Raw genomic sequence first — 144,179 nt, 5'->3', positions numbered from 1 at the left:
ATTTTGTAGAATATTTTGTCAAATATTTTGTGAAATTCTTCGCGACGTACGACGAGTTAAATATCGCCTGCGACATTTGTTGATTTAAGGAGAAGCTGATAAATGATTAAGAAATAACTTGGGAAAAATTTCGAAACGTCGAGGATTGCAGTCTACCAAGAAAATGTAAGTTCCAAGCAAACCGACTGGCAACGCTGCCTGCCTTGCGAAGGCGCGGTATCGACCGCGGTTCCCAGAGGCCAAACCGTCTCAACCTCCGAGTTTCTTGTTCCTTCTGAAGTCCAAACAGCCTTCAGGATTCACGACCCCTTCACCCTTTCGCAGCTCGAGCGAGTAATACGATAAGCGAAACGCCGCGGGATATAAAATCGAGGCAAATGTATTTTGGACGGTTACATTGATGTGGAATAAAGTAAAAGAACGGAATAAGAAAAGCACATATCACCAAGTAAAAAAAAAAAAAAAAAGTTACCAAGACGTTTTAAATGTTCGTAAATCTTTTCGACAAATTTCAATAAAATTAACCGAAAGACCGAAGTAACGTTATTAAAATCTTAACTAAAAATAATTTTCCGCTTGAGATTAGCAAATGAAAAAATTGAAAAGGATAAATGCGGGCTGCATATTTTATGTGTAAAATGAATTATCACGCCCGGGGGTAATTTGTCGGCAACCATGCCGCTTTGTCCGGCGAGAGCATTTTAGACAAAATATTAAATCGGATTTAAACAAAGCCCTAAAAGAGCATTCGGCCATGATTTAAAGGGCTTTGCATGCAGCCGACTGGAATGAAAAGGATGCTCGGATCTCGGTGGAGTGCATTCAGTTATGGAGGTTGGGGTAAAGAGGGAAAAAAAGGGGAAGGAGAGGAGGAGAGAGGGTGAAGGACGGGACGAGGCGGAGGAAGGCGGGAGAAAGACGGAGGGCAAGATGCAGGCGAAAGAAGTGAGGTATCTAATGGATGTGAATATATCGCCGTAATAAATTTCGCAAAAAGCCGGGACGGAGGGTACGAGGGAGAGGAAGATACGTAAAGGTTCTTGCTCGCCTGGTCCAGTCTTGGCTACAGAGCTTATTTCTTGCAGAACGAAGAAAGAAGGAGAGAAAAGCCAAAGGAAAGCCCTCATCTGACTATATCGGAGCATCACGTTTCCGGTACGTGTACCAGCAGCCATCTTTCCTTTCTCGTCCAATCCAGAACCGCCGAGCGGCGGTGGGGCTAGAACTACCCTTAGGGCGCACCAGCTCCACCCCGTCGACTTCTACTCGAACGGATCAATATCGCGGCCATCCCTAACAACAACCATCTACCGTACCTAGAAGCTGAGAAAAGCTAAAAACTACAATGAGAAAACAGTTTTAGAACTAAAAAAAAATAAGACTGCTTCTGGTCATCTAACTAAACATAATTAAAATTTTTCGTTTAACGTCCAAAAATTATACTCCACATTTTAGACAATCTCACAGAAGTTTATTTTACTTCCCTGATGGTAATAAATTTAGTATTATTTCTAATAAAACTCTAATTCATACTTTTATCAGTATTACGCAATAAATTAATTAAAGAAGAAAGAATTAAATATAAAAATTACACATATAACGATACTGCACTATAAAGCGTGAAATTAAAAAGATTGATATTGATATCAACGTCAATTGCAGATTTAAAAGCGACTCGCGAAATTCCGACTAAAGTTCGAAATTAATTTAAGTTAATATTGTGTTATAAGACAAAGTTTCAGACGCCGATTTACATCCGCAGGCCTGCTTCTCTGCTGGCGGATGAGAACATGGCCGTTGCTCGACCTCTAAACGCCAAGCTCGAAAGGTCGATATAACGAGAAGACTTAGAGTGGTGGAAGCGAGAGAAGCACGGGAGTCCCATCGGGGTAAGAAACCCCAGCGGGTACAAGGTATACGTATGGACAGGTAGACCACTTTAATTTTAAATGCCCGCTGTAATGAAAACTTTCCTCATCACGGGCCGCCTTTAATGCGCTGCACCATCTTGCCGTCGAATAAGTGTTCGAAGTTCGACTACTACATTATGTCAACGCACTGCGGGCTCCCAGCTAGGGAATAATACATCGCAAGAGGTAATCGCATTATCGAAAATTGCGTTATCGGCGGATAAGACAACGACCACGAAAACAACTCTGCGACGATAATGACGGAAGTTTAATTTAATATATGATTATTGAATATGTTTCCCGAATAAAAATGTAATCTATAAACGAATGTAGCGTTTTATAAAGTTATAATAAATTTTTTTTAAAAGAAAAATACTTTGTTAATGTGGATTTTTATTTTTTTCTTTTTTTTTTGGAAATGTAATTTTTATACGTGATTTCTCTTGCACGCACGCGGCGGGTTATGCTCGCGGGTTCTCTTCCTTCAGAAGGGTCTTGTTATTACACCGGCATGTAAGTAACGTGGTACCACTTAGTGCTACGTGTATTAACTGAAGGGAAGTTTCGAAATTGCTACATTGGCTCGAGACCGCTTCTGGAAAATTTACGAAATGCGGACGTCGTGCGAGCGCTCGACTGTCCCAAGTTTAACTAGCTGATTTTTTATTAATCAGAATGTGTGTTGCTTCGAAATTCAATCAAACAGAAGATACAGCAAAAGTATAAATTGCTAGCGAGAAAAGGCAGTCGCGATAATACGATGCGCTGATCGGCTGAGCTGGAGGAGTGGCGCGTAAAAGAGAGAACAAAACCCGAGGGAACAGGGAAAGGCTACAAAAAAAAGAAAAGAAAAAAAAAAAAAACCCCTACGAGAGGCTGTGCATAGAAGCCGCTCTTTGATTATCCTGCTTGGTTGGCATAATAACAAGTTCATGAAGATGTTGATGCGCATATATGCGCACGCTACCGCTCTTCCTCGCGAGATCTTCGAGCGGTGCGCGCCGACACGCGTGTTGGAATATAATATACTTCATTTGCATACTTATAGGCTTGCACAGTCACGGAAAACCTCGTTCCCCGTTCGCATTCATTGGCCGGTACCCTCTTTCTCCCCCTCAAAACGCTATCTTTGTTTTCAGGTTCCCCTCTTTGTTAAAAGAATCATCTCCGACTCTCGATCTCTCCCGCGCGTTTCTTCCTTCCCCCTCTAATCTCCCCCGTTATCCCCATCTAAGCTATCCTCTTTCATTTCTTTTTTTTTTTTTTCTCACGTCCATCTTTTCCAAAACTATCTCCCGATCTTCCTTCCCAGCATACTAGCTTTCAACCCGGGGCACTTTTTATACGCGGTGTCTTCTTTCCGAGCAATGCATAATCACTACCGTAGGTAAGTCTAAAGGTTGGTTCGAGAACGTCTTATTTGAAACAATGTTGTCTCGCGCATCCCGCTCGTAAATCGTTATTCCGAATCTTGACTCTCATATAAAATCCGAGATCCCAGCGTCCTACTGTCTCAGCGAAACATGTCACCCTCGTTCGCGATTTTTTTTTTTTCTTTTTTCTTTTTCTGTTACGGACTCTATCTCCGAGCAGGTACTCATTTCTTTGTTCGTTCTGACGGTCTCCGATATGATCTAGTAAACCGAGGTTCTATCTTTTTTCCTTTTATTAGAATTATAATTCCAATACATGATACCTAATTTTTTTCTCTCTCTCTTATCAAATCTTTCCTATCTTAGATCGCTCGCATATGGTCTAAGCGATCAGATAAGATCCTTTGATCTAAATCGCGCGAGTGATTTCTCCCGGGCCGATATCTCGTATACACGCCTGGCGATCTTATCGTACGTTGCGTGGTGAATTTTTAATCGATTACGCAGTACCAATTTGTGACACCAGCTATCATCTACGCCCGGCAGGTGAAACACGACGGCGACCGCGACAGGACGCGACAAAAACACGGGCGAATGTCTCGGTTACGTCACGATCTCGCCTAGGCGATAAATCAGGGAGCCCGAAGCTACGCGACACGCGAGTCGTAATATTTAAGTTAATGGCTCGGTATAATAAAGTTAATGGCTTCATGATAGCCGTTCGAGGGACAAGCAGAACCGACTGCCGGCGCGTTTGCGAGTGGCCACGCTTGTCCACGATAATGAATACACTTTAAGCGGTCCTCGGCGACGCAAGTGCACCGACAACGTCCGACGGATCCGTGCACAGCATCCCCGAGTTTTGCACCAGACACGGTTTACGTGTGCTGGACCACTTTCGGCGGCGCTCCTTGCCGTTCTCGACGCGCGAGAGAAAGACCGAAAGCCCCGCTGAAGAGGCTCGCCTTTATCACCTTATAAAACGAGCGACTCTCTCGTACGCGGGCGTAAATAATGGTCGACGGTCCCTCTCGAGAAGATACACAACGCGCTGAACGTGATACGCGTGTGTCGCGGAACGAAATTGCGCTCCGATCGCCCCAGCTAACGATAGATCCTCTTATCGCACCGAAGAAATCAAGAAGGGCACAATTGAGATTTCCGCAAACATAAGTCGCTGGTCCCCTACCGCCCCCCCCACCCCATTCAATCTCTTTAAAGTTGTAAAATTATCAAACACTTAAGTATTTATAAATTGCGAATCGTAATTTCTTTTACGTTACAAGCGCGTATCTTAAAAGTTACGTTATTAGATCCCCCAGTGCAATTCGATGCGTCATATATTTCTGCTCCTCAGATTAATTTAATGATTTTAGTACCAAGGGAGGGAAAAGATATGACTGGAGGAAAGATGCGGCTATAAATAAGTCGCATCCACTTATCGGGATAATTTCAAGATTGCTTCGAAAATGTTGTGACGTTTTTATAATACACGTAATATTCGATATGAAGTTATTCATATCGCTTTCCTTTTTCTCGATTGCAAAAATATTTAGAAATTTAATTTTAATGCTTCGACTTATGTCTTCGTTTAAAAAAGATTACGGTAATTTTTAATAAAAGATATCGTCATTCCGCTGTACAAATGCACGTTTGATACGAAAACATTTTCGAGCAATAACGAAAGCGCAGCACGTTAGAAAGTGTATGCATTTGTGAGGAATTTGCTATTGTGAGCGTTTCTCAATTTCTTTCCACTTTTTGCCACCTATTTGCCTAATTGCGGTCGGAAATAATGGCTCCTCTTTTTTATCTACGTGCGCGCGTTTATTTCTTTATTACTATAATTTCCTCCAAAGAATAATCGTCTTATCCTGTATTGCGCCGCAAGTCCACCTTGCAACCAACAAAAGTTGCACTTTCTACTAAACGCACGTATATTTCCATCTGCCTTTCAGCATTATTTCAGCAAATAATATTATTAAAAAGGGAATAAAATCTATCTAAATTTGCCAGACGCATGCTGCTGCACGAGAATAATGAAACATCTTTACATATTCGTTCACTCAAATCCATAATTTAAAATGCACAAATATATTACATATCGTTTTTCATCGTTTACTGTTGCAATTAACGTCAATTAATTAATCCGCGTTTTAATACAATTCGTTAGACACGCGTAATCTCTCCCGTCTCGTTAAAAAATACTATAATTCTTGCTTTACGTGGCAGATAGGTTCAAATCCTTCTCGTAATTAACCGCGATTGCCTTCCGTTTTACTTTGTACGGTCAAGTTATAAATTATTTCTTATTGTACGTACATATATTTACCTTTGATAAGCCGCGAGAAGGGTGGCGAGCCAATAGCGATAATTCTTCTCCACCACATGAGGAATCCTGTAATAAAAACTGGGCATTAATACGCCCCCGAACAATTACCGATACGCTTATTCGCGGTGCTTTAATTATTTATTACAAAAGCACAATTTTATAACAATTTCTTCTGTAATTCGCGGTATTATAATTTTTACTGCTGAAACTACCTGAATAATAAACGTTATCGGTAAACTAAAGACGTGACGGAGAAGCCGTCGGGACCTGAGAACGTTGCCGAACATAGCGCACCCTGAAGAGACGCTTTATCGTTTTCCACTCAAATACGCTCGCGATATACTATACATTTTCACGAAAGACCGTGCAAAGAACCGTCAGCACGCCGTGCTGCCGAAACGAAAACTGAGGGCTATTTCTCAGGGCAAAATATATGTGGAGGAGAAGAATCAACGCGGTGTCACTGCGAACGAGTCCTTGAATCTCTATTCGCCTCGGTAACCGCGGGCAGCTTAAAAAAAAATTGGAGCATTTGGCGGAAGGACCCTCCTTTCGGGGAAGGAAGAAAAAAAAATTCTTCAATGATTTACAGGGATTCCTCGATTGCCTGTTCGTCCTTCAGCGCGGATATTACAACGGGGATAACTTCTCCCCCCGTTAAAAGGACGCGTCCTTTGAAAAATTTTTGACGAACTAAATGGTTAACTAAGAATAGTTGTGGCTTTGAAAAAAAAAAAGGTTTGCCATCGTAAAAGAATTTAAACCAACGGTAATTTTTTTAATATTGAATAATTATATTATTAATCGTGTAATAAGACGATTAAATTTTATTTATCTCATTGCGTAAAAAAATTTGAATTACATTTTATACGGATGTAATATATCTTTATCAATTCTGATTTTTTAAATAAATTTATTTAAATTCTCTTGCAGATGAGCAAAGCGCCGTCGGACAAAATGCCGTCGGCAGTACAATTTTTCGTTTCTTTTCTTATCAAGTCATTGATTGTATCACTTAACGAATTAATTAATACCTAAAGCATTTATCTATATGCTCGTGACTTTACTGCAAGATATTGTCGTATCCAAATAATTAATTATAAAATAAAAAATGTATAGGTTTCAGTATTTAGAAATACGTCGTCTTTAATAATGACATAATTTAGTTCAATAAAATGAATTTGATTGTGATGCCGCAAAATCTGATGCAATTAATAATGTATACGTAATAAAAATAGGAATGTTTCGAATCGAAGCTTGCACGCCGCCATTTCAACGCCGTCCGACGGCGATCGGCACGCGCTGCTTACCATCGTATAACTTAACATTTATTTGCGTTTCTAATTGGAATACATCATAATGCGCTTGCAGTAAAATATTTTTACGAGTATTTATTACGGAAAAGACACGAGCAATGTTACGTGTCGCTTAATAAATGTATACATGTATTCGCGGATGCGCCGGCGACGCGGCCAAGTGCGCGCTTATATTTATCAGCTGGAACGAATCGATTGTAGATCCGGCTCGATAACATGCAACTTTACGTCTATCTTGAAATTTATATATGTATAAACTAGGAGAGATATTTTGAGAGATATATTACGTTCATGGTTTTCGCAACACAATAACCATTTAATAAAGTTGCGCTTCTCTATGTTTTATGTGATAATCAAGTAGGTTTAGTCACTCCGTCTGACGTTTCCCCTCGACATTTACTCATCACGAAAGGCAATCATCCTTTCGTGTGTGACGTCATAAATCGAAAGGCCGTAATATCATCACGACAGTAGACCGAGCTCAAGACGTACGTTACTTTTATGTCAATCTTTCATCTTAGTCTGCTCATTGGCGCCAGATCTGCGCGATTGCAGATCCTGTTTGGGTGTAATAACGGCAAATCGAAGGGGCTAAGAAAGTGAACCGTATAAAAATTAAAACGACGTACAAAATGTAACAAAATAAATAACCAGCTGCAAGAAAATCTAAATGATCAACGATTAATTTTTCTCATTAATTTTTCTCCCCCGAAAGTTCAACTCTGTCACGTTTGTTACGTTGCACGAGACTCGCAAACGAGCACAGACCCGTCGTGAGTTTTCCATCTACCTCGAGGAGACCAGGTATCAGTAATCGACTACCAATCCGTAGATTCGACACTAAGAACGCAGGTAGACGCGAAACGAGAAAGGGAAAGAACGGCGGTCGGATAGGAGGGAATGAAAAAGGGTGGACCTAGAACCGCACGGAGGGCAGGCCGAAGGTAGAGCCGCTCGCTCGTTTACCGCCTGCTAGGACGAAAGGACGAAGGTAAAAGTAATCGCCAGCATGCGAGGCACGTCTCGGGCCCTCGCCGCGCGTACATTCTCGGTTCGTAATATACGACTTCCGTACGTTGATGGAATATTCGAAAAATCCGAGAACAGCGCCGATAGGAGAGGTATGAAAACGCCTGGTGAGGATACGTGTGCGATTGCAATCCCGAATGTCCTGACGAACGCATGTTTCTTTTTTTTTTTTTTGTTTAAATTGAATTTCAACGCGAGATAGCGACGATTTTTTTCGTCACCGACGGGCGAGCGTCTGCTATCACCTTGAGCGTGTAGACTCTCGTGAAATATACGGGCGGACTCCGAACGCGATAGGAAGAATCGATACACGGTAAACGCAGTCGCATATTTTTTAACGTATCTCGGCGCTGGACGCGTTTATTTCGTGCTGCGAGATTCCGCCGACAACCGACGGAAATATTCTTCCGAATATACGACGCTGCCAGCTCGTGTCACCGCGGACGATCTGTGTGTTGGTGTACAAGTGCTTCACTGCATGGAATGCGGCGCATTTCTCGGTCCGGACCCGACGGTGCTTCAACGAAAAATGTCCGCCGTCGAGTAGAATGCAGATAATCTGAGTGTTTATCGGCCTCCCGGGTCCCCAGAGAAACGTACGAGCTTTCAGATGACGCGAACCGAGGGCCATTTTTCAAAATGGCTTTAGCTTGCGCTCGCGTACAATCGCGCCCCATCGTCTTAGGATGCGCGCGGATACAGCTGGCCGTAATCCGAGAACTCTCGTTGTCCTTACCCAAGCCTGAGAGACGTAAGAGAGCGACCCCCCTCGCCGCCGGAGCCGGAAACGTCATGGATTATAAACTTCTTTGCCGCGGAACCGCCCCGGACGCTCCTACGAAACTCACCCGCGCGACTTCGATCGCGTTTCCCCTTTGCTGAGGGCGAAGCAGAGGGAAGGGTGCCCACGTGAATACGATTATACGATGTTTGGAAAAACGTCACCCTCCGGACGTCGAGTCGGGCAACTGTGTCTCTGGTTGCATCTCATATTTTACAAATGTTAAACACGCCCTGGTTTCCTTTTCTCCCCCTTCGCGTTTTTACAAAATGTCCGCTCGAGCACGAAGAATTTTGTCAGTCGAGCCCTTTTTACGAAACAATTTATGCTTCCGCGATCCGAGGCCACCGAAATTTATGCCCGCCATCAAAATGAAGACCGCCGCGTAACAAAATTGCGCCGCTACGTTCAAAGATTCGTCGATATTTTTATTTAATTTCTTTTTTCTTCCCCTATATTTTTCTAAGTTCTAAGACTTTGGTCGGATAAAATAGGAGGGAAACAAGCGGAAGAATGAAAATAACGAGTACTCGGCGGAATTGCACTAGGCAACTTGGAAGAAGGCAAAGGTAAAAGAGAGAGAGACGTGGTAAGGGGGTAAAAAGACGGAAAACTCAGCTCGTTTCCAACTGTAGGCTGGGGAAGAGAAATACGCGCTCGTAAAAGACGAAGCGTAGTCCCCAAAGAAAATACGAATTAAAGCAGCTAGCCGGTGATCGAGAAAACTTTTATATAATCGCTTGAAGAACTGAAAAGTGGACGGAGAACCGGCGGCTATATTTACGAATAATCATAAATTTCAACCATCATTTTCAGTATACATATAATAATTCCTTTATAAACTTTTGACGTTATCGCAAAAAAAAATTTAATTACACATTTCTTTCTAAACATATATTTATATTGATTATTAAAAAAAAATTAAAAAAAATAAAAATAAAAGGATAAAGTAAAAAATGGCGAGCATGTAAACGAAACAAGTAAATCTACATCTCGTCAGGTGGTTCAACATATACGTATAGTTCAAAGATACTTTACGAAGTTAATTTTGCTCGCACGAATTTCGAGGGTGGCCGGCAACAATGTAAAAACGCAAACGGTCACGGCAGATTACCGGGTGCTTCCCCTACGTTAAAGCAGTACAAGGCCATGCCCATCACGCGTACTCGTCCCAACGGCGGGGTATTAACCATAGATAACTGGAGGCTCATCCCGCGCAACCCCTCGCGACAAGATACAATAGCGGCGTGCGGTTTCAACCCTTTCTCTCCACCCTCGCGTCCGCCGCTCCGCACAATAACGTTGAAACTCAGAGGAACGCCCGTAAAGTCCGACTCTCTCCCTCCCCGTATTTAATTTACTGAATAATTGGAATCAAGCTGCCTCATTTGTGTGCTCGACGGCCCTCTCTTCCCCCTTCGTTTCCCCCCTCGTCCCCCTCTCTCCCTGAAACGATGGCGAAACCCGCCCTGCAATTTCCAGCCCCCATGTCGGGCGTCGGATCCTGCGGGAGCTTGATGAGGAGATTTGTGCGCGCTCATAAAACCCACCTCGATCCATCCCGAAGCCCTCCTCGCGTCATCCTCCCCCGCCTCTCATTCTCTCGTTTCCACCCCTCGCCCTTCTCGCCCTGGTCTCGCACCCACACCTCCGCCTGCTGGTTCCCGATCCCAGTGCGGAGGTGAATAAAGATGGCCAGATAATGGAACGCTCGCATGAAGGGCACGGGTATTACCGGCGTTAAAAGGGTTCGCTGGTTTGGCCGAGTAAGCGTCGGGAGAGAAATTCCGAATTGGTGCTACTTTTGATCAAACGACTTTCGGCGTCGCGATAATTCCTGACGTAGACTTAAACGAGCGGGGAAACCTTCTCGGTTTTATTATATTAGATGCAAGAATTAATAATAGAATTATATTCGATTTACGTTAATGATATTCTGAGAGAAACGGAAAGAGAAACCGCCGCGCTTGAACTTAAAGTTTCGTCGAAGTTATTCGTGTTGAAATTTAGATTTTCAGCATTAATGAAACGTAAAGCTTCAATTTCTGGCTTCAAGTATTAGTGACTTCAATACCGACTTCAGACGGAGGGAGAATATGAAAATACCTTGCGCGGGGGAGTCACTATTCCTGCGTGCGCGTGCGCGCTTTCGGTGCCCAGAAATCGATGGTAGCAGCCTAGCTGCCTGGCTCCGGTCACGATATAGTTAAACGATAAAAAAAAAATATTAAAAAAAATAAAAAGAAAGCAAAGAGAAACCGTACCGCGCTAATAGTAAATCGTAAATTTTTTTTGCATGCAATTTCTAGGTAATTTAATTGCAAAAAAGTAAGTTTAAATTTCAAAAAGAAAAACCATTAGACAGTAAAGTAATGGAATAGAACTGGCTTCGCGTACGTTCTGTTTAATAGGAGTAATTATGATTATATCTTGATATTAAATTACAAAATATGCGGTAAAGTTTTTTTTTCCTAACACACCGCCGAAGCGATACTTAATATTTTTATCGATTTTATAATTTTGCCTCGACAGTTTTTCGTAAAACGACGCATAATTTTACGAAGCTCCGTTGAAGCATCGACTTCCAACGTCGGCATTCATATCGTCGGAGGCTATACGAGAAAATGAGATACAGGGAAAAGAAACAAGAGCTCCGTCGGAGATATCGCCGTGCGGAAACGCGCGAATAAGAAGGGTGCTCTCTCGCGGTTCCTGGGTGGTCCCCTTTTCCCTCCGTGTCCCTCCGCGCCGTCGCCCCCGTGGCCGTCGCTTCGGCCGACGAATCGCGGCGCGCAAACGCGAAACCAGAGGAGCATAAAACACGTGGGAATCACAAACAGCCGTGCGCGCGCGAACCTGGACGCATGATCCGGCGGAGGAAAAATATATACGGGAGACGTAGAGGTGTGCAGCGCTACAAATTAACCATGGACTCGCTGGAATCTTCCGTCTCTACCCTTTCGCGTCTCTTTCTCTCTTTGTTCTCTCTTTCTCCCGGGCCGGTGTTCCCGCCGACCGATTCCTCTCCTCCTTCTCGGGCCGACGCCTCGCGTTTCCCACCCTCTCTTAAGTTACCTCGGTGCAACTTCAACGTTTCTCGTTCCCCGTCGTTCCCCGCTACGCAGACACCGTTGTCCGAGGTACCAGAACGTGCCTTGCCATTCTCCTTCCCCCTTTCGCTTTGCTCTTTCGAATACGCGATACGATGAGCGCACACATGTTTATACATGTGCGTGCATTTGCGACGCGTACACAGATCACCGCTGACCGGGCGAATACCTGATAACGTCAGCCACATCGCGCTCGGCGAGCCCTCGGTAATTATCCCCGGTTAGTTAGCCGGTTTGCTGTACGCGTCTAACAACCCGCGTATATCGTATGAATTGGAAACTCACTGCGCTCGCTAGTTAAGATCGCGTACGGGCACATAGTTTGCCGACCGTCTTCTTCGCGCATTATTATGTATAATGCTACATAACATTATACAAAATGGACATGCGTAAATTACAAGCCAATAACAAGCGGATTTCTCGGTAGAAATGCAGCCAAAGGTGATTCCTTTGGTTTACGCGCGGCTACGCCGCTAGAAAGTTGTTCGGAATAAATTAGAATTCTTATAAAAAGATTCCACAGATCTTTTTCTACTACAAAAATTGAATTTCTATTTTATTCTATTCGTGATAATAAATTTCTTTTCTAGATATTGTCGTCTGAAAGCTTCTTTCAGTCGTATGTGGAAAGTAATATTTTTAATTTATTTATATAAATGTTACTATTAATTAATGTACTATTTATAATTTTTTTTTTAATTATTAAAACGTGTGTATAAGTATACGTATTTTGTAGTCACATATTTCTCGTGACTAACGTGATATTTCAGGGGCTTATAAATGGTGGAATATTTCGTAACTAAAAGTTCATATCACAGCTGATACACGAAGTTTCAGAGACGTCGGTATAGAGACAGCGAACATTATTTCCTTCTTTACCAGCAGACATCTTGCACTATCAGTCTGATAAGCAATAACCTGCTGCTGATTAAACCAAATAAAATATAAAAAAAAAACATACTATCAAAAAATTTATTCAAAATTTCGTATTAAAATAAAATTGATAAAAATATTTGAAAATGTAAAATATTACATTATGTACGATTAGTTGATAAACCAGTTGTCTGTATTAAATAAATTAAATAATAAAATAATATATTAAGACTACTAAAAATTACATATATTTTATTTGTCTCTCGGTGCAAAAATTCTAATACAGCAGATATAAATCTATGTTTTAATACTATTGTTATTTTTTAATAATCCTTTACTCAACTCTACTAAAATTAAACACATCTAATATGAAATAAGAACATATTGATTTGTACGTTTGTAACATTTAAGAAAAATAATTATTTTTCCGTCAGATAGTATTAAAGTATTCTCGACCTCTCAATGCGCACACGTTCTATCGTATGCCGCACACTAACACTGTCTTAAAAGGCCAGGGAGTCCGATATGCGCACGCATGCATCCATGATGGCCGCCAAAGAAGGTCTGATGGAAGAAGCGAACGTGGGTGTCAAGAGGAAGATAGAGAGTGGTGGAGTATACCATTGGAGTATGGAGGCAAAGTAGGGAGAACAGATGAAAGTACCGCGAACGCTATTGGCGGAAGGTGCACTGTTCGCAGAATACAGAGCGGCCATCATGAATTTCAGCATGGCTGCTACAAGATAGCAAGCTATACTCGATTGTTTCACTATGTGAACTGTTGCGAAAAGCAAACTGTAATAATGCATTGACATAAAATATTTAAAGCAGACGACGTAACATAATGTACGTAATTTTGTCGATATTTTAATTTAAAGTATATCTTACATTTCTTTTACTTTCACAAAAATCGTCTACATTCTATTTAATATTTTTAATTAAAAGCAATAAGTCTAATAAAAATGAATTAAATTCATAAAGACTTGAAGAAAAAAAAAAAAAAAAGAAATGTCAATTTTCAAGATTTAAACTGTTCGAATCATTTTATCTCATCATTCGTTTAATGACTAATTGGCATTGTATTATTAAAAAAAAATTGAATAAGTTTTTAGTAATTTCAGCAACGTAATGTCAAATTAATTGAAGCGATCGAGTAGCCGCGGTATTAATCGAGAGTATTTCATTATAAGATTTTCAATGTAACAAAACAGAAGGAAGGAATCATCTTTCACCTGTTCATAAGGTCAATAGGTAATGTGATAACGACCGTTCATAATGGTTGCGGAGGAAGGAATTACCGTGCAAACCGACACTTAAGGTTTATCGTGTCTCTTACCACGAGGTTATGTATACTATTCTCTTAAAAGTGAACGGTAGTGAGTTGTAACAAGATTATTGACTTTAAATCCTCGCGAATGACCCCATAGGAGATTGAAGCTACAAATATATTACCAATACCGGTAGCTAAATAGATATGAGCGCAATCCTGTCCACGTGCGAATTATTTTATCGCATAAACACCAAAACACGAGCGCGAGACAAGTTTCTAGCTTTCTGGTGGCTTTTCGCGTAACAGCTGGCGCATCATGCATCTTTATGTTATTAATCAAAGAGGAAAAGTAAGAACAGACGCACGGTTACCTGATAGACAAAATTACCAAGCTGGAAGACGATCGGGTCCGAATGAAATGTTACTGGGAAATCTCGAGGAAACTTCGGAGACAACGCGCTGCTCGTCTCGGTGACGTCCGCCGGCGAGCGGCGTAATTGATGTTGTGCAAAACACTTTACGACCGGTTTAATCGCGCGATTTCATACCTCTCGTGCGGCATATTTATTGCGCGACGGTGAGAAAAAGGTTTAACGCCACGAAATATGCATAAGTGCAGGCACAAACTTCCTGCCGCTCGTCTAAATATAGGCGTCGCGTTGCATATCGGTGAAACATCGCGTGCGGGAGATTGAAGATAATTTTCATCACGAACCGCGAATTATTTATTGCCACACGGATGGCAATAAAGATTTCATACATTCCAGTTTAACCGCAGGCCCGACTAAATCTATTGACTGCTCGTCGTGGCGATTGATAATGCACGGTTCCGATATATTTCGTGCAAAAGCCCGCGGGCGTGAATAAAAAAAAAGAATTTCGAAGATAAGCGGAACCCCCGCGTGGGTGACGTCAATTCGCGATAAGATCGCGAGCCAGTAACGAATATTGGCCAACTCGCATTTGCCACGTTTGTTGAAAAGCGATAAGCCGCAGTTGATAAAAACGTATCTGGATAATTAAACAAAACTGTAAATTAAGTTACGCACACTGGTTGATAAACGCTCGCGTTAATTACTTATGAATTGCGTGGCTTACGTAAATTTCATTAAACTCTGGGAGAAAGGTACGCGCGCGTTGTTTTTCTGCGGTCGAAAGTACGCGTAGTTGCGAAACGATTGAGAATACGTCCACGCACCCGAGTCTCTCTGTAAGTAAACTGAAATTTCGGCCCTTCGCGAATAAGAGAGAACTGAAGACAACCGCAAAGAAAGCGAGACAATGAATACGTCCGAACGTCAATTGAACGTTGTCGAGCTCGACGCTAAATTGATCTGTTCACGTGTTTTCAATATGCTCGGCGTACTCGACTCGTCTTTCCCTCAAAATAGAAAAATAAGACGTTTCCTTTTCGCGATTTCGTGACCAACCATCACTTTCGAGCTCCCAAATCGTCGTTGTTGTAAAACTCCTATTCGAACGAGCCTCAAAAATCTAATAATCCGAATATTTACCAATTTTTAAAAATAGAATTACAGTGAAAAAAATATTTAAAAAAAAGCCCGTAATTCATTTATCTTAATTATTAAATAGACTGCTCTGCAATGTATTATCACGTTGAAATAGAAAAAAAAAATTGCCAAACAGAAAGAGAAATAAGTGAAATAATACGGAAGCTGCGTGTAATATACTTCGTCTCTTTACGATTAATTTTCAAATGACAAAGCCAGCTAATATACGCCACCGGAACGTCAAATATACGCGAAGAGACACGCGGTAAGTACTGACACGAGCGCAGGTGTTTATGAGCAAAATAATAACCGAGCTTTATGGAGCCTGACAAATGAGCACTTTTACATCGGTCATAATTGTAATAATAATTATTATATACGTGTATATGCCGCACATGCACACGATTATGCGGTTGATAATTTTACGTGGAAAATTGCCCGTGAACGTATTCGGTCGTTAACAAAAAATAAAATAGTATTTTCATTTTATTCAAATTTTATAATTATTTTTCTTTTTTAGAATCAAGGTTCGACAAGATTGTACAAGAGTAACTTTGACGCAACAGCAATTTTTTTTTTATCACAGCCGTAGCAATCAATATGAATAAATTCTTACCGAATGGCATAAAGAAAACGAATAAATCACATTTACACTCATGAGGTTAAGTAAAGCTAATAAACCGTTGCCAAATTACACTTTCGGTTTCATAAACTAGTAAATGCTTCGCGTTATGACCCTTAAACATATAACGCAGCATATGATTGTCCGTCTTTTCTATTTTACCGTGTTCAGAAATATCGCAAAGTTAAATATAAATAAAAAGTTAATCGTGTGCATTCTGGGCAAATAAAAAAAAAACAAAAAAAAAGAACCCGTGCATTGAAGCGATAAAACGTAATCAATAAATTCATGCAACATCCTGCATAAAAATTCTATAAACTTGACGTTTCGTTCGGCGTACATGTCTACATAAAATACATATTTGCGTGCAATTTAATTCGTACGGTACACAACGGAAACGAAAAAATTCATCGAGAAAATTAAAACTTGGAAAATTCACCGCGAAGAGCACGGCGATAAAAGCGTAATGCTTTTGGACGATGATTAGGGGAGTGCGAAAGGCTGTCGGGGCGATTACGGATCAAACATTTCTCCGTGTACATTTCCTTGTCGCGATTTCTGAAAATTTCGTACCGTTATACACACGGATTCGACGGCACTTTGCACAGTGACTCCTATCTCGAGAACTACTCTCTAATTGGCAGAGTAAACGAACTAATGGGAAAGTCTAACGGGCGACCGCGCCGCCGACGCCTCGGGACGATTCAATTTCTCGACGGTATTCCCACTCGCGAATTTCCAAAATAATGATATTCAAAGATATTAAAAATTTATTATTTGCATTTGCCAAAAATTAATGCGATTCTTTCAGGTCGCAGTTACGCGCAGCTTATATTGCAACGTAATAAACTTACTGACTTCTTAAACTTATATTTTTAACGTGCATTTATCTAAACGATTTTATTTTAACGCTAAAAACTGAATTGGCCTTTTTCTTTTTTAAATATAATGTATACAATTTTTTTTAATAATCTATATAATTTTTAATGAGACCATATACACGTAAATGCTTGCCAGCACTTCAAAGAATACTATTAAACAGATAAAAAGTGATGAATGTAAGTCACCACAATCTTTTTATTTATTAAACTCAAGTGTCTGCACTTGATAGTATAATTTAATATTTTACTCTGGGTGAGAAAATAAAGGCTAGCGTAAATATTAAAAAAAAAAAAAAAAATATCGTACCTTAAATTTCAGCGCATCCTTTAATCAGATAATACAATAGAATCTTCAAATGAAGGCTTTTTAATTCGACAAGTGATCGAACTAAACGAATTCCCGAACTATTAAGTCGACACTACAGGTGCTCACTTCCACCGCAGTCCCTTTATGCAGCAAATATTGTTCCCTCCCTACATGATCTTCACCAGCACGAGATAATATCGGCCATCGTGTTAACACTTTGTGCGACGAGTTGTTAAATTTTATTTCTTTATTTTATTTTATTTTAATTTTTTTTTTTTCCACCGTGTGACTATTTCCCCGACGAGTGAACGTAACGACAAACGACTCAATTAAATAACGCTCGATGATATCGGGGAACAAGAGAAATCCGATCGAGGAGAAAACGGAGTGAGGAAAAAAAAAAGGAGGATAATAGAGCGGGCAATGTGTCCCGCCGCGAAGGTCGACTATTGATTGCCAGAGGCCCGGGCAATTTACGCGGAATCTTCAAAAAGAGACCGGCGGCGGTTTTCGGCGGGTGCACGGAGTTTTTCCTCCGGCGGCGGTGAGGACGACGTCGACGGCGCGGGTCACCAAAGGAGGTCGTGCGCGCGTGCGTGCCGCCAACAATGTACTCCGCCGGTACTTTTCGAGCACATAACAATGGACCACGTTGGCGAAACGAGGCTCATGATATCTAGATGGGACGAGTCGCGCACTCAGCCGGTCGTTCCGCCGCGCAGACTGCACGCTCCACCCTCCCGGCCCCCCTTTCGAACGCCACTCGATACGGTTCGACCCCCACCATTGGTGGAGGTACCCTCGGCTGGTAAAAGTACGCTTGAAACTCCGCACCACTCCCGAAGCATCCCTTCCTCCCCTACCCGGGGGACCTTCTGTTCTGGCGCACCTAGCGAGCGGAACTCCCCACCAGAATTTGGCTCGGACATCGCGATGTACTCCTGGGTGCACGGGTAAAAGTGGACGCTAATGTAGCTAACACACGACCGCGTTTTTTACTTATGTATATCCCCAAACACATTTTTGTACCTGTATTCGTTAAATATTCCATTGATGCTACTGGTATTTGGTTTTGTACGACGAGATTCACGTTGATTGTTTCAATTACGCGTGTATCACGATCTTATAACTTGCAAATACAAATTTAAATTTAATTAACCCGAATTCCAATTGCAGTAACGACAAAATAATTTTAAAGTTTACTTAAACTTGGGAAAGCTTAATTAAGACCTGATCAGTTGAATTTATTTTAGCGTGACTAAAAGGTCTCAGCTGCAGTTTTGAAAAACGAAAGAAGGAGAGGTCGTAATTTTTAATTCAATTTCGAGACGCATTTTAAAAGTCGTGAGCTTCTTTCAAAAAATGACTTTAATGTAAGAATTGCGCGAGCAGTAACATATACGTCTTCCTTTGAACTTTCGTTCCGCACAAATCCCCATCCTTCGCGCCATCATCGAAATGAACAGCCAGCGCCTCGCCTCCGCTTTCTTCTCTTTTTTCCTCCTTTTTTTTCTTTTTTTTTTCTCTCCATCCTCGGCGAACAGAACGCTCTCACGCCGAGTTCGAGATCACGAGGATGTCTGACACTCAAAATAAAATACGAGCTAGTTCTGTCTCATGTCACACAAGCCACACCTACGTATTCTTATACAGAAGGTTACAAAAACCCCCGAGGGCAAAGTTGATAAAGAACTGAATTTTCTTTACACGCAACCTCGAATTAAATAAAAATTACAATATGTAAACTTGATAGAAAATTAGAAGTTTGTGTAAAAATTTAGGCAGCCTCGTGTTCTCTTGCAAATACTTCGGTTATTATTTCATTATACCGCTTGATATTCAATTATTATTTTTATTAAATAAAAATTGTTGCGTTTTATCACATAAAAATTAATTTTAATTTAATTAGTCGTTTATTCCGAGACAGAGAATAAAACATCCGACTCAGCAGCACGCGGTGTAGCAGGTTGTTAGGAAGCACGGAGCGCCGAGGGTGGAAAGAAAAAAAAAGGAAAAAAAACGCATGTGTGCGAGAAAAGAGGGAAGCAGAAACACAGAGAAGAGTAGATTCGACGGTTTACTCGCGCCGGGAAGTAACGAATCGATCCTCGGAACCAGCCCGGGCTTCGAATTTGCCAGTCTCGCTTTTTTCTCTTTTTTTTTCCCCCCTCTAATTAACATTTGATGTTCTTACTTTTTATACGAGGCATTAAGTATAGAAATTATTGGTATTTAGTATTGTTATTTTACTGCTAAAATATCCGCGCAATTAATTTCTTTCTTTTTTTTTCTTTTTTCCAACTCGATATTTAAGTGGAATCTTTAAAATGACTGAAAGGGAGGAATTAATAAACCAGATGTCCCGCGGATTTAGCATTTTAAGAGACCTACGGAAAAACGTACATCGCCATTCAATTAAACTGATTTAAGGCATAACGTCGGGACTTTACACGCATTTATCACGTAGCCGAATGAGCATTAACTGCATCGCCGGATATCAGCGTGCCTCGCGGGCCAACGCGTTTAATGCTCCTATTTCTGTTTAACTTCTCAATTAACATAACCGTGCAACTTCATTATTGCCGCTACGCGCCGCTTGGCCACGTCCGCGGTAAATAGAAAATGCCAACCGCGCACACGAGCCTTTTGTTTTTTAAGGCCCACCTGTCACTCGCAACCATCATAATGAACACGTGACAGCACCCTACCTAATTTTGGAGTCGGCCGTTATGCCTAGCACGCCGTGATCGTTTACTCTCTTAATTAAAAACTATGTCTTCCCCTAACGCGTTAAATTAAAATACACCAGGTGATAATAATTAGGAGAGATGTGTCTAAAATTTGTTTTAATTTTCTTAGGCGTTGCCTAAGAACGTGACGACCGAAATCATAGTCAGTGCTAGAAAGCGAGTATATTTTTCTGTCAGTGAATTTTACTATAAAAAAAAAGAAAAAAAAGAAAAGAAACTTAACGATTAATCTAACAACTCTAGTAAGAATCGCGCGACGACGAGCTAAAATTTCAACCGGCAGCTGGCTGATTCGCGCACCCGTTCATCTCGCCTTATTTCACGCCGGCGAGAACGAAATCAGACTACGCGGACGTGCGCAGTTAAATAGAGTTACGATAACCGAACCATTAACTTCTGTTATGGAGCGTCATACGCCGCAAAATGACGGCATCTGAATTTCGCGCGAGCGCCACACCCGGGAACAAATTCGGGAAATGAAACATATAATATGCCAATCGTCCGCGGGAAAACGCACGGACAATTTATATGGACAATTCGTGCTTTAAATTTATGGCGGCGCAGCTTTGATTTAAGCACGATCGTGAAACGTATGATGGAACAGTTTTGCGTGGGTCATTCCACGCAGCGGCGGCGGCGGTTATCGCTAGAAAACGTTCCGTATAAATGGCAGCGGCGAACGACACGCTGAAGATATACCGAGATACATATTAATTGACAATAAATCACGCTGGGTTCTCTCTCTTTCTCTTACAACAATGAACGAGCATAAATGTAAAGCAAAAAACATAGTTAGGTAATGTTGGGAATGAATAGGCACGGCCGCGACGCGCACGGAAAGTAAGACACAAATGTATACACCCGCCGATTGCGCAGTCGAATACTCGCAAGGATGATAATTTCACAAGACAACTTACTCTTATCGCTGTTCCACTTCGGCCGAATTATCAGACCGGCCAGTCGATAATCGGAAAGCGCGACACGAGACCGTTGGCAGATAAAATTAAATTTAGGTTAAATTTTAGTTTCGAAACTTTCAAACGTTCGTTTGACGAATGTTACGTCAAGCTCAACTTCCCACGAATTATTTAACCCGTACGTAATAATTAATAATCATCGTTAATCACCCGAAAATTTTCAGCCGCGGATACAGCGATAATAATTAAAAAAGTCCACAAAGCGTCCTCAGCGACGTGCATTTTTATTATTAAAATTATCCGCTTACCTCTAAAGTGCTCGAAGACGTGCGGATAACCTTTCCAGGGGTTCGATCACGATGCAAGCGGCGACGAAATCGACTCGCGATGGTGCGTGCCGGTGAAACGCGATCGAGAACGAAAGGATGGCACTCGGGGGGCAAGTGGAAACTCTCGGCCGCCGATGACTTCGCGGCTACGACCGTCGGCAGATATGGACCAGGCGGCCGGCCATGAGTAAACGCATCCTCAACCCTCGAGACAAATCGAAATGGGGTGCGGGCATTCTGGCACCGCGGTTCCGGACACCCCGTGAACCCTGCGTCGGCGTCGTTGCACCCCTGCGCGGACGTCGCGGCGCAATATCATCCCTTCCATCCGTGAGAGGTTGACGCAATAGACATCTCACCCTCGCGGATGTCCCCTCCCGCCCGCCCTCCCGCCGGTTACCCCGCAACACCCTTATCTCACCCCCGCTCGCGATAGCGCCGAGGGTTTCCAATGCTGCCGCCATCAGATCCGCGACTAGATACAGTCGTCAGCGTACGCGGACTGAGAGAAAAATATAGTCGCCTTTGCAACGAGAGTCATTTTAAATCTGATAGATTAAATATTAATTGACTTTTTGATACGATTATTATTTTTTTTTTGTAATTAATATATTGCAGAACCTACATAAATAATTAAGAAACCGTTTTTCTAAATCATTTTTTTTGGCCAAAAAAAAAAAAAAAAAAAAAAATGGTACGACCGTGATTCTTATTTTAATCGAAAGGGTTTCAACGGCGGCTTATTCTCGAAATGTAATCATCCCGCTCTTCCTTGAACAGTAATGTCGGATTATCTTTAAACGAGCGAAGTATCGGGCACTTCGGTTCCAGGTTCCTGGTAATATTCTCGCGTCACACCGGCGTGATCCTTTGCAGTCTCGGCTAAATATGGCGTAGCGGTAAAACGAGCCAGTGAAAGAATGATTTTCTTTCCATCGCAACGATAAAATATACATCGGCACTTGTGCCCCCTAACTATATAGAACGGTATGTAAGGTATAAACGTGGTGCGTAATTTTCTTGTAACTAAATGAAAATAAATTCACGACCGGCTAATGGTATTCCCTTCGACAGGCTTCGGCCTGAGCCTCCGTGGGGTTTTATGAACGCAAATTACAGAGCTCGATGGCCGCCTCCTGCCAACGCCGACACTCTCGGTGTTCCAGGGCCTTGGTAACTTTTTCAATTTCACGGCCAGTCACCCCCTGTCTCTCAAACTTCTGTACCCCCTCTTTGATCGTCTTAATTTTAACCGTATAAAGCTAATCTCATTTTGACAACCACGCACAATTTATAGCTTTGTTAAATTGAAGTAAATTTGGCTAGAAGAAATATCGGCAAGTACATTTTCTTCGATGAAAACATAATGCCGTTTAAGAAAATATATTTAAAAATTATTTTTAGAGCTTAAAAGAAAAATACGAAATTTTTTCTCATTTATTAATTTATCTCCTATTTTAATTTGCTTATTTTCGCAGACCTCAAGTTCCGGAATGTGACGTTCTTCTACTTTCCGACCGTTTCGTCATTCCCGTGATGCTATCATCGGAGCTGAGCGACCCTCCGTAATTTCCGGGCGTACACTCATCCCTACGTTTATCCCCGCGATATCAGCGGGTTTAATTAGCGATCTATGGGGCGAAATGGCAAAGTAATGTCCCTATTGACAAAAAGCTGCGCGAAGGGGAGGAAACGCTGGGCTCGAGCGTTTGACCTTCCGTCGTTTCGAGAAGAAAGTGGAGTATCTTTTTACTACAACAATTTTGTATAATACGCAATAAAAGCATTAATTCTACGTTATAAAATCGTGAATGATCAATGAATTTTGCTCCTTTGAATTTTCATTCCCCTAATAATGATACGGCGACCGGGTAACAATGTCGATGCAAAATAATTCGCACCGAATGCAAGGTCATCTCGAGAGAAGCTCTTCAACGATAGCGCTCGGATATTACGTATACGGCTTAGGCGTTCTCCGATTTATTAATATTGCAACGATCGATATCACCCTTAAAGCATCCATAAACCTCCCGGCGGTGCCTGTACGCGCACACGTACGTCGATTCACGGTGTACTGCCAACGGCGGTGCAGCGCCGCGAGGTCGTTTGTGATGGTAGGCGGAGGCTGGCTGAGCCGGGTCGATGTTATACCCGCTCTGGTGCTCTTGGCTGACACCACCATGACCGTGGAACGATAGAAACGAGTACACCCGGGTAGGGGAAATATAAGGGCAAGTCTGTAGCACCCGACTGGACGAGGCCGCGGGGGAAGAGATCGAAGAAAGGAGGCGAATACGAAGCGGAGGGAGCGACCGGGAGACCCGAGAGCCAGCGAAAAAGAGGAAACGCGGAGGGAGGCGGAAGAGGGAGATGGAAACGTTCCGGAGAGATGGGACACGAGGGATTTATGCCGTTGGCTGTCGTCGGAGGGTGGATTGCGAACCGCGCGGCATAAATAACGACACGACAGCCTCCACCACCATCGAGGTTGCGTGTACGCACCCTGCCGCAGCTCCGCGCTCGCGTCACTCAGACTTAACAATCCGGGGAAAATTAATCCGCGCTGATAAATCAGTCTAATCGAACGCGACACGCGACACACGGGCGGCTCTATTTTACGGAAAAGTTTCGGGGCGACGCGACACCGAACCGTATACTGAGAGAAAAATAGAGTTCTTGGCGTTAACCGTAACTTTATGATATCTGTAACGAATAAATATAGTTGACTCGGTCGTTACGTTGGTGGAAATGGCCGAGTCAACTATATTTATGGTCAAAAAAAAAAATATATATATATTATATTTTTTTTTATAGTCAAAGCTAAATTTTTTTCTCAGTGTGAAGAATTCGTAGGGCGCGTGATAATTTTTTAACGAGATGTACGATTAATAATTAGTCAGGTATCCCTCTTAAAGCGGACGTGAGCTCCGAGTTACGCTCGATAATTTTTCTACGCGCATGGGTTGTATTCACAATATTCCCTCTTCACGTCTTGTTTAAGATCTCATAAACGGGCGCTTACTACAGCTCTAACTGCCCCAACTGAACTAAGGGTGACATCGGTATGCGACGACGGTGTCTCTGAAAAATAACTCCTCGCCCGCGCGCGACGTTAATCCGACTTTTCCCATTCGGGTACATGTAAAACGCGACGGTCTTATAATGAGAGAGCCGTTATTTATGCTTCGGAAATCTCGAGTTCTTTGAGTGCCGCGACATAAAATCCGATTTCGATCACGCACCGACAGCTAGACGGACAGCCGGATAATCGTAAATCGAAGCCGCATTAATCCCGATCCTCTTTTGCTCGCGAGTCGAATTTCTGCAAAATGCTCTTACACACTTTTACCCTCCCAATGTCTTTGCACGCCCATAATTCACCGGGCGTTCGCCGGGTCTTATTGCGGAGTCCTGATAAAAATTCGATTTTATGGATACCCATTAATTCCGCGCGCATTTTTCTATATTCCGGTCTCATCATTTCTATTCTTCTCGTAAGAACCTGATATCTCATCGCGAATCCAGTCCGCCCTCGGACAGTTTCACGTCAGGCTGGCTTAATTCATGGCCATCTTAGTTATCTCCGTGAGATGCCAGTATCTTCTTATTCCACAGGGGCAGAAAAAGAGGACTTGTAAAAGGCGCGGTTTAACTCCGGGACTTGTCTCATAAAGTAACATTAATTGAAAATCTCGTATACTCGTCGCGGCTGAACTTAAACCCAGGTAGTAAATGCAACGAGGACAATGCGAATTTTTTTTTTCTATTCATGCATCAGAACGTCAGATAAAATAAAATTGTTGGATAAAATAAAATTTAAAAAAATTGAAAACTTTTTATAAAAACAACGCGCGTAAATGTATATAAATTCTAAAAAAAAAACTCATTAAATCATTATGATAAAAATCAAATTTAAAATTATTTAGTCAATTAAGAATTTTTTTTTTTTTAATTCTAATTTAACAGAAGCCAAGATCGTTACGTTAGTGCAAATAAAATGTCTACAGTTTCTTTGGGAACGTTTGCTTTTCTATGCAAGATTGTTAACAGATAAAAGACGGAGGAAAGGAAGGCTAAAGAGAGCCTTTCATGAATAAAGGATGAGACAAAATCCTACGTAGTCGTGTTAGACCGGGGACTCTGAGCAGCGGGCTAAGTCCTGGTAGCTTCGGTGTGCGCAGCCAGGCTTACAACGCCATTAAAATAAAATAAAGCCTCCCTCTCTGACTGCGCGTCCTATTCCACTCGTGCCATTGCTATCGGCCGCAGCCGCCTTCGTCTTTCACTTTCATCTTCTCTTATCCGGAGCTTTTTTTTCTCCGTCCCCCTTATTTTTCTCGCCCTCCCTCGTCTCTCTCTCTCTCTTTTTCTCTCTACCTCGCCAACACTACTCTTTCGCGGTCTTTGTTTCCCTCCCTCTTTTTTTTCCTCGCGCGGAGGCATATTTTCTGTCCTCCTCCACCCTCCCCCTGCCATCAGTATTTTCAGAATGTTGCCAACGTAGACAGCCAGGGCGTAAACGTGAAATCATTGCTGAGTATACGAGCAGAGGAGCCGTCTATATGTGCGTTTCGAGTAGGGTCCGCAATGTTCGTACAGATCACGACGCTTATAATAACACTTAACCGCCGGCGGTGAACGGCTGCAAGTTGCAATCTCTCTCCTTTGTGTCTCTTCTTCCCTTTTCGCCTGTCCGCGGTTATCGGAACGGTTTCTTGACGTTCAATTTTTTTTTTCTTTTTTTTAATATTTTACTGCTTCGGGGTAGATGGCCAGGCCTTTGTTTCTCGACACGCCGATTCACGGACGCGTTACCGGCATTGCAGATTTCGTAACGAGTCCATCGGAAGTAAGTTAGCCGCGCGTTTCATTCGGTTCGCGAAATAATTTGACCGACATCTCGCTCTAAAAAGACGTTGTAGCAGACGCGTAACGTAACGCGAAGTTATTGCGAGAGACACGTGTAAACTGTTACCTGGGAGAGAGATTACGGCATATTTAAATATTTACTCTACGTCAACATGTAACGCCGCCATAAAAGTCCCGACGAATACTTAGCGATATACCGCCTCAATCTTTTACACTTCCAAATTATGCGCCACGCTTTAATTAATCTATCGATATCGACCACGTTACGCTGCGACGTCCGCGGCTATTAACACCGAGCAATTGCATCTTTCGCAATTCGCCTAAGTATACCTTAATTTACAAGAAATTTACAAGAAAAATAATTATCACCGGCTGCCCAAATAAATCAATCGTATTTTAGATTATTAAAAATTTATCGCAAAAATGCTTGAAGCAAATTCTGGTTCTATAATAAAAATGTCGAAAAATAAAACTGCGACATAGGTAATCGAGGAAGGAAGTAACGACAGAGTTGCTCGCATTCGAGGACCTTGCCGAGGAACCCAGTTCATCTCGAGCTAACGGAATGATTCTATTAGCGATACCATTAACGACTCGTGTTTATTATGCTTGACGTTCAGTTTTATAGTTATAACTTGAAGTGCACACCCCCTCCCTCTTTCTCGGCCCTTCTTTTACTAGTTTACTCGCGTGAACAAGGGTGACTGACTCCAATTAGGTCCGATATAGATGTATCTGACAATATTTGTGCCTTAACGAACGACAAAAGTAACTTGACCGTTCTACACAGTCGATCTTGCATGAAGCAAGTAGAGACGCATTTATTTTCACGTTTTAATCCATAAATAAACTTCGCGATTTTCCCTGTTTTCATTTATAATATATTTATATAATATAAGTTATTATTTATAATATTCTTCTTTTATATATATATATTGTTTTTTCTATAATTATTATTAATTTAAGAATTACAAGTATTCGTACGCAAATAAAATCCTCTATTGAGCGATAACGCGACGGGGACCACGGTTTATGTTAATTATATCCATAAAGGGGTGGGACACTCGCATGCTCAAGGGCGGCGACAAATTCGAGGGAAGACAACGCGAGAGACGGAAGGGCGAGAACGGTGATGACTGCATTTCGAAGAGGGAAGATTAGATGGAGGGACCGGAGAGCGGCCCGGATATTAACGCGCACTCCGACACGTATGAATTCTATGAGAGTACCGAAACGTAGTTTATATCTGTAATGGGAGCGTTCTCGATAATCCGCTCCCCCTTCATTTCCGTTTCTGCTCGTAAATCTCGCTAGGTAAACGTCCACTCGCGCGTGGAACATTGTGCGTTTCTCATTCAAAAAACGTCGCGTTTATTACAGAAACCGGCCGTGAATCACCGCTTTCCTTCTCGCCGAACAAATTTCACCGATCGAGACTCGGTGATTGACGACGTTATTAAAGTATGGGTAATCGACATTTAGCACCTTATTTCAATTTACAGAATGCATGCGGAACATTTTGATTTAATATCGATGGAAGAATGAGCTTTTGAACGTCGCTGCAAACGGACGAGAAAAGCCTCGCACTCGAGAACGCGGACATCGGTTTAAAGCAGCATATTTCAAACCGAAGAAGTTTTAAAAAAATTTTTTTTTAATATAATTTAAAGGGTATCTTAAAAGGGGGAAAAATTTCAAGAATGTGAAACGCAGCTGCGTTTTCTCTAAAATCCTAAGCAGCAGAAAATATAGCCGCCATAAACGAGCGGCGTGGAATAAAGTGCTACCTTGGCTGCCGGCTTATCAAGAACGAATGCACAGGCAATCTAAAGTGAGGAGTGAAGATAACGGTCAACAGTTGCCATCATGCAGCCTTAAACTTGGACGAGACGCGTAATGGCGAATTGTTTAGAAATAGACCGAAGTTACACGAAATTCTTTCTGTTAAAATTAATTTTAAAATAATAATAATACTAATGATAATTTAATTTAATAAACTTCTTTTTTTTCTTTTATTTCGTTTGAACTTAATAATTCATAATTCGTGCTCTTTATCGCAGACTTTAGTCGTACCTACGGTAATAAAACAGCGATTATATCTCAAGCATGTACGGAATTTCAAGGAAATATTCTCGCGATTCTAATTCCTCAAATAACACCGCCGTTTGAACACGGTAGCCCTCGTCGTAACCCTTCCTAGACAATCCTCGACAGGCCAGAACAATGAAATTGACGAAACTACGGTCATTTCGCGTTCACATTCCACCACGATCAAGCTTATTTCCCGAATCTAACAAAATACATCAAACATTTGGCCGAACCACTGTCGGCGAGGCTCTGACAAACGCAGCCAGCGATTTCACTTCCAGAGAATAACTTCCGTCCTGTCACAATTACTTCGCGTTCGCGATCTTCCCGACGCTTGCGTGATCCAAGTAAAACGCGAAAAAAATTAATAAAAAAAATAAAAAGAAAAAAAAAAGAAAGGATTGGGTGCAGATCTGCCGTAACGATCGGTGCCATCGGTTCGCGGAAGTCGGTCTTCCCGAAGCGCGCTCGTTCGACTGGTCATTTGATGGGCAATAGACACTGGGTGACCGTTCAACCGGTCATCCGGCACCGGACAAACGCGTCCGTCTCTTTCCTTCCTCTCCTCCCCCTTCCCTCTTCCTTGTGTTAAACGATTATTTTTGTTGACGTCGTAAATCCTTTTAAATGCGGCACTCCGAATGCCCCGATGTATATCCGCGCGTACCTACGTATCCCCGAGAACCGTCGCTTTTCCCTGATATCTCACTTACCCACCCCGACAATCGTCGACGACGCGATCGCGGCGCAACGCGCGAACGTCGTCTTCTTACGCGAGCGACCTGATTTTTACTAGGTCCCTATCGGTTCTCGGTGCTCGCCGCTTAAGAACAGCCTCTCGTTCGCCAATCTCGTTTCGCTTTCATGACAGTCGGCAGACAGTTCGAATTAACTGCGACGATCGTTCTGCACTGTGAGAAAAATAGCTCTGGGCCTCTAACTATAATTCTGCGACTCTTCTAGCGTATAAAGTTAGAAAAATAGCTGGCTCGATCCACGGTGGTAAATCGAATTAATTTATATTTATGACTGGAAGTATCAAAGTTATGGTTAAGACTTAATTTCCATCTCGGTGTACGCATTAAGTTTCGTATTTTAAAATCCACGAATAAATTCTGTTCCGAGTATCTTATAATCTCTTTAAGGTTTAAGCCTCCTTACGCGCTGCCATTTGACTTTTAAATAAGTTCTAACGATGTTAACTATCGATGATGAAGACAAATCATTAAAATATTTTATGCGAGTTCTACGACTGTAAAGAATGTATTCGCGATTGATCGTTAAAAATCTCGATGTACATAGTTCAAATTTAATCGCGTGATCGCAATTATTCGACTTCGTTAAATATTACATATTCGTTATCGTTGTAATTTGTCGCAGCCGTATTATCAGAACGCGATCCCGGCGGATTATCGGTGATTGAATACTTTCTAACGAAAATGTTTACTTTAAAGAAACATCCACTGGCGCATCGGCACGATTTATCACGTAATTTTCCAAGCCGAACGAAATACATGCACAGAAGTCATTAGTGGCCTAACTGACAAACTAGTTTTATTAAATTTTAATATAAGCACGCCGTGCAATTTGATTTTATTATACTTGCTGTACATTACGTTAAGCAACAGCCTTGATTGGTTATATGTAATCAAGCCGGTTTAGCGAGTTGAATATACTCAGAATAATCATTACCTTCTACGTGTCAGTATTATTAGTGCACTAATGAGAGACATAAATGAATTGATCGTGGAAGTTAATTGCATGGTTACATTAGGAGCGATAGTAAAACCTTTTTACCAATTCCTAATTGATTGGTTGAACGAGTGGCATCAATCGGAACGCGAATTGACCTCTGCGTCAATCGAGCTTTTGTTTAAAAACCTCTCCTTAAACCACGGACTCGAAAACAACCCGGAAGCTGGTCGCGCAGAACTTTCAAGAGTTTCGAAAAGCCGACTCGAGTACGAAAAAAAAAAAAGGGATAGTAGAGCAAACATACCCAAAAGATTCCTACTGACCTTAATTACTTTATTGACAGAGATTACGTTTTCAACGACCGGCATAAAACTGCTTCTTCCTTTTTTTTTCTTTTTTTTTGCAGGGTGTCAGAACCTTTTGGTCAGGCCCAGCTTCCGTGTTTTCCCTTCCGCAAAGTGCCTTCACATTTTCCCGACGGTCAAAATAGTTTCACTAACTTTCGAAATAGTTGCCGCGAAAAGATGCGGTCAATACACCACATCGGAACGAATCCCTTTAGTCAAGGCTCGAACGAAATCTCGTTCACGTCCGAGGTTAACAGAAAAATCTATTTGACATATCTAAAGATATATTTTACGTATTATTAAAATGAAATTAAATTACACCGACATGTTAATCGGTTTATAAATTATTAATAAATTATTTTATTATCTCTTAAAAAAATCGACAGAAAGCTTCTAAACATCAGACTCAATAATTCGTTCCTTTTTTTAATTAACGGGATTATTTCTAATTTTTTTTTTCTGTCTACTCCTCCCGTCTTATCCGAAAAGCTTACAGATCGTAATTCGATTAGCATTGCGCGCCGTGCAAAATAAGATTCATTGTAGTCACAAATCCCCCGTAAGGATTCAAACATTTAACGTTGGCTACATACTATGACTTTACAGCGGCCGACGTAACAGCCGCTATATATTTACACGCGTATTTACGACTGTCCACTTTCTGCTTCGCGCTAGCACGCTTCGAAACACGAGCCAACGTGGCGCACTGTTAGGCAGCGTTTTAGTTGTTGCATCCTGAAAGCCCTGGGGCTAAAAGGCAAATAAATCAATGGGAAAAAAAAAAAAAAACGTTTCTTCACTTCGAGAAACAAAATCAATGTAAGACATTTCTGATCGGCGACAATTATTTTTGGCGAAGAGATATTTCCAAATGCATATTTAAACTGGTTTATAGCGAATAAGAGTCTTTTTTTTTTAACGCGCGCAAAATTTAACCGTGAGAAACATCTAATTTAAATAAAAAAAAAAAAAAAATTTATTAAGATCCAACATAAATTATACGTAACAAAATAATTTCTCTGTCAAGACTCCGCCACTCCTCCCGAGCGTTATGAGATTAAAGGAGAATAGATTTTTTTCAGCTCGCTCGCCATTTTAGTTGCCGTCACAAAAAGCTCGAAACTAGTTTCTATCAAGAGCACAAATCATTCTTGTCCACCGTGACGCTGGTTTTAGTGGCCGCGCGGCAATAGGCCGGGGACTCGGCCCAGTAAAATATAAAAGCGTAAAACATTCCGCGGGCCGCTTAAAAAATCCCACCCAAAAAATCTATTACATATGCGAACCAACGAAATAAAATGATTATAATTTCTTTTTTAATTTCATCCGGCGCGCGTTCTCTCTACTTTGTTCCGTGAAGCTTGCGCTCTGAATCAAAGACGCTAATTTCTTATCGCACCGAGGAATTGTTGGGTATGACCGAGCCAATTATTGCGGAGGGTTTCTGCATGCGCGGGAATAAAGCTTAGCGTCGTTATCGCTCACGATGAGGACGTCGCGTAATTCGAAATTCGTCACGTTTCACGGCTCGTTATAATTACGACTGAGGTGCCAACCGTGATTTCGTCTCACTTATACCGCCGTTGCCTATCTCTCTCACGTTGCAAGAAAACGCGGCTGCTACTATCTTCCTCAATTATATGATTCTGCATTAGCGACTTTTTTTTACTATTTTTTTTTCTTTTTTTTTTAGAATATTGCCGCACAACGTAACGTAGCTGAAAGCAACGTCATAAAAACTCGGGCATTAAGTCGTTCGATTTTTTTTCCCTCTACGATCCCCTTTCTTACCGTCGAAGACACACGAGACACGACCTACAATTTGAAATGCTCCACCCTACGTGCGAGGGAAAAATTTCTTTCTCGAGGCATCGCGTCAACATGGCCGATTTACTACGCGTGGCCATCATCCGAAGGAGGGACCTCCATCTTCCGCTCACATGCATCGGTCGGACGAGTTTGAAGTCGAGCCTGTTGCAGGTCGCTTACTACCGGCTCTTGGAATTTTCAGACGACACAATCAGCGACGAGGAGAGAAGGAGGAGAGAAGGGTAAATGGAGACCGAGCCGGAGGAGCGCGCTAAGGAGAGAACGGCGGTAACGGCCGGAATCGGGCTTCACGGAGAAGGGCACCGACGAAGAGAACAGGCGGAAGACGGCTCGGAAGAAAGGGGAGAGATGGCGAGGGAAGCCTTAAAAAGCAGCTTGAAAATAAAACCGAAAAAAAAAAAAAAAAAAGGGGGCGAGAGCGCAGGCGGCAGTAAAACGGCGAGCAAACGGCCGCCGAGGAGATTCCGCGAGCGGATAATTGTGTAAGTGGACCCCTCACGTTGACTTGCCTCAGTATTGGTATGACACGAAGACGACTGCGATTTTGATACCCCCGCTTGCGGTAGATTGACAAAAACGCGAAAAGAATCAGCGATATTTTTAATAAACCGTGTTTTGCAAAATGCATTATTAATATTTTCGAATAATTCCAGTGCGCATTGCCGCATAATTATTTTCCTATCTTTTTATTTTTCTTTTAATTATTTAAAATTATTTAAAATTATTAATGCAATTATTTAAAAAGATTAGAAAAAACCACGCGCGCGTTATTATACTCGGACATTAATTAATTAAAATAATTTATGATAATTACAATTAAGTGATTTACGGCCGACGGCGTAATTCTCGGTTCACTCATATTTGCATCTTCCAGTTAGGTTAGATTATTTTCCGTCCTTCCGTCCTTCCTTCCTTCCTTCCTTCCTTCCTTTCATGGTGGTATCCTGGATTATCCCGACGTGTTACAACACTAATCACCATCACTCAAGAGACGAACGACCGAAAGAATGGTGGATTATCGCGGCGATTTTCTACGATTAAAATTAAGCGCGACGAACGATCAGCTGTTGTACGAAATTCTATTCGCGATATTTCTGCGTTGCTTACTACCGCCGCGCTTTCACTCGGGTCGTCCTCGATCTCGACGAGAAACTGACGGCACGTAACGCGAGGTTTAAGAATCATTTCTCATTCTTCGATTAAGTCGCGTTGGCGGAACAAACGGTACCGAAAATCTGAGTCAGGCAACGAACGAGACAAGTCGCGATACGAAACGTTCCCCGCGCACTTCATCTTACTCAGGTTCCTCCAAAATCAGCTGCTCGATACGAAACGCAAGTCTCGGCCGCGAGAAGAGAGAGCCGCGACGAACAAGACGGGCGAAGTGCAGATCTAACACCATGGCAACAATCACCGAAACTTGCCGAATAAAATTTTAATGGAAACCGTCCGCGGAAATGCCCGACGCGGAGTGTTGCACGTCAAGCGCTTCGTGCACTTCATCCGCGGCGTAACCTCGAAACACTTTTTCGAAGGATGAAACGAAGCATAGAATGACGATTGGGACAGCACGGACGTACAAAAGATGATCGTTCGTTTCCAAGTCGACGATGTCGACGCATATTCGTATGCGATACTTTCCTATCCGCGGTCGAAAATACGCGTAGTTGCGAAGCGATTAGTAACACGTCTACGCGCCCGAGACTCCGCAACTAGACTGAGTTTCGGCCCTTAGAGAGAAAGAGAAAACCGCATAAAGAAAGTGAGAGAGCCGATAGTCGATCGTCAATTGACCGCTGTCCTTCTCGCATGGAATTCTCGGAAGCGCCGAGCTCGACGCCAAGCTCGACGCCGAGTTGATCTGTTTACGTTTTTTTTCGATGCGCTCGGTGAGCTCGAAGCGTCTCCCACGTTCCCCCCCACAAAATAAAAAAAACAAGACGTACTTTTTTCGCGAGTTCGTGATCAGCTGACGCTTGCAAACTCCCGAATCGTCGTCGTTATATATCTCCTGTTCCGTACAAGCTCCAAAATTAATCTAATAAATCCCAATATTTTTCTGTTTCGTGCAAATTAATATTTCTTAAAAAATCACACGAAGTAAAAATCACAGCTAACGTTTACTCTCACGAAGCAAGTCAAGTGAGGGAACCAAATTTTTTTTTATTTTTAATAGAATTGTTTTTAAAAAATTTATTTCGCTCTCGGCGAAAAATCCTCGCGTTAATCGGGGTTGTCAAGGAAAATTAATTAGGAGACTCTAAAAGCCTGTGCATTCGTGGTGTCGGGAAAAATTTATTCGCTCTTCGAGATCTCGTCAGCTCGCGACGAAACGAAAACCAATTCGTCCATCGTCTCCTGATTAAAGATATAAATCACGGTGATCGGCAGGAACTCGGTCCTTCGATAGCCGAGCTTGAAGTACCTTCGCGTCGGCCGCGCGTGATTAATAGTCCCGCTTGCTCAGCAGGATTGAGGATCCGACGTCGATCCAAGACGGCGAGCCTAGCAACTCTAATACGCGCACGTTACCCGTGCATCGAATATGCCGTGCAGCACGCGGCGACGGTAGCATTTATGGGCATCACCGGCGTGAATATTTATGCGGCGACCATTATCGTCTACATAATAGCAGGTATAGCGAATGCGGATAAGCGAGGGCCGCAAACACGACGGAGTCGGCAAGCCGTGTCTTGGAACCGGATAAAACAACGCAGGACCGAAGCAAGGCCGGCAACAACAGCAACGAGTTTCTATCGCCTTCATTTCGCGTGCACTTGTCGCCCGATTAATATTTAAACCCTCACGTTATCTCGGCGACTATATTCCTTTCTTTTTACATCTCGCGACTTGTTCAATTTAATATCTGTATAATTAAATTAAATTAAAAAAATAAAATAAAATAAAATAATATAATTAAAATTAAGTATTTTTTAATCTATACGATAGGAATAAAAAGCGCGGCTCGACTGATTTCGATATTCAATACCCTCGAAATTGGTGACCATTTCTTTTTTTTTCTTTTCCTCTCGGAAAAAGCTCTTGTAAACGCCATGCCGGCCCACCCTCTCTCTCTTTCACCCCGATTGGAATATCGATTACGAGGGCCTTAGGAAATGATTCCCGCTACGCGGCTGGAAACGCCCATGCCTGCCCATGGCTGCTCGTGGAGTATATCGGGGAACGCGGCGGTTGGTATCTGTCCCGACGAGATACGAAACGCCTATGGTGAACACCGTGGCGAGCCTGTGGCCTGTGCGGTATAAGGACCAAGATCCTAAATCACATTTGACTCCCGTAATGGGATTGCCGAGAAAGCCCGAACCCCGGAGGAATGAAATCTCGCTGATAGTAAATCTACCTCTTTCATGGATCTCTCCCCCGCGCCATCATCTTTTTTCCCAGACGCCGAAATGCCTCCCACGGTCGCGGCGGTGTTCATTTTCGAACGCTCGGAATGTGAGCATGCCACATTGGAGATTAGGGTCCAAGACAAGCTGCACCAAGACCCCGCTTCTCAGGATTCAACCGCGTAATGTACGAGATATTATTTTTCTTTTTATTTTTTTCTTTTATCTTTTTATTACGCACACCGGCGGGTTTACTAACGATCATCCTTGGAAATCAGATACTTTTTTTTTTTTTTTTTTTAAATAATAAATCGTTCTGTTTTTTTTTATTTTAATCTAACCCAATCTCCAAGCCGACATTCACCATTCGTAAATAGTTGTTAATGCATCGCTGACCAAAATCGCGAACGGTAAAATATATCGACGCATTCTGCCACCATTTGCGATCGCATTGAGTTGTGCGAAAGGGCAATCAACATCGTGCAAGTGCCACTTGAGATATACGACGAATAACAATTTCGGAGAAAGTGGCAGTTCCGAACAACATATCCTAAAGAAGTTCTATTTACGTGCCAAGTCTCCATTAAATAGGAGAATATGGACGTAAGCTAATACTTTTATACCATATTACGTAGATTTAAAAATGTCATCTTCTCCCGCGATAAGAAAAAGTTCAAAAACAAGCGGCGAATAAAAAGAACAACTGAATAAATAATTCACCGTTCGTTAAAATAAAAATCTGGCTCGAAAGATATATTACATTGAGCTTCCTCGAAAAAAAAGAAGAAAAAAAAAAAAAACGCCACCGAAAGTCTGTTTTCCTTTTTAGTGAACGAGCCGCGCACGTGGCTTTTAGGCCGCACTTAAAAAAAAGAGAAACTCCCATTTCCAGACCCAGAAATACTTTTTGTCCGCACCTTGTAAAATCCTTTCGTATCAAAGAAACGCGGAAAACGCAGTGAAATCGGAGTGGAATGTAGGCTGTGCCGGCGAGAAGCGGGAGAATCTTTGAAAAGTGACCGGGCAAAACGAGGGAAGTGACTCAGCGAAGAGAGGTAAAACCGGGCCAGCAACGGCTAAGTTTCTCCCCTCGGCCTCTCTCAAAAAACGTCAAAATCGTTTCGGCAGCAATAAAGACAATTGTTATCGTTCGGAACTGACCAAACCGTGTTTTCGCAGACACGCAGTTCGTCTACCTTCCTAACATCCTTCTGCGCCATTATTGCCCCCGTGATCTCAGTTCTCTTTTTTTTTTTCTTTTTCTTATTCCTCGCTTTTCATTCTTTCTTAGCGTCGTCGCTACGTGAGAGATTTATCAACGTAATCTATTTTTATCTCCGGCATAAACAAGGGAGATGCGTTCCAAATGCTCGCCGTGGAAACGTAATTATTTTATTTCAATGTTATCGTGACGCAGATGTAGAAAATTTTTTTTAGGTTCCTAGATTTCGCGTGAACGCCACTCACCATCGAGCTGGACCTTGGAAGAACGATTACAACGGGACCCTGAAGCTCTCGCGGCGGCGAAGAAGAGATCTACTTGCTGGGCTCTCGTGGGCTCGTGAGGCCTGTAACGCGTCTCGTTTCACGTGTTAATAAATAGCCGCGTTATTACCGGCAAGCTAATTCCTCAGTCACTCTCTTCATTTAACGAAGCCAATTATGACAGGCATAAATGTAAGCACTTAATAGTTGTGTACACAAACGCACGCGCGTGAAATGCGGCGCCTTGCCCGGATCGGTCCACGACGATCTAATATCGCGACGGGCGCGCGAACGGTCCGCGACGTTTGCGAAGGCAATTCTCGCTCGATTAACCGCAAATTTTCTCCCAGCGCAAAGAGCACATGTTAACAAAAGCGTGATACGTAAAACGGAAATCGTATCTAGGCTGACTGACATTTCGATCGCCGCGGGGGAAGAAGTTCATCTCGAGAACGCCCTTTACTTTTCGCGCCAAGCACACCGCGAGTGTTTCGACGTTAAGGGAAAGAAAAGATTAAAAAAAAATTTAAAAAAAAACAAAAACAAAAGAGAAAAAAAAAATCACCGTGGAAATGTCGCACTATGCAGCACATCGATCCGTTTTATGTATCATTCATCCGGCGCTCCCAAGCGCGACTGAAATGCCGCGAGCGGTTCACAGTTAAGCAAGTGCTCGACTTAATTGCCGCCATGATACTTTTATTGTGCATTAATTCCGTGATTGTCGTTACGAAATCAATTTGCCACGATACTTGAGGCGTCGTAAAGTTATTTAACGTGTATTATAAAAACAGCGTGCTTACGTGCTCTCCCACTTCTCGGCGGCTCTCATTCCCGCGCGCCGCGCATCTACGCGGTCTGTATGACTGCGTCGCCTCGTAAAGATCTATGCGCGGCGATTCGTTCTGATTTCCCGGCGCGATCCGGTCTGTTTTGCTACATTTTCATGAGATTGATTGCTGGGAAACGTATCCAGCGCGTTATCGCGGCGAGAAACGTATTCGGGCTATTCGGCGTATTGAATTCGATCGCAATAAACGAATGGAGAACATTTTACTACTTTTGTCTATCTTTCTATATTTTTTTTTTAGGCTTTAAAATACATAATAATTATCTGCTCTGTCTGGCGACATTAGAATAATCAAATTGTAGGAAGATTTTTCATTTGGCAATATATTTCATGCGAAATATCGGACCGTTGTTTATATAAAAATAATATTAAACCTGATATACTTGTTTGGCAATGATTTTAAAATTATTTATCGTCTAATAATACCTCAAACCTGTCAAGTGTTTATTGTATTCACCCTCACACATTTTAGATAAGAATAAATAATTTTCTAATATCAGAAACGGCACAGTTTTCACAACTTTATCACTGTTATCCCCGCCTACTTCCGTTTCCAAGTTTAACTGGCGCTTGCATTACGAAAAAATTGATATTAAAAACTGCTAGATCATATTTCTTTCCTTTAATTACGCAAGAGAATATATAAATGCAATGTAGTTAGATGCGTTGCTCAAGAGAAACTGATCGCGCGTCTTGGTTACTGAAACCTGTCGAGTCCTTCAAGATCCGACGGCCGTCGCCAGAGACGACGACTCGTTCGTTGTTTGCTCAACTGATTATCGCGGTGTACGAACAAATACGCGGTGCATCTTTCAGAGTTATGCCGTCGCCTTTCGTAGACGAAAAACCTGCGGTGCTGCTTTTTTTTTTCTTTCCTGAGATGACTCGAGATAAAGTGTCAATTCAAGAAACCTGTCGCGGCGGGAAGAAGTCAAGATGAAAACGCGATACACGAAACCTTTCCATCTATACGTTGATTGAACAGAGTGTTGCTTAAAAGTGCGTGAAGAATGTCTTAATGTGCAATCGTGGGTTAATTAATTGTTATACTATTACAATTAAATGAATCTAACAGACCTGAGTTATTTAAATACTCTATTTATTATTTAAAATGTATATTAATATAGTTAGCTAAAAAGTACTTGTAAGTACTAATTTTAATTATCTTGATTATCTTGAAAAATGCTAAGAGTTAAAGCTTCCTTTCTTAGGAGAATAGTATAATACTACCTTTTATTTAGTAATAAATATGTAAAATAATTTATATAAATTAAGATATACTCAATTATCTAATTTAAATTTATTTAGTAAAAGATTTTCATATAAAAAAAATTTTATTTTATAATTTTCTACAGTGAAAAGGAATATTAAAGCCATATCAAAAACTGCCATCTAACGAAACTCTTCGTAACGTAGCTTAATATTTGGAAATTGGATATTGGAAAAGAAGAACTCAAAAAGATCTTCTGCTGATATAGCAGGCTTTCAAGGAAAAGATTATCTTTCAACGAACAGTTATCCACGAGATGTAACAAATGTTCTCAATAATTTCAATGTTTATAAAATTTAATTATCATATTAAATTTATATGTGTATCGATCTAAGATCTAAGAGCAATGGCTTGCCTACAAATTACTAATCATTATTTTTTAAAATTAGATAAATTCATAATTATATGTATAATAAAAAACATTAACAAGAACAAACGGAAGCTTTAACATTGTAATAATAAAAAAAAAAATTTTTTTTAATGAAAAAAGTAATTTAAAAAATTAAGTAAAGAAATTCTATGTAAAATCTGTATGATCTACACCGGTTACGGTTCAAACGCATTGTTACGTGTCCGCGGAAAATATAAAATTGCCCTCCCAACATGATTCAGCAATAGCGAAGAAATCGAAGAGACGAACGGAACGGTCTTAGAGCGTTACGTTGATGAGACCTCCCATACATTTATATAGGGCAGTCCGGAGATGTTTTAGTATCTGCTGAGCGCTACACTGCCAGAGATATTACCATCCATAAAGTTTTACGAACCGAAAATATCGAGCTTACTTGGATGCTGGTTTATACGCGACCCCGCAGCCTATGACTGCCTCTCTTCGTCAATTACAGGCGGCTCGCTTGATATTGAAGAACGGTGACGACGCGCGAAAAATGTATCTCGTTCGTGATTACGGCGATTACGACGAAGAGGCAATATGTCTCTCGTTTTCTTTTTTTTTTATTCCCAGAAAAATGGTGGCGAAATTAACCATTTAACACCAAGAAACAAGACCGTCATGATCCTTCGGGCAATACCTTTTTTCGCGTAACGGGTTCACACGCATAGCGAAATTTATGAAGCGATGATTGGCGGTTAGCAGACGAACGGCCTCCTAATTTTCTAAGGAGTCTCGTACCGGTAATAATTTTAGTCCTCGTTATTGCAACAAAGTTAACGCGCAAGAAATTAGACGGTAACATTTTACCCATGCAAGCGCTGGCAATGTAAAAAAAAACATGCGACTCACCGATCTGCATGAGCATCAGCAGAGTTGAAGATGCTGCCGGTGACTGTAACAGAAAATATAAAAAATGTAATTTAGAAATGCTAAAATTCACATTTTAAATAAAAAAAATTACGTATCTTTAATTATTTAATTTAATAAATAAAAATAAAGTTTTCTGTTAACAAAAAAGTAAAGCTAGCGATTTTATATATATATAAAAAATTAATCCTTACTTAAAAGTTGCTCTGCCGAAGCAGGATGCCCGTCCCGGGCCTGCTCCTCCACTCAGATGGGACGTGTCGAGCCATCCTTCCGCGCACATGAAACTCGCGACATCCGCGACCGTGATTTTACATACGCGAGAATTAATTATTAAACACTGTCGCGAGTTTCTGTCCGGCATTCGCGTAAAAAAAAAAAATCGTATACTAAAAGACGTCCGAATAGTTAGCGACACTCCCGAAACCGACCGACAAACCGATTAAGGTTTGTATAATCTAATATCGGCGGTGACGGCACTTTCAGTTCCGTTAATCTGCAACAAATAAATATAAAATTTTAATTGTAGAGATGCTGCTACAAATATTAAGTCTTGAAAAAAAATTTAATGCGTTTTTAATGAATATTTCAAATATATGATTAAAAATAAAGTTTTCTATTATGATAAGCTATTAATTTTGTGTTAAAAAAAAATTGATGCTTACCCTGGGGTTGTTCCGACGACGCAGGATGCCTTTCCGAGGCCTCCTCCTCCTCTCAGGATGTTGGAGCTTCCTTCTGTGATCTAAAAATTCGCGAAAATCGCGACCGTGATTTTACAATCCCGAGAATTAATTATTGAACACTGTCGCGCGTTTCTGTTCGGTACTCGCGTTTTAAAAAAAGAAAAAAAACGTATATCAAAATATTAACGTCCGTATACTTAACGGCACTCCCGGTACGCCGACGAACCGGCTACGGTTCGTGTAATTAAATATCGACGGATACGGCACTTTCGATGACGGTGGATACCGCTGCGTTGATCTGTAACAAAAAAAAATTGAATTTAATTGTAGAAGTGCTACAATTAAAAATAAAATTTCTCCAAGGTATCATTCTATCTTTGTCTAACATTAACGAACAACAAGAACGACTGACGATTTTAAGAAAGCAAGAGGGTGAGAGAGATATGTTCCAAGATACTAACTTTCAACTATACAACTATAAAAAAAATCTGTCTAGTGTCGGTCGTCTAGTCATTGTCCAGCGCGGACTTGTATCTAAATATCTAAACGTTTTTCGCAGCGCACTTGTTTAGTGTTGTCAGCTGATCTTACGCAAAGCTCGCTCGACTACCGAATTCGTCGAGCAAACTAGTTCTCGCCGCTTGCCGCCCGCACGTCCTCCACCTTGCGAATTTGGAGTGCGAGGACTGCCGGCCGATGTAAACACACGCACATACTCACACTACCGTGGCGGTCGGCTGGCTCGGCGAATTCGGCAGTCGAGCGTTGCGTGAGGTCAATTTCCACTCGAGTAGTTTTGTGTTAAGAAAAAATGATGCGTACTCTGGGGTTGCTCCGTTAATGCACGGTGCTTCTTCGAGGCCTCTTCCTCCTCTCAGATTGTTGGGCTTCCTCTCAAGTTGTCTGGCCTTCGTCCTCGCTCCGGTCATCTGCAAAAAACTCGGATAATTAATTAAAATTGCACGAGTCTGTAAAATACTTCCAAAAAAAATAAAACTTACGTTTTGATTGCAGCTCGTTGATGCAATATCAGCTACGACGACACGTTGGATTCTCCTCCGGATCTCCATCTGAAACAAAGAGTTACATTTGGTTAGAATGATAATTTTAACATTCCGATAATATTGAGCTCGCTCACCGTGACGAGATCGCATCTGCGAAACGAATTACTTCCCGACGTGAATCAAGTGACTAACGTTCATCGTACGTACTGTGTCGATTATTTTTCGACACGCCTTGCCGCGGCTGGCTTCGCACTTGACACCGGCGATCATCGCGGCCCAAGGTTATAACGCGATTATTACGCAAGTACGCATATACAGTCCACGTCGTGATTTACGTCTCTTGTTGTTCGAAGGGATGTTTTGGTACGTACCGACTCGACTAACTGCGCGATCGACGCACCGACAGCCTGCGATCACGTAAAAATCATGAAGGTCACGTACCTCGTGCTCGGCCGCGCCGCAGCCCGTTTCTTGTCTCGCCAAGGAACTCACGGTGAATATCACACGAAACACAATGTTCGACGTACGACGATTAACGCGTGGATACATCGCGGTCCTCATCACTCAAGTACCGCCACGGCTGACCTTTGACTGGCCGACGACTAATGTTCGATATGACAACGCACTTCCAACCGCGTGCGAATATTTCACGCCCGGCGAAAACGCTGTTTGCAACGGTGAGAACTTAGCCCTCGATCAGCGTACGCGGAGCTCGATCGAAGTGACCCCGGATCAATTTATTCGTAGGTTAAGTGATCGCCACGGAGAAATTAAAGCGTATGTAAGAACATGACTTACTTCGGGGAAAGGAGAAGTGGTTACAGTACTCCGCACGTAGAGAATGGACGGGAGAAGGTAATTCTCGTGCCAGGGTGGTTTCCGTTGCAGGAAAATGCGTATCTCTTACGATACGGGCAGCGCGGCTCCTGCGTACGTGCGTCTCACTCAACCGCTAGAGAAGTACAGAGAGAGAGAGAGAGAGAGCGAGAGTGGGGGTAGTGGGGAATCTAGCTCGCGCGCGGCACGTACACCGTATTCCCCCCTTTCCCTACCGCCTACCCGTCTCTCTCTTTCTCTCTCTTCTTTACAGCTACGCAATTCAACGCGTTTAAAAAAATTTTATAAGCCGAATCGCCTTATATTATGCCGAATATCATGTCAAATATTATATCGAGTATTTTTAATTGCCAGATACGTTTTGATACTTGTCAATTAATTTCGTAATGCGTTATTTCCCTTACCACTTCGTGCGATTATCTGCGATTTTTATTATTTTGTCGATTTTAATTACTATTATTATTCAACGTGTAATATACTATTTGCTTGAATTTAATATGCAAAGTGCTTATTGGCGACGTATGTATGGAGCTCGCTACCTGCGTATGTAATGTGTGCTCGACATGATGAATACGGCGCGCGATGGCGAAAATTAAAGTGGAATATAAAATAGATATACTATATGTACATTCGTAGCTCATTGCTGCAAATTATTAAATGTAAAACATTTTACTGTAACGTAGAAGAAGCAAGAGCAAATAACGCGCGCGGCGTTAATTAAATTTATTTGCACGCAAAAGTAATTTAATAATATTTTTAAAACTAGAATATATATAACATAAAACCAGTTAAACAAGAAAGATTAATAAATTTATAAATACCGAACTTTCTTCATTACAAATATAAAAAATTATTTTAAAAATATATATTTCCGTCGTTCTGTTATATAAATTGGGAAAACGAATTGGCGATCTAGCAGCTGCTACCTTATTAAAAGTACCTGCGAATAACGACTTTCTTGCTACTTTTACGCGAGACATATTGAAGGACTTCATTGCGGAGGATGAGGCACGTTACACGATTGTTACCAAGGAAACAGAGCAAATAGCGTATTTTTATAGACAAGTAAAAGAAACCATGCGCAGCACCTTTGTCAAAATGGAACGTGGTCAAACCACTGACTGTTAAAGCAGCTACTATCGCTAATAATACTTCATACATGGTTACAAATATTTCATTTCTACTATATGTGTTTTATTTTTAACGCTTCGTGCGTAGATCACGAGCTATTTCCAAAAGAAGTAATATAAAACGTTAATATGTACGCCGAAATTATTTTTAATTGCAGAAATATATTAAAATATTCATGCAAATATCTGTTCCAGTTTTATTTTTAACTTTTTCGTTGTGCAATTATTAACTATAAGCATGTGAGATTTATAGGACGCCAAAACCTTCAAGCACAATGGTTTGATGGTACCTTTTGGGAGATATGCCTTGCCTTTTCGATTATGAAAGATCTTTAGTTGCAGAAGGAGAAGCAAATGGTGGTTGTAATATTTACAGGCGCAATAAAAGTATGCCTTTAGCGACCCATTCAGCTAAATCTTCTGTTGAAGAAACACCACATCGCGGAACGCTAGTCGCACAATAATGCCAAATACGCGTGAAGAGAATGCGACTCTCGGACGTCTGACTGAAGTCGCATTCGTACAATTTTACTGCTTTTTTAGCTTTTTTTTTTTCTTTTTTTTTTCGCTACAATTATTCCTCTCTACCTTTAATCTCGGTTATTTTGTCATGCAGGTGGTTACGTGACATCGGCGACTACTGACGATAAAAAGAGAACTTCTTTTATAGATATATTGACGGTATAAAAGTGTATTGTACCCGCACCTTTCAGCAAAACTATTTTCCAATTTTTTAATCACATTTAAAGAAAATATCTCTGCAAAAGATTTTGTTATATCTATCATGAAAATTATATACTAAGGTTATCGAATAAAATTGGTTTAACAATAGACTAAAGTAAAAAAAAAAGTCGTGAGTCAATGCAAATATTTAAATTGTTGGGATTAAAGTTATAGCGGTTTAAAAGAATTGCGATTGGAGGCGAGTCACCATTTTGGAGCGCGATACCACACGTTCCCACGAAGTCGCATATAATTTATCGGATTTTCCTCCGGTCCATCGTACTCCTCACGCCCATGAGGCATGATGGCCGACCAGGTATCCATGGAAACGCTCTCCCTTGCAAGATCTCCTCTCCAGAACGGCCGGTACCGCGGCATGAAGGGACGAACGAAATAGCGGATGCGCCACGTCAGCCGTAGAGGGGTGGCGCGCCCGAGTAATGGGATACGAGCCGACATATTTCCCGTATCGCCCATCGAACGAGCCATCTAATCTACAGGCCGCGTTTCTTTGCCGACGAGAATCGTTATTATGTGCTCGAGAATTTGCAATCCAATGCAGTTTACGGGATCGTAAAGGGGTGCAGCTTAGCTTGCTCTCTTTTTCTTAATCTGTTAGGGAATGTATGCGGAAAACCGCCGAACGGCATCGTAAACGCCGACCGTCAATAAGCCCTGCCTTTTTCCCCGTCTTGGTCCCTCAAACCTAAAAGTTACCGCGACATAAACGCTACCCGCTGGCCAAAATGACGATGCCGAATTTATAAATTAACAATCGGGCCATGCGCCGACACGTCTTAGCAATATGCATATGCATTTTTACTTTGGACCACGTGCAAACAGCGTGTGAAAACAATCACCGCAATCGCCGCGAGAATATATCTCGACGCGACGGCACAAATTCATATCACGCCTATCTGGATTTCTTTTTAACATGGTATAAATTAAATACGTGTATCAAGTTGATTAAATTCATATAAAAGAATATTGCAGTTATAAAAATATAATTTTTTGAACCGTTTTGCGCGCGGAAGCCTTTTGAAATTGCCTACGTGTTAATTTTAAAAAGTTGCACTCGTTTTAATTAAATTATTAGAGTACGTAACTCTTATGTATTACTTTTTAAAATATTTAACAACAGTAACTCGTGTGGGGCGCATTAATGTAACGATAAATTTTAATTTAATTAATTTAAATTAAATAGAATTTAATAAATGTAGTTAAAATTCAACTGCAATATAAATATTCTTTATATTTTTGTGAATAATCTACGTCTAATATGAAAATATAATAATATAAATTATATTTTAACTACATTTTAAATGTCTCACAATAATCATGAACCAATAATATACAATATTATTAATGTAAATAATTTTTTACTTAATATATAAAGCGTCACGATTCTAAATTAGTAATATCCTTTATAACGACTCAGTTTTTAACGCTCTAAATAAAGCCGATTTTTCGGAGAAAAATATTAATAAAATGTATTATTAACTATACGCAACATGTTAAAAATATTAATAACTTTAAAAATATTAATAACACAAATAAACATGTAAAATATACCTATTCATATACAGATTATATTTTAGACATTTATAAGACTTTAACGAAAGCATTATACATAATAACGCTTTATATTTTATTTATAAGAGAAGATATTAATATTTTAATCTAATATAATTTAAATAACCAATTTATCTTATATATTTTTGCCAAGACAATTTTGTTCCAAGTTACACGGGTGTGTTTCGCATCCACGTTAAGAGCTCGTTCGTCGGGGAAAGATACTGGACGGCAGCCTCTATAAAACATATTATTAGATACGACCGGGGGCGCGTTATAGCTAAAGCACCAATGCGAAATAAGTCTCGGGAGGGTTGCTACCGAGGGATCAAAATGCCTTGGTGCAGCTTGTAAAAGCGTTTGCCTAGCCAATAGCAGGGCGTCGCGACGCTCCCCCAAGACACGAATGCGCCCCTTTTTCCCTCCGAGTTTCAGTCGTAGCGCGAATAATGGCGAACATTCCGCGGCTGATATACTTCTACGACTTCCATCGAATGTTAAGCCGTCGTAAATTAATCTCGTAAAAGAAGGACAAAATGGAACGCACGCCGGCAGCTTTCTTTTGCCGTTTAAGAAACCGTTGTCTTGGAAACGTAATTTATTGACGTAAAAATATAACTCTTCCGGAACTTATTGTATATTTTAAAAGGCATGGATATAAGTGTACGTTTGTTCTTTTGTTGCGATGATTTATACTTTATAGTATGCAAATATTAATTTAATTTTTTTTTTAACGTACCTCTTTCACTACCAGAAATTAATTTAACATCAGATGTTCGTGAAATTCGTCAGTTTGTTTTAAATGATTTCTTGCGTCAAACACAAACATATATAAAATAAATAACATACAAAAATGTTTATTATTTTAATTTGTAATCATAATTATTACTATATTTTATCTACTTATTTTATAAATGTAACGACTGCCGCTCTAATTGTGATTGCTACTACTGAGCGTATTAATTTTGTTATTTACAACACGTAAACATATTTCAATTCGCGTGTAGATTATCAACGATCACTGTCAGTAAACGTGGCGTAAAATAGCTTTTTAGTATTAATCGTATATATCCGAACGCAGCGAGAAAATGCAACGTATAGAAATTCCACAAAATGCTACTACGATTGCATGGAATTCACGTGATAAATCTATCGAGTTTCTTGCACTGTTACGATATTATGTCACGTCTAAACATAATGTCGCGATTCCTTTGATTTACACGAGTACTCCTGACTCTCCTCTCGCTATCTTTTCATATTTATTGTTCGTCAAAGCTGTAATTCAAGCACAAACATGATTTTAATAAATTCTAAACACGAGAAGATTACACGATGTAATTTTAATGCTCGCAGTTGACCGCGACATTTGTCGTCGATTTCTCGAGCTTATCGAGCTATCGAACACTGCGCGGGCCGTTCACTACCGCCGCTGACGGCACAGATGTCTACTACTCTATTCTATTCCGTTTTGCCAATATCAGTCTCATAAGAAAAAAAACATCTTTCCTCAAGCATTGCTTCGACAGTGAAACAGTAAATGTAATTATGTTAATTTCACGAGGATTGAACTTATTAAAACTCAGCTGCAGAAGTAACAAGTATAAAGTCTCGGCGACAAATACACGCATCATTAGGCTGTCTCATGAGTAAATATAATTATTATGTAATTTTGGGTTATAGGTTATGTTTCACTTTTATTATTCAATATAAGTACGAGTATTTCGTTGCACAAAAGCATTTTGTAGGAGTACGAAAAGGATATATGCGATATTATATGTTTCGTTATTTTCTTTCAGTAACCATTCTTATCGCGACTTTCCGCCAGTAGAAAAGGGTTGGGTGTATGCAGCGGAATTTTTCGGAGGACTTATGTGGTGGTGGGTACTGTGGCATTTATGGCACGACTACGGTCACATAATTGTAAGTATCACGTTCCAAATATTTAATTTTCGTTCATTTAATATCAGTGATTTTTTATGTAACAAGTTTTTGTCTATGCCCAGGGAGAATTTCCATATCCAGAACCATCAAAATGGACAGATGAGGAATTGGGTATACCTCCAGATGATTATCCTGAGCCTGCCACACGTAAATCGTAGAATATTTCGCAAATGTTACATGAAGGTAAAAAATATATATTTATTATTATGCCAAGGTAAAAATGTGTAAAGTTTTAATACTCGTATAGAATAAAAATGTTATGTTTACGAGTTCGCATACAACTTCGTTTTTTATCTGTACAATTTTATATTATATATATACGTACGTTTTTAATTTTTTTTTACGTATGCACGTGTCGTAAATATTTAAATTTTTCTGAACTTCATGAAAAGTAAAGGGAACAAAATAAAACAAGCAACAATCTCATATTTCTGTTTAAAAAAAAGTTTTGCTTAAGGCATTGTAACAAAAGTGTAATGAAAGTCAAGCGGTTATACATATATCCGCGTTTGTAGCTCACGCATTAGTTTCCTTTCGCGACATTAATAGAAACTGTTTTAGTTTCGAGGTATTCTTTCAAGCCTTCTTCTCCCCTAAAAGAAAAAAAACATATTAGAGTTAGTGACAGATTATTTAAACGAACCACGAATTGAATTATTACTTACAATTCACGCCCTATGCCAGATTGTTTGAAGCCACCAAATGGTGTTTGAGGTGTAATAGCATCGTAACAGTTCACCCTGAAAATTATTTTTATGTAACATTTGTTCACGTAAAATTTTGATGAATACTTTTGTTTATGCATCAACGTATTTGATATATTCTTAATATATACTCACCAAACGCTACCCGCTTCTACAGCTTTCGCAAATTCTAAGGCTTTATTAATGTCTCTGGTAATTACACCGGAAGCAAGGCCATAGTTGGTGCGATTGGCACGTTCGATCACTTCGTCCATAGTATTGAACTTCAAGATCGACTGAACCGGTCCAAAAATTTCTTCTTTGGCAATTCTCATGTCGTCAGTTACATTCGAGAAGACTGTCGGCTGTACGAAGTAACCGACACTTCCCTTGCGACTTCCGCCAGCTTCTACAACGGCGCCTTGTTGCTTACCGGAATTGATTAAACCGATAACCTTATCAAGCATCTCTTGATCGATCTGAGGACCCTGTTCCGTATTGGAATCGAATGGATCCCCCACTTTCCTATTGAGCGCCAGCTGCTTAGCTTGCTTCACGAATTCGTCATATATCTTGGAATGCACGAATGTTCGCGATCCCGCGCAACAGTTTTGCCCGTGATTCACAAATATCGCATTGTACGCGATTTCTGCGGCTTCTTTCACTATAAAAATACAAAAAGTGACGTAAATATCGTTATCCATGAAAGCAAATATCTCATATTGATAAAGTACCGTCAACGTCATCGAAAACAACGAGTGGGCTCTTGCCGCCTAATTCAAGGCTGACGCGCTTCAGATTACTTTTACCAGCGGCTATCATTATGGAGTGGCCGACCTAGAAAAAAAAAGTTATTCATATTAATACATTTTTATTAATACTATTATGTTACGTAAAATAGAAAATAGAAAATAGAAAATAGATGCCTCAGTAGATCCGGTAAAAGCGACTTTACGAATTTCTGGATGTTCAGCAATAGCTGCGCCAGCAGTCGGACCGTAACCTGGAATGACATTTATAACACCAGCTGGAAATCCTGCTTCTTTCGCCAGAGCGGCTGTGTAAAGGGCACTCAAGGGAGTTTGCTCCGCTGGCTTCAAGATCAAAGTGCATCCGGTAGCCAATGCGGGTCCCCATTTCCAAATCAACATCAGGAATGGATAATTCCAAGGGATAATCTGTCCTACAACGCCGACTGGCTCTTTACGCGTTAATGTAACGCTAGTGTCGCCTAGTCAAATAATAAATTAATATTACTGTCATTTAGTTTATAATTTAATGCTGTAAAGAAAGATGTGGAGAACCACCTATTATAATTCACAGTCGCTTTGTGATAAATATGAATACCTGTTGGAATGGTGGTTCCAAGTATTTTATCACACCAGCCGGCATAATAACGAAGAGTAGCAACGCCCGCTTGAACGTCTTCAACAGCACTTGTATACGGTTTTCCGTTATCAAGGGTTTCGAGAGTGGCGATATATTCCAAGTCGCGTGTAACAAGGTCCGCCAGCTATTTTATTAATTTACATTTAATACGCCGCCGTGATAGTAACGTTCGGATGAAACATTAAACGTTTAATACAAAATCGTACGTACCTTGTGCATAAGCTGTCCGCGGAAATAAGGATTCATAGTGCGCCATTTCGAGTTTCTACTAAAAGCTTTTTTAGCAGCTTCCACTGCTTTATCTACGTCAGCCTGAAAAAAAATGTTTTAAATTACGATACTTGTAAATATAAAAATATACAATAATTAAAAAGATATAAATAATACGATAAGATAAGTTTTCGATACACATGTTGCAGATAAATAAAGACAAGTCATGTATATTACAGAATGAAAGAATTACTTTGAAGTTCTGCGCGACTAAATTCTTACGCTCGTATAATTAAACGACGACACTCTCTTATTCGGTTTTACCTTATCTCCTTCGGAGATTTCAGCGATAACTTTCCCATCAGCAGGATTTATTGTAGAAAATTTGCGACCGCTAACAGCGTCCACAAACTCATTGTCGATGAAAAGCTGCAAAAGATATTTGACATTAATAAGTCAGAAAGAAAAAAAGAAAAACTTACGTCGCTTTACAAGCTTTACAAAGCCTTGAAAAATTGAAATATCGGCGAAGTCAAGACAAAAGTTACAAATCATTTCGTTACTTATCATATTTTGTATTTAATTTTAATTAAAAGAAAAAAAAATAATGCGAAATTTATACACATGCTAAAACTGTGATACGCTGAAAAGCAATGAGTTACGCATTCTATAAAACGGTGCGAGTATCGACTTACTTGAGTATATTTAATTTGGATTTGCTTTGCCATTTCTTCTGAACGTTGTTCTACACTCGGCAGCGGTCGGCGAGCAAGTGCTTAAGTGGGGTTTATAGAGACGACGTCGCTACTATTTATTAAGAGCTCACTTCCAGTACACGATAAGATTACATGTTAGGATCAACACTGCTTAATCCACCAGTGCCTCGTATCGTTTTCTTGAATCTTCACGATTTAATGAAAATAAATTAGAGGAAAATTTTATTAATATGATCTTTTCGTATTAATATATTTTTTTTACCTGCAAATTATTTTCAGTTATTTTTTTTTTAATTCTCCCAAGACATATCTCTGCACTATTTTACGATCTCCTTCGCACGAGCTGATCTATCGAAATTATTATACGATTGTTTTCCGGTGAGAAGCGTATTCTGCTTCCTTCTGAAGCTGCTAAGAATAGTAGCCCTTGGTTTATTTTGGTAATATCATGTGACTATGTACACGTTAGTTCTCTCTTAGTAGGCTCTTTTTTGCTTTCTGATTAAATAAAATTATTGAATCTTCAGGTTTACGATTTTGAGTTTAATTACACGTTCGAAATTTATTGAAAAAGAAAAGTCTTATCAGTTCGGTTAATATTGACAGATGTTTTCATATAGAACATCTCGGTTTGTGCCCCAACTTTGATAGGGTAACACCAGGTTATCAATATTTTCGTATAAAGCCTTTATAAAAATGTACCCGCATATTTAAGTAACGTAATGATCTTTTAATAAACTTTTAATCACGTACATTTCGCACGTGTATTATTTCACGTCAAGAGATCACGTTGCGTAGATCGAGAAGCACGTAAACACCCGTTTTTACGTAGAGATATTTAATTTTATTATTACAGAAGGCCGTGTGATATCTTGAACTTAGTCACTTGCATAGTAACGCGAAAGGAAACGGGGGCTAGGTTAATTTAGAAACGTCATTTCTCCTTTAGAAGAATGAGGCGATTCGTCCAGCTGTGCGTATTAAATCGATAAATCCGGTTTGCCAGGCGTGTTTCCGGATAACAGCTCGAATTCGCATACTCTACTGGCGTGGACGTACGACTCATTTGAAAAATACAAACTTATTCCGCGTTTGGTACAATTAACATTTTTTTTTATAACTAAAACACGTCACGTGCATTATCCTTTACCAATTATTACATAAAATGTTGGACATTCCGAACGAGCATAAGTGCTCTGCTAATAGCCCGCAGCAGGTTTCGCAACAACAAAGCGAGGTACGTTCTAAAACTTACAAAAAAAAGTAAAAAAAAAATTAAGAAAAGAGCTGCGTTTATTACATTATTGCACGTTCACATGTACTTTTGGATTTATGATAAATTTTATTGCAGCTATGCGTCACAATGGATCACGAATGTGGTTGCGGAGACAGCGTAGAGAAGCCTCCACCTTTCTTACCTCAGCCCAAGGATGGATATCCGTTGAAACCGGAGCATACAATGGGACCCGTTGGTCCTTGGGCCACAGGCAGCGTTACCTGCTCTCGCGAAGATGGAATAACAGGCTTGAGACCGGTCGCAGATCGATATTCTATCACTCGCCATGGACCAAGTGAATGGCGCGCGCACAATTCGAGTGTTTTTCAGCAATCAAACGAGCGAATTTGCAATTCCCAGTACGTAATTTGATACATTTAGATTTTGACTCGTGGATTCATTAGCGAGAGATTTTTAACTTGGTCTTCTGTAATTCTTCCCGCATTTATTATTATAATAATGTGTAAAATTGAATGTTTTTTTAGAGTTACAACCGCCGATGCGAAACAATGTGTGGACCAGGCGTTCGCGGCGGCCAACAAGGTGCAACCGGAAACGACGGATCTTTTAAAAACCCGGGCCAACGTGGTGTACCACTGGAAGGCGAAACTGGAGCATACAATTAACGCAATTGCAGAAGAGATGGAATTATTAGAGGCTGATCGTCGTCGAGTGCAACGATCTTTGTCGGTGCTCATTATTCCTATATCAATCGCGAGCGACTTTTTGCAATTGCGCTCCGCCCGCTTGGATGCCGATCTCGTTCGCGATAACGTGGAAGAGCAGCTTACGAAGGTTGGTCCCCAGATTAATTTGCCGAAGCAACTGTCCTTTCGCATCTTAAGATCGTATTATGTTTCAGGAAATAGCGCTTTGTTCTGAGATACGAGAACTGCTGGACAGAAAACGCGGGGAAATCGAGACGCAAATAATCGAACTGAGGTCTATGAAGGTGCGAGCGGAGAACGATTGGTCTGACAAAATTCATAGTTATAATATAGATTCCGTGTGTGCGAATTTGTCTAATAGCTCTCCACTGTTGTTGTGGAAACCTGGAGCTACGAGATTTCCAGCCGAGTAAGTTGGCGATTTACGTAAACGAAGCTGGCGACAGAATGCTGTAAACAAATTTTTAAGCGCTTTGCTTTTTTAAATTTAATCTTATGTATTATACGTATCATACATCTCTTTGTGCAATATTTATCGTGTACATCTTCTTATTTTGCTTATCTGTTTTTAACATAAATTCTTAAAAACACTCGAAGCCCCAAAGAGATTAAAATTAAAACTTAACAAATAATGATAATTACAGTATCTATTTAGATTTATGTATCTATGTCAGTTTTCGATATTTTACGTTCTTTTTAAATAATGTCACTACTTTTAGTATCAAACTTCTGCTGTAATTAATTTACATAATTCAATTATTTATATAATTTATTTACGTAACTAATATTTTTATTCTTTTCTGTTCTTTTTTTTAGTCAATCAACTCCTACAAGCTACGAAGACTTCACCCGAGAGGTATTAACTGACTGCGAAAGTGCTAGGCAAAGATCAATAATACTTAGAACTACTTTGTACGACGTATACGCCAAATCTATTAAAGATCTACGTGATCAAGCAATTCGTGTTGATATTGCTCTTGCGGAGAACGTGAAACTTACTCAAGACTGTCTTCAACAATTGGAACAAGAATTGCTTCGCGTAAGATTCGTGAATGTAACGAATAAATGTAGCTACAGATGGAAATAATTATGCAAAATAGCGAGAGAAAAATTATGGTTTTGGTTTTAGTGCTTGAACGAATTAGCGAGTAAGGAAAAACTGATCGAGGAACTTCGGGACACGTCGAAAGGGTTAAACAATGCTATGAAATTAGCGCAAACGAGATTAGATAATAGGTTGAACCGGCAAAATGTTGAGAGCTGTCGAGATATGCCGCAACTTGGGTAAGTCACTAATAAAGAAATAATCTAGCAAATGGTGTTGCAACATTGAAAACATTTTTTTATATTTTACAGTCTTGTCGAAGAAGTAAAATTACTTGGCGAACACACGTCTGGCATGCTGGCAGAATTAAAACATTCTGAGGAATCTCAAGCAGAGTTGGTCAAGGCGAGAGGTACTCTTGAACATGAAATAATGGTAAAACGGAAGACACTGTATATAGATAAAGATCGAGGCCAACTACTACGCTCATTTTTTCCTTCTAACACAGAATTATCTGGATTTTAATTAAATCAACAAAAAAAAATTATTTAAACATGGATGTATTAAGCAACTCTATTTTATTTATAGACTAAATTTTGCGGTCATTAATAAGTTAATAATATTTCTTTTTACGACTATAAGAAGACTTTAAATGTAAAAAGATACATAATAAAAACGATTTTTAATGAGACACGCTAAGTTTCATTTATAAAAGTGATTTTTCTTTAATCCTACTGTCTACCTGAAACATATTTTTATTCCTGGAAAATTTATAATGTTAAATTAAGTAATAATGTTCAATTTTTTTGAGCTACAAGCACCACATCTCATTTTATTTTATGCATAACAGTTTTATCATCGAAAACATTAAATATTTATTTAAGAATAATTATTTGATAAGATTACCTATGAATATTTAAATATTAAATTTGTTTTTATTCAATCTATTACATGTATTCAGGTTGCTAATGCGCGCGCAGTAAAGGACAGAAGTTCTTTGATGCTTTCTCTTATCGTTTTACCTAACTTTACTTGCCCATGCTATAGTATAATACTCGTACCGTTCTACCTACATCAACCAGACAAAATATAGCGTGTAAGCATGCTATGTATCTTTAGTGGTTACCATCAGTTACCATTGGCTACGCGAGACAGCTGACGAGTTGCTAGTTGCTACTGTGGATAGACAAACAATTTTGAACATGACTACAAACAGGATAACTTAACAGAAAACTGTCTACTGTCACATATGGCGGAAGCGAGACGAATGCAGCAATCCGTAAAGCACACCACAGTGCAAAAAGCAGCAAATATGGCACAGGAAGAGGAAGAAGAAAAGAAACACGTGAATTTTGAAGTTCTTGAAGGTGCTGAGAAGACCGCTCAGCAGCCAGTTTATCAAATTCGACCACGCCTTCAGGAAAAGTATGCAGTTTAAGATTGATCATTAACACAGTTAACGTTTTGAATTTGATTAGAAGTATAATTAAAACTTGCATCTTTCTAACATAGGTTTAAGCCTCTAAGTGCGAAAGAGATAATACACGATGTACTTTTTGATCAACTCGCTACGAAGTCGTACGATGCCGAGGCAGCCAGCCAGTGGACCAAAGATATAGCAGATATTATTGAAAGAAAAATTAAAGGTAAAATTATTTCGTTTTTTGTTTGCATATACTTACAACTTACATGATTAAATATTTTGATGTGTTTACAGACTTGCGGTTTAATAGGTACAAGTACGTCGTCAACGTTGTTTTAGGACAGCAACATGGTGCTGGTGTAAAAATAGGTACAAGATGTATATGGGATGCAGAAGCTGATACATACGCCTATGACAGTTTTATTAATGTAAGGGATGTATGTTTTAATTCAATTTAATATACATATATTTTATTTATTTTAATTGTTTTTCAGGACTCTATATTTTGCGTGGCTATTGTATATGCAGTTTATTTTTATTAAAAAGCATTTTATCCGAAAAGTCTGGACAAAGTGCATGTATGAAAAAGCATGGCTTAGAAATATTGAATTTATTAAAGTACAATTTGTTATTACATTTATACGTATGCTATGCGGTGTTACATGTCACGATACGACACCGTTTTTACATATAGTTACAGATAATATTTATAGCCACATTTAATTTTACATGCACGATTGTTTTCGCAGTAATATTTTCCATTTAATATAATTCTTTGATACTAAAATTATTATAGCACCATAATTCACGGTAGTGTGGTATAATTAAAGTATAACCTACTTACAATATTTAATTTTTTTTATCATTAACGAGTCGGTTTCTTTACAAAATAATTTATAGAATAATTTAAAGTTTAATGTATTTATGTATAAAGTGATATTACTTGTGCGTTATTTTTATTATTTTATAATTTGATTTAGACAGCCAATAATATGACGTATATTTATATTTTTTACCTAAAAGATATATATTGCAGCAAACCATGTAAAGAAATATAAAAAAATACATTTACGCATTGGTAAAAATTTTAATTAAGATATTATGTGCTATTAATAAAAATTTAATTTTCGTTTACGTGTATAATTTAATATCGTAAAATACATAGACTTAAAAATGTACAGAAGGCACTAGATGTAAGATTTTTTAAGTTGTGATTCGTTATAGCAAATGTTATTTTGTAATTTACTTAAAAGTTTTTAATAAATGTCACTGAAAAATAATACTTGTAATAATAAAAAGTAAAATAAATAGCTTTCATCCACTTTCGTACAGCAACGTGAGTCGTTTCAATTACTTATTACGTAATTGTCATGTATTAAATATTAATACATACATATAACTACTTTAACTCGTATTTATTTATATTTAAAGAAAGAAAAGGATGAGAAAGCGTAACGTGCAGATAAAATGCACGGATTTTATATGGCAAGAAGAAATTATGAAATTTATAAAACTGCTCTAAGATTACCTCTGTATTAATCTCGCTGCTCTAATTTCTTTCGTTTATGTTACGATAACATATGTATATCGTGTGTGTCATGTGCTTCATTTGTTAATAGAATAATAAGTTACATAATAACGCATGGCAAAGCACAGCATAATGGGAGGCAAACTGGAACGACACCACCTCCTTTGCTGCTTTTGCTTTTACTTTTACTAGAAGCCTCGTACTCATACTTTTCGTTGGCCTTTTGCCATCCTCCCTAAAAATAAAAACCAAAATTAATATGAATTAATAAGTTTAAAATATAAATTAACGTGTCTTACGCTAGATTGCGACATGGCCGCACTAGATTCTTCCTTCTTGGTGAATTCCGCCGAGCCGGGAGGATAGTATACCGGAGGTCCGGCAACGTTTTTGCTTTTTACTTTCGGTGGCGTATGCGGAACGAAATCAACTTCTTTCTTCGACGTTTCTTTTTTGCTCCTGCGCTCTTGCTTCTGTATATCCTCCAATACTTCTCGCTGAACAAATAAAATACAAATTACATCGAGTAATAAGTCGTTTTAAATTGTTTAAATTGATTATGCAAATAATCATAATGCGAAATGTTAATTATTTTACTTCGGAGTCAGAGAACGAAGCCATGAGATCTTCCAGCTTCGTGGGAGGTCCTTCGCCGTTGGCAACCGGCTTTGCAGGATATACTTGGGTGGTTGGAAACGGCTTCGGCAAGAGAACCTCGTGGTCGTCGGCATTTTTACTCGAGAACTTGTAAATCGTGGTGCCGGGCTGCGGCGAAGTGTCCTGTCGCGGATAGTAGCTCGACTTGGGAGTATCCGGTTTGTCGGGATAACGTCCGCCGGACGGCGATCTGTACTCTTCGTACCGATTAATGCTTCTGGTGCGCGTAGTCTCGCTCACGGTAGGCGGTTGATTTTGATATATCGTGCTCCCGGAGTAATCCGGGCGATCACCAGGTCCGTGGCCGTTAGGATAACCGTCGACGCTGTAATATTTCTCGGTCACGGTGGTCTTGCTCTCCAGATTCGTCGGAGTTGTATTGCGATAAGTGTAAGAGGGCTGGTCGTGCTCCTCGCGGTAAAACTTCGCTTCCCTGTGTATGGTCTTAGACTTCTTGGTGACATCGGTCGGCGAATATCTGATCGGCGGACTCGGCACGTTCTCCGTCACGGTCTGATAGGCGATCGTCTTGTCCGTGGTAGTGCTGCTAGTTCTTGGCACGGTGTACGTAATCATTTGATCACCGGGCAGCACGACACTCCCTGACACGTTGCTACCTGGTAAATACGTATCCGGCGACCCCGGCAGCTCGTAGGTGTACGTCTTGATGGTGGTGGTTACCTTTGTGTTCGGCCCGGGCGCCAGATTGATCGGTATCGACGGGCTTTGCGAAGGAACCGGCACGTACTCGACGGTTTTATATTCTTGCGTGCTTTGAGTTGACCGTGGCTCAGTTTGGTAATCTTAAAAATTAAAAAGTCACTTATTTACTTTAAATTTTGACACTCGGAGGGTAATTATAATTTTTTTTTTCTTTTTTAATTACGCACTTGTCTCGTGAATAATTTTGACATCCTTATGAGCTCCTAGAAGAGGAGAAGTTGGTTTCGAATGAGACGAACTGTCGCCATAAACCTAAAACATTCAATGATATTTAATGCTAATTGTTCATCTCGTTTAAAATTTATGATAATATTATTTTACTCACCAATTCTCTATTGACCACTGATTTTTTAATAACTGGTTCTGGACTCTGATACGAATATGGACTGACTGCAGCTTTGGTTTCCTCGTAAGTTCTCTCGTGAATGTCGTCCCTGTGGAAATATTAATTTATTTATATTCCGAAATTTTATCAGTTATAAATATAATACACATACACGGATCATCAACAATAAAATTTCTTACATCATCGGCAATAAATTTCTTTCACCCGTAAATTACTAGCAATTGAGAAATATGAGTTTATTTCTATTTTAACGGGAAATACATGTTGCGCGACCGAGTCGGCTTGGCATTCATTCAGAAAGCGAAGGTATTTCGGATTTTATGAGAGAGTAGAGTTGTGCACTTACATCAAGGGCGCGGCAGCGAGAGGTTTGCTTTCTGATACGCCCCATGAGTCTGAAACAATAAATCATCGAGTACGTTATCATTGCGATTGCCAAAGACGCGATGATAGGGCGCTGGAACAACAGCGCGATAAAAGTTCCTAAATTAATGCCAATTTGTAAAGCGCTCGAAATAATCAAGCGCCAATAAGCTGCCATCGTAAAGTGATTTACGTTATTCGATCCTACAGGGTCGTGGTGTTAACTGCAGTATTTTACTGCACGCCGGCACGAACATCCCTGGTTAACGAATATTCTCAACGACGGTCCTTGATCCTCCAACGTAATAGCCCGAGCTTGTCCTCTGTTAGTTCAGCACCTCTCCCGCGACCTTTCTCTCTCACCTTTCGTTCTTTCTTTCGGGAGAGCAGCGGAGACACGTAGAAATCGGGTCAGCCTTTTGCCATAAGCGGGCCTAATATGGATACGTTCGTGTATTATGCGTGACCGCAAAGAGCATGAGCTACGACCGTCTCTGCCAAATACAGAGATACAGAGATTTTTTTTGTACGTTCAACGCGGTATTTTTTTTTCTTTTTTCTTATTATTATTTTTTTTTTTCTTTTTACAACGGAGATAAAAAAAAAAGGTTTCGGGAAGATTCTTTATTTTCGAGTTTCAGAATATTTGACGAGAATATGTGGCAAGCGAATGTACTCCCGGACGAAATGTATTAATATAAAAACGTCGACAAACTAACTCTAAATTAATTGACGTACTAATTGCAGCTAGAACCGCGACGGAGACCGCTCGAATTTGATAAAATTGATTTTTTTCACTGTCAATTAACCGTAAACCAGCAAGGCCGTTGCGCGCCATAAAAGGCGTGACATGAACAACCGGCTCTCCTACCTTCCTTGACCGTTTCACGTTCGCGAGCTATTCAGTAATACCGCGACCCCACGGTATTACTTGTCTCGGTTAATTCAAGGAATCCGATAAGAATCCGCATCGCCACGACGACGGCTACGTTCCGTGTTCTACAGCCACAGCACACCCGGCAATATTACGTAACATGTACTTCGCTAAATTATATATTCGCGCGGTTTATGGTAACCAGAAGTTACTATAAATTTCCCTCAGCACATAATGAAAGACGTGAATACCTGGTTTGCCGTCCAAGTCCTTGTTGTAGTGGTACATCACCTGCTTGTAGGCCACCGTCTTAGTCTGACCGGGCTGGACCTGCGAACATAAGAGGAAGACAGACGTCACGAATGCAGAATCTCGCCGTCGGTATGCATAAGCATTCAGGTCATCCGTTTTTATAGCAACGATCCGATCGTAACAAATTAGTGCGCGCAGTGCGTGGGCAGTATCGGCGCCGGACTCTCCTTATAAGACTCTGATTGTGACTGTCTCACGTGCGAAGCATGGGCGGAACGGTAACAGCGTCTGAATTCCGCGGAAACAGCTCGCGGCCGTGGATTGTCTCGCTCGGAAAATACCCACAGGTTCTACGTGCGATAATTAATATTCTAGCTATTAAAAAAGACCGACGATGAAGCTCTAATTGCGGCACTTTAAAGATCATTTTGCACGGCGCATTTAACGGGCGCTTTCACGTACTATGAAAAACACGTAAATGAGGCACTTTGGAAGTTTTGTAAATTATTACGTTACATTCCATCGTTTCTGATAACGATGGACGGGGTCGCTCGGAGGATCTTAATGTCCATTAACTCGAAGATATATCCGGCTGGAGGAGCGTAAGAGCAAACCAATTTATTTTCATTGAACGTCGGATTACGAGCCATACGACTAGCGAACGTTGCAATTATCTACCTCGAAGCCTCCCCCGTTACACGCAAGACTGATTCCGTGCCTCGCCGTGATCCTCTAATGTTTAGCGTGTCGCGTAAAATGGTAATATTATTACTACTATTACGTAGCTGTCTCGAACATCATTAGCGAGCGAAGCGTTTTAACGCATTTCTTCATATTCTCTTTTATCTGGAAGTGAAAAGTTCTGAGTTCGTTGCTCGCAAGAACAAAAGCGAGGGAGTGGCGTAATTGTGGTCATCGAACGACCATAATTTGACATCAAATTAGACAGTTGTGCGGGCTATTATAATGCAATTACGAGCGACGAATCTATTTTTGCTTAACGCTAGATTGATTCCAGCAGTTATTTCAACTACAAAAGCGATCTCGATTATTCTGCGCGGTGTCTAATGTAGCTTAAGGTGGCATTGAACGTTCGCTAGATGCACTGGCATTTGCAACCCGGGGGCAAATGCACGATGCAATCTGCGTGGCAAATAATTGGAGCCGCCGCGTCCAGCGGGACGCATAAAGCTCGGTGAACGTTAACGTGGAAGTGATTTCATCCTTTGCGTCTAACAATCTATTGCGTTTGATTTATATAGTACGATGGGTGTTGGAGGTCTGTTAATAATAACGCCGGTGATTAACGTCGCCGATAAACGAGCACGGTAAAATTCACCAGCACTAATCGATTTTCAATTAATCTACGTACTTCTGTAATTTTTTAATAATTTAAAGTTCAGTTTAAAAAATTAGTTAAATATAGTTCGTGTCGTTTTTCTTTTTTCTTTTTAAGTTCTCTCGATCGAGTTGCATTAACAATTTTTTGTGCTATTAAAATACTTCACTCAATTAACATTAGGTGCTTGAAATAGTCTTTTTCCGTTCGACGGCACATCTAGTGGTCTCGGTAAGGGCGCATGGCAGTATGCGAAACTAGTTTCTTGCATGCATTAATCACGCAACGCATTCTCTCTCTCTTCATCTCTTTTTTTTTTTTTTTTTTTTTTTTTTGGTGCTTAAGAACGAGTAACGTGATTTCATCCGCGTGTTAAGATTATCTTCCTTTCCTGTTCCTAGATTTTATCCTCAAGTTGTTATGCATTTCTTACGCCGGCAAGAACAAGAAAACCGTAACTCGCTCTTTAAATTTGATTTATATACGATGTATATTTCTTATTTTTTCCCACGAGTTTTATGATCTTTAATTAATTATAAATACAAAAACTTTACAAATAAACCGGATTTAAATTACGTTCTTTTGATGAAGCGTTATTTTAATTTAAGAACTCACATCTTGCAGCTCAGCGTCCAGATGTTCGAGTCCCGGTATACCGCTTGGGGTTCCTGTTGGACCGGTGCTGACGAACTTTTCGGTGGTGGTCACCCTCGAGCGAGACGGAGATATGGGCCTGAAAAATTATTTTTAATCCACGTATCTCCTTAACTTATTTTTTATACGAAAGAACGCGGTCGCTACGGAGCTTCCTGCAGTTACTGTTTTCTCACCTGCTCTCGGAGATTACTTTAGTGGCGTTGGCAGGCACCCTGTATTCGACTTGGGATAAGAGTGATCGGTCTCGGCTAGGAGTGGCACTTCTCGAGACACTCGTCTGCAAATCCTCGAGAAGTGCGTCTGAAAGAAAGAACCAAATAAATCAATTTAACGTGTCAACGTCTTAACGAAGAAAAAAAAAGATTAATTCGAATATCTAACCGATTGGCAGATATTAAAATACCATCGCGTACCATTTAATACTAAGCTCTTATTATTTTGACACGATTCTAAAGGGTATTACGTCATTATAAGTTAGATAAATTGCGTCACGTCGTCGAGCGAGCACAATTAATTCATACCGAGATTTGAGAGCGAGAAGGATCGCGAGCTCGCTCGGTGGAAAAAAAGAAAAGAAAGAGAAGCGGAAATGAACAACGAGATGGATAGAGTTACAGCTCTGGTGGCACATTTAAAGGTTTACCCAAGTTGTTTTCGAGGCTGCTGGCCGTGGCTGCTCCCTGGCCAGATATAGGACCGCCATGACTCACAAACTTTCTGCTGGTGTGCGTCGACGTTCGCTCCCTCACGGCAGCTGACATTGTGTTCTTCTTAAGCCCTGCCTCACGAAATCTGTAACACGAGCGGCTTGATTGACGGACTCGATCAATTTTGTCGTTCGTCATCAGTTTCGTGCATTTATCCCGAATATCCGGAAGATAAGATAGCGGAGCGCGTCCGGCGTAATTGAAACGGTCGCAGCATCAAATGGTTACTTCTCGCTGCAACGCGCTACTTGTAGAGGTGCACAGTTATAAATAGAATTGATATTAGGATTCGGATCTCTGTAGAGAGCCATGGACTTTCGCAAAGACTTTCGCACTACACGAAGCCGGTTTGCGAGACTCGCGCAACGACCAGGCCGGCCAGTTTTAGGTCCGAGTGGGTGGAGGTTTCCTGATTTCCGTCGCTCACGATTTTTATCTTCGTCGCAGAGGCGGTTTCCTCACGAATTACTGACCGTTTAACCAAATTTATTATTATTACTTTTTTTTTTTCGAAAGGAAAAATTGCGTAAATTTAAATTATTTTACATTTCACGTGCGTTATCGAATGATATAGCGTTACACTTTATAAAGAACCGTTAACGAGACGTTTTGAGATAACGATCCATTCGAATATAAATAAATTTAAATATATAAACAGGAACGGGATAAAGCTGGACGCTAAATCGGCGGAAATACCATGTGGCCTCTTATTCCGTCTACTTATTCCGGTGGAGGCGTCGAATGAGGCCAGGGGGCCAAGGAGGCCTTCTAAGAATCGGCGGCTGTAGAAGTATATACGCGTTCGTATAACCGAAATCACGAAACGCCGGTCGGTCGGTCGGCCGAACCGTTTCTCGAAATGCGTATGGCGATTACTGGGAAAGTGATTCTGTTCTATCGGCCGCGGTGGAAGAAAAAAGGATACGACGCCCAAATTTGGTAAGGGCAAACATTTCTCGTTGGAGGCGAGTTCGGACGAATTGGTCCAAGGTCGGATAAATGCAGATCAAGGCTAATTACAGCATTGTATGCACAAGTACGCGGGTAATCGCTCTGATTGTGACATATGCGTTGTTAATGACTCTGCACTCGTGACATCGAGCTCGCCATCAAAGACAGTTTGTTATTAATAAATGCATTATTAGTAATTTCAATAATCAAGTAGATTTGTAAAATCAGAAGAAAAAAAAAATAATAAGAAAATATAATGCGTGGGATAACGAGTCTATTCAGACACGGATTTAATCGCGATTCCGTTTTCAGTCGGTGTTATAATAAGTTGGCTTCAAAGCATGCCGCGTCATTCCTGTTTAATATAGAGCACACGTAACTACTTGATCGGCTCTCATCAACGGTATCGGTTGCAGTGGCGTAATTAAAACGTGGATGAGTGGTTCAGAGGAGGAAAAAAAAATCCTCGCATAATAAAATTTAATACATTCGAATAACAATTGCTGAAACCGTCTTCGCGAAATATATTTAAAACGCGTAAAAAGCGCTTTGTACAAAATACACAGAATAAACGCGCGTTCTGAACAACGCAATCAGACGTAGAAATTGAAATTCGTAGCTCGCGTGTATTGTACATTGTCAATCGCAACAGTTACGCCATTCATAATGGACACTGTAACTGCTTTAAGCAGACTGTTTAGCCGGTCATCGTCAGTGACATTGTACCATGCCTTCCAAGGCTGTCGTGTCAATCGAAACGGCGATGACTGCGAATCGCTTAATTTCAAGAAGGCTCCCCTAATTGTGCCTCTGCCTCGAGCTTGACGCTCGTGATCCGATAACGTATCTTTTTCGGCACCTCATTGAGCCATTAACAAATTGCACCGGTTATTTATTAAATTTTGCAGACGCGAGAGATAAAGCGGGAAAGTATGGAATGAAATCTTGGGTAAATTTAAGAATGACACTTGACATCACGTGGGTGGCAATGGTCTAGCCAACCGGCGCCCCGGAATCTCATCTCATCTCATCTCGTCTCGGTCTCATCTCCCTTTCTCATCTCCTTCTTCGTCCGCCGCCATTCCTCGTTCTTTGTTTAACCAGTTTAAATATAACCCATCCCACCTTTATGCCGTTATTTACATCCCGGCGGACAGATTTTCAAACCGTCGGCGCGTTTTACGCGAACAGCGATTTTTTAATGGCACTTTGACGATTACTTGTTAAAGCTATTTTGCAAACGTGCACAAACGAACCGTGAATTTTGGCGTCTGCATAGTGCCAAGATGAAGTTACACGTGATTGCCATTAACTGGCTTTACTAGTTGTACGTATGTAATAATTGAAACGTATAAAAATATGAAGATGTATTTATTTTACATTTTATTTAAATATTTTTTTCTAAAATATTAATTCCAACTAGTTTCGATTTTTTTTCTACGTTTTTAATATTATAAAATTAAAAGCTATCGTTTTTCTTAACATTATTAAAAAAACCCGACGAGAAATATATACGATTTTATTTTTGGCGCGCCAACCCAACGTTAAGAAGCTTTATAAGCCACGAGCCAATGTGGTTTTGGCTTTACGCCTATTTTTACGTCTACTTTCGTCGTACCGCGTCCTCATTTTTCTCACCTCAGTTGTAGAAACTTACCTCGTTTTCTTTTATTTGCAAAGTACCTCGCAAAAAAATATTTAAAAAATAAAAAAAGAAATATACCGCTTGCTAAGTAATGCCAGCGGATACAAAACATTAATCAACAATCAATAAATTAAAAGCAGAAAACCACTTCGAGATTGGCAATTTTGTTTTCCAATCTCGGACAGTTCGCCACTGTCATCTTTCCTTAATTAAACATCCGCGCTAATGAAGACGAGATAATTTACAGCCCATACCATATTCCGTGTACCACTGTTTCAAAGAATTTCCATTTATTTTCGAACTTTTATTCTTATGTTATTCTTATGTATAATGCATCACTCGCAAAGCTCTTAATGAACGTTGTAACATTCGCGGTGTCGCATGAATAATGCATTATCGGTATTTATTCCGAGCGGTCTTTAAAACGCACCTAACATGGAGAGATCCGCGAAGACGGAAAGTGGGATTTGACCTTCCGCCTATCTCCGATCATCTGCTCACCGTATTACGTACGCTCGAGGAGACAAGTTCCAGCCGATTGCAAATTTAATTACCGTCAAAAACTGTCTCCGTAAAATTTGCCCGCGCAAATACCTGAGTGCTTCGCGAACGATTGCTGCAGAGTCCGAATTTCCTTATATGGATATCGTATCGGAGCAAAATGTTTATTCCGCGATTACGTGATGTGTGATGTTACTCTTTTTTTTTCTTTAAGAGAGAAGTGATTTTATGCAAGATTACCTCCGCGCTGGAATGACGGGGGAATAAAAAAAAGAAAAAAATTTGTGGGCGAGCTTGAAGTAGACCTTTTCAATGTGATAACATAAAGAATCACGGCGTTTTAACCAACGACATGTGCGGCATAATGACGGCCGCTGTTTGCAGTCGTTCGAAAGCATTGAGTCATTTTCAGTGACAGAAGATTAATTGCTACATAGAAGGATGAAGTACTAGCATTAATTCAATAGGAATGGATACATAATTGCAGGGCAGTTCTCCGCTAAGATAATGAATGTTAATTGGACGACTCCAACGCCGCTAATTAGTCGGGTGGTAATTAGTAAATTTAATTTAATTTGTTTACTATGTAATAATACCCAAACAGAATAAACTTTTACTATTCATTAAAAATTCTTCTTGTCTCGTGCAATTTTTGTTTTTTAAATTTAATTCTCTGTAACGATTTACTTAAAAATATTTCGATGAATTAACTATTCTTTATTTTATAAATTTACTCGCACGGATTTTCATACAAATTATATTTACAAACCGTCCGCGACTCGCAGGATAAATTAACCCCTTTGCAAATATACCGAATGTAATAAATGCACGAACGAAATAAATTTAGTTGACATTATCTTCGAGGGAGAAAGAGAAAGATTCGAAGGAAATATCGTAGAACGATCGGTTCTTACCTCGCGAGAAAAGGGTAATCCGATATTTGCACACTGGCCAGATCACTTTTTTCCTCCGTCTCGTTTTCTTCCCGGCGAGAATTCGCTCACGCGTCAAATCCAACCGATCAATCCTGACTGTGCGAGCCGTCCACGAGACACCGGATTGACCGTCCGTCCAGGACTGGTTACATACACTTGCTGCGCTACTCGCCAGAATCCGTCGTGGGTAGACAGGACCAGGGCGTGCGCCTGCGCGATAGATCGCAAATTGTTGGGTGTCCCCGACCCAAGGAAACCTTCGATCGCCGTGCTCCAAGATTGAAAGATCATCGATATTACGAAACGTCCAGGGGATTCAAGATCAGATAAACAGCGACTTTTATTAAAACAGAAGCTTCAAAGATTTCGCTGCGAAATTTAAAACGTATGCGACTGGGCAGTAATGTTATTAAAAATTGTTTAACATATCGCTTCGCGGATTTGAATATTATTACTTTGCGTGATAAAGCGTGTACTTGTAATTTTGTTAAAAGCTTTCTCATACAAATTTCTTTGGATTTAATAAATGCTTAAAGTCTAAAGTCTGATATTCTTTTCTCTCCTAGCACTGTTCTTTCCTTTCGCTCACGTTGTTGCAACATTGAAACCTGTCATTAAACTAGAAATCGATGTTTATAGTTAATAACAAAGTTTCCTTTAGAAATTCTTTAATAATGACACGTATCAAGCTGCACGAGACAAATGTATCTCTTAATTTATAATTTTATTATAATTTAAAGTTATTTTGATAATTATTGATAATAACATCGTACAATAATTTCACTCGACCGTTATATTAGTGTTTGTACAAATTTTAATTATTATTATACGCGTGTTTAATATAAAATAAAAAAATACGATAAAAATCCGAATTAAATTCGACGACGGAACGCCGTTTATTCTTAAAAGGTTGCGAGCCAGTTGCCGAAGCTGACATCATATTAAGAGGAGATGTAAGATGACAAAAGATCGCTTTAACCTGCTGGTGACGTCAGGCTGTCCTCGCCGGGCTGTCACAGGTATGCATAATTTATTTGACGTCGTGGGCAGTCGAACGCAGCCAAGTATCATTGACGAAAATGGAGAAATTTTCTCAATCATCATCGCATACATTCTGAACCGTGAATGCGAAGTATTTCTTACCAACGGTAGTCAAAAGAAGCAACGGCAAAGATAAATGTAGAAAAAAAAAGAAAAAAAAATTATTAATTATATATTTAATCGTTATTAAAAGATTCTCGATTATAAACGGATATAATTGCAAATTTTTCTTCGCTTCCTGCGTTCTCTAACCGACAATTAATATAGTAGAAGACGATACTGGAATGATAACAGATGTCGCCAATGCAATCATTTTCTTTATCGGAATTGTATAATTGAATGTAAAGTGGGATTTCTTCACGCTTGCGACACAGATTTCATTTGCATTCGTCATTTTACTGCCAGAAGACACACGGTGAAAGTAACGTGAATCCAATGACGTAAACTAGAACGTATTTTCTACGTGCTATAATAAATGACAGCCAGTTGATTAATATTTTTTTATTAATCAAGCCATTATTAAGTAACGCATTAAATTATTATAAAAAAATATAATAAAATAAAATAAAATAAGACACGATGTAGAAAGTTCGTCGAGAAACTGCTACGCTAAAATACTTAATAAAATATTTCCGTCGTCATGTTATTGATTTTTCCATTTCTCTCTTAGAAGCAAATGTGAAACACACGTGATTATAAATAATGACGTTTATTATTTCTCACGGCGCAGTACTAATTATACTAATCGCTCCTCCGACGTCGAGACTAACAGAGCACCTAGTGTGTGAGAAAGAGAAGAAGAGAGAGAGAGAAAGAGCAACAGCTTCCATGAATAAAGATAGTGCACAGATAGAGAATCGCCGACTCGTGTGCGTACACGCGCGCGCGCGTATCAGGTGGCGACTGTCGGGTTCAGGAACAACGCCGCGGAGGGCAAAGGCCGAGAGAACGGCGAAATGAAGGGCTAAAAGAGGCTGCGAGTGAAAGAAATGGAAAAAACAGGAGACCTACGCGTGGACATTACTTTTACGCGTACGCACGCGTAAAATAAGTACGTGTACGCGACATGTTCGCGCGGACGCGGCAGCGAATGTGTTAGTTTTACCTTCGTTCGGATCAGGGAAGGGCTCGGAATAATGCCACCCGGCGAAAGGGAGATGTAGAAGAAGACGCGCGACGTAGTGGCTTTGAACAAAATCGCAAGGTGCCATTCGTAATTTTTTTTAATCCGCGGTAATGATTTAAATGCCGTCGTAAGTAGAATCGAAACGATCTATGACAGCTTTCTCACGATAATTAAGAAACGGAGGCTGTCATTTATTTATGGCTGGCTAAATATTAATTATTTATATATTATTATAATTTTATTATTAATTTATATTATTGTTATTTACCTAAAAAATCTTAAAAAAATATTTTATTGTTTTAGATCGTTTACCTACTTTAACGCTCTCTTACACGCTGTATTCACTTATTTTGTTATAGATATCGCTTTCAGTGGCGAGATCAGGTAAAACGCAGGTAAAATTAAATGTGATTATGAATATTATAAATCGTTCCTATCGGAATCGGATTATCAAAATAAAAAGGAGCACAGTCAGAAGCGAAACTGAATATCATTCGTTATTTTACGCGCAGTTCGCGTTCTCGTCTTTTAGCTACGTTACTGTCCCGCTCGCACACAATTGAACTATTCTCATTCGTACACGACGTACACCAGGTAGACTTGTACAATGTATGCGGCAAGAGCAAGCGAGAGGGAACGACAATCAGAAGGGAAAGGCAGACCGACGGTTGGTGGGAGCCGAGGCAACGGATGCAGTAGTGATGGCGGCTGCGTTGGATAACCAGCCGGAGCAGGCCAGGTCGAAGGAGCGAGGGAGACGAACGAAACGGGCAGAAGAGAGAGCCGAAGTCGGAATGGAAAGACAGCCAGGTTGCCCGGTGGGTGGGCAAGGGACGTGAGGGGTCCGAGCCGAAGAGCAGCCTGGCTCGCCGCTACCTCGGTCGTAGCCACGAGTGGAGTGTCGAGAGAGCAACCGAGGTCCCGTTGGCCCTGGTGGTCGGCCCGCACCGGGTGAGGCGTCATGAAAGCGCGCCAGTCGACCGTGCGCACCTACAGCCGCACGAGAGCACGTTGAACGCTTCGCTCGCTGCCCATTTTCTGGCCCTACCTCCTCGACTTCCGTCGCGCTCCCGTCCGCCTCTCGGAGCGCGACACGTTGACACGCGGCGACCGGCGCATCGACGGAGTTTCCCCCCCTGAGGACGCCTTCCGGTCACCGGAATCGCGGGATGACAGAAACGAAGGGCGGACGTCCAGCTGGACCGAGGACCCCGCCGATAACCGAGACCGCGCGACCGAGGGATGTCGTTCTCCTACGCGTCGAAGATTCGTGATTGGGGCGGATGAAAACGGCGCGGTCAGTGGCCTGGTTTTCGATCGGCACCCTGAGCCGGTGATTTCGAATTCGGGTGAGACTCTCTTGTGCGCTCAAATCAAAATTCAGTGATGTTTTACGGTGTTTGTTTCGAATAAAACACGGGCTACGTTCATACTTCTACGCGCGTGCAGCTCTTTGCCCGGTGGTGGTTTAACGAAGATCTAGGGAGCGGCAAAGACAATGGCCTCGCGGTAATGCCCAGGTGTGCGCTCCTTTGTTAACCAAGACGGCGCGTTTTATACTTCTAACTGCTCGTGGCCCCTCGCGGTTTTCATCCCCCTCGTGGACGATTCGCGGGTGGTTTCGTATCGTTGAATGTGACACATTTTGCTCGGCGCCCAGCTCGGCGTGCAAAGGAGCACGGAAAAAAAAATTAAGAATTTTTTATTTTGTAAAATCACGACTTCGTCGCTGTATACGGCGCAGTTAGCTGACATCGCAACAAGGCTAAGCAGAAATTACAAATAGCGAGAGAAAAATCAATCGAACGGACCTTTCTCCAGACAGTCACGCGTTCCCGATCACCGAGCAATCTCTCGGCTATTTTCGATGTTTTGTGAAGCCCCGGTTCGTTACCTCATTGTTGTCGCGTTGACCGCGGCGAAGGGGTGCAACCCCTAGATTCGTTATTCCGTTCCACACTTCGGAGCGCCCAAATTGCGGGGTAACGAAGGGAGGAAACTAATCCAGCCCAGAAATGATATCGCGCCTTTCGCTCGATAGGCAGCCGCGTCGAGAGAGGCGTATTTAACAAAGAACGTATTATAGAAAAGGAAATAGATATAAAAATAGCACGGTACGCTTTCCTTGTGAAGAGGCAAAATAATTTGATAACCACCTTCGGTTCGCCGCCACGTCGATGTATTATGTGATTTCTTTACGTCATATACGTCAAGAGTAACATCGAGGAAGACAAAGGTGCCTGATGAGCGAAAGAACCGGTATTCTATTTAAGAACGGCACGAAGAGAGGCAGAACAAAAAGATACGATACGCGCGAAAGATAAAGTCGACGAGGCGCGTCTATTATACTTTCTTTGTTAGCGTGGTCCTCCATGTATATCCCGGTCGTTGACATACATTTTCAACGTCAGACAGATACGTCAAGATGCAAAAACCGGCTGTAATAAAGTAACGAAAGTTGCAGCACCACATGTCCACGTCGAGCTCCCGTTTATCAAAGTAACTTTGTACGAGAGAGAAGAAACGCGACGATCAAATTGACGCAAGAAGCATTCCACGTTTAGATATCTTCGTTTAAACAAAGAAATAACTAACGCGCAAAACCAAGTCAATTTGCTGAAGTGGAGGTTTGATGAGAGACGAGCGTTAAGTACGCGGGTAAGCCAATCTACTAAATTGTCTCGGTTCCGGGAAATTTACATAACTCCGATGCACCTGACACACCGGATATGCTCTAGGTCCGAGGTGGGGAGAGTCGCCTGAGAGCCGAGCGACGTGTGAGGATCCGCGCATTACCCGAGCCGTCGTTTCCCGGTGCTACGGACCCGAGATAAAGCGTAGCTTCGGTCAATCAAGAAGGCTCGGCGACACGAGGCTCGCCGTCTGATATGGCAGCAGCCGACGTTCCCGCGACCGCGATCTCTCGCCACCGTCGCCGTCACCACCTCTGGTACGGGCGTAACTGTCAAACAGCCGAACAGGTGTTACCGCGAGCCACTCGGAGTGGGACGCGTTTTTTCTCGTGATATCGCACGCACGGCGACTCGGAGAGGCGAGTCCTAGTGCCGGTCGATCGATCGATGCGACACGCACATTCCTCGCGCATTCCTCGCTACTTAACTGGCCGGCGAAGGTGTCTTCGTGGGTGTCATTCCGTGAAGTGTCAGTGAGTGGCCCTGGGAGAAAGGTGGACCAAAAGCGATCGCGTCGAGAACAAGGGAAATCCCGCCGGTATCGCGCACTCATCGAGGATGACGGGCCGCAAAGTCTTTTGGTCGCAACCGGCACCGAAATTCAGCGGCATCCTTCCGCTGCTGCTGATTCTTTTAGCCGAGGTGAGTGCCGACATCCACATGCAACTGGGACACGTCGGTAGGGTACTGCTTTGTGCCGGAGACGTGGGTATTAGCGCGAAGGACGCGCATCGGTAACACGCGCGCACGTGTTTGCGAAATTATAATTTGGATAATGCACGATAATTTTTTAACGATCGCTAAAATAATAGAGATTTGCCGTCGACCTTGCATTATTTCGCTGAACGTTTATTCTTATTATCGCTCGGACATGTAGAGCGGCTAAATAATGATATCCATCTCGGACACTTCACTTTGGAGAATGTCCTTTTACATTGAAACATGCGTACCTGAGGCAATCTACGAGCGATTACGTATAGAAGCGCGTTGCATAAAGCTGCAAATATGAATTTATGAATTCAATACGCTAATTAAAATCAACACGCTGAATAACTATCTAACCGTGCTTCGCCGTTTAAAGAAATATATTTTTAATTCTGTCCACTTTTATATATTCAGAAAAAAATAAAATTAGCGATATTAATATTGGCAAATTATGTAGTTATTTGCGACAGAATTGGAGCCGCGGAGTTTGAGTTCTGGTCAACCGATCGGTGAAGGGGAACGCGACCGACATCCAGTCTTCTTTGCTCGATCGAATCGTATCTTAACATTGCGAAACTCAGGCCTGACTTTCTCAACCGCGAATATATTGCCTCGAATGCCGATGTCTACTGATTCCAGTATCCGTCAGTGCGGCGAATATTCAATCGCCTCGGTGTCATTAGAATCTACTCGTGACTATCGCATATATGTATATTTTTTTCCTTTTTTTTTTACGAGAAATTCTAGGACGCAATAATCCAGCGTTAAATTAACGTTTTCAACTTAAAAGCGAGTCTCAATATTTTATTGGTTTTTTTTTCTCTTTTTCTGCGTAGACACGACATATTTGATCGCGACACTAGCAGTAGAGGATTAAGTAGGCTTAAACGTCTGCCGTAGATAATCGAAGTGATTAGTTGTCGAGATCGTTTGCCGATGGTTAGACCGCGGATTACGAGATTTCGCTCCCTCCCGGCTAGAGAGAACAAGAGGAAAGCTACCTTTCCGCGCAATTTAAATATTTAACACACTGCAAAGCGCGGGAATTACGTAAATGAGTTTTTATTATCTTATCCGGGAGTCAGTGATTTTATTGCGCGAGCGTACAACAAATGGAGTTTTTCTAAATTATGCCGAGATAATTCTTTTAATAGTCGCGTATTTATCTGCGGGAATTAATCTTAAATTTATATCTTTATATTTGAGATTTATTCCAACATCGAACGCTTGTAAATTAAAAATTAATCATGGTAATAATAATTTTATGCCTTTTTAAGTAATAAATTTTTATTCGTGTAATACGGTACTATTTAATATTTCCCTCTTTTTTTTTTTAATGTTTTTAAAAGAAAGTGTGGGTGCGACTATGACATTATTGGCCCAGAATTCGAGGCTCATGACCGCGCTATATTAAACTCTTACCGCAGAGACCCTGTTCGCCGAATGTCTCGCAAATAGCTGGCATCGTCATTTTTAAGTCGGTCGTTACACTACATATGTGATAAGTTACGTTGACACGTGAACCCGTCGTCGGTTAATTCATCGCGAACAAAAATCGTCTGTACTGATCGCGCGATTGGAACTCCCATCGACGTGTCAAGTCGATTTTATTGGAATTTTATTTTCATTTTCCAATGAATATGCAGTTATCAGATTTTTTTTCCCTCCTCTCCATCCCCCAATAACGATTGAATCGTTGCAATTCAAATATCACAAGAAACGCGCGTTCTTTCTACGAAAACCTCGACGCGTGTCCCGATTAAATAAAATTGCACGCAGTTATTCCGAATAAAAGCACAATGCTGTTTCAGATATTTGCATTGTAAATTGCTCAACAGTTTACACGATGGGATTATTAAAATATTGGACGAGCAATTGGAGCAATTTAGCTAATTCTATATTCATTGCAATATATATTATTGAAAACAGGTCGAATCTGCAATTATTATTAAATAGAAGTTTATGAATATTTGTCGCAAATATCCATACCGATTATTAAGAATAATAATTAATACGTCGTGGTTTATAACTCGGCGGTACTCGAAAATAAGCCGGAGATAGTTGGCTTAATATTTTCTTTATTCCGTCACGGTTTCGACTTACCGGAAACGACGCTGCGCAAAGGCAAGGACAAGCTGCACGTGGTGCTCTGTTGAGTGTCAAACGACTTCGGTTCATCCGGATGTGCGACTGTATCCTCAACTAGCTTGGAAAGATACGGCTGTGTGCACACGTTACGAAAATAGAGCAGACGGGAGAAATAAATCACCGTTCGCTCGTCTAAGTCATATCCTAGACTTTCGATCGTGTCTAGCTGTCACGAATAACGGCCGAGGTAAAAACTGAAGTCTAGACAATCCGCGAGCAAAATCAGAATTATCTCCTACGCGAATTATAAAAAAAAAAGGTTAGATATGAGTAAGATTGATAGAACTGTAAATTCTTGCAAGTATCCAAACAGAACTCACTTTCTCCAACTTTCCTCGTAATTGACTTTAAAAAGCTGAAAGCTTTCAATTTAAATTAATTAGATAAAAGTATGTAATAAAATAGTTGCTCCTAACGTTTACAATTTTGGTATTACTTATTTATGATGCAAAAGATAGAAATTGGTAACAGAGGTAATTAATGTGAATAGTTAAGTAATATGTCGATGTCTTGGCGAGGCGTCGCTTAGTCGAAACTCTTCGGCGAAAATAAACATCTACGATTTTACTCGCGCGGCCAATCCATTTGTTCAACACTTCCCTCGCGTAATAAAAGCCTCGGAATAAGGGACAAAAATACGGCGATGATGCATGCCGTTCCTTGACGTCGTTGGGCGTAAAAAGGAGGAACAGCTTGGTGGCTTTTTTCGATGCGACTCAACCCTTTGCCTTCTGGTCGCATCCGCGTGAACGCACTTGCAGTTTCATTCCCGCTTTCTCTCTCATTGTCGCGCGCGTATGTCCAAATGTATCCTCCTTTTTAAATTAAAAAAAGAAGCTACAGACATTTTAACGTTGTCCGATTTTTGCCGCTTTTTTACAACGCTGATTGACTTCTCTCATTTCGCTCGCTTCATGCCGCGAGGGTAAACGTCAGTTTAATTTTTATTATTTTTTAAACAGCTTTAATTTTATTTTTTATTATTTTGTACGCCGACCGCGAACCGCTCGACCGCAAGCATATGTATAAACACGAGAACTATGACGTCAGTCGCGTGGAGAACGCCCGGTCGAACGCGCGCCTTTGTTAATGTTACTTGACCGCTACTTTATGTAATTTAACGCGTTATAAATTAATTTATAAATCAAATATTATGTCCATTATTTTGTCAAATATTATATTAAATATTAATGTATCACACATCTTTTTTTTTTCAATTATAAAAGAGCAGGAATCAATGACGCGCGCCGTGAAATGTTTAGTCTGGATAAACTACAATATTGCATTTTTGACAGAACCGTCTTCTTGACGCCATTCCCACTGTCGCTGACCATCTTTCTCATCGCGTTTGAGAATCGCAGTGGGAGCGCAGTTAAATCCTTTTTTTCTCTTCTCCCCACCCTTTTTTTTTAAGATCGCATCTTAATTAAAGCGAGCTGCATTTTACATCCCGCTTCATTCTACGCTGATTCTTACGCGTTGTTGTCTGGCGATTGCGATTTACACAAGAAATCCTCGGGATTATCTTGGCGCAGAGATAAATGGAAGTTGATGATAAAGAGTTAATTTCACGGCTCTTATTATTCCTTGTAATGCACACATTTCATTTTCACAATGTTTTCAAAATAACAACAGTTGCATAACCGTATCGATAAGAATGCTATATAACGCGAGCGAATTTCAATTGGTTACCAAGAAAAAGAAAGTTAGCTGAGCATACATTTTTTCCATCGGTGCAATTAATTTCTTATATAAAGAGCAATTTACTATCGAAATTAATTTAATAAAAGGTAATTCGATCAAACTTGCAATATCTATTATTTACTACAGTGTTACTGTAATTTTTATTTTATTTGCAAATTGGCAGCTACCCATTTACACAAAACAAAACAAAAATTTACATTTAATAAAAGTGACTTTTATTACAATAAAATTTTTTAGCGAATTTATTTTATAAACCAAATTAAAGTTTCTATGAATCTAATGTTTTGAGTAATACTTTTTCTTTTTTCGTCGAAATAATTAAGGTTGTACGTAGAGTAATATTGAATAATTAGTAATGGTAACAATCTTCGGTAGCTTTCACGTCGAATATGCAGGAGGAGCAATGATTATTCGCTGCGATAACAAAATTCCTTTTCTCCATGTTCACGCTGATTGAAAAGAATGTTCTTTTGCAAGTAATAAATTGCAAATTAAAAAATCTATTCACTGCGTACATCACAATAATGTTTCCTCGTGTCTGTCATTAAGTTCTCAAATGTACATTTATTAATTAAAAGGTGTGTTTTCAAACGCGAAGATAATTTTTTTTTTATGGTTTTTAATTAAAAGCCACGATTCGATCTTCATTAATTCGCAATCACGTTTATTCAAAACCAACGTTCAAGTATAAAAATAGAAACTCGCAATATACCGTTTCCGAGAAATATTCATTTATCACGCGTATCGTTAAATCCCCGGATGCGCTAATTACTTTTAATTCGTATTCGAAACACGTACAATATTCCAAAGGATAATCGTTTTTCAAATAACCTCGCAATCTAAGCGTCTATCAGAAATGCCCATTGAGCGTCAGAAAATTAAACGTCAAATTTTTTTTTTGTTTTTTTTGTTTCTTATCTCTCCTTTGTCCGCTTCGAGAGTAATATAATAGCGTGAACGATGTGATGCAATGCCTCAATTACGCAAAGTCAAAAGTTGCGAGCCACAGAAATACGTCACGGACAGCTAATGCATATAGAAACAAGGTTTATGTTCAAATGAGCGGCAGCAAATTTTTTTTTTTTTTTTTGACTAATCCTCGCCAGCGCACACGCGGCGCGTTCCTTTGTCTCGCATTTCAAATCGCCTCGCACCGGCGCAAATAAATCCGACAGGATATTATCACTCGGCGTGAAATATTACCGCTCTCTAGAGCTTTCGGTGTATACGTGGGGCAGGAGAGGCGTCCAGGCTTGGCGAACGACCTAACGATCACCTACAACGTCTGTATCTCGAATTACGCAATCGTCAATCACCTCGCGCGCAGGTAAATGCTTTTTCACGGTGATTCGCCGTGGCCGCGCAAAGGCTCGAATTACCGCCGTGATGCCCGGGGCATTCGGTAAACAGGAAGCGCGATCGTTAAGTGCACGCGGATCTTATCTAGTCTTATCCTACGGTATGCCGAATGCACGCCGTCAGGTGCGCCTCGGATTGTTGCTGTGAGAAATATTGGACCGCGAAGATGGAATTTATGCAAATTCCGCCGTTTATTGCCGATGCTATCGCGTTTTCTTTTTCTTTTTTTTTTCCCCCTTGTCAGCAACGACCAAGGGAATCACTATGAATAGCTAAGCGGCCGAGAGATGAATCTTCGCCTGAGGTTACGCTAAATAAACGCGATTTCTTCATCATACAATTAATCGACTTCGACGAATCGCGGGAGGTTTTTTGGGCAAATATAATTACCGTCCCGCGCAAATCGCCTTTTTACGACGTTGCAGCTTGAGATCCTTCGTGGAAAACTAGCTAGGCCGGCAAGTTCGAGGTAGGAAACTCTGTCGCTGAAATGGAATTCTAATCCCGACTGTTACGGGAAAATAACTTTCTGCGCACGCCAGCTAATAATAATTATATAATTTCTTTAGTCGTTACTTATTGTGTTATTGTCGATGGAAGCTTTAAGAATTGAAAGAATACATGTTTCGCGCGTGTCAACGTGATGTATGTACCTACGTATAACGTGGTTAGCATAGCATTCGCCTGATACATCCTGGCTCGTTTTCGATTTATAATTGCGAACGTATGCCCAGCAACTTCTCGCTGATAAATTGCACATGTTAATTACAATAAAATGCAGAAATATTGTGGCGCTGCACAACGCCAGAATGGATTTTTTTTTTTATTTCTTTAAAGTCTTAAGACGAGGAAAGTATTCTTTTAAATGTGCAATTAATAAAAATGCAAACGAGCACGTTAATCGACGACGAATATTTTTCAATCTTTTTTTTTCAAGCGGAACCGGTCCCGTATCTTTCAAGTTGTCCCTACAAAAAATGTCAAAGCTAAGCAATTAATGAGGCGTCATATTACACTCGATGTACCACGGTGGACTTATCGTTTTTTTCGAAGAAAAAAAAAGATTAAAAAATAAAAAAAAAAGAAATAAAATAAAATTAGCCAGACGTGTTATCACAAGATACACGTCGTTTGTTTTCAGTTTACCTACGTGACATATCGCTCGTTGACTCTGTTGTTGCTTTCACGAAGTGCCTACATTCTTTCCGTTTCGTTCAGAGAAACTCGAATTAAATATTCGAGCCCGTGGCATTTTTATCGCTTCGTGAAACAAATTTTTTCCACCGCGCCAGGCAAAAGTTAATACCGAAAGCGGATTACCGAGCGATAACTAAGCGCAAGTGACGTTATCGCCGCTAGGAATGTTACGAGCATATGGCTGATAAGGGCTTTCCGCCGACGTTCGCACAATAGCTCGGCCGCCGGTCGGCCGAGCGTTCGGAATTAGTTCTAATAAGAGCGCGATGAAAAAATGTCCAACGGTTATAAATAACTCGCGTGCCAGAAGTATAAAGATACGCCGTCGAAGATAAGATACGTCAGGCTCATCGGTCCGCAATGTCGCTCACGTGGCGCAAACTGCCGCGAACGCGATGACTGGCGGACAAGAGATTTTAACGCCACGCATTCTCGCGCGACCGAGACTGTGATTTCTGCTCAACAATCTCGACGACGCATTTCCGATTCGCCGGCGAGCGGACACGTCAGTGGAAAATTATCGTCATGATTTCGTTTCCAATTACGCGGTAATTGCATTACGGTCATTACCGGCTGTTTTTTTTTCTTTTCCTTCTTTCCGCCGCGTCCCAAACGGCCGTTTCAGCATCGCGCTCCGTCAATGACGCGGACAATGTAACAGGATCACGCGACGCGCATTACATGCTGTAAAAGTTACACAATCAGCTGAGAAGGAGAGACAGAGAGGGGCAGCCGGATCGAAGCGTTAATACAACGTCCGGCTATAAATTTACAGCTTTACCTGTCTGCGTGCCGGCGTAAGAAACGCTCGTTCACGGACGACGCATGGGAATGTGGGTCGATTTGTGGTCGATCAAATGTAGACGTACAATACGCATCCGCGGGCAATTTACTCCGGCCGAGCGAGTACAATGGGACATGGTCACGGCACATTCTAAAATGCCGCGTCGCCCTCGGCGCGCGGAATATGCCGCGGCGCTTGAAATTGTCCCGAGCGATTTAAATCGCTGAGATTTCTCGTTGTAGAAAAAAAAAGAAAAAAAAAAGATAAGATACACGTAGATACATTTAGCGATGTTTAGAAATGCATAAGTTTGTTTGGATGACCGATCGATAGCGGCGCGGAGAGTTTGTCACGCGAGACGTGCGTGACGTCAAGGCGGCTTATCTGAAAGCAGCGTGCATTTCATTATTATCACGTTTATCCGGCTGATATTATTTAGCTGCTCAGCCATTAGCCAAATTAAAGTACTCCCGCTTAATTAATCACGCTCTACTAATTGGCGCAAACCGTGCCCGGCCCGTTTACATTATAATTTTCCCGAATGGTGTACGTCACAAATAGCACCCGCGGAAGCTTTTTCTAGCTTGATGCGTCCGCGATTACTCGCGGTATTATATTGATATCACGAGAGATTTGCGACGAAGCGTGTTGAAAAACGAGACGGGAATTAAATTTGATTTTTTATTTAATTTCTTTTTGTTTTTTTTTTCTTTTAACTCCGGCTCTAACGAACTTTTAAAAGATGTGAAATGTAATTGTTTAAAAATAGACGTGAGGACACCAAATGCCGATTAAAAGGGGAAGAAAGGGAAGGCCGTCGGGCACAAATCGAACAAGGTCGTGCAACAGGTTTTGCAAAGGGTAAAAATCGCGAAGCGCACGAGCTACTTAGAATCTGCCGAGTGCACATTCGAAACGAGGCGCCTCTCTTTAGTCTCTTTATGCGAATAAAACGATCGTTGAATTTACGATACGCTTGTATTTTTCCCTCGATTGCACCCGTAGCAGGGAACCCGGAGAAGCGAGGTGGATGGCGTATATGAGATATATCTCGTATTTATACGCTTTGCAAAATTAGCAGGGCGCGAAAGTCCATTTTTTTTTCTTTCTCCTATCGAAACGGCGCCGGTTGCCATCGTTATTTTGCGGCCTGATTTTTTTTCTTTTTTTTTTTTCTTTTTTACAAACCGCTGTAAGGACGCGAAACGTTTATTTTTCCCTCCCCGACGTTGTTTGCCTACATTTGCGCTTGGAATTTGTTCTCCGAGACTCGTCGGCTTGTCCGCCGGCATTCTATGCACGATCACGTTCTCACTTATTTATGGATTCGGAGTCCGTTCGTGAACCAGAATGCGTCTCGCACATTTTCTACCTTTTGATACCTTCGCAGCTTGCAGTCCGAGACAAAGGAAATATCGAATTTCTGTCGGTTCTACATCGGCTAACTGCCATTCGTAGCTAAAACGCAAATGGGATTTTCAACAGGAATTTATCTCTCCACGGTTCGGTAGCGAGACAATGCTAAATCGAAGGCATACACCTGAAAACTTTTATTATTAGCTCTTTAAATAGCTAAATACCTTTTTACCCCCAGATTAGCTAATATACTTTGATTCCTGGCTTCGTGAATAATATTCTGTACTACTTCTTTTGCCTACTTCAATTACCGCCACGTCGAACGCGAACGAGTACCGCGCGCAAGGTCGGAAATACGCTAAGACGCGTGACAACGGCCAACCGGAAGTGCCGTGCGTGTTAGACCTCAAATACAGCGATCGGGAGCCGCGTGTACTTCACGGAAAGTCGCTACTTTCTACTTTCAAAATCTTGACTGGGAGCGAAAAGCCATCGTTGCCACTTACACGAAACATTCCTGTAAAATGTAGTAAAGAAATAAAAAAAAAGAAAAAAAAATAGGAAAAACCTACTTTGAATAAAGAAAGGCTGCAGTTATGAGTAAAAAGAGAATGCCGTGATGTTTCTGAAACTGCTTATTGAAACGATGTCACCGATTGTAGCCTAAACTTTCTAATAAAATCTCAGAAAGATTTTTTTTTTTTCTTTTTTTTAATATTACTTTTACCAACTAGATATAACTAGATAGTAATTGTGCACGAAATTTTCAACTGCTAACATGTTTTCGCGGTTTTTTGCAAAATACCGCGTAGCCCGTTGTGTTATCGGTATGCCTCGTTTAGTCGTCGACAAATATCTTCACGCCGCGAAATGAATTTACTTCCTTCTCGGGGTACGGCATAAGCGAAATTCTCGCATGCCTCGGCCACGTATTTCCCGATTATCTCCGCCAAGCCGGCGCGCCATTCGTGCCTTCTTTGTGCAATTAGGAGTTTTTGTCGTCCATGCGATGTCAGGCGCGAGGGCTAGGTCGCTTGTGGGAGTGTGCGATTGAGAGAAACGAAGGGAAGGTAGGAAAAGGGACAACGGGGAGAGAGATAGGGCAGGGATCAATATGCACCTCACTGTCGCGAACTGTTGTGCCAAAAGCCATTTCGTCACTTTCAGCCCGAATAGGCGTTGAAAGATTCATCGTGACGCCGTCAATAGTCAAGGGTAATTATTTGCTTTTGAGTCTTGCTCAGCAAATGATTCGTCATGAAATTTGATATCGAAACTGTATTAAAATCCGCGAAAATAATTTATAACTTTCCTATCTCGCGTTTTAAATCATTCCCTCGTTAATTTCGGGGATTATATTTAATTTAAAAAAAAAATATATATATATTTATAATTATTAATATTAATTTTTATTAATTTTAATTAAGATTTTTTTTATCAAGATGTTTTTTTAATATTAATATATAAAGGAAATCGGGTTCTTGGTGCTATCGACTTTTTTTTTCTTAAAAATAAAATTTCTCATTGCATATTGAACGGTCTGGTGTATTGAATATCAGCACCAGCGAGCTCTCTATTACGTGTCAACGGCAGCGTTATAGATTTGCGGTACGCAATCTTTCCCACGTCGGGGAATGCACTGCTTCTCAGTATATGTCGTGCATACGCGCTATCTGTCAGGTCATAAGAATTCATAGGTACGAGTATCCGCGAGTACATTTAAAATCGAAATGCCATTTGCGTGATTTCTCACAAGCTTCAATATTTTGTATTGAATAACTCGTTCAACTCGGACGTTTCTCATATCGATATAAATCGTATGCAATTTTTTTTCTTTTAATTTACAAAAATGTCGCGCACGCATTTAATTAATTTCGGCGAAACAACTTCGGCGAAAAAAATATAGATAAAAAAAAGAAAAAAAAATTTCACGGTTTGGAGGGCTTTCAGACATTTTTATTTCAAACGATTCAGCGACTGACGCGTGTCGCCATAAACACACAGCTGGAAAAACGAAACAAAAGCGTTTAGTACAAGGGACTGGACGATCGTGCATTCGCAAGTTAATGGCCAATATTTCGCGATGGAGAAAGCGAAGCGCCGAACGGAGGTCGTGAGCCTCGTTAAAAGCCGTCCATAAACTTATGGTCGTTTCGCACTGTGGGAATCGTGATATCGCGCGAGAATCAGATATATCGAATCAAATAACCGTTACTACATGTGATACCGCACTAGTTTTGCTATCAGAAATCATTATCTTTTCATCGATGGGAATAAAACAAGATAGAGAGGGTCGGCAGCGAGAATAAATGACCTCCTCGATTTACTGTTAGGGTCTTTAAAATCTCAAAAAATCTAAACACATTGTTAATTTATAACAGAGCCTCATTAACGTGAGCTGGATTCACGGTTACGACATTGCACAGCGAGGCCGTAAAAGCATACGCGTGTTGAGACGAGTCTAAAACAGTTAGATGTACGTAGGTTCTCACAGAGCTTCACAGAAACAAGCTGTTGCGTAAAGACACCGCATAATCCTATTCAAACGTAATCGAGCCTCTTCGTATCTCGCTCTATAATTAAGTTACATGTACGCGTGTAGATCTGTCAAATTGTAATTTAATAACGCACACGGAAGACGAGAAATTGCTGTTGCAACAAAGCCGTTACTGCCGGTTTAGGTACGACGTTAAGACTCGTATGTATGTCTATTATTTACATTAAAAATTTATTTTTTCTTTTAATTAATAAATAAATAAATAATAAAAAAAAAAAAAAAAGAAATGCGCGACAGTTAATTCTCTACCAGATATTAAAATTAATGAGAACTTTTGCGACGTCTAGAAATTTTTTTTTGCCCGCGTATCTGTAATTCGCAGCGTGCACGTTGCTGATGCAAGCCTTTTTTTTTATATGTTGCCGCGGAAATATTAATTAGACGTTGATACGAGCGCGCAAATTAACGGTGGACTTATGCGTATGTGTGTGCCTCTCTCGCCTCAGGTCACGTACTCGGCCGATCTCGCGATCGAGATACCGGGCAATCTGAGCCAGGGTGGTTCCTGGTACCGTTTGGATTACAGCCCACCCGTGGGCTCACCACCACCGAACACTACTATAGCCGCCACGGACATTGGTGATGTCATAAAGTTCAGGGACGGCCTGCCTGGGACGAGATACGAGTACTGGTTGTACTACAGCAACAGCACTCTTCACGACTGGCTGACGTGGACCGCGTCAATTACAACGCGTATGTAATCTGATTCCATTTAACACGACAGGCATCTCTAGTGCCTTTTTTTTTTTTAGAAAAAGATAAATCGCCTGTTTTGAAGCTATTATCATTTAAGTGCTCTATACTAATTCGTTTTTTTTTTTATTATTATTATAGTTATTTTTTAATTAAAGTAATAAATTGACAAATTTTTTTGGAGAGATCAATTAATATAATTTAATCCGTTAGCACCCGACCCGCCGTCGAACTTGACGGTGTCGGTTCGAAATGGAAAGACCGCGATCGTGTATTGGTCGCCCCCGGCCCAAGGGAATTATTCCGGCTTCCGGTTGCGGACGCAGAGCTTCAGCGACACCGGAAACCCCAAGACCACCGTCATTCCCGTCGATTCGGTGCCCTACACGCTACGTGATCTCACGCCTGGTGCCACGTATTCGCTCCAACTGTTCACCGTGCTGGACGCGAAGGAGAGCGTCGCTTACACAAGCAGAAATTTTACAACGAGTGCGTTAATATCCTAAGTATAACGGAAATTCCTCGCGACGGTCGAATATATATAAGTGTCTAACGTTGAATTATTCGCAGAGCCGAACACCCCGGGAAAGTTCATCGTCTGGTTCAGGAACGAGACGACGCTGCTGGTGCTATGGCAACCGCCTTATCCCGCCGGAATATACACACACTACAAAGTTAGCATAGATCCATCCGACGCGATAGAATCCGTTCTCTACGTGGAGAAAGAAGGCGAGCCACCTGGCCCCGCGCAGGCGGCTTTCAAGGGACTTATTCCAGGTCAGCTATCGCGTAATCACATATGCACGTATTATGGAACTATTACATCAGATAAATTAAATTTCATTGCACAAAAATGTTTCGTGCTGCATTATATTCCACGGGAGATCAAGCAGAAACTGCCCTTCGAATTCGTAGACAAAGAAATTAATTTTACTTGATCATCGAAGCCTCGGAAATTTATTTAGAGATAAAATTAATTTTGAGGCGTTTATTTAGATTTAATCAAATCGAGTTAATTTTACAGGAAGAGCATACAATATTTCCGTTCAGACCGTTTCCGAAGATGAAACGTCTGCACCCACCACGGCTCAATATCGCACGGTACCGTTGCGCCCACTCAACGTGACCTTCGACAAATCCTCCGTAACGTCGACCTCCTTCCGTATGTTTTGGAACCCTCCCAACGGAACGTCCGAGTTCGACAAGTATCAAATATCGCTCGGTAGCAATCGAAGGCTCGCGCCAGTTACACGAAACCGGGACGACGAGAACAGATGGGAGTTCAAGGACTTGGAGCCCGGCAAAACATATCAAGTGGTGGTAAAGACAGTTTCTGGCAAAGTCACCAGTTGGCCGGCCAGTGGAGATGTCACTCTGAGTACGTGCTTTCTAGTTTCCGCGATATAATAAAAAATATCAATGCGCTTCTAATTATTTATCGTTACATTTGTAGAGCCGCTACCCGTTCACGATCTCAGAGCTATAATCGATGAGAAAACTGGCATGGTGGAAGTTTCTTGGAGCCCGGAGAATTCAAGTACGCAGGATAGTTACAAGTTACAATATCACGAAGTAGAAACGACGATCGGTGGTGATAGTAATACTTTGACGACTGACAAAACGAAGGTAAGCGTGTTGCAAATTAATAAAAAAAAAAAAATATTAAAAAAAATATATAGTATATAAAAAAAAATTTTTTTTTTATTAATTTGCAATTTGCAATTGCGCGAATTTGTTTAACAATTTTTTTAATTTAATATCTCCAGATAATATTTATTTAAATTAAATTATTAGGTTACTTTGGAAGCCCTGCTGCCAGGAAGAAATTATTCTATAATAATTCAAGCGATTAGTAATAAAGTCGAATCGAATGAAACCGTCCTGTATCAAGCGACACGTCCCGCTAGTCCCGTAATCGAAGATCTGAAGCCTATTGAAAAGGGCTTGAATATTTCTTGGAAAAGCGACGTCAATTCTAAGCAAGAGAAATTCGAAGTCACCCACAACAGAAACGATACCGGCGAGAGCGCAACTACTCTGACCACTGAATCGCATATCGTTTTGGAAGATCTTTATCCTGGCGCAGCGTACGAAGTCAAGGTCTTCGCCATTGGCCATGGACTTCGTAGCGAGCCGCACGACTACTTACAAGCCGTTTGTAAGTAAAAAAATTTAATTGCTCTTTTCATTTAATATTTAATTTATATTTAATTTATTAAATGCGATTCGAATTATTTTCTAGTGCCTCATCCGCCGAAGAATCTCAGTATCGAAAAAGTTACGAGCAATACTGTCGTCGTACACTGGGAAGCGCCGACGGACTCGATATTTACCGAATACTCTATAAGATACCGCACGGAGGACGATCCCAGATGGGTAAAACTCCCCAGCGTTCGCGATACGGAAGCGGAAGTGGCGGATATGACGCCTGGCGAAAGGTACACCGTACAAGTAAACACTGTCAGTTACGGAGTCGAAAGTTTGTATCCCTTGCAAGTGAATCATACAGTCAGTAAGTACATTAAATTTTTTATAAAAACTTTTTGACGGTGCGACTTCGAATTGAGACACGTTTCTCCTTCGTCATTTTAGGGCCTAATCCCGTTTTAAATATCACGCCGATCATCGACTCTACTAACATAACTCTCGAATGGCCGCGGCCCGAGGGCCGCATTGAGACGTACATTTTAAAGTGGTGGCCGGTGGAAAACACGGAGGACGTCAGGACGAAAAACGTTAGCGAAACGAACGACGTGCCTGATATCAGCTTCGAAGAGAGCACCGGGCAAATCGAGAAGATCTTGGTGAGCGATCTAATGCCTGGAGTGCAGTACTTCTTCGTCGTCTACACGATTTCGTACGATCTAGTCAGCGACATCACCAACCTAACTACGAGAACCAGTGAGTGGATCGGCTTTGCTGTTTTGAAGCTCGTTATTATGTTTCGCCTGAGCGTGAATAACTAACGAATACCGCGCGTCATCCCGGCCGCCTAATTAATCAATCCGTTTATTAATTAAATTGATATTAATTAAAATTAATTAATTAAAATTAATTAAAATTAAATGTGCTTTTCTATGTATTTCTGTCACGTCATATTCCACTGTCTGAATTTTATATCCGCCCCTAGCGATTTCGTGTAAAAACTAACGAATGACTAAGCGCGGTTAAGATCGCGGTAGGCCGGAGCTGGTGGCTAGACAAACAAAAACGAAATTTTGCAATCTAGTGCCACTGATCCAGTCTGAAGTCGTCGTAGTGGTCGATCGGGACCAACCAGGATCGTTGACGTTAAGATACACGCCGACGCCGATTCAATCTTCGAGGTTCGATCTCTACCGGTTCAGAATTAGCGACGAGAACAACACCACGAAGGAGCGTATGGTGGACGACGCTGACACCAAGGTCTCATTTTCCGGATTAACGCCTGGGAAACTGTATAACGTGACCGTTTGGACAGTAAGCGATAACGTGGAGAGCAGACCTCTCCTCCGACAAGACCGACTCTGTGAGTATCGACGGGATAGAGCTCGCGTTGCAATTTGACGCTTATTTTAATTAATACGTGAGTGAACGCTGTCGTCTGCTTAAATAATTTAAAAAAGAAGTGACTTTTTTTTTTTAATTTAACGTACTTAAAGACGGTACGATCTCGCAAATAATCCACTTAAAATCGTGGTAAAATTACACATATCCTTCCTTTATTCATTGAAATGTTATACTTGTAAGTAACTCATAATTACATCGTAATTATTATTTTAATAGTAATTGTGAAAAGATCGCAGTGAAGGAATTATTCAAAGAATATTATAATTAGCTCGTCTCTCGCGCCGATATTTTTATAGAAGCCTCAGTGTTTTACATTATATGATTAATATAATTATTTAACAGATATATTCATTTACGCAGACAAAAATACTTTTATTTAATATTATTTAATATTCACGCAGCGTCGTTCAGGCTTACGTTCGTGCTATGTCTTTTTACTAGCTCGAAGATAAATGTGATTTCTAGATCCTGAACCGATCACTGCGATTCACGCGATTGATATAAATGACACGAGGATCACGTTGACCTGGGACATTCCACACGGGGAGTACAATACTTTCGAAGTGCAATACATTAATACGGAGGGGAACTACATCCAGAATATTACCTCGGTCAATGTGATTACCATCTACGACCTAAAGCCGCATAGAAATTATACGTTCACGTTGGTTGTACGTTCCGGCACAGAATCATCCTACTTGCGAGTCTCGAACCCGCTCAGTGGCAGCTTTACCACCAGCGAATCGTACCCGGGAAAGGTGGAAAAGTTTCATCCTACCGATATTCAACCGAGCGACATTGCCTTCGTATGGTCTCTGCCCAGTCAGGAGCAAAATGGCATTATCAGAAAATTCACCATCACTTACGGCTTGGAGGTATTTTTTTTTTTTTTTTTTTTTTTTTTTTTTTAAATACGTTTGAGAAATTCACGTTTTATATCGTTAATTCTTTTAGGGCTCGACTCACACTCAGATGCAAGACTTTCGGCCGAACGAATCTCGCGGCGTCATCAAGTCTCTCGTACCCGGCAAGACTTATATCTTCCGAATTCAAGCGGAGACGAAAATCGGTTTCGGCCCGGAGACGATATGGAAGCAAAAAATGCCGATATTAGCACCGCCTAAGCCGTCCACGCAGGTGGTTCCCACCGAAGTCTGTAGAAGTAGCACGACAATTCAAATAAGATTTAGGAAAAACTACTTTAGCGAGCAGAACGGCGCGGTCACGTCTTACAGTATTATCGTTGCCGAAGATGACAGCAAGAACGCTTCTGGTTTGGAAATGCCTAGTTGGCGAGACGTTCAGGCCTACAGTATTTGGCCACCTTATCAGGTAATCTTGATTTCATTCTCGATTCAACGCGTACGAAATGTACTGAGTGGCTACGCACAGGAAAACGAATCGTTCGAGATAATCAATACAGCAAATTATGTCGCGTCGTACTTATTGACTTGCAAGATCATGGACAATCGTTTTAAAATGTATGCGCTATGACGCAGATCCGCAAACACTGACCGCGAGCTGTGACTAGAGTATTATATGCGGAACGAAGGATACGTGTAATCTAGTCGCGATCTGAAGCTGCAAAGACGTGGATGTGATCGTCGCGATATAAACGTTTAAACAAAGCCAAGACGCGAAAATATAATTAATTAACGCGCTACTGTAATCGCGAGAAGAATTAAAGCAGTGCGTGTATCGAAAAGAAATAAATTACAATTGCATTAATTTAGTATTCATAAAAAAAGTGGTGCTTTAAAGTAACGAATTTTTAAACGTATTTTAATAGATTTGATTTATTTATTCTATCGACATACTTCAAATTAATATGCGAGAGTACGAAAATGTAATACGAATCGTATCTACTTTATAAATCACGTGTGTTAATTGACTGCTCGATAATATTATATAATCGTTTGTGGTTTCTTTTTTTGTAATCAATTATTTTTTTTTTTTTAATAATGATATTACCAATCGATATTAGCTTTTGTTATAAAAAGATTGCGCAGTAAAGTAAAAGCGATGTTCGTCGCGGAATGTGTAACACCGAAAAATACAATATTTTAATTACAAGCAAATTCAAAAGCTGTAATTATGGAGATCTTAAGCAACTTATTGCTAAATACAAAGAAGGTGATTCTGCAGGTGTTTATTGAAGCGATTTATGCAACGTTTAGAATATATCTCGACGATAAAATATATGTAATGAATTTTCTAGGTAATGGAACCGTACTTCCCTTTCAAAAACGGATCCGTGGAGGACTTCACGATCGGCTCTGAGAATTGCGACAACAAAATTGGATACTGCAACGGTCCATTGAAATCAGGATCTACTTATCGGGTGAAAGTGCGCGCGTTTACGGCGCCGGACAAATTCACGGACACCAGCTACAGCTTCCCCATTCAAACAGGTGAGAGCGATCGCGTGAAAAGTTTTAAGAGATAAATCGCGTACCGTTAACGCATCCGATGTCACGTCCATTTGTTCTTTTTTTTTTTTTTTTCTTTCACGAGATGGCAAAAGTTCAAGTATACGCAATCTTGAAAATATAATATCGCTAATGTAACAATTAACCGTTCATCCGATGCGATAACTGCTTTGTAAAATAGAGGCACACTGCGCATGTAGTGAAAGCCTCGCTAAATTCATGCCTCGTTATTTCGTGTACATGTCTGCCCAAGGATTGCTGCTGGCAGGTAAGATTTCGGAATGAAAATTCAGAGCTTCGTCCACGTAGCGCGACATAAGTGTGATATCTCTTTTTATATATATATATATTTTTTTTTTTTATTTTTAACGAACGAACGTATCTAACGCGATTATTTCTTAGCGCTCGCCTGACTCATAGCAATACTCAAAATTCTCTGTGCGTGTCGAACAGATAAGGACAACACGGCCATCATAGTCGGTGTCACCGTCGCCATAGCACTGCTGCTATTTCTATTGGGCATCGGGCTGTTTATGCGAAGGAGAAGAAGCCAGGGTCGCAAGACAACGGAAACCAGGGCAACCGATAATTTATCATTGCCGGACAGCGTTATTGAAACTAGGTATCCAGAAATTACACTGTTCTATTCGTAAATTTTAAATTAAAATTACAATTACAGCGACAATTGACTTTAAGTCTTTTTTTTTTTTTTTTTAAATTTATACTACTGTTCTTTCTTTCTGCATTTCTGTACTGCATTAAAATTAAAACGTACAAATATTTACAATAAAATAACGTATATTTTTCTTTTACTTTTTTTTTTAACAGCCGGCCCATCAAAGTCGAAGATTTTGCTGAGCACTATCGTACCATGTCGGCGGATTCTGATTTTCGATTCTCAGAAGAGTTTGAAGAGTTAAAACACGTCGGAAGAGATCAGCCGTGCACCGCCGCGGATTTACCGTGTAACAGGCCGAAAAATCGTTTTACAAACATTCTCCCGTACGACCACAGTAGATTTAAACTTCAGCCCGTCGATGACGAAGAAGGCTCCGACTACATCAATGCTAATTACGTTCCCGTATGTAAAAGCTAACTTTTTTTTTTTTTAAAGTTAATTAAACGGCAAACTGTTAGAACTATATAATTTCTAATTAAAAAAAATTTTTAATAATTCTTTTTGCGGCACGATAGGGCCATAATTCGCCGCGGGAGTTTATCGTAACTCAAGGACCGTTGCATTCAACTCGGGACGATTTCTGGCGAATGGTATGGGAGAGCAATAGCAGAGCGATTGTAATGCTGACGAGATGCATCGAAAAAGGCAGGGAAAAGTGCGATCACTACTGGCCGGTGGACACTCTGCCAGTTTATTACGGGGATATTTGCGTCACGATTCTCAACGAGACCCATTATCCGGATTGGAGTATTACCGAATTGATGTTATGCAGAGTGAGTAATCGCTTCTTTCATAAGAGACTTCATACAGATGTATAATTTATCGACATACTTGTCGATTGAATTTTCCGATCTTTCAATTAAAAAAAAAAAATTCTACTTCTCAGGGTGATGTGAAAAGAGTGATACAACACTTTCATTTTACCACCTGGCCAGATTTCGGTGTTCCTAGCCCACCGCAAACTCTGGCAAGGTTCGTGCGAGCGTTCAGAGAACGAGTTCGACCTGATCAGCGACCTATAGTCGTACATTGCAGCGCCGGCGTAGGTCGCAGCGGGACTTTTATTACTTTAGACAGAATACTGCAACAAATTCTCGTATCGAAATACGTGGATATCTTTGGAATCGTCTATGCGATGAGAAAAGAGCGAGTCTGGATGGTCCAGACGGAGCAGCAATATATCTGCATCCATCAGTGTCTCTTGGCCGTTTTGGAGGGGCAAGATACCACTGGGCCACCACGAGAGATTCATGACAATCAAGGATTCGAAGGTATGCCTTACTCTGTTACATTCGCGAAATATCCTGAATTAATTGGGACAATTACGAAACAAGTTGAGTAATCGGAGCGACTAAGAGAATGCGTCACAGGGTAATCGAAATATCGATCATTGAAAACTTGAAGAAAGCCGATCAGTAGTGCATGCAATGGAAAGGGTTCTACATAGAAAACTGTAACTCATCTGTCTCTTTTTTTTTTTTTTTTTTCAAAATTTTTCTTTGCACGGAAATAGATTAAATATTTTATCGCGAATAATAAAATAATGAATTAATAAAATTGATGAAGAAATAAAGGAACGGTTCGCGAAGGAATATAATGTCGAGAGCAAATTAACTGGTGATTTGTCGCGTAGGTGGTGATGGCAATAAGTACACGTTATTTCAGCCTGTAATTAAAAGCGCATAGTGGTGTAAAAACCCTTCTTGTAAAACGTTATTCACGTCCTCCGCCTAGTAACTCTCACACCCTTCCTATCTGCAATCTTTTGCGACCTTTGTATTCAGGCAAGAACCGAAGTTCGGTCGAAAGCACTAAAAGCCCTGCCGAGGATGAGAAAGAGAGGTGACCTTCGAACAGCGACTCCTGCATCGAGGGTAATTTCGATCGTTGCTTTTCTTTCCTGCATGAATCTGCATGTTAGAAGTTTCACCTAATGTCGTATTTGTAAATTAATCGTGCCGCGTGTAAAAACGAAGTAACAACGCTTCACTAAACATTAATATAACGTGAGATGAGAATGTCTGTCTGTATTAACAATACGTTAATACTTAACCTGAACCTAAAATTTCAGCGGAATCTCAATAACGGTTAGAATTAATTAATAAAGTTTTCTAATTTTTTTCTTCGTCAATATATTAAATAAATATATTAAAATTTATTATATCTTCGACAATATTATACGATATATTACGTGTTTTCTATAAATTGTTAGAATATTTTTTCAAGAATAATTTTAAAGTTATTCATTTCTACATTTAATTAAAAAGAAAAAAAATCTAATTTCGTAATAAATTTATAAAACATAATTAATGTAGCCTGCATCGAGCATGATTGTCATAATATGACGCATAGCAAGTAAACATTTGTGATTCGAATTTTTCCCTAATTAAATCTCTTTTGCAGATGACGAAGGAATAGCCGAGTCAGGAATGTGATGGCTAACTATAATAACGATAGCGACAAAAAGAAATCTCATATTCCAAAGGTGCTTGAACCCTTGGAATCTTACAAGTTTCCTCGGAAAAGAAGAGCAGAGAGATAACGATCTAAATCAGGTAAAAATGACAACAATTGGAAGCGCAACAACGATCGATCGTACGTCAGTCGAGTCGCTTGCGATATGATAATCAACGGAAGAAGTCCAAAAAAAAAAAAGACGAAGAAGCTTTAGCGTTAAGCGGCGAGCGAACAGGTGCTTTTCATTTCTCTGTCGGCTACATATCGAGAACTCGAGCGTGTTCAATCCGTGATACGCGTAGAATAATTTTCGCAAGTAAGATTGTTACGTCGGGGAATTTTGTAAAAAAAGAAAAAAAAAAAGAAAAAAAAGGGTACCGCGAAGAAGCGAGATGAGAAAGAGTACGCGAGAAAACGGTGCTGAACCGAATATGCTGCCAAGTGTGGGCTTGTGAATCAAACGCATGTGCTTCATGCGCGTCGTGCAATGGTCGGAGAGATTACGTCTTAATTAATATATAACTCGTGTATACATATCTAATTATATAAGTAGCAGGGAGGAGCTGATAAAAGGCGCGCGATAATGTTCATAAACGTAAGTCCGTATAACTATAATAACGAATGCAGAGATGCATTATATTCCACTGGTTGTGTCACGATGGGGCCTCGAAACACATCGCATCCGCAATGAGTCTGTCGGACGTCTTTGTCAAATCGCAATACTGTTAAAGAAACGGCATTTCAGACCAATCGGGTTTCGCGCAGACGTTGCGAGCCCAACATCTTCGTTCCTCTCCCGACGCAAACATTCTTCTGAGATTACCACCAATAACACTTTGTTCATATTTCGCGGTCCACTCGTGCGGACGTGCTAAGGATTAATCTGCGTTGTCTTATTATCTTTTTCACGAATTGACGTTAGCGCGGTCGGATGTAACTTTAAGGCGACTCGTTTGCAAAGACGATTTTTACCGGTCAAGTCCATCGAGCTGTCGCTTCGGAATGGCGAACCGTCCGTCCATACGAGAGACGCGCGCGCTATATAACGGTTTAATAAATAATAATGTTAATAATATTAAAGCTAACTGGAGAAAGAAAGGCCGGAAGGACGAGCGGGTGTGAGTGTACGGAGCTTTTAATCGGTCCTCTTTCTTTTTCTTTTCTGAAACGTGCTAAGCGATATCAGTGGGAACAAGAAACTCGCATTTTCGTAGAAGCCATATCATTTTTCGTTTTTCTTTAATATTTTTTTCTTCTCTCGAAAGGAGCCGGAGTGTGTGTGCACCTGTGCGTATGCGTGTATGTAAGGTAATTAAGTAATTCAATTAATCGTCGATCGAAGCTATGCACTATTTCTCTCGTATCGTCGCGAATCGCGATCGCCGTTGAAAAGCAATAGAACTCCGTGAAATATAGATTACCGTCGCGATAACCCCTAGCTCTAGGTATTATCAGGATAGATGGATTTAGTTTCGTAATTCGTAGCTGATCCTTAATGGTGACCAGTCCGCAGGATATATAGACGAGTCGAATAATCGTTTCCAGTATTCAACGTCGCTTTTACGGCGACGTGCAATCGCGTGTACTTAATTTTGTATTCTTGATAAGAGCGCGACAAGAAGAAAGAAAGAAAGAAGGAAAAAAAAAAGCAAAAAAGAAAAAAAAATGTAACTGGTGGCACGATGTAGGTAAGACTTACAATTAGTTTCGTAATCAGGGTTAATTGAATTTCTTCCGCCAGACTCTTTAAGAAATTGAATCTAAAAGAAAACGGGAGAAAGAATTTCGTGTTCATCGTCGCTGTATTTTTGGAAAGACATTTTTACACCGGTCGTTGTGAACCGCGAGTCTATAAACGATTGCAAGGGCTGTTAAAAAATTACATTTCGCAGTAAAGCTGCTCAGGGTTTGTATTAATCCGCTGTTTAATTATGGACGACGTACGTAATAGCGAAATAAATTGGAACAATCGACGGTAAACGCAATTAGAGATTATTTTCTTCGAAAACGCTGAATTTTTTAATCGTTCACGGCGGACTAATAAAAATTCTGCCTAATTCATCGAAATTATCTATATAATAATCTTATATAACTGTATATGTGTACGTTGATAATAATTGTGCTGTTGGTATGCTACTGCAAAGCGCTATCAATGTCAGATTGTTCGCGGGGAAAAAAAAAAATTGTGGAAAACGTATTAGAGAAATTCCAACAACTTCGCCAATTCCTATCGCTTGTGCTGCTCGTCTAAAAAGTTCGCAGAAAGGCAAAGCACGCAACGACACGTTATTATTAAAGTAATTCGACGGTCGATCTTACTTAATACTCAAGAATTTTTTTTTTAGACAACTTTTTAATTGTATTTCTGCGCGATAGATATATATATATATATATTATCAACGTTATATGCTCGGCGAGATGTGAATTTATATACCGATGTGTCCGTGTTGCAGCTTTTCATTTTTATACGTTTATAATTAGGATCTGACCTGCTAAAGAGAAGGTTGTACTTTACCTTACGACATAATGTTGACCTTATTGAATATGTGGAATATAAACGACTACATATCTTGTACATTTCCTCGACGCGGCGTGTTTGCAATTCCTAGTTTAATAGACGATTATTTATAATTAGATCTTTGATTAATGAGCTCAAATATTTTCTATTTTATTATCGTTGTCAGTTACGTTGTCTTCGATTGTAGATTACGATTTAAAAGCTATTATACGATTGAAATTCGAACCTGCAATTTATCTATTTATGACTAACATTAGGAGCTTTAGGAAAATATTAATAATTAGATTGGAGGGGATTATTATTTGCAATAACGTCGTCGGAATTAAGAATTATCCTTCGTTTTATCACTTACGAAGAGTCCAACATCAATTTTTGTGCAATCACTGTTCTTTCGTAGTTAAAATAATGTAGGAACCTCTAAGTTTATAATTAAGATAAAGCTAAGCAGAAAAATAATTCGCGTTAAATTCTAACTCGCCTAAATAGCTCAGCGATTGGATGAATTTTGCATTATTATTACTTTTTTTTATTCTGTGATAAATCATGATCATTGATCAAGAACGGAGAACAAAGGATTGGCCAGGCACAGATGCGGCAGGTCTTCCCAAACGAATTAATAAAGCGAAATCGTTTTTTACCACTCGCGTTTCTACGTGCCAATCGTTGCTGTTGAATCAATCATTAACATTAAAATCTTAGACCCGCGGGACGAGATGTTAATGTAGTGCATCTGCAGAACGATATTGTACATAATTTTATATTAAGATCGAGCTGCTTTTTTTTTATTTTATTTTTTTTTTTATGTCAAATCACAAAGCGTCGTTCTTAGAAGAAAGGCGACTATCACTGTACGAAAATTTGCAGCAAGTACTTGAGAGAAACGGAAACGATGAAAAATCGTTTCCGAAGAAGTTTGCCGTGACTGTTCACGAGAAATAGATTAGTTTACGCAAACGCATACTCCGCGTAGGTTTGTAATCTCTTTTGTAAATACATTTTGTATCGAACAGCGGCGAGGATAGTTCGTTGAGCGAGGGGGAAGGGGCGGTTTTGACGAATAAAGAATCTCATTCTTCACCCTGTCCTCCGCAAACGACGAGGTACGCAAACTCATACAGTTATTTCTGTCGCATAAAGTCGTAATATGTATTAGCATGTATCTGAAGATTTGTACAACACGTGCGAACAGCACGAGAGGGACACGGGCTGTCCTGCAGTATTGCATTATACGAGCATACGATAAAGAAGGGACACGCTTGCATAATAAACGTGGATCTTCCCAGCAATTCCTGTCGTTTTATTTTACACGCCCTTTACCAGAACTCGCTGATACGTAATAAAGTGTAATTTAATATAATCACAGGAGGAAAATTAATTTTTAGTAAGTTGTATAATTCTATTTCTTCTTTCATCGATTTTCAATAAAACAGTTAATTGTTTTTGTTAAATAAATTTTGCAACATTTCGTCGCGGCGAAGACTCACTGTTAGTACAAAATATTTTTTTAAGTAGACGATGTTGCGGGTCAAGTCTCTAGACGCTAATAATGACTGCATAACGTTAATAAGTAGTTTTCGAACTTAATGGCATTTCTAATGGCAATTCTAATGAAGAGTTAAGTTCGTCGAGCTTATGTGTGTCGGATTTAGTGTTTATTTCGTTCGTGGGACGACCTAATACAATTAACATGTATTATTTGAATTTTATTCGGAAAAAAAACTAATATAATAAATTAATATAATACATTAATATGTAATTCGTCAAAGTGCCCGAAAATTTTCTTTTTAGAACTTCGAAGGCGGGTTATAATATTGTGAACGTTTAATTGTGTTGCCGACAAAGATACGGCCAAGTTCGGCTAAGAAGGAAGTATTTAGTCTGTACTTTAAGAACTGATTAAAGTTTAAGGTCTCAGTGACAAGTCACGCCTGTCTGCTAATAAAGTTTCGTTCGATAAAGTTTCTTTGAATCTTTACTTTTCTCTCAGTTGACCGAGCATTCTGGAGAGAATTCCGTGCCCGATGTCATTCGCGAGGTTTATCGATAATTCCATTGTCCTCATTATGAGAATGCCTACGTAGTATACGACTCAGCGATCCCGCACAAGGATAGGCAAAAAGTTTCTCAGGCAAACCGTCTTTGTCGACAAATTTCAGCATTCTTCCCAGAAAGTTTACTTTTCCCCCTTTTTTTTTAATACTTTTCTATTATAATCATCGATTGTCATATTCTAAATAAAAAAAAAAAAGTTGGAAATATTAACTATTATAACTGATATTATAACTGTTTAAAGGTATTTAAGCTATATGCAAAAATAACGTTGATATAAAAAAAGAAAAAAAAAAAGAAACTACTTTATTATACTTAACATTATATTAATTGCTTCCAATTACGAGCGAGCAACGCGTAATTTCAATTAATTGTTATTTCGCAATCGTAATCTACAACAGTTTTTACACTTGACATGCACTTTACTGATCGTGATTAAAGTTTAATTAATCAATTGCACAATCAAATTATGTTTGTTTTACCAAACGAAATTAATGCGGGGAAAATTCGAGGATAAATCGCGAAGGTTATTAAAAATATCCTGTTCAATTTCAGAGCCTATTTAGTCTTTTAAACGACAAATTAGTCGGTAAATTGTGTTATTCAATAAAACATTATTCCAGATTCAGTCGAATTAGAGCGTACAGGTTTATTTTTCAGAAGCGGCAAATACGCAGGAGCTTTTTTTTTCTTTTTAAATTATTGAATACGAATGCGAGACGCGTTAAGATATGTTCACGTCGTTACGCGTAGGCGGTATGTATTACGATTCGTTTTCGCTAGTCAGACATTCTGGAACTTCCTTCCCATATATCACCAACTATTGTTCAAGCTTAGCCAGGCGCATCTTACATTTGTGAAACATGACGCCCCCGAAGATTCAAACCACTTACGCCGTCCACCCCCGAAAACGATTTTCCCGCAGAAGCCGCGCGCGTCCTAACCATTCTTCCCAATCTGTCCAGCGTGATGCTCTTCAACCTCCTAACGTCTTGTCTAACGGCTTCGGTCCTCGACGTCGTTCGAGATAACGCCTACGGCGCCCCTGATCCTGATAAAATGATACTCCCACGAGTGTTCACGGGATCCTGTTACCGTTTGGGAAATTACAGTTTATTCGGAAACATAATGTTTTTCCGCAGGCGGCGCGAAACACGCGATTCGTGAGATTTTATAAAGAAAAAAAAAAAAAAAATCCGAGTTTACCAAAAACATTAAATCATTCTGTATAAATAATGCGCAGGATGTAAACAGCGGCGTATCGTTACTGTTTGCGATATTAAATGCAGTATAACATTTCAAACTGATGTAACAATATTCGACGGCCAGTTTCAACCTCACTCTAAATAAACCGTCCCTTCCGCAAATGGCTCGATATCCAGTTCAGACTGGATGATAAATACGGTTCGCAATAAATACAAATGAGCGCGTCCTGCGACTGAGACGCGGCGCGTTGCCGCAAGTTTTTATATGTAACACCAATTTGATTTCTCCGAAGGGGAGATCAAACGAAAGTAATCCCATTCGTCACCGCGAATCGAACTGTAAGTCAGGGAAATTACACTTGCATGGTCGAGCACGGGGTTTTTTTTTTATTCTTTTTTTTTACCGAGCCGCAGATGGTGCGGCGAAATAAATCAAGGAATAACTCCCTCAAAGTTTCATATCGAGTACGAACACGGAAATTTCAAACGGAATCTCGTTTTCCGAGAGCCGACGTTTTATCGTGAGGCTCTTACCTCTCTATTCTTTTCCATCGCGAGATCTCGCCAACGCTCGCACGTGGCTCTTCATCGCCGCGATGATCAACGAGCGAAAGAAAAGCCACGTAACTTCGCGCAACGCATTAATTAATGACGCCGCGGAAACTTCTGAGTCTTAACTTCGGCGTACGCGATAATGAACGGCGACGATTAAAATAAACAGATCGACGAATTCAAACGAGCCGAATGATAATGTCTCAATGGATTTCAAATGAAATGTAAATTAAAAACACACACACCGAGATTGACGGAGATCGATCGCGAAGTAAAGGTACACCCGGCGGACTTTGCGAAAAAAAAAAGAAAAAAAATTTCTTCGCGAATCTTCGCAATTATTTTTCTCCTGCGTACTTCTGCGTGTCATAATTCTGCAAACGGGTCCCGTTTTTTAATTATTCAACGGCGCTGCCTTGCCCCGTAAACCAATTTTAAGTGTTAAAGCATCGCTTCTCCATTTCTGAGACCTATATGTGCGCCGGAAACGCGAGAAAATTTAGTATGGAATATCCAATGCGGATGTGAGAAATTGATTGATTGATTCGCACGGAGGTGCCCCGGGACACCCCCAGGATTCCGCCCCGTTAATTACATATCCCGGCTTTCCCAGCCTTTCGCCATTTTCTTCGCGACGCGCGCCACTAACGTCGATCTGATACACACGCCTGTCAGTTCAATTTCATTTCATCCGTATATTCCGATAGATTTAATTAACTGCCGTTCGAGACCTATACGCTCGGCAAAGCGACTTGACTTAATCAAAGTGCATATTCGAATATGTATTCGGGCGTGACGCTACCAATCTGATATAGCGATCGATCTCTCTTCAACGTTTTCGCATCCGGGCTTATTTATCAGCGTCGCGGATTCCGGGGGAGAAGAGGGAAAGGGTGATTTTTAGCCGCCCCGCACCGTGGTGGCGCAGACGCGCGGATAGTGCAGCGTGCAATCTAATATTTTAAGCACGGGCGGTATTGACACAAGCGAGTCACGAGCAATAATCGCTGAAAATCGCTATATTGATCAGCGCGGCCCGTCGCTTTCAGCGCAAGCAGATAGGATTTGCGATACAGTCTCTCATTTCCATCAGAAAGCGGAGCGGCCGCTGCCTAACGGAGTCGCGGGCATTTTGGCCTAGGTATCTTGACTTTTTACGAGAGCACGACGCGACGGAGTTATTGAATTTCAATCAAGTAAAGAAGTGCGCGCTCGCACGTAGACGTTTTTCACGTCTATTGAATGACAAACCTAGTCTTTCGTCGGCAAAGCCCTTCGTGTCGCGGAAACGGGATTCTCAACAGCGGGAGAGAAACGTCTTCGTCCTTTATCGAGCATCGGATGGATGTCCTCACGTTACAGGGTGAAATGCCGCCCGTTACGTTGTCAAGGTAAATTAAAAAACGACCGAGCCTTGTAATTTTCGCCGGTGCCACACCGGTATTTAGAGACAAATGTTCTTTTATTGGAATTAATTGGACTAGGAATTAACAATGCCGTGCCTAAATAATTATATGAATATGAAACTCACGTGACAATTATACAAAAACACTAATTGACATATACGCTGTTGTAATAAATAGCAATGTATATTAATACCCATTTATAGTTTACGCAATCATATTGTTTGGATTAATTTAACATTAAATACGTTAATATAAACAGGACATTTCGCTTTTAATTAAACAACCGGATTTTAGGAAAAATTAATTTAACTCCACGGCGGATTTGCGTAAATTTTTTCTTTCTTTCTTTTTTTTTATTTTTTTTTTTTTCGAAAAGCCCCGCAGAGACGAGTCCCAAGACAGCAAAATTGCATGGGAACGTGACGAAACTTCGGATTCGTAAAGCGCCGGTCAGTTTTGCATTCTTCCTACGCGCGCTGTAAAATTTAATACCCGAACAATCCGTGATTCACGATTGTCACGGCCACCCGCGATCATTGCAGCCGACAGAGGGAAGATAATGTAACTAAGGTGAACAAAGTGGTGTTATTAAAAACATTTGTCCTTTCGTCGGTATTCAAAAAGCGCGAAATAATCGCGCGTGATTTCTCTGTTGTAAACCGACAACTATTTTAGCTTTCGCGTTTTTTTCTTTCTTTTCTTTTTTTTTTATTTTTGACGAAATAAAAGTTGAACGATAGAACAGGAAAATAACAAAGAGAACCCCATCGTGCGTACACATTTGTCGCGTGTGCAGTAAAACTGTGTGACGCTGCTGTTACGTTCCCGAGTGCGCGCACATACCGCGACGGAATACGTTATTTTTAGTTCGGTCCACTGAGAAGTTATTAAGGCAAATGACAGCTAATTTAACCGGATGGGAAGTAAGAGTATCAAAAACGTTTGCAGCTCGGAAGTCGAAACAATTAACGACGATTGATTCTTTCTCTCAGACGTCAGAGGCAGCGGAGTTTCATTAACTGCTACGAATCGTTGCAGAAAATCACGGCTGGGTTCGCTCAATGGGTTACACGCGCAGCTCATCACATTCGACGTTGTAACGGGAGAACTATCGAAATTCTCTTAGTCCTGAATATTCCGATAGAAATAGTCGACCGAACGGGATCGCACTGATCCAACTTTTCCGCAAATGAGAAATTTCACTAACTAACAGAAACCGTAACATCGAATGCGTTATAAATCGTATCGCCTGCTAAGACTCGTGTACTTCATTGCGTCGCAAAATTGAAGATAAAACACCCGAACGAGACCCTCTCTGTTATTTATCATCAATTTCTACGCGTGACTTTTTTCTTTCTTCTCCTCAAAATTAAAATTACAAAAATCTACAGTTATAAATGCGGAGTGATAAAAATAGAATCGCAAGCCGGTAGAAATTAAAATTAAAAATCACTGGTAATATAAAAATAGATTCGATTTGAATATAAATATAATTCATGACTATTATATCGTGCCTATTTTACCTAACATCTTTCTCTTTCTTTTTTTTTTGTTCTATAATCGGGAAAAAAAATCCTCGTTTAATTTCGTAATTATTTTATGTCACAAAGCTCGTTAGTAAATCGCTGTTAAACGAGCATATCCGATTTCGCGAAACTATTTTGTGTCTGATAATAGAACACCTTTTGAAAGTTTATCAGGCATTTGGAATAATATATATTATACAGGAAGTGAAGCTTCGATACTAATCGTAACCCACACGCGTGCACGCACCCCTGGAGATGCGTCCTTGATGCATATCGCTTATGATATTAATCTGATTGTTGCCTTGACAATAGACAAACGGGAAATGGGAAATTGTATCAGTACGTGTCAATGTTGGGCATCGATCTCGCCCCCTTGATTTAATTGACCGCGACTGCGACCTTTTCGCGGCGGTCGCGCTTCTGACAAGTGATCGATTCAGAAAGGTTAAAAAGCTGCGTCGCTATTTCCGATCGCGATCGATGGTCCTGCATTCGCAGTCACGTATCTAGAGACCCTTTGAAGGTCCCGAAAGACCCTCTTTCGGAGGTCTCCAACGCGATATATCCACACACGCGAAGTGATTGCCTCGCGATTGGCGACCAGTGCTCGACTTCGCGAAATCGAAAGCGGATGCGGATAAGAAGGGCAAAAACCCGGTTGAACTCAAAGAACCTTCGGCTTGGCTCGAAATCGCTGTCTTCGCGACTCGGCGCAATACCCCGGACTTCCGGTCGGCATCTCCGAGGTAACGGAAGAGCGTCAGAAATTAGCGAAGGAAAATTTTACGGACTCGCGCATTTTCCCCGACGGGACCGGGGGTTAATTAACTCTCGCGTGATCGTAGATTTTGAGTTATTGCGCGCGATGGCACGCGCGTGGGCAGTTAATTTTCAGCCTAGATTACATTTCTATCGGTTCTTCTTGACGCCGGCGCGCGTGCGGCTCCTATAAATATTAATTATTTTTTCCAATATTCCATTGCGCATTAAATTCGATTTATTAATGTAGACATACTTTCGAGCGAACTTAAAGATTAAATTACCGAGCGAGTTTTAACAGACTATGAGCGATGGTCCCGCTCGGGCGTGAGAAATGCTGATGCAAAAGAGGAGAAAAAAGAAAAAAGGGCATGAAATAGTCCCACCTGGGTCTAGCGATAAAAGAGAGGTCTCCGAAAAAGGGAATCTACCTTTACTAGCTAAATAGGTATACCTGATCACGTTCCAATCTCTTTAAGCCCTCCCGGCTTCAGGTTTCTATAAGCGCGTAAAGTACTTTATTTATGTCTTTTTCTCTATATACATATTTATTCTTACACGTTCAATTTACGTTAAATCAACGTTCTTGTTGCGCCAGGTATTTCTTTTTAATTCAGCAAAACGTTGCTATAATATGTTTTACCCTCCCTGCTCATTAATTAAATAAAGAAAAAATTCCAAGGTGCAAAAAGATTCGAATAAAACCCTTATTTACTTGCGCTTTTACGTTATTCCGCGCGGTTCTACCTCACCGCTGGCGAATTTTATTCATATATCATAAATAGTCGGTTTCGAAGCAATGAAGTGACCTAAGAAAATTGTACAAAGCTGCCACCTGGGCTCGCGCAGGCAGATGGGACGGGAAAGTTTTTTTTTTTTTTTTCCACAGATGATAACGCATATCTCGCGCAAGGAAGTAGTGGCATTTGAATGTTCCGGCGGAATTTGCATATATTTCGCGAACTGCCGACAATTCGATCGAAAATGAGGTGGAACGCGACGGAATATTTAATACGGCGTATTCTCTTTGAAAGAGAAAGGTTCCCGCGCGACTCTTCGTGATCGCGCATTTATGCGGAATTTAAAGCGGCCGCCGCGCGGCGGCTGATAATTTATTCCACGCGCATAATTTGGAATTACATACATAAGGCGGCACCCGGGCCCGACTAGTTTTCGAGGACGGGAAGAAGGAGAAATATATCCCAAAATGCAATTAATAACTATTATGGAAAATCGAGGGGCCGCCGACGAAAGACAATCTGCATTACAAATCTTTGATCGGGCAAAATGAGATTTAATTGCGATCAATCATACTGCACGCGACGCTAATGGTTTAAGTGATATAATGCTCTAACGTATTTCGACGTGCATATCTGAATGCGTAATTAGAACGTAGCGCGGATGTGTCGCAAACTTGAACGCGGAACTTACAGTTACGAAGTTCGGGTGCACGGTTTACACCGTGTTCGCGATGGCGAGCCACAAAGCGAGACGTACGTGTACAAACCAAATCAGTAATCCAAGACGGTACCTGCGCGGTGCGGAACGCTTATCGTTACGATATTAGTTGTAGATTTGCATACCGACCCGTCCGGGCAAAGCTCGTCCGATTTCGGATGTAAACTTAATATACGGATGTGACCCCGCTTCGATTTACGGATTACGGTTTAAGTTCACCCTTTCAATACACCTTTTCCATTTGCCCGAGCGATTAAAGGTGCCGAGTTGTTTATTTTCTTTGGCTCTTTACGAGATTATACCTTCGGTTTGCGGAAATTTGTATTTATGTGTATTTATAATTTATAATTCGCGGCAGCATAATTTTTCACGGTAAACTCGACGCTGCATTATTGAATTGTAAATTTAAACCGCAAAATCCACAGCATCCATGATTTCTCATCTCTCTCGTTACTTTCATTCCTCCTTCGCTCTAGATGATTAATCACCATGTAAGAAAGTGCACGGTGCTCGGGGCACGATCGGTGTACGGTTTATTTCAACGATGTAACTCCCGCTTTTGCTGACGGAAGAGCACGTGGACACGCGGGTCTCGGAAATGCTGCTTGACACGCTGTTTAACTATCCGATCGGTGACGAACAAGAACCAGCAGTGTTACTTTACACATCTCGCTCGCGTCGACGTCCAAGTGTCGCATTCCGTCGCCCTCGACGCCTCCCGATAATAATTCTCATTTGCAATATGTCGCTGCCGTTGTTTAATAAACGCCGAAGACGGGATATGAGCGTTACAGCGTACGAACTGTTCGAATTTCGGTGTAAATAGGGAAACAACTATTAAACCATCGACAGCGCGGATACGTACGCGGGCTCGTTAGAGCTGTTACGTGACTCCGACAATGGTCACGCGTGCAACCGGCGATCCCACGTGTAACAAATAAAACGGACGAAAGAAAATTGCGAGATTCCATGTCGCATCCGTGTCGTCTAACACACGTGTGGTGTAATTACTCATCGATCTAACTCAGGAAGGTAAAGGGAACATCCCGGCGACAGTTTCGCGGCCGCGTTACCGCATGAGAAGTCGCTATCGCGTCATTTATTTTTTTTTTCTGTCTCTCTCTCTTTCTCTCTCCTTCCACTTTGCTTATCAGCTGGCATCAATCACGAAATGTACAATTTTATTCAAATAAACGTATAAGATAGTCTGAACGAGTTGAGAAATTTACAGCTATGAAATAAAAAAATTAATAAATAAATAAAAAAATTAAAAAAAGCGTTTGGAAGACGAACAGACGTTCGAGTGAATATCGCGAACACGTTTCTGATCCCACGCACAATTTTGCTAGACGGAAATAATAGGTAAACACGAAAGCGCAAAGTATATTTTCCGTCGGAGAATTAAAATAAAAATTTGGCTTTACACAACCGCTTTGTTTTCACGTTTAAAAGTTGACTTATGGACTCGCAGCTGAACACGTTAGCCGGACGTTATTTATTTCAGCGAATATATGCGCGAAAGGTTTCGACCTTTTCGCTTAATTACCGCGATGCTCTTGAAAAATTTCAAAAGAATTACTTTTTCGGGAGTAATTAGAAATAAATGCGTGTGCAAAGCGGTCGAGTGCAAAATGGCGGCTACTCCTACATTCCCTTCCCCCCCTTTTCGTTCTATTCAAATATTTGCGATAGTTACTCCTAGAATTAGTAATAAGTTTGCTCAATCTATAAGATGCATGCATATATTTGTGCACGCCCATAGCATTAGGATATAAGCGTGGTAAGTTGTAAAGGTGTACATTAAACAGGGCTGACCTAAAGACGTGTTTTGCCAAGACGGGGGTGGACGTCAGAAGCGACTAGAGAACACGGCGTTAAAGAACGCAAGATTTGAAGGAATCAAGCAGGTTGCTATACCGTATTGGATTATACCGAGAAAGATATAAAGCCTCGACTATAATTTCACGATATATTTTTAACCGAATATATAATATAAAATTAAATTGAGCATTTTCACCATCGTAATGGTTTAATTTCAGATTTAGAAATCTAAAATTATTATAGCACGGGCAAAGGGACGCGGAAGAACGCGTGCATAACCAGTGATATTTCCCCTTTCGAAGTGACGACGACGGGGTCGATTGCACGGTGGTATATTTATACTGCGATATTGCGTAAGGATTGATGCGTACACAAGGGTGGCGCGAGGTACACGAAGACACACGGCTCGTTCACGGGCGGCCACGGAGTCGGCGAGGTGTGTGCGGTATCCCGGACTAGTCCGGAGCCGGCCTGGTTTCAGTCAGCGGCGCAGATCCGTCGCGTACGCGTCGCCGACGCCGGTACCGCCGTCGACCGTCACTACTTGCTCTCGCCGGACGCGAGAGAAACGTCGGCCTCGTATAGGAAAATCGAATTTTTGTGATATCAATTAAGAAAAAAAAAAAAAAAAAACTAAATAAAGTAAAACGTTTCCCACGTTCGCGACTTTAACTATTAATTTTAACGTCGGTGAATAACAATTCGTTACCGTGCGCGAATTCTAAAACACAATTTTTCATCTGTCTCCGTAAACAGATTGGAAGCTGAATGTATATGCAATATGTATATGTATATAAAAATTGTTAGTGATAAAAATATAATTGTCCCCTCTTCGCCAAATTTTTATTTTTAAACTGTGTGGTTAATAATAAATTATTCGCCGTTGAAAATTAAGCTTTCGATCGTGATATATGTCAGCTTAATAATTATAAAGCCGTGCTGAAAAAGATATTAAATGTCTATTGAAATTGAAGACGCAGATAGAAAACAGATAGAAAAGTAATTATTCCTGTACTAACAAAAATATTAACTTTGATGGTGTTCCTTTTCAAAATACATCAATAGTATACCTAAGCTACGTAAATTTGATAATTAAATAAAAATTTAATGTTATTCGCAAAATGTGAAATAAAAACTAATAATTGCCTCCTTGATAAGTGATTTAACCTAATTCATAATAAAAAGATATAATATATTAAGTTATAAAAACGCTTCAACGATCTCGTCATAATTTATCGCCAAAATAATTACACAAAGGTAATATCAAAATATAACTTAACTTATTCAGTTTTTATCATTACGTGATCGCACACAAATTCTATTATATAACAGGGAATAAGTATTATCTCAAGTAACATTACAAAAAAAAACAAAAAAAACAAAATTAAATTAAAAAAGTGTAACGAGAAATGAAGAAGAAACACAGTAATGCAGATTGACATTTATGTAAAATGCATTTATATGCGCGATGCGAAATTCCGCTTCGTTCTAAACCGTACTCGGATCTTGGAGGTGAAAGAAAGAACAAAGAAAATAAAATAAAATAAATTAAGTATACAAGCAACATAAATTATTAATCATCGAATTCTGCGATTCTGAAATTTGTCATTCCTCGAGCAGTTGCATAAAGTTTGAACGATTGTATTAAACTCGATAGCATTTCGGGCGAGAGCGAACGGGCAGAAAGTAAAGAGTTAATCGACGGGGAGAACCGCCACTACTTCGCAATTAATCGAGCGAAACTTAAAACAAGTTTTAACGATCGACAGACGCGCGGGCTAAACTCTTTCAGCTTTCTTACGGCTGATGCGATATACCTGTCATTGTAATGCTGCGCGAAGCTGAAAATGATAGAGAAGTTCTACTGAGTAACCGCGAGTCGACTATTCTGAAAGGCGAGCACCATTCGAACAACTCTTAAACTCGTCCCTTTTTCCTTTGCGCACACACAAGTGGCTTATCGCAAAGGCTATAACACCGCGCGGTTAAAACTTATGAACCTTTCGCCTACGTTTGTTTTGTGGGCACGTGAGACGGCAGATCGTTTAAAACCCGATTAAAATAATCGCGCTATCCCGCATTTCCGGTAAATTAACTTAAATCCTTTTGCGGTGTAAAATATTAAAGCTGAGATAGACCCGCGATTGTGTTTATTTTTGTCAGTGATCAGTGGCGGAAACCCGTAGAGACTGAAATATCCACGAGTGGGACTCTGCTTGTTGTACATGTTTGGATAGCGAAGTGAGCACGATTTTACGGCGATACGAACGTTTTACCTACGTCGATATTTAGCATCGTAAATATCGGTGAGTGCGAAAATCATAACAATTTAGTCATGCACGTTTAATGTTTCGAGCAAGGAATTTTTACGCGTAAAAAAAAAATCATGCAGTTAAATTGCGAATTATTATCAAAGAGCATTTAAAAAATTACCATTATGTGACTCGTAAAATTTATTCAGCCAGATTTTTGAGCTATTAATATCTTTAATTAAAAACCGTGTCAAAGGAATAGTTAAAAAAATATATATTTTATCGAGGCTCTTGTACATCGTCTGCGGTTGGTCTTTTATTACTTGAATCATTGGATCTTTACTATGTTAATAAATATCGCATATTCATCTATTCACCCGTCATTACACAGAGATGTGCTGATATGTGTTGGGATGCATTGTGCAGCTTTTCATGGTTATTAATTTCAGATATCCGTGTTACGCTATAGAAATGTAATCTACGTATAATAGTTTTCGCGCATGGTGGTTTTAACAAAATGTAAGTTAATCATTACCGCTACCGTGCGCGGAAAACGAGATTTCACCTCGAAAAGACTGTCATTTCATAACGACAAAATTGGCGAGCTGCATCACAAAGCGCACGAGCGTAGTACAAAAATGTCTTGACCGCGGAGGTACTTAGTATAAATTGTGGCGTACAATGTGAATCGTATGAAGCACGCCACATATGTGATAAATTGTATGCGTACGCTTTTATATCATGCTGCTTTATATGGAACAGGCCTTCGTCACGTAATAAAAAAGTCAAAAAAAAGGGAGGAAAAAAAAAGAAAGAAAAAAAATCCGAGAAAAAAGGAGAGACCAAATTGAGTCATCGCGAATGATTAATGTATCGAATAATTATTATATTACTGCCATTTCTCGAAATAAATTCTGTGGTGTAAGTTAACTAGAGTGCCTCGACGAGATAGGGAAATTAGATTGGAAGAGGTATTAAGAACTGATTGATGCGTCAGGATCGATAGAGGCTTATCAATTGTCGCGTGTACAATCTGTCCGTGAGTTTTAGTATTTAATATAATTTATGACTTCATCAAGCTACTTGAACAGAAGAAAAAAAAAAAAAAAGAATAAAATAAAAGAACAACGCAGTATGCACTAATTGTGTAAAAAGTTAATTACTAAAATTCTAAACTGTAATTAACGGCGATTCCGGTCAGTGATAGATTAAGACAAAAATATCAGTGTATAATTGCCGAGATCGTTGGTAATTAGGCTGCCGACGTTAAGAATTTTACAATAAAGGATTTTTTTAATCTGTCATTATTTAATAATTAATCAATACTCGGTGCAAGCACGGCCTTCGATACCTTCGATACCATGGCCAATTAAACCATAGTTACTTGCTAAATTAGTGTGGAAATGTATCCTCGTATAGAAGTAATAATATTTGCCGGGCGCTCTGCTGGGACCACGTTCGAATGCTGATCAACACAGCCGAGAAATAATTGTGTTTGAACGGAAGAAATTAGCCTTGCGGCTGATACATGTGATGAATACACGCAATAATAGTTTCAATTCTGCACATTTGGTTACTAAATTTTGCTGCAACGTCACTCGCTAAACGCGTTGAATGCTTGCGTAAAATCTGTGCAAGCTCAGCCTTATATTTTTAACCATATAATTAAAAATTGTATAAGATTTTTATCATTGTATTCAGAGATCAAGAAAAGAATTTTACAAAAAATAAAATAAAAATAAGTTACGTAAAATCGGAGAAATATATATTTTGACCTTTTAATCTTTGTGAAAAATTAATAGAATATTTTACCGTGTCGCTGCGTTTATTTTAAATGTCAGATACGAACTTTGTTCAACCGTTTGACTGTTTCGCAGCTTTGGCGCGATTCCTGTAACGCACGCATGACGGAAAGTTAATTGGGCAGCAATATTATTTAACTGTAATAACAATCTAAACGTAATAAAATAATTCGTATTTATAGATGATCAAGCTCGCTCGAGCTTAATACCGGTATCGTATGTGAGAACAACAGAAGCTCGCGAGCACAATCGGGCTATTTCGCAGCATTCCAAATGCCACCGCAAATTTCAAATTTATTCGGATAAACGGCGCGCGATATAATCACAGTGATTGATACTGAAAGTATACGTAAATAATAATAAAACCGTGACTTTCGCCATTCACGAGATCATAATATAATCATACTAATCTGCATAAAAAAAAGAATTGATAATAAAAAGAAAATTAAATATTTCTACCGCGTTACAAAAATTCTAAACTTTAATCGGGGCATTTAGAATACATTCCCGAAAATATCTAAATATAAATCTATACAAGGCTGCATTAATCTCGCAACCTCGCGAAATGTCAGAGTAGAGTCGGAATAAGAGAAAAAGGTTTACACGCCGGGAAAGAGAACGATACTGCAGACACGAGCTTTTACTCTCGACAAGTACATAGGATATCAATTCGCTGGAGATTAACGGCAGGGGGAGAAAAAAAAACTGTAATAAAACATTTTATGCATCTTTCCGTCTCCGTTCGTGCATCGCGGCCCCGTCATGATTTTGTGATGATCGCGTGGTACGTAGCGCACGTAACGTTTCACTTGCGGCTCGGCTTGACCCGACCCGTCTAAAGCCGGCGGAGTGAGGCGCGCATACAAATGGCAGGAAGTGCCTTCGAACATTTATCGCAACGCTGCATTAATAAACTGACGTCCTACATTGTTTACGTCCCCCGACCGGCCGCCCTCGTCTTGGACCGTGTCCTCGCGGCGAAAAGTTTTCCTCCACACGTGCTGTGCGCGTCCGCGACGAATTTCTCTATCGCCCCGACGCCCTCGAAAGGGTTCATTAAAATTTTCCGAATACCCAGCATCCCCGTGAACATTTGAAAACTTCCGAAAGTGATACCACCGGAAGGGATGATAAATGGAAGTGTTATAAAATGCTTTCATTTACCAAGCAAGCGTTTAACTTTTTTTTTTTTTTTTTTTTTTTTTTGCAGTGGACGACCCTTTCAGTCGCGGATTCCGCGGCAAGATTAACGTCGACTTAACAATTCGGCTGCTCTGCTATCACCACGGGAAAAAGAACCAGCGACGGCCTGTTAAAAGAACAGACACCGCACAACTCCGCCGCGTCAGGTTGCAAATCTAATTGGAGGCACTCTCGCTTTCGTGATAAACCCGGCATCCATTTTCGCGCGGCCACGGCGCATTTTCGCCGACAAAACGGTACCCATCTCCGAGCGCGGCAAAATTAGTAAAGCGTACACGTTAATTTCGACTCCGCGCTGTTCCAACGGCTCAGACATTCGTTTTCGTTTTGCCATTTTCACGGGGTAGGTGCTGAAGTGTATAAATGGAAAACGGAGAACGTCATACGCTCCCGGTACGCGCAATTGTGGAAACTGTCTCGAGCACCGGGTGTGTTAACGCTTTAGCGCGCGCCAGCTACGCGAAAGGCCTTTTCAGCATCTCGTTGGTTAACCCCGGGACCCAGCCGTTCAAGGCGAAAATTTATCAGTCCGGCAAAATATCCATTGTCATCCCCGCGCTGTTGTTGTTCCTAATTAACGCCGCCGTCGCGTCGCGGAATAATTCGAATGTTAAAATCGATCGCGCGACAAGTCAGCTGATTGCGGAAAAATTTTCGTTGGCACTCTTCCTTATTGCGCGTATTACAAAGACAATTTTTTTTTTTTAATCTCCGGACGGAACGCTGTTTACCGGCGAATGACTTGTAAATAAATAAGAAGACCGGGGGCATTAATTAATTCGCGAAGTCCGGGCTCGAATTTTCTGCACGACATTATTATTCCCTTGGGTATTTGCCATTATATGCGGAACGAATAAAGAGACTTTTATGAAATGTTTGCGCAGTTGTAAAATAGCGTGCAACGCGCTTATTGAACAACGGTCTATATTAAACAATGTGTTGGTTCGTTTTATTTGAAATTTATATTACAGATGCAATTACGAGAAAATGCGCGAGCAAAAAAGAAACTCATAAATCACTGAAAGGACCCATGCGATCGCCGTGATAGGCATTGTAAATTGGGTTGCTGAAAAAAGTCCGCGAATCTCGGGCGAATTCCATCTGCGATTTTATCGTCACGCGACGATCCATTTGTTACCACATCTCGCGAGCCTATCGTGCAAGTATTACTTTGTACGTAATAATCGCGTCAAAATTTTCGAAAAAAAGGAGAAAAAACAGAAGGGGAGAAAAAAAAAGAAAAAAAATTGGGTCAAACGTCTCGGACGTGCTTCCAGCATTGTGCACTTCGCTCGCTTTACGTACGCGTTTTATTTCGCTTTTTTTACGGCGATTTGGAAATTTGGCGCGCGCCAGCGTAACATCGCGCATTGCCCGTGATTTCCGTATCGATTGCGCCGGATATGATTGATACTCGACAGTGGCGATAACCAGGAATGATAAATCAGACATCCCCGGCACGTCGTGCGATTGCAGTACTGCGATTCGTAAGTGAAACCGCGGTAGAACATACGGCGAAAATCGTATCGGACCTCTTCGCGTCCGGAATTTTAATCAGCTATTCACGACGAAACTACAGGCTGCTCATTTTGTAACTTGTAAAGTAACTCTTGCATGTAAATGTTTTTCCCGAGCTTCCTATTACGCGGTTATTCCTATTCCGGAGGATGGCCGAAGACGAAGGATTAAATATTCACCTAATTGGTTTTTGCAGGCAATCAAAAATATACGTGCAATAAATTAAAAACGACGTTCCCTACGTAATACCGAGCATTATCTTTTTTTTCATTTTTTTTTTCCGCAGTAGAATTATGTACAATAACAGATCCAGTCAATAAAATGTATATTTTTAATTAAAATGTGTAATTTTTAATGAGCACCTTCTCCGCAAAGTACTTTATATTTTGTAATTAAATTATTCAACGGTAGACTATGTTATAGAAATTAAACTTTGTACGTAACAATGTCGTAACGATGTTGTATCGTTGGGAAAAAACACAAGCGGTTTTAGTCAGTAGATAGTTAATTAATATGCAAACATTCTTATTAAACCGATGCAGCATGAAGTATTTGATTTCAGATTTTCGCTCTGTAGAAACATATGAATTATTTTCGTAATACATAAATGAATTATACGCGTGGTAGAATTTATACCGTAAAGTAAACGATTAATTTCATTAACAGAATAAAAATAATAATACGTGATTTTTAAGCTGTTGTATAGAACACGTTTTTTTTATAGAAAATATTTTCAATTTTCCAGATATATGTGGATAATATTTTATATGTGTATATTAGAAAAAACGCGCGTTATTATTCAAGAGATCCCCCCATTCGCACGCGTCATTATATTCGGATATTGTATAATTATAATAATTTTTTTATAATTACATTTGAGTGATCTACGGCTGACGGCGTGTTCTTGGTCTTAAATTTGTATCTGCCGGTCAGGCTAGATTTCCTTCCGTCCTTCCTTCCTTCTTTCAGTGGCAGTATTCCGAATTATCCTAATGTGTTGTAGCGATCACTATCACTAACACTATTTCTCGAGAGACGAACGACCGAAATAACGACAGTGGATCATCGCGGCGATTTTTTTGCGATTGAAATTAAGGAACGCGACGAACGACCAGCTGTTGCACGAATGTTCTACTCCCGATATTTTAGTCGCGACGAGTCTTCACTCGAGTCGTCCTCAATCTCGACGAGAAACTGACTACGCTCAACGCGAGGTTCAAGAATCACTTCTCATTCTTCGATTAAGTCGCGTTGACGGAACAAACGGTGCCGAGAATTCGAGTCAAGCAGCGAACGATACAGGCCGCGATGCGAAACGTCCCCCGCGTACTTTGTCTTACTAAAGTTCCACTGAAATCAGCTGCTTGATACGGAACGAGAGTCTCGGACGCGAGGAAAAAAGAGAGCCGCGAGAAAAAAAGAGAACAGCGACGAAAAAGACAGGCGAGGTGCAGATCTAACACCATAGCAACAGTCGCCGAAACTTGCCGAATAAAATTTTGATGGAAGCCGTCCGCGGAAATACCCGACGCGGAGTATTGCACGTCGAGCGCTTCGTGCACTTCACCCACGGCGTAACCTCGAAGCATTTTTTCGGCGGCCGAAACGAGGCACAGAACGAACAGCGGAATGGCTCAAGCGTGCGGAATATGATCGTACGCACCCGAGTCGACGACGTCGACACTTATTCGCGCGCGATACTTTCCTATCCGCGGTCAAAAATACGCGTGATTGCGGAGCGATTACCGACACGTCCGAGCGCCCGTGTCTCCTCAACTAGACTGGCCGCTAGAGATTTCGGGCCTTAGAGGGAAGGGAACAACCGCGTAAAAAAGTGAGACAGACGATAGGCTCCGATCGCACCGATTGTCGTCCTTCTCTCGCACGAAATAGTCGAACGCCGTGCTTGTCTGTTTACGTGTTTCTTTTTTTCGTGCGCTCGCTGAGCTCGGCGTCCTATCTCAACAAAAAACAACGTCGCGAACTCGAGCTCGAGCATATTTTTTCACAACTCCCGAGCTCATACATTACTTTCGAGCGCTTCCAAACCGTTGCCGTTATAAAATTCATATTTGCTCAAGCGCCAAGAATAATCTGATCGTTTGATTGTATATTTTAACAGCAATTTACGCGTGGCATTAATTCCTTTTTTTTTTTTGAGATAAAATTTTTAATGTTATTTGCGAAAAGTGCATTTTTAACGCGAAGAATTTGATTATTCCAATAGAAATTATGCACTACGGATATTTAACACGCCTAGATTTAAACGCGCGAGATGCTTAGAAAATTTATTTCGATGAATAAAAACTCCTCGCATGAAAATAGCGATCAAATAAATTTTAGATTCAAATAAAAATTTGACTTTAGGAACGATACAAATTTCGCCAGCCTGCAAAATTAAATACTGCTTGGAAATTCTTTTTGACTCAATTATTCCTCACTATGTTAATCGTGACTTGAAAAATCTTTTTTAACGCACATTATATTTGCCATCCCTTAAACTCTTAAACTGTTAACATAGTGATAATAATATCGTAACTAATTATTAAAAATTACTATTAAAAGCGATTACAGTTAATGTAATAATTTCAAGAAATAATTCCTTTCAGATAAAAATTTATCAAACATTGTGAACGCGATTCCATTTTCTTTTTATTATTATTTCTATTTTCATCTTCTGATTTCGCCGTGTGTACTATTGAAAAATCTTGCGATATCGAGAGCTTTACGTTTTCCGAAATACAAGTCACGAGTTCACGTTGTTAGTATAATAAAGCATGCATGTCATGATCGTAATGATTTTCTTCCCTCGACGAATGTGCTTCATCGACTGGCACTACCAGTAATACGGTGGAAAATTACGAAAGTGAGAGAAAAAGAGTTACCCTCGATAAGCACTATATTTCTTATGTTCCACGGGGAAAGAAACCGGGATCGCGGACGCGAAAGAAAACAACAGCGTAAAGAGCTCAGAGACCAGATAACGCAGAACTTTTTTTTTATTGATAGAGCGCAGTTCAAGCTGCCAGAAAAGAAAAAAAAAGTGTGGATAAAAATTCGTAATTACGTTAAATCTAAAACACGCAGCTGTTATGTATTTAATATGTTTTGCATTTTACGCGGAAAGCTAGAAGTTGTTGAGGCAACTCATCTGCAGTGTTAAAGTCACGCAAATAATAACTTAAAGTGAAATTAATACAATTCAAGCGAGTCTTGTATATGCATGTTTGTACGTTCATTTTGCGCTTTGCTAATACTACGTGAGACACATGAATAATGGGAGTCGTGATTAGCACAGATGGAGGAGTGTCCAATATAATAATACACAGCTTTCTAACAGTACATCACGTGATATATTTGAATAATGCATAGAGAGAATGAGAGAGAAGTAAAATTCCGCAATATGTTAAGTACACGTCAATATCAAATAATTCAAGGCAAGCGTACGTGCGTAATAAATTATTTCGATAATTTAGAAAAATGAAATTAACGTGTTCATACGCTCATGACGAAACATCAAGGCGCAGTTAATCAGTCAGCTTAAAAATTGCAATTCTTTTATCTGTCACATTTATTTTTTAAAAGAAAAATTAAAAACTTGAATACCTACGATTATTAATAAATTATTTGTGATAATGAATTAACGTTCCTCCAGTGATTTCAAATTTTAGTGGGAAACATTATTTTAGAAGCTTTAAAAGCAGATGTCAGATTAGAGAGTTGACGAAATATGAATAAACTATGGGGGATTTTAATAATATATATTAATATATAGTGTACACTTATCTAATATTTATATATTATAAAATGCATATTAATTGGATTAAAAATACTTAAGGGATTACATAATAAAACGCGAACATATACGTATGCTCCGTCTATTTAGTTATACTGTGTTGTTCGCAGAATTATTGCCTGACGTTAAATAATTTATATATTTTATTCTGTTCGCAGATATTCATCGGGGAGCAAGTTTCACGAGACTAATTGAAATAAAATTCTAACTAATTCATCTGCAATTACCGCGAATTAAAATAGAAACAGTCCTATCAATATTTTACTTCAAGCTGCGAGCCGCGCCGTAACGTTATTAAAAACTGCGAATCAAAGCTCATTAATAATCGCAAAAAAATTTTTCAACGAGAGAAAGGAATTAAGTCGCTCGTGGGGAAAACTGTGTCGAAATCGCGAAAAGAAAGAAAAACCGGCACAAACTCGGCCCTTCGAACGTGGCGAAGGGATGTTGTTGACTCCGTCGTAGCACGGTTTCGAATCTAAATGTAGAAACGTGTGGCAAACAGCGGCGCAAAACATTCGTGGGTTGGGGGAGAGCTGTGTGATAACAGCTCGATAAAGTGACATCTCGGAGCGATGTAACATTTGTTACGTCGCGACACGGGGGCGCGAGTCGACGGGGAAAGGAGCAAGGGATCGAAGGGCACGAGCGCGACGGGAAAATGTCGATTCAGGGACGAAACCTGTCCGACAGCGCGGTACTAGCCGAGTATTTCGAGGCCGACGATGACTCTACGTTCGTCAGCGGCCCTGCCCGGTTCTCCACCGTCACTTCCGGAATTGCCAACGTCACTCTGCCCGTCATCCCGCAATCGACGGGCCAGGACAGCCTCCTGGAGAATCTTATTATCCCGCTATACGGCACGATCTTTTTCCTATCCATCGTTGGGAATTCTTTGGTGCTCATCACCCTAGCGAGGAACAAGCGGATGCGCACCGTGACGAATGTTTACTTGCTAAACCTGGTAAGTCTCTCTGTGCCTTACCCGACTTCCACAGAACGAAGAGAACAGCTGTCCCTCCCGCGAATAGCGGACGGCGCATTAATCATCCGGTTTTTCGCGGTGGATACGCGTTAAACAAAATTATAGCAACAGTAGGAAGCACCGTAAATTTATGAAACGAATTGTTTCGCTTCTTGAATATAAAACACCTAATATTAATAAATTAACTTCGCGAAGCTTAAACTTCAGCCAGATCGGGAAATATTTTTTCCGCTTAATTTTCATCCGTGAGTATGAACCGTGTCGTATATTAAAATTCAAATGGTCGGCACATTCTGTTATCGGTGTAGACAACGGTGCGGAAATTGTTCATCGAAATTTCGCCGATTGATTGCAAATTGGTTTTCACATTTCGCCCGCGATGGCAGTTGACGGCACGATAACATGGGCCAAATAGCTAATTATCCCGACGAAATTACTGGCAACACGCGGTAACATTAGATCGTTCGGTAATTAATCTTAATTGAATCTACCCGAGACAACCGAGTCCCGATAAAGTCTATTATATTTGTTGGAAAATGAAATTTTAAAGACTCAGTCAGCAAATTTTTATCACGCCGCACGCCGCGTTTATATTTGCAATTAATGAACATTACTGAATTTTTAACCATCTTTGTAATAATAAGCGTGAAATAACGTTAAAACTTGTGTCTGAATCGGTGCTCTAGACACTCTTTAAATTTTTAGCTATTTTTATTTCGAGATCTACCTATCGAACCATATTTAAATTTATTATCTGATGCAGGATATGCTTTCGTGATTGCAGGAACGCACGTACATCGTACATATATTATTCAAATGTGAAACAAGAAATATATTAGTAGATAAAATATATTTATATACACATATATATATATATATATATATATATATATATATATATATATATATATATACGAATTTATTTTTCGCGATTATGTCGTATCGGCCATTTCTCGTCACGATAATTTTTCATCCCTCAATCATTCCCCGCGCGGATTGATGCATTATTTAAAAAGTAATACGGCAAGCACTTCAGCCATGGAACCTGGCTGAGCAATTTTTCAAATCAGATACGCAGCTAAAGTATAACATTGCGTGTCCGCTCAATGAAATATTTCTTGCAACTTTTACGATGTCTCGTGCAGGTTTCTGCACGGGCGAAAACACCCGCCGGCTTGCGCGCGTGAGTTAATAAATAAAAACAAAGGATGATAAGGGAGGCAACGAGACCGGGAGATTCAAGAGTTCGCGGTGTCCTGCGTGCATCTGTTTGCCGAACCATTTTTGCATATTTCGCGCGGATGGTGCGCCAGGGAAAAACTGCCAGCAGCACCATTTTTTCCTTCCCTCATTTTCTTTTTTTTTTGTTTGTTTGCTGTACCGGCTGCTAGTGATTCGTCACGCATACATTGTCATCGTTCTTTCAGAACGAAGAAAAATGTCGGTCACGTTCGCGAATACCGAGGACCGGAAATCTTTTCCCGCCGCGCGCTTTCAATAAGAGCAAACAATCGATCAGCGATAAAGAGGGGCTTTCCAGGGAATATTTATGGACGTTTTACGGCAGCCAGCTTATCAATTGACTCAGTTATTATTTGTGTTAATTATTAATTATGTAATTATTATTTTTACTTCGTTATATAAAACTATTGCGTAAAAAAATCTATGGTGTACGCAAATTTCAAACCTGTCAGAGTCAATAATTCATTGATAATGTTCATTTAGAATTATAATTATTCAAGAGATACTTTTGATTCAGTAGTTTAATAAATTTTTTTTATGCAATTCGCATAGTTTCGTAATATTTTTATTTCTTGAAAAAAAAAAAAAAATTGATAGTGACAAACATGTGCTGAAATATAACGTGAAATAAAAGATATGAAAGTTGTAAAACATTGTTAGCATTTTATCGATAAACAAATTTCTGTACTCAAAATTACTGTGTAACTTTTAACCCTGATATATTTTATTCCTACCCGATGCAACGATAGGCACTCGAAGTGCTTGTTTTACGATATTTGTTTGCCCGGGCGCAGAATATAAAAGTGTATCTAATCAAACGTTCTAGAAACTTGATTTTTGTTACTATCTTTTTTTTTTTTGCAGAAATACAACATCCGTCAAAATTGTTTGCAAAGAAATGAATTTTTGAATATTTATATTAGATGCAAAACTCTGGCGACGCAAATTGCCAAAGCATAAAAGAAAAATCGTCCACACAAATAATGCAAATATTATTTGCAAATATCTAGAATGTAACGTTGAAAATATTGAAAGTAATAAATGGGTCTCTGTTATTTTTTCTCTTTCTTACTCTCTCTCTCCCTTTTTTTTTATTTGTCTTCTCATTTTCACATCAAAGTATTCGGTGCTTCTCAATATATAAATTTTTTAGCACTCTTCCGAATTCAATGCGTACAGATACATAAAAAATATATTATTTGTTCCGGGAATTATTTGAGAAAACACGTGATGTACATTATCGCCGATATGAAAAATGCATTTCCAAGGAAAAAACCAATAACGATTTTAAATGCGTAATTATAAACGTACAAACGTACAAACATTTTTAATATTTACAGATGTATCGATTTTATTTAATTTATTAACTAAACGTTAAAATTAATATAAAAATTATAAGCCTCATTATAATTAAACTACAGATAAAGTAACAAGCCAACGACTAAAAGATCAATTAAAAAACTTGCTTCGTACATTAATATTATATTAAAGTGAAAATGGTGGCTTCTTCTTTTCCCTTAAACTTTAGAAAACGATATTGACGTAACGCCATACCTGCAGAAATTGTACGAGTTCTTTTACATAAATGTGATTTAGTACAGAGCCGTTCGTGACGGAAATAGAGAAGAAGTTAGCAATAACTGTCATGTCATTAATAAGTCTCGTCTCCGTATAATATCTTTTGAATGCGAGCAGATACCTTTCAAGACTTTGGAAAATAGAAAGAAAAAAAAAGGGAAACCTAGGAAAGGATATTTATCCAAACCGTTCTAATAAAAAAAGTATCGCCTATCTCAACGTCCGAGTGTTTTACGCATTTAATAAACTATCGTAAAGTAAACAGTTATCTTGAGATGACTCTGGATACTAAACAATACCATGTTTTTTAAACAAATATATTAACCTCTCATATTCAATTGCTTTAGTTTAGAATTTCGGAGTGAAATTTACTCGGGAGTCCGCTTATGTAATGCATACATTTTCAAAATATATTCTATTTCCCGTTTTGTATTTCCGCAATCTTCCTTCAACAAGGATTCATCGTACTGATAAGCGCCTTAGCAGAGACTTTAGCTTGGCGTCGGGAAACGTAGTCTCTTGCGGAAATGTAGTCAATAAATATAATCTGCAGCACGAGTTCTCTGTATTCCCGAACGGATTATCGTATCGATACCGATTCGCCGTGTAATATTCTTGGAAAATAAATAACGTCTCACAAATGAATATCTCCCACCCGAAAAGTACACACGCAATACTAGAAAGCGTCTATTTTTGTGCATTTATTTCATGTGTGATTTATCGCGCTGATGAATCAACAACGTACTGCCGCGTCTGTCCTACAAAATATTCCGGGTAGTTTTGCAATGTATAAAAGATTATGTATACGATAAAGCGATTCCCCGATTCCGATTGTATATCTCCGTTTTCGCAACACAAAACTCTAAAACTTGTTCGTAAACATTACATGCAAAATGTAAATTTAGCCCAACTGGTGTTTTTTATTTATCTATTTTTTCTTTTTTTTTTTTTAGTTCGTTTTTACAACCTGCACGCTGTTCGCTACACAGCGGTGTTTGACGAGCGTTGAAAGAGTAACGTGTAAATAATTTTAGAATATAACAATCTGCGACATAAACCGCGAAACGTACGCATGCACTCACACTAAGAGAAAAATAATTACTTCAAGCTCTGACTTTAATTTTATAATTATTTCTGATGATTATAAGAAAGGTGGCAAAAATAGTTAAATCAACTAGATTTATGATAAAAAATATAATAAAAAAAAAAAATAAAAAATATTATATATAAAATAGAAAACTAGAGTTGAGTTAAAATTTCTCTCTCGGTGCACGGCAACTGTCGCAAATGACAACGGCTTCCAAATCCGTCGTCGTTGTGGTTCCGCGTCTCTCCGCCATACGTATCAAATACTAAGCACAGACTTCTCGAGTTCCAAGAGAGTACATGCCAAATCATCATCATAAATAATATATAATGGCTGAGTCTCATATAATATCGGCTTTATTTATGCACGCGTTACGTGAATGCATTCCTGACATCGCGGAAGAAAAATGATAATGGATACATGTAGACACGTTCGCGAAATTTATTAGAATCGATATCGTGATCTCGCGCGAAGAACTCGCTGCTTTTTGTTAGGAATAAAAATAACGATGATCAGAGAACCCACGCGATGTTAACAATGTAATACTGATGAGTGTGCGTATACGAAATTAGAGTTCAGCATCCGCGCGTCTCTTTTACGCTTTTTCGCATGCGAAAGATGTGAATTTCTTTTTCATACCGATAGTACGATGCGTGAAAAATATATTTCGCGCTAATTGGTTTAGCCGCAAACCCTTTTTTTTCAATACGTTATTTGTACGGTAAATGTCAGAGTTGAGATTGCTTAAATGCTACAGTAGTGTTTCTATCAATCAAAAATGATCGATGCCGTACTCCGGCTCCCTTCTAACTTCCTATTTGTTCAATATACCCGAAACCACTAAATCAATATATGGCAATTATTTTTATAACACAACTTTTATAGCCGCAATAATTTGGGGGGTAAAGTGACCGTTCATATGTCACATGTTTCTATCATCACTTTAATAGTGTTAAAGATCTTTAATTTTTTAAAAACTTATTATTTAATAAAATAATGAATTAATTAATGTTTCATTATTACTCCAGCGAGTACCTATTATACATAGTTTTTGAAATAAAAGAACTTATATTTGTATAATAATAAAAATTTTTAACCGTAATAAAAGTTGATAAAATACATTTATATATTCATTTATTATTGAAAGCGGAAATTAATCTTTAGGTGGGTAGTGTAGTTTATTTTAATGTCAAACGAATTTATGTTAAAATGTTAAATCAAGATCTTCGGAATATGATCCAATTTAATCTGTCTCGCTTCATCGATTTCGCTATCGTGGGTGAAGGTTCAGGGGTCTGTCTCTGACAGAGTTGGCAATTGAAAAGGGCGAAAACTATTTCGCGTGTAGGAGTCAGTTAACAATTAACTGGAAAAGGTGACAGATATATGACATTTTCGCGATCACGTTCATCGTAACAATACCGAAAAGTAATTGAGATAGAACTGAAAACTAACCGTGGGAGTTATCCTTCTTTAAAAAAGCCGAGTATTTTATATTTTATTATTTCGTATTATACGAGGATGATATTATTTTAATATATAAAATTATTTTCTATTATGTTATTGATGTTGTTTTTCCGCGTGTGCTGTATATTCCCCATACGAGATACTAACATTATTAAAATAAGCATGCGACTCACCGTACGATGTATACAGCGGAGTTGACGATACAGCTACGTTAATCTGTAACAAAAAATATAAAATATAAATTATAGATTTTCTGTAAATATCCACTGTCTTAGAAAAAAAAAGTTTTACGCGCTTCTAATTATTTCTTTAATTAAACAATTAAAAATAAAGATTTCTTTTAGTAAAATGGCAAAATTATTAATTTTACGGAAAGAAAAAAATGACTCTTACCCAAAGGGTTGCCCCGCTGATGCATGTTGCCCTTCCTGGGCCTCCTCCTCCTCTCAGATGGGATGTGTCGAGTCATCTTTCCGCGCACAAGTCACTCGCGAACACCCCGACCGTGATTTTACAATCGCGCGTTTCAGTTCGGCACTCGCGTTTAGAAAAAAAAAAAACAAAAAAAAACGTATATCAAAAGTCACGCCCGAATACTTTATCGCACTTCCGAAACGCCGACGAACCGGCTGCGGTTCGTGTAATTACAAATATCGGCGGTAACGGTACTTGAATATCTCCTTTAGATTTTTATCAAAGTAAGACTTTTGTCCTACTTAAATAAAAATCCGCAGAAGTGATGAGCTGCAAAATATCAAACTAAATTACATACAGTTCTATGTAATTTATATTAATATATAGAAAATTAGATTAGTAGTTCAACCTTTTTTAATTCAGATTATTTTATTTTGTATTTAATTACCGCACTATCCGCGTATGGATTATTTAAAATTATTATATTATTATATATTTAATTTTTCCGCTTTCAATGTGTATTCCCACCCGAAATGCTTATCTTATAAAAAAGAAAAGAAGCATGCGACTAACTTGATCGATGCGCAGCAGCGGAGTTCTGTAACAAAAAAATATAAAACATTAATTGTAGAGATATAAAAACATTCAATGATTAAAAAAAAAAAAAAGAAGAAAAGCTTAACGCGTTTCTAATTAATATTTCAAATAAATAATTAAAAATAAAGTTTTTTGTCACAAATTATTAATTCTATGTTAAGAAAAAAAGATCCTTACATTGGAGACTGCTCCGCTGATGCCTGATGCCTTTCCGAGGCCTCCTCCTCCTCTCAGAAATGTCGGTCCTCCTGTCATAGTATCTAGCTTCCCCTCAAGTTGTCTAGCTTTCGTCCTTGCATTGGTCTCTTGCAACAAACAAGTCCGGATTAATTAAATTAATTAAACCTACGTGAGTCTACACAACATTTCCGATATAAAAAAAACTTACAGATTACAGCTCGTTGATGCGACATCAGCTACGACGACGCGTTGGATTCTCCTCCGGATCTCCATCTGAAACAAAAAGAGTCACATTTAGTTAGCATGATAGTTTTAATATTCCGATAATATTGAGTTCGCCCACCGGGACGAGATCGCATTCGTGAAGCAAATTACTTCCCGGCGTAAAATCAAGTAACTTACGATCATCGTGTATACTGTGTAGGTTATATTTCGACGCGCCCTGACTCGGCTTACACTTAACGCGTCAGCGGTCATCGCGGCCCAAGGTGACGACGTGATTATTACGCGAGTATGTACACAGTCCACGTCGCGATTTACGTATGTCTCTTGTTGTTCGAAGGGATATTTTGGTGCGCACCGACCCGACTAACTGTGCGATCGACGCACCGACAGCCTGCGGTCACGTAAAATTCATAAAGGTCAAGGACCTCGTGCTCGGCCACGCCGTAGCCCACGTACGTCGCACGCACCGCGATCTGTTTCTTGTCCCGCAAAGGAACAAACGGCGAATATCGCACTGAATATAACGCTCGACGTACGACGATTAACGCGCGGATACATCGCGGTCCTCGTCGCTCAAGTCCCGCCACGGCCTGACCTTCGGCTGGCCGACGATTAATGCTCGATATCGGCGATGCACTTCCGACCGCGTGCGGAAATTTCACGCCCGGCGGAAACGCTGTTGGCCACGGTGGGAACGTAGCTTTCGATCGGCGTACGCGGAGTCTGATCGAAGTGAGCCCGGATCAATTATTCGTAGGTTAAGTGATTGCCGTGGAGGAACGGACACGTAAGAATATGACTTACTTCGAGGAAAGGAGTAGTGATAGAGGTGCTCTTCATGCACGGAGAATGAGGAAGAGAAAATAATTCTCGTGCCAGGGTGATTTCCATCGCAGTAAAGTGCGTATCTCTTCCAACACGTGCAGCGCGGCTCCTGCGTACGTGCGTCTCACTCGACCGCTAGAGAAGTACAGAGAGAGAGAGAGCGAGAGTGGGGGTAGTGGAAGAATCTAGCTCGCGCGCGGCACGTACACCGTATTCCTTTCCCCTCTTTCCCCACCGCCTACATGTCTCTTTCTCTCGCTTCTACATACGATTCAACGCGTTTTAAGAAGTTACATGTACATCAGAATTGTTTATATACCAAATAATTAATTAAATATTATTTCAAATATTTACTTTAATAAATCACGGAATTGTGACCGACGGATATGTTGAAATACTTGTCGGTTGCTTAATTATTTGTACTTTTCGTAACGTTGCTAGAGAAATTGATATAATTAATGTTCAAATGCATATATAAATTACATTTCAAGGAACGGGAAGTGTTTAAAAAAAAAATTATGAATAAAAAATTTTACAGGATACGAATTTTACGCGTGTATATCTGTATCTAGAGCACTGGATATTGCATATCGCGATAACATTAATCGAGGATATAAAACTATCTTGAAAGTAACTTACGGTTGCATTTTAAGGAGAAAATTCTCTTTATAAGAGAAATTAAGTTTTACGGATACGATAAACGTAATAATGATGTGTTCTTCACGATCGTAACGAGAAATCTTGTAGATAAATGGTAAATTGGAATACTCTCGCACCGTTACTTCACACATTAATGTCGTAAGAATGTACAGATATGTTTTTTTATTAATTAACACAAAGAGTTAAAGAATTAAATTTTAAATACATTTTTTTTCAGTTTCCTAATAGCTTTTACTATGATTCTTTATTATCGTAAAAAATCACAGTAAAAAAAAAAGCACAGCTACTTTTATCGTAATTGCATTTTCCGAAGTAAGTCACTAAATCTTTTAAAGTAATTTTCATTATAGCGGGAATTAAATAGACATTTTCTATATAAGGGAACTTTCAATGGACTCTTGGCTCGTTCTGCAAAAAATTCTGTACAAACATATATATATATATATATATATTTTTTTCTTTTCGCGGATGGCAAACACAAGTATGCACTCCGATTTCAATGTTGGAACGCTATGTGCAAACTCAGTGCTTTCGCGTTACTTTTGCTTTACGACTACGCCTGCTTCGATCAGAAATCCCGAAACGAAGAGAGGATAAAACTTTATTTTGTTTTTCGTCAAATAGCCCCAATTAGAATCGTCTATTTTGTGATAAGCTCGCGAAAAAAAAAAAAATAAAACGAATAAGTCAATTCTTCTTGCGTTGAATAAAAATCAATTAAATCTGTCGGATTGAGTTTCACGTAGTTCATTTCACTACTGTAGCCCGTTTGATGCACTGCGGCTTTGAACAAAAATTCTTGTTAACTCGAATATTATATTTAAAACTCAAATAACGTCAGCTGCTACAAGTATATCATTTTTCTTTTCTTCAACGTAAGTCTTTCATGTTTCGTTAAGATAATTTATAAATTACTGGTGACGCATTAGTTATAATATTTGAGAGGACTTTTAAAGCTATTCTTTAAAGCTAAAAGCTTTGTATAAATATCGAAGTAAACTTAATTTTAGTGACGGTACTAAAAACATTTATTTATCGTTTTATGAAACATAAATGTGCTGATAGATATACGATAAAAGTACGAGATGGAAAAAGAGAATCAAGATAAACGTTTTACATGACAATCCTTCGAAAGAACGATGAAAAAGATATCTGGAGATAAAACTCTTAATTGTATGCGAGACAGGCCGAAAAGTTGTAAAACTTGGAAAAAACCCTGTCATTTACACGTTTCAAGCAAAAAGAAAAAAAAAATTAATCCGATATAAATCTTCTATTTTAATCCGTAATTTTTCTTGCACTTTAAGTAAATCAATACCGATTGTTTTACTTAATTTTTTTATTTGCAAGATAGACAATTTCTGTAGCGGTAAAAAAATAGAAGAGAAGGTAATTTCTTCAAGTAAAATATGATTAAAAGTATTCGCAAAGTTTATTAAATTTTCACACAAATTCGTAATATTTCTCTCAATCTCGCTTTAAAAAGCGACATGTTTGCATAGAATTATTATATAACAGCGCTACTAAAGCTTGTTGTAAATTCGTAAATTCTATTTGCAACAAATCTTCTTTGCGCATGTAAAACCCTGCTGACTGTAATGTGGAGCAACAGCTCGTGTTTCATAAACGCAGGCAGGATTATGACATTTGCGCTTATCGTGCCATTTTTGAGCCTATTTCTCATGGACGGTTCCCGTGTGAAGGGAGATAACCTGTTCAAGCATTGATCCAAACGGAAATATTCATCATGAGAGGATATAACTAAATAATATATACATCTGTGTTTCGGAGACATTCGCCGCAGTTTCATCGGCAGTTTTGATTAATCGAGCCATTAAATCGGGCATTGAGAATAAATATCTCAGTCTATCGCCGTTATCATTTTGTCTCCGTAAATTTTTTAGACACGTTTCACCTTGTTGAAGGATCAGATTAGCTTTATAACGTTTTTCCAATTTACTATCAAATAAAAGCGACCTTTACAGCAACAAATCGTACTTTAAAAAAAAAAAAACTTTAGAGTTAAAATTTTATCAAGTTTTGCCCTATGATGTGAATTACCGAAATTAAAATACGCGATAAGGAATTATATATGTATAGCGCTTTGCAAAGATGAGAATTTACAAACGACTAAGGAGCTTAAATATTCCTTTAGCCAAAGAAATTTGTAATTGTTCCGTTTTAACGTGTTATACTCCACTTGGAAGCAGTTATTAAACTTGCGACTTTTCAACTTTCCGCCCGGTGAAGTAGCTGAACCGCAAAACGCAAGAAACAAAAGTTTGGCGAAGCCATTAGATATAAAACGCGCTCACAGTAATGGTGTTGCGTGTGTGTATCAATATTATTTCTACAGCTCGCTGTTTAATCCATTAATACAGCACGAAAGATGAAATAAAATAAAATATTTTATACGTTTAAATATTTGGTTAAAATTTTTTCTAAATCGTTCTATTTCTGCTTCAAGAAATAATATAATGTTCAATAAATAACAAGCAAAAATTGTTCACAATCGTATTAGTAGGTGATCTTTTAATATGTTAAATAAATAATTCTTTTGAATGTAATCTTTTTTCTTTTCTTCTTCTTTTTTAAGTTTCGGCATTTCTTGCATGTTATTAATTTCACGTATCACTCAGCTCTAACGTAAGATACGTAACTTAATAGGCACTGGGACGAGTGAGAACTACGCTCCTTAATGTAATTTAAAGTCGCGATTGCGTAATAATGGCGTTGATTTAATACAGCCATTACAGTACTTGTTTGCGCTCAGTAAGAGTTTTGTTTTACTTCCTTACGTTTGCCTCCTCTTTGCAGCTATCTACTTTCCGGCATCTTTGTATTCTTAATCATCTACTTTAATTGTTTTTAACCGGCTACCACACATCATGCGATAAAGTAAGAACTTCCATTTGCGTTAAAATTATATCAGCCAACATCGAAAAGGAAAATAAGAGCGGTTATTAAATATGCTTTTAAAGATTAAAGAAGACAATGGGTTAATTAAAAATCATTCGCCTTGTCATGTAAGAGATGTTTCCTTCGAGAAATAAAAATTATTATCGCATCGCGCGTTACGTCGTGTATCTGGTATACACTCAACGTATATACGAAAGGGCTACACGTATATGTAACCCATAGTACGTATGTAACAATTGTTTAAAAATATACGAATCCCGAAATTCCAAGCTACGAGCGAAATTGAAAATTTCCGGCGTCGAATTTACCGTGTCGTTGAAAGCCACTTTCTCGTTGTTTACCGATGATCGATCGACCCAGACTCGGGAACCACCTTTATTTGTAACCTGGCTAGTCGTAGAAGTGCACGAATGAAGAAACGATAAGGTCATTTATTTCTACGATACTTTAGCCCGAAGATGTTTAAACGTCGCGCAAAACGGCTTCTGCCGTTTCGTTAAAATGGAACTCGGAATAATGATGTTACCGAACAATTATTAGAAAACGTTTCGATCGTAATTGTCTGTTGATCCTTACAGTTTCCGATACAACTGCTTTCAATTTTCACGAGGGACCGAGAATGTAATTGATGCCGATTTGTTTCAGGCTGTGTCGGACCTTCTCCTCGGCGTGTTCTGCATGCCGTTCACTCTACTGGGCCAAATCCTCAAGAATTTCGTTTTCGGTCTGATGATGTGCAAGCTGATACCGTATTTTCAAGGTAAACATCGGCCCATTATTTTTCGAGGTAACATAAAAATTGGATATTATTGGAAGGGAGACTTACAATTTTTGTGCCATTGTCCTATCACAGTAACAAGGCCAAAGGAGAGATTTTTCTAAATCCCCGAATGGATTCGACATTGCGGAGATAAGAAATACGATATTTATCGTAGACGAACTAAAATACGGAGAGAAGAATGTACTAAGTAGTGTAGAAAGAAAGTATCAACGTAAATTAATATTGAAAATTTAATTTTACCGGCTGTGCGACAGAAGAAGATAAATAAAAAAAAAAAAAATAGCCAACGGACAAATGCATTCGAATAAACGACCTGTGAATTTAGATTAATTTCTGCACTCGTGTAAATTAAACACACGCAGAATAGATTGTCGGTGATGGAGTCTCAATCTGTGGTGATGATTGTATCGATCGTTTCGAATGGCATGCCGCGCGTTATCATGGATGAAATTGGATACACCTGCCGCACAACGGATAAACTTCTGTATATCCCAATTTAATTTTCGATTAGTTTTCCGTGGGCCGCTTGTTTTCTTCGGTAATTGGTTCGGCTTAATTCACGAAAGTAACCGCGCGAAAAGAATCGGGGGGGATCGACTCTGCAATTTATTTGCGCGGCTCTTCCCTCCGTCTGTTCCTGTCAAAGAGAGAAAAACGCGGGGTGGCGATGCTGAGCGCGATTTAAGACTGCAGGATAGAAAAAAAGAAAAAAAAAAAAGGAAAAAAAACGTAGCGCAGACGCACGCTACGTATAATTAACTTCTAAATAATTTTAACGCAAGAAGGAATCGCGTTACGTATAGTTTAAAGGGATTACAAGCACTTATTATTACGTTCATTTGTCTCTTTCGCTTCAAATAACCATCGCGATCTAGATTCGTCGTTCCTCAACGCTCTCAGAGACATAAATCTTCATCGACATTGAATTTCCGCTCGAAAGTATGGCAGTGTACATAGATACACGGTACTTTGATAAGTCAGTTGGCGAAGTATGCGTTGGTTCGTATTCGATGCTCTTACGGAAATCGCTTCTACCATATGCAATTTTAAAATCACATATCGAAAGGAAAAGAGGGTAATGCTAGATAAAATGTGACACCATTAGAGGAACATCGTTGAAAGCGTCTACCGTAGCTTTTGTTACAACTCTCGGCGACGTGTAACAGCGTCTTTGTACGGCGACATGTAACACGGCGGGCTGCTGATAAAAGTTCTCGAAGCATTAGTTAAAATCCGAAAAATCCGGAACTATTAAATTATTGGCACAAACGTGGTACGATTCGTTTATTAAATAAGTTACTAGGTAAGAGTAGCGAGTATTACATATGTTATTCGGTATTTACACGTGTCAAATTTATTTTCAAGCGCGCACGTTCCCGTTTCCTTTGACGCGCATGTAATTTGAATCTATTTAACGTTATACAACATAAATGCGCGCCCAAGTCATTCAGACAGATCTCTGATGTGACGATCAATCTGCTACCAGTGCGATATTCAAAGAGCTTGTTGCTGTCAGGGGGTGATATATTTCCTAAGCGAACAGCAAATTACCACTACGCGATGCATACACGAGCGACTGCAGCAATCTGATGCTAATTTTCTGGTTCGCTATACGCGCGGGATACTTATGAGAAACAGTAAATACGCATCTCTATAATAATTCCACTGTACTCCGCGATAACACTCGCGCGCTGCATTAACGAAGTAACGAATTTTGATAATTATTTATCCGGAACGTGTAGCATTCAATGTCAAAATTTCTCTCCTACCTCTCTCTCTGTCTCTCTCTCTCAGGTTTTTATTCGCAGTGAAATATGTTTTCCGCGTTATATAATATTTGCGCACATCTTTATAAGTAGCTATCTCCTCTTCGCATAAAATACAAGTATTAGAGATATACAAATATTCTACGTTACCAGTGCCATATTTTCCAGAATATTACACGCCTAAAATTGATAGAATAATAATCGCCTCGTCGATTATTTAATCATTTCCACGTATCAGTTGATTATAATAATAAACTATTCTTGATTAGTGTTTACATAATGCATCATTTAATTCATTTACATGATAACGAGAGAAAATTTCAAGCGCGTATAGAATATTATAACCGTGAAAACATTTTACATAGCTTCAGTCTCGTAAGCAAATTAAAATAATAAAAAAAAAAAAATTGTTTACTCGTAATGTTGACCGCGTATATGTTGAGAAATTCCGAGAAAGGCCGCGATTTATATTTTTTATCCGTATATTACTTTATGCTACTAGACGCGGAATTGTAGAATCTCGTTGAATATTACTCCCGCGTATTAAAGAGCCCGGCAATAGGATTATTGCGGAATTGTACTGTTCCACGAGAGTGATTAATGCACGCTTACGGGCCTCTAAGTCGAATTCTCTGTTACGGCAAGATATCGCCGAAAAAAAGCGGCTATTTCGTTGCACGCATACAGGGTGTCTCAGCCCATGTGTAAAATGGGCTGAAACACCCTGTATATCCGACGCGTATTGTAAGAGCTTCGCGCTCGCAGAATTCAAACGCGTCGCCGATGATGGCCTCCATAAAAACCATGCCTTAAATGTCTATAAAAGAAAACGATCGTGCGTACCTTTATTGAGTTCGTGGGTAAGGATAAGACAGTTCTTCGGGGTGCATATAACGTAATATTAAGTTTTGCCTCCCACGCCAGATCCGTCGATATTCAGACAAGGAAAGAAAATGGTAAAACGCGCGATATTGCTCGGCGAGCAATTTCGTTTGAATTTTTTTTACTTTTCGCTTGCTTTTTTTATACCTATCGGTGTACAGTGGATTTAAAAATCATATGTTACGGTCGTAACTGCGCTATTGTAAAGTTATGAATCGGAAAACGTAACTTTTCACACGAGCACAACGGTAAGTTGAATGTTGGGCACAACGCGAGCGTATCGAGTGGATAAAGGAATCAAAAGTCGCCGTGTACGTACTATTTTATGTATTACGGAATTTTATTCTAGTGGATTTTGTACTCTTTTCTTTTTTCTTTTTTTCTTTTTTTTTCCTTCAAAAGATTGTTCACAAAGCTTGAAAATGGTGGATTTTTCGAGTACACGCGTACTCACACGCCTACGTTCTCGTATATAGAATAATCTTCTTTCCGGCGAAAAACCTGCCTTGAAATTGAAATCGCATGAGCATTTTTCGTTCGCCACGCAGATGCTGCTTTTCTTAAGACGTTTTTTTTACCGCAACGTGGAATGTAATCGTTTTTCTCCTCCATTGTCGCGAATTATACGCGGCCGACCTAGTCTTGGAGTGACCCAAATTTGCAACGTCCGAGTTCTCATTCATAACAAACAATAAGGCTTCGGCGGCGACCCTACGAATGAAGTAACATAAATACGGAAGCCTACCACCGTTTGTGAAAAATTTCCATATCGCACGTGTACTATTTTCGTGTAATGAGCGAGCTCCGTGCCGCGGCCATATTAATTCGCACATTAATAACGTCGATTAATACGCGTTGGTAACACGAAATCCAAAGGTCTTTATGTAAATTTTTGTAAACACGTGACACGCCTTGACCGAAGCGTATCGATGTTTTTTTTACCGGGAGGATCAAGTCTATTTTCCGTGTAAATAAATTTATAAAGAACTTTCCTCTTAAAGAAGGCAATTAAAAAGCAAACTAGAACCACGAATTAATTTTGTTACCTTTCGACTGATGTTACTCTACTATGCAAATTATCTTCCTGGACGAATTCTTTACACTCTCCGTTCTTTCAAAGTACATAGTTAATTTTCTGTCATAATTAAAGCAAATGACCTCATAATGTAGTCACACTCCCATTTATTTGCGATCTTATAAAACACTAGCAGTGTTAAAAGTGAGAAGTTAGTATTTTATAAAATTTCAAGCGAGTTAAAAAAAAATATCATAAAGTCATGCGGCGTGCGATTCAATTTAATAATATATTTTTAATTTTATTATTTCGCCAACGCACAATGGTGCTGCCCACTTTCATGATGATATTGCGTTAACAATCAAACTAAATTGCGATAAATGAACAGCGCATTTTCCAATCGGACAAAAATATTCGTTGAAATAACCGTGTTTCCGTGATGATTTCCCGTTAATAACCTTGACTTAAAACGTTAAGTAGGTCGCGGTCGCGAAAGAAATTCGTAATTCAATTCGAAGCCATCCGGAAACGTTTCGCAGGAGGTACTATCTTCCTCCGTCTGTATGTACTCTAACCAGTACAACGTGGAAATTGTATGGCGACACTTTTAAGTCGAAAGTTCCGTACTCGTATCCTTTGTACGAGCGATAGGTGAGAAGAAAGCGAACTAGAGTAAAAGCGTTTCTCCGCAAGAGTGCATGTCACGTGCGTTTCTTTTTTGCGGTGGACACCGTTGGTCCAGATAGTTAGCTACCAATTCTCCGGTTCTATTATTGAACGTCGAAAGCTCTTTTCCATCATCGACAATTGATATTTTTTGCTAACGATACAACGCGTGTTCTCACGGTTACTTCGACGGTTGCCCTACATCGAAAGGAAATGGAAAATACTCTCTACTTTCTTTTTTTTTTTTTTTTTTGTCCTCTCCCCTTTCGTCGATATATTTCAAGAGGCGATTAAATTTATCGATGTATTTTTAATTTCAACCCGAGCAATGTGAATCACGGTGTATATTACAAATCGATCGCCTGTCAATAAATTGTATCATGCAAAATCGTATTAGCTTCATTTTTTTTTTATTGCTGCCCTAGATAGATGAAGTATCAAGTTTTATAAAAATGCCATTTACGGAAGATATAAAGTTCTTTATCTATAAATGCGGACAATGAAGTCTGCGCGATGGGACGAAAATGGGATTTAAATTTAAACACGTTTCTTTCCAGCTGTGTCAGTGTCAGTAGGTGTCTGGACCCTGGTTGCCATTTCGCTCGAGCGTTACTTTGCCATTTGCCGACCATTAAAATCTAGACGATGGCAGACACAGTTTCACGCGTACAAAATGATTGCCGTCGTGTGGGCCCTCAGTCTCACGTGGAACGTGCCGATTCTCGTCGTGTCTCAATTAAAGAGTTTGAGCGGAGGTAAGAAGGTTTCGGCGTTACAAAACGCTGTTATTTTTTTAATTTATTAATACGCTAATGGCTATCAACCGATTAAAGTGATTCAAATAAAATGTGTTTTTAATATAACATTTATAATAATTGCTACAACGTTTGCCAGATTGAAACTGAAGCTTTTGCGCCGCGCTGACATTTTCAACTCAATTCAATATCAATATTTTATCTACCCTAGACTTCCGCTGAGAATTTCACTCACTGGTATAGGCAGCTTATGCATATACATAATATCTATCCCACTATATTGCATATTGAATTTTCAGCAATATTGAAAATTAAAAAAAAAGGAAAAAAAAAGAAAAGAACAGAAAAAAAGAAGAAAACTGAACGACCGTTTACGTGACAAAATTGTTATAATTAACGTTTCTTGATTTTAATTTAATACCGCAGATAAAATAACGAACCGTAAGTTATTAATATCGGCAATTTGTTTTATATTGCATGTTGATTGACTATATTTATTTTATACTTTTTTAATAGTTGCCATTTAACATTTAATTGTAGAGGATAAAATATTGAATTACAGAAAATATTTCTTTTCAAATTCGATAAATCCAATCAACGTAACGCTATCATAATTATTATAAAAAAAAGCATTTGAATCATAAATAAAACACGCGACTCTAGTCGTAAAGGTATCGATGTGAATGTTAACGTCATGAAATTCATGTAACACTGATCACTCGCTTTGACGTTTCAAAGTTGATATTAAGGTATTGAAAGTCAACTGCGCAGCAATACCAATATAATCGATACCATATACGACTTACTCGGCTCGATATTGCAGCTATGAAAGTCAAGCGCGACCGGCGCATCGATATATTATCAATTAATTGTATATATTAGTAAAAACGTTATATTTTACGTATTTTATTCCACGTATATTCTACGCGCATTATTAATAGCCTCGGTGAGAATCTCGTGAAATTTCGCCGGGCTGAAAGAAGACTCGGGCGATCTTTCTGGTTTGTTAGCGACGTTCGCGAATTGTGAAGGGAATAAATATTTAATTTTAATTAACGGGTTTAATTAACGACCACGTCTCTGAACTTTCCGCACGAGGAGCAGTGCGAGATCAGATCCTTTTCTACATTAACCGCCGTGCGGTCACTCTCTACGGGGAAAATAAATATATATGTATAACGTAGAGGGTGAAAATGTGGCGGCGGTATCTCTTGCTTCTCGGTCGTACCCGGGGCTCCTTTTACGGCCGAGCGGTTGGGAAAACCCTTTCGCACCGCGTGGTGATTTTAGGAAGGCGCAAGTGCCGCGAGGAATGGCCCAATGTCAGCGCCGAGAGGGCGTACAATCTCTTCCTGGACGGTACGTTGCTTCTGATACCGTTGCTGCTCATGAGCCTGGCTTACTCGTTGATAGCGATAAAACTTTGGCGCGGCCTCAAACTCGAGATACGGCAATCGTCGACGTGCACCAGGAGACGTAAGTGAAACGTCGCCTCGATTTTTAAGATCGAATCCTGCCGTGTCGGCGGCGCCGCGTAGAATACTTTGGAAAAAATATTTCCCAAAGCCACCGCGCTACGTAAATATCATTTTACTCACGCAGATTTTCCTCGTAAAATTTATCGGAAAAAAAAATTTACAAGGGGGTACGTCAATGAAATTACATAACCGATACGATAAAACGATAACGCCGATTGCTTGCACGTATTTCGGAAAATTGTATTAGATTAAATGGCAATTGAATGAAACAGAAATTCTACTGGATATTGTAATTAAACAAGTGCAAAATAGGAAACTGCATGCACGTTTTAATTTCTATCCGAATTGTATTAAAATTGGGAGATTGTAAGCGTTATGAATTACAGTCGGAAGAACGGAATCGAGTGCAACGATTCGGGGTGCGAATTACAACAACAATAATGACCGAAACGCAAGAGCGACTATGGTATTTGATACTTGCGGCCCAACTTCGAGATCGCGACGGAGCTTCTCGTCTTCTTCGAGGCATTTCCAAAGCGCCTCTCAGAGTGTGCCATCCAGGGTGAGAAAATACTGAGCAAACGTCACTTTCGTATACAATAGTAATTAAAATTATCGCAGTCCACGTTACGTAAATTGAGAAAAGCAAAAATTTGACTGGATTAATTGCTTAAATTAATCAATTTATAAATCTTTCTTTATCGGTAATATTGAAATTATCTTCGCGATTATAGCTCTGAATTTCATTATTTCGATTATCACTCGATTATTGCACGATAAGAATATAATTTTAACCATAATTCACGACTGGAATCAGTACGTCATTAACTTTCCCCCGCGGCTAATTGCGATTTCATGATCGAATAAAACAGTTCGCGGGCATGTAGACGTCAGATAAACTCGCGCAATTACGATAACGAATTAAATTGTCCGTCATCTCGAGAACGTCCCGGCAGCACGTGCAATGGTTGAGCAAGATCTCGTGTTTCCCTTCTACCCTCTTTTTCCCAAAAAAGGTGCGGTTACCACGGACGATGGTTTCTCGGGTGTTCACCGGCAAGTGTCACGGCACAGATTTGTCTCAAACGTCCCGAATTCAGATACGAGCGAACGGAAGTGGCTGCTTAGCGCGAGACACGAAGGATATCGTTAACGAGGATCAACACGACTCACCCTGCCCGCTCACTAGACAGCACGTAATACGCAGCAATTACATGGGAAAGAGCATCGAGGCTAAGAAGAAGGTACGTACGGAAGCCCGACTGATCGAATTGGATCGCGCACCCTGTAGCACCCGGGGGGCGAGCAATAATTTCCGCATCGAAAATTTAATGCGAGATCACGTGTGCGCCTTGCATGCATATAAAGCGCGCATTGTAAGTTCCCTTCCGTAGCGCATTCGGCGTTTCTCGCTTCTGGGAAATCGTCGGATCTGGAGCAAGGCGTCGGAAAAACGCGTTGCACGCCAGCCCCGCCGAGAGATTTCTATCAGCCTTTTCGTGCCGCTGTATTAGCCTTTTATTATCCACCGGCGCGGTGCGGTTCACCCCCTCTCTCCCTCCCCCTAAAAAAAAATGATCCTACATTTTTGCTTGGCGAGGTACGGCGCCGTAAATACATTTTCCATATATTTGCACGTTAGACGATTTAATCCCGCATTTAACGTCGGTTGTCCGGCCACGCTCGAGGGAGCCGACAATCGCGGCATACATACCGGAGACCACACAAATGTCATGCTTCTGAATATGAATTCTAGCCGGGGAATTCATTTTCCCGGCGTTTACCCCGAGATAAGAGATGTTATACCTATCCATTAAGTGCCCCCCCCTCTTCCGCCACTGTCGTCTGTGTTGCAGGTAATTAGGATGCTCTTCGTGATAGTCCTCGAGTTCTTCGTGTGCTGGGCGCCGCTGCACGTGATCAATACCTGGTACCTTTTCGCGCCGGAATTGGTGTACTCGGTCGTCGGTAGCACCGGTATCAGCCTCGTGCAGCTGCTTGCCTACGTCTCAAGCTGCTGCAACCCCATTACGTACTGTTTCATGAACAGAAAATTCCGCCAAGCGTTCCTCGGCCTCTTCAACTGCCACCGATGCTGGAGGTAACGTTTCGAATGCGTTTTGTCATTACGTCGGTGATTCAGAAAAAGCGACGTCGCGCCCCGACTTTGCCGTGAAAAATCCGTTTGTCTTACAAGTCGCGCCAGGTTCGTCGACGGCAAACGGGATTAATTTCGCGGAAGATACGTCGAAGTGCTCGTTCACGCTCCCGCGATAAAACAGAAAGGCTCGCAATTACGTAACAACCCCTAAGCCTCAAACTTGTTAACGCGCCCCGCGCTCGCTCTTGGACAAAAATCGCAAAGTGGCGAAGTTTGTTCTGCAAAATACTTTCAGATATATAGAACAGAGTTAAAATTACAAGACGCGAAAGTATGCGTATCAAAGGCTTTAGCACTTTGCTAACAAACTTCGCGTAATATATTTTCAAAAGCGCTCCGACGAAAAGAGAGTGACTTGGTGAAACTGTTAAAATTTTGAAAGAGAACAAAAAGAAAAAATAAAAAAAAAATAAAACCTCGGCGCGTGCCAATGTCCCGCTGAAGAGCCACTTTTAAACCGGAAACGTTCCCGTGTATTTTATTTTAGGGTAGGTTGCAGACACAGCGACGTCGCGGTAGCGACCACCGGAAACGCTGGGCAAGTTGGCAATAACAGCGAATTAAGTGGAAACGACTCGACAGTGTATCTGGGCAAAGCGTCCCTTGTCGCCAGATCAGGTATCGCCCTTCTGCATTGTCATTTTATTGTCATATTATACTCCCAGATTCGGTCGCGACGCTAACCCAAATTTCCCGAGCTCCATTACGGTATCGTGATATTGCGCGTTACTTAAATGACGGTATTCGATCAAACTGTCGCAGCGTTATGCAAACAATTAAGTCGTTATTATTTCATTATGCAACGTCTTAAAAGATTTCTTTTTTTTTTCTCTCTCTCTCTCTCTCTCTTTCTCTCTCTTTTTAAATTAATATCGGTGAGTTTTTATTTGTTCACGCCTAAATAAAGGCACGAATAAAACCGACATTTTCCCTTCACGGAAGTCTGGCCGGGTAATAGCTTAATACCGGCGTGATCGATACTGGTCCACCGCGGACATCCGCCGCTTCTTCGTGGCATACGTTATAGTTCCCGCGATGTAATTTCCACGATACCGGTTTACATTAACCACGTACGTATATATACCGTACGTTTCCCTAAACTTTTGAATGAGCAATTAGTCCTGCTCTAATTCCTACTTGTCTGGAGCTTAATTATTGCGCCTGTTCCATGCGAGAATGTTTTCCGATAGTGAAACGCCGTAAAATGCAAAGCCGCACGATGTAGTATTTTAATATTACTTACTTAATAGTACTTTAATAAAGATTGCCCGGTGACATGTAAATAAGCAGAAACACGAGACCAGTATTTAAATATATAAAACATTTGAATCAAACTAAAATTAAGATGGTGCGCAGAAGTAATTATTAATTTATAGAGCTTTTAACCTTGCGCAAAAATATATTATATAAAGCAGAAAATTGGAGTGACATAACGACATAATATATGAGCTTGCTGGCGATAAAAAGTTCAAATTGTTTTCTTTCTCTCTTTTTTTTATTTTCTTTTTTTTTTTTAATAATCTCGAATTTAGATGGCAAGACGTAAGTTCGAATATTATCGTATATAATAGTCATAGCAATTGATATATCACATAAGCGGATTATACGTGACGTAATAGACAATCATGATTGAATTTCATAGAAACTATAAGCACTGCTTATCTCGAAACGTTTTTATTCGAACTTCGCGAGGATAATACGCGGCTCTTTCTCTTTTCCCTTTCTCTCTCGATGAATAAATGCATTGTCCCATTCTCATTCTCGAAAGTCCACCGAATACGCATTTCGCCGCAGTCTTTATTTTATCTGCACGAAATATTAACGCACATGAATATCCGTAACAAAAAAAAGAAGGAAAAAGACAAACAAAATTTAATATACTACCACGAGTGGTTTACATTTGAAGCCGTAAATATCCGGATAATTCTAAATTCGAATTATTCGAAATAATTATTACGCGATTATGGATACGAGAGCGGATCTTTATTTCTGAAATCAGATTAATGCCGCTCTCGAAGTTTACGAGCCTCCCCTCGGCGAGTAGAGATCTCGAATGCACATTCCTATTCGCGTCGATAATAAAATATATAAAAATACGAGATATTTCTTAGCGTTTAAAATGGAGCTCGTACCGAATTATCGAGAGCTTTTGTAAATCCGCGAAGGAATATCTGAATGTGAACACAATATCCTGGATTATTTGGATGTCCGTAAGATTCACAATATTCATCGTTATCGTCGCTTCACGATAAAGAAATATTATTCCAGAGGTAGTGCGGTTGCTGGAGGAAGAAGATCGCGTCTAGTATAAGTCGTGCGGATTATGCGATGTGGCAGCGCGACCGAACGTATCTCTGTCTCAACCCCGTGAGAAGGAAGAGGACTTTCTTTTGAAAATAACCTGGCGACCACCCGTCGAGAGGATCGCTTATCGCGCAAGTAGTAAAGATGCACATGCCGGCCCGTCTCATTGCTCATCAAGATCTTCTTGCGTGGACAATCTCAATTTCCTTTACAATTAACTGAGGTAATAAATAATTCCCGATAATTTGCGATATACATAACTTTGGCCTAACAAAAAAAAAACGCAAAAGAAAAAAAAGAATTTCTAAATCTCATTCCTTTGTACGTATATTTATTAATTTTAATTACTTTTAAAAATTAAAACTCACTGAGAAAGAAAATAAAAGTGCGTTGCGCTCTTTTGTATATTCTCGTCGAGAATTATTTTATTATTTTTAAATTCTGCATCGAATAACCATTTCGCGAAGCATTTTAACAATAAAAAAAAAAAATCTAGAATTTTGTATATATTAATCAGATGTTATAAATAAATACGTCTTGCAGACGTATCTAATGGTTCTATATGTATGTAAAAAATTAATTTGTCAAACGTGTTACAGATACCTTAATGAACTTTTAAAATTGTTAAAACTAATACTTGTCAGTAGAATTTAAGTATATTCAACTAATAACATATACACATATATCTTGAGAAACAATAAGCTATTCGCAAATGATGAACGTAAATATATTAAAGTTATATTTTTGCATCACAATTTTTTCGTACCTTTATCCTTTAAGTGTGTTGATAACAATGGCAACGCTAATGCTCGCGATATCGTAGAAAAATACCGTTTCTAGAAGATTAATAATTAAGCTAATTTTACGAGATAATGTCTTGACGTTCGGATTTGGAAATATGACAAAACGCTTTCGAGCACTTTCACAAGCGAGCTCTTAAACCGGGGAGCTATAAAATATATTTATCCAGCAAACACAGTTTTATGCCGAGAACAAACACAGTTATGCCATTCCCGTTTAACGCCGGCCCGTTTATGTTGCATTAATTTCCCGAGAACAATTTGTATATTACCCGCGTTCTCGCGCATCGCCAGTTTATCGAATGCCTTACATTTATTGCAATTTCACCGCGTAAAATTCAATTTCCACGACTTTTCACCGCAAATAACAGCGAGGGAGCTTTCCCGCCCGAGAAATGCGTTTCGCATGCTGCAGTCACGGATTTTTGATAAGATACATTGCTCAACAGTAAATTCATATAGAAATGTACCGTGTGATATGTACGTTCGTATATCTTTCATCACGCATATCTTTGATACACCTGTTGCACACGATTCATGGATCTGTCAGAGAATAACCCTTAAATGATAAAGCGCGGTGTATTACCACATTACTTGATCGTATGGCGCATCATTAAAGCTGGACCTGCTTTCTCAAATTTATATGATGGCACTTCAATGTGTAATATAATGTTACTGCTGCTGCTAACGTAGGCACTTCTCGGGCAAATCCGCGTTACATATATGTCGCATTGATGAGGCGATTCAGTCGTAACGTTCCGAAAGACCTGTTTCGCTTCCGTCGAGATTACGTTTATAAATTACGCATCTATTAAATAACTGTGGTTGTTTGAATATACTTTAAAATCAATTTTATATAATATTTTAATTGTAATATATATACATATATATAATTTACTTATGAAAAGTATTGAGAAAAGTTTATAGGTACGTATCTTGTAAGAATGTTATTTTACAAAGCTACGCTCACTATGTTACATAAAATAAAAAAAAAATTAAATAAAAAAAATACTATATGTATATAGCATATTGCGCAAATTGCATAATTGTGTAAGATAATCATCGCAGCTCGGCAGCATAAAATAATTGTTCGCGCAAAAATTCAAATTAGATTGTAAGCAATAATAATAAACCATGACGATGTTCTACATATATATTCTTCTGAAATACATATTTAAGAAACATTCGAAAGTTCTTCTTGCAAAATGTATAACAAAATAGAATAAGATTTGATCGACTTTACAAATAGACACTGTGCAGAGATGTTTAATAAACTTTTTTCAACACAATTCTGCAGCGTGGACTATTTCTTGATCAAGCGTTTTCCTTCGCTCTCTCCTGATCTTATTATTAGACGTGTCTTTCAGTTCTCCAACTTTCTTTCAACGACGTTGGAAAAGTGTTCCATTTTATTGCTTGCGCGAGTTGATTTCTAGGTATGGAAAAAGTTTTCGCATTTTTGAATCGATTTGAAATCCAAGAACAAACCACAACTTTATTTAATAAGAAGCTAACAACGTAAGAAAACGCGTAGCGTGCGCGAAGTAATATTATAAACGTTCCTAATAATTTCTTATAAACAAATGTTGATTATAAGAAATTATTAGGTTTAAATTTTTTTTTTTTTTTTTTTTTATTTTATTTTAACATTTCTTATTTAAACGTAATTCGGTAAAGAAATATTTATCAGCCAGCGATATTATCAGTGTACGGCGAGTCAAAGGAAAGTCAATTATGAAACGCATGTAACGCAGCTTTTTTTTTTTATCGTTCAGTCAATCAAATATACAGACACCTATTGTACAAATTAAATTTGCAGGCATACCTATATCCAATTTTTGATCCAAGCTGGCTTTGTTATATGCCCGGTTTTGTCAAAGGGTATTTGTTACCGTTAAAAAATTGGTTACGAG

At 39.8% G+C, this 144,179-nt stretch overlaps 7 protein-coding genes and 1 long non-coding RNA gene across 13 annotated transcripts; 5 read left to right on the top strand and 3 right to left on the bottom strand.

Annotated features, from left to right (window-relative positions):
- Window positions 1-41,770: 41,770 nt before the first annotated feature.
- Window positions 41,771-43,004, bottom strand: LOC139103488 (uncharacterized). 2 transcript variants are annotated; one of them, XR_011545908.1, is made up of 3 exons: window positions 42,845-43,004; window positions 42,044-42,112; window positions 41,771-41,971 (listed from the first exon to the last, which is right to left on the bottom strand). It is a non-coding gene; the product is annotated as an uncharacterized lncRNA (long non-coding RNA). The 2 variants fall into 2 exon arrangements; XR_011545909.1 differs by lacking the exon at window positions 42,845-43,004 and adding an exon at window positions 42,181-42,390.
- Window positions 43,005-47,747: 4,743 nt separating this feature from the next.
- Window positions 47,748-50,194, top strand: Ndufb2 (NADH dehydrogenase (ubiquinone) 1 beta subcomplex, 2, 8kDa). 2 transcript variants are annotated; one of them, XM_070658311.1, is made up of 4 exons: window positions 47,748-47,954; window positions 48,105-48,228; window positions 48,312-48,432; window positions 49,906-50,194. In XM_070658311.1, exons 1-3 carry the CDS (start codon window positions 47,854-47,856, stop codon window positions 48,405-48,407), a joined length of 321 nt encoding a protein of 106 aa, XP_070514412.1. In that variant the 5' UTR covers window positions 47,748-47,853; the 3' UTR covers window positions 48,408-48,432; window positions 49,906-50,194. The 2 variants fall into 2 exon arrangements, with proteins under 2 accessions (XP_070514412.1, XP_070514411.1); XM_070658310.1 differs by having other exon boundaries at window positions 48,312-50,194.
- Window positions 48,678-51,347, bottom strand: LOC139103531 (aldehyde dehydrogenase 1A1). The gene is made up of 9 exons (XM_070658307.1): window positions 51,227-51,347; window positions 50,856-50,960; window positions 50,532-50,633; window positions 50,280-50,445; window positions 49,859-50,163; window positions 49,667-49,769; window positions 49,089-49,596; window positions 48,915-48,989; window positions 48,678-48,842 (listed from the first exon to the last, which is right to left on the bottom strand). The coding sequence occupies exons 1-9, from the start codon at window positions 51,257-51,259 to the stop codon at window positions 48,773-48,775; spliced, it is 1,467 nt and encodes a 488-aa protein (XP_070514408.1). The 5' UTR covers window positions 51,260-51,347; the 3' UTR covers window positions 48,678-48,772.
- Window positions 51,348-52,373: 1,026 nt separating this feature from the next.
- Tektin-a (Tektin A) lies at window positions 52,374-54,927 on the top strand. The gene is made up of 7 exons (XM_070658306.1): window positions 52,374-52,484; window positions 52,599-52,882; window positions 53,009-53,318; window positions 53,386-53,600; window positions 54,008-54,230; window positions 54,321-54,475; window positions 54,548-54,927. The coding sequence occupies exons 1-7, from the start codon at window positions 52,413-52,415 to the stop codon at window positions 54,759-54,761; spliced, it is 1,473 nt and encodes a 490-aa protein (XP_070514407.1). The 5' UTR covers window positions 52,374-52,412; the 3' UTR covers window positions 54,762-54,927.
- Window positions 54,928-55,183: 256 nt separating this feature from the next.
- On the top strand, window positions 55,184-56,220 carry LOC139103532 (dynein light chain Tctex-type protein 2B). Its single transcript, XM_070658309.1, has 4 exons — window positions 55,184-55,661; window positions 55,749-55,882; window positions 55,954-56,087; window positions 56,154-56,220. The coding sequence occupies exons 1-4, from the start codon at window positions 55,486-55,488 to the stop codon at window positions 56,199-56,201; spliced, it is 492 nt and encodes a 163-aa protein (XP_070514410.1). The 5' UTR covers window positions 55,184-55,485; the 3' UTR covers window positions 56,202-56,220.
- A 427-nt stretch (window positions 56,221-56,647) lies between these two features.
- Window positions 56,648-67,296, bottom strand: LOC139103529 (soluble scavenger receptor cysteine-rich domain-containing protein SSC5D). Its single transcript, XM_070658305.1, has 11 exons — window positions 67,117-67,296; window positions 63,042-63,190; window positions 62,572-62,698; window positions 62,357-62,474; window positions 60,402-60,480; window positions 59,260-59,308; window positions 58,893-59,001; window positions 58,735-58,819; window positions 57,785-58,647; window positions 57,487-57,684; window positions 56,648-57,422 (listed from the first exon to the last, which is right to left on the bottom strand). The coding sequence occupies exons 2-11, from the start codon at window positions 63,157-63,159 to the stop codon at window positions 57,288-57,290; spliced, it is 1,881 nt and encodes a 626-aa protein (XP_070514406.1). The 5' UTR covers window positions 63,160-63,190; window positions 67,117-67,296; the 3' UTR covers window positions 56,648-57,287.
- A 2,896-nt stretch (window positions 67,297-70,192) lies between these two features.
- Window positions 70,193-97,418, top strand: Ptp10d (Protein tyrosine phosphatase 10D). Of its 3 annotated transcripts, XM_070658302.1 has the most exons (20): window positions 70,193-72,639; window positions 84,254-84,500; window positions 84,714-84,989; window positions 85,071-85,277; window positions 85,525-85,878; window positions 85,954-86,126; window positions 86,295-86,658; window positions 86,743-87,012; window positions 87,093-87,401; window positions 87,730-88,008; window positions 88,515-88,924; window positions 89,004-89,381; window positions 90,268-90,460; window positions 90,732-90,746; window positions 90,932-91,100; window positions 91,307-91,559; window positions 91,673-91,930; window positions 92,044-92,428; window positions 92,942-93,031; window positions 93,561-97,418. In XM_070658302.1, exons 1-19 carry the CDS (start codon window positions 72,556-72,558, stop codon window positions 93,001-93,003), a joined length of 4,686 nt encoding a protein of 1,561 aa, XP_070514403.1. In that variant the 5' UTR covers window positions 70,193-72,555; the 3' UTR covers window positions 93,004-93,031; window positions 93,561-97,418. The 3 variants fall into 3 exon arrangements, with proteins under 3 accessions (XP_070514403.1, XP_070514404.1, XP_070514405.1); XM_070658303.1 differs by lacking the exon at window positions 90,732-90,746 and having other exon boundaries at window positions 70,194-72,639; XM_070658304.1 differs by lacking the exons at window positions 90,732-90,746; window positions 92,942-93,031 and having other exon boundaries at window positions 70,194-72,639.
- A 9,951-nt stretch (window positions 97,419-107,369) lies between these two features.
- Window positions 107,370-143,555, top strand: LOC139103069 (cholecystokinin receptor type A). Of its 2 annotated transcripts, none has more exons than XM_070657409.1 (10): window positions 107,370-108,165; window positions 109,072-109,214; window positions 117,638-118,443; window positions 130,304-130,418; window positions 135,326-135,523; window positions 136,814-136,999; window positions 137,388-137,563; window positions 138,018-138,245; window positions 138,858-139,102; window positions 139,650-143,555. In XM_070657409.1, exons 3-10 carry the CDS (start codon window positions 118,141-118,143, stop codon window positions 139,843-139,845), a joined length of 1,647 nt encoding a protein of 548 aa, XP_070513510.1. In that variant the 5' UTR covers window positions 107,370-108,165; window positions 109,072-109,214; window positions 117,638-118,140; the 3' UTR covers window positions 139,846-143,555. The 2 variants fall into 2 exon arrangements, with proteins under 2 accessions (XP_070513510.1, XP_070513511.1); XM_070657410.1 differs by lacking the exon at window positions 107,370-108,165 and having other exon boundaries at window positions 108,172-109,214; window positions 139,650-139,780; window positions 141,431-143,555.
- The last annotated feature ends 624 nt before the right edge of the window (window positions 143,556-144,179 follow it).

The sequence above is a fragment of the Cardiocondyla obscurior genome, linkage group LG06 (genome assembly GCF_019399895.1).
Source record: "Cardiocondyla obscurior isolate alpha-2009 linkage group LG06, Cobs3.1, whole genome shotgun sequence".
NCBI lineage: Eukaryota > Metazoa > Arthropoda > Insecta > Hymenoptera > Formicidae > Cardiocondyla > Cardiocondyla obscurior.
This window is presented reverse-complemented; position numbering and strand designations above follow the sequence as displayed.

Coding starts and splice junctions, on each gene's coding strand:
- LOC139103069 (XM_070657409.1), top strand. CDS start 118,141: ATGTCGATTCAGGGACGAAACCTGTCCGACAGCGCGGTACTAGCCGAG. Junction 137,564..138,017: donor CTCAGAGTGTGCCATCCAGG/GTGAGAAAATAC, acceptor TTCCCAAAAAAG/GTGCGGTTACCACGGACGAT. Junction 138,246..138,857: donor GCATCGAGGCTAAGAAGAAG/GTACGTACGGAA, acceptor TCTGTGTTGCAG/GTAATTAGGATGCTCTTCGT.
- LOC139103531 (XM_070658307.1), bottom strand. CDS start 51,259: ATGGCAAAGCAAATCCAAATTAAATATACTCAA. Junction 50,446..50,531: donor GCGGACAGCTTATGCACAAG/GTACGTACGATT, acceptor TTAATAAAATAG/CTGGCGGACCTTGTTACACG. Junction 48,843..48,914: donor TCTGGCATAGGGCGTGAATT/GTAAGTAATAAT, acceptor TTTTTCTTTTAG/GGGAGAAGAAGGCTTGAAAG.
- Ndufb2 (XM_070658311.1), top strand. CDS start 47,854: ATGTTAATTTCACGAGGATTGAACTTATTAAAACTCAGCTGCAGAAGT. Junction 47,955..48,104: donor ATCATTAGGCTGTCTCATGA/GTAAATATAATT, acceptor ATTTTCTTTCAG/TAACCATTCTTATCGCGACT. Junction 48,229..48,311: donor ACGACTACGGTCACATAATT/GTAAGTATCACG, acceptor GTCTATGCCCAG/GGAGAATTTCCATATCCAGA.
- LOC139103529 (XM_070658305.1), bottom strand. CDS start 63,159: ATGTCAGCTGCCGTGAGGGAGCGAACGTCGACGCACACCAGCAGAAAG. Junction 62,475..62,571: donor AAAGTAATCTCCGAGAGCAG/GTGAGAAAACAG, acceptor ATAATTTTTCAG/GCCCATATCTCCGTCTCGCT. Junction 57,685..57,784: donor CTTCGTTCTCTGACTCCGAA/GTAAAATAATTA, acceptor TTATTTGTTCAG/CGAGAAGTATTGGAGGATAT.
- Ptp10d (XM_070658302.1), top strand. CDS start 72,556: ATGACGGGCCGCAAAGTCTTTTGGTCGCAACCGGCACCGAAATTCAGC. Junction 91,560..91,672: donor TCAATGCTAATTACGTTCCC/GTATGTAAAAGC, acceptor GCGGCACGATAG/GGCCATAATTCGCCGCGGGA. Junction 92,429..92,941: donor TGACAATCAAGGATTCGAAG/GTATGCCTTACT, acceptor CTTTGTATTCAG/GCAAGAACCGAAGTTCGGTC.
- Tektin-a (XM_070658306.1), top strand. CDS start 52,413: ATGTTGGACATTCCGAACGAGCATAAGTGCTCTGCTAATAGCCCGCAG. Junction 53,319..53,385: donor TGGAAGAGCAGCTTACGAAG/GTTGGTCCCCAG, acceptor ATTATGTTTCAG/GAAATAGCGCTTTGTTCTGA. Junction 53,601..54,007: donor GCTACGAGATTTCCAGCCGA/GTAAGTTGGCGA, acceptor TCTTTTTTTTAG/TCAATCAACTCCTACAAGCT.
- LOC139103532 (XM_070658309.1), top strand. CDS start 55,486: ATGGCGGAAGCGAGACGAATGCAGCAATCCGTAAAGCACACCACAGTG. Junction 55,662..55,748: donor CGACCACGCCTTCAGGAAAA/GTATGCAGTTTA, acceptor TTTCTAACATAG/GTTTAAGCCTCTAAGTGCGA. Junction 55,883..55,953: donor TATTGAAAGAAAAATTAAAG/GTAAAATTATTT, acceptor ATGTGTTTACAG/ACTTGCGGTTTAATAGGTAC.